The following is a 123,953-nucleotide window of genomic DNA, read 5'->3' as shown; positions in this document are numbered from 1 at the left end:
CAGTTTAAATGTTAATCTCGTCCTAAAACACCCTCACAGAAACACCCAGAATAATCTTGGATCAAATAGCTGGGCACCTGGTGACCCAGTAAGTTAATATATAAAAATAACCATCACAGCTACTATCAACGATCCCTGTGGGCCAAAACATTCCAATTACCATTTTGTCCCTGCTTTGCATTATGTTAAATGCATCCACCTTATCTCTAGTGACTAAACACTGCCACTTGGTCTCTGCTCTAGGATTCCATCAACCTCACTAGAATCAATGAATTTATCTAAGTGGCAGCATCTTCAACCATCATACCTGCCTACAGAGATTTTCAAGGATATTGGTGATCTCCTCATTAATGTGTTGCTCAATACCTCAGTGAAGGAGTGTCCTCTGGGGCCTCTTGAACCAATAGTAGGGGGGGTAGTGGGTGAGGGCAGTTTGAAAGTCACACATAAGGTTACCCCAACATTTCTATCTCCCTAAGTCTTTGAGATCCCTTCTCTACATTACGCTGGGGGAGTTCTGGGATCTCAAAATCATTATATGTAGGTCACTGTTGCATCCAAGTAAGTAAATTCTTAATGCAAGTTCACATTAAATCCAGAATCCCTGGTAAGTACAGCCATATCAGTAACCTTGACCTGTCATACTCTGTTTTCTTCAATCTAACACTCATAAAATCCCATTCCCACACATACTCACCAAGTTTCCACCTGTATACTCAATACATTAGAAAAACCCTGCAGTTTTTTGGATTATGAAATCTTTCCTTCAGGATCAGACTTCGTACTTGTTCCCTTGGAATATGCTGAATCATCTGACCCTAGTTGTGGGTCTAGTGGCAACAAGAAGTAGTTGGGGTAGGTCTTGGAAAGTACAGGCATCCCTTTGAAAGGCACCCGCCTCAGATGAGGTTATTACAGGGACCTCAAGCAAAGGAAGCCTCATCTCAGACATGGAAGGTGAAGGCCAGGAAGGCTCAGAGTAACTTAGGGGCTAAGATTTTCAGCTTCATCAGAATCCATGCAGATGTCTTCATTCCAAGTCTCAGAGACTCTTTCCCAACCCTTATACTAACTTTCACTGAAAGCTATAGGCTGCGAATTCAATTTACATTTAATTCCGCAACCTTCACAATAAAATATTATGTCTGAATTTGCAGCTACAAGACATTTGAGACACTTTTAGGAATGCCACAGAATCTCTCTAGTTCTCTGAGTGGAACTTGAGTGGAGATTTTGAAGAACTGAGTGTGTCCTTTTCATTTTGTGTGCACTCCGGGGCCCTCATAAGAAGGCACCCACCCCCCAGCTCAACACTGCATTCAAGTCTAAAGACAAACCCAAACACCTAAGAAAATCCCATCTTTAAGGGTCTGTTTCCTGGGGCTCCTGGTATAAATGTCTGTAGTAGTCAAGGTTCAGTCGGGAGACAAACTCCTCCAGTTACTTTTGCAGAGAGAATTTAATATAAAGAATTGTTAACCGGGTATTGGAGAACTGAGAAGGCAAAAGGAATACTGTAGTAAATGCAGAAAGTGGTTACCATTCCTAGGGGAGGGAGAACAAGGGGAAAGAGCTTGGGGTTCATAAAATGTAGAAGCTTAGATGAAGGGTCTGATGGAGCTGAGACAGAGGCATCTACCTGCTGATACTGGTATGTCGGGTATGTCTAAAGCAGCATATGAGGGTGGTTCTGAGACTGTGGGAAAAAAATGTGAACTTGAACCAGCTGCTCCTACAGGAAATAACTCTGTCACTGCCAGGGTAAGGAACTATTACTTGGGTAACACTGACAGTAATAGGAAGCAAAACAGAAAGGAGCAGAGCAGTTCCTTGCCTCTTCTAGACTTCCAGTCTCTTTCTAGCGCCGCCTATTGGCAGACTAACAGAAGGGCAGTTGGCCAAGGAGAAGTGATTTGCGAAGTCCCAGCCCTGGCATCACAGAGCCAAGTTTAAAGCTAAGAGACTACAGTTTAATAACCAAGGTGTGTGTGTGTGTGTGTGTGTGTGTGTGTGTGTGTGTGTGTGTGTGTGTGCTGAGCCATTTTCTTTATTTTTTATTGTATGATCCCATTTATTTTTTAAATAATTTTTTATTTTTCAATTATAGTTGATATACAATATTATATTAGTTTCAGGTGTACAACATAGTGCTTAGACATTCTATGACTTATGAAGTTATAAATAAATCTAGTACCCATCTGACACCCTACGTAGCTATTATAATATTGACAATATTCCCTATGCTGTACTTTACATCCCCATGACTATTTTGCAGCTACCAACTTGTATTTTTCTTTTTTTTTTTTTTTTTTTTTTTTTTTATTAAATTTATTGAGGTGACAGTTGTTAGTAAAATTACATAGATTTCAGGTGTACAATTCTGTATTACATCATCTATAAATCCCGTTGTGTGTTCATCACCCAGAGTCAGTTCTCCTTCCATCACCATATATTCGATCCCCCTTACCCACATCTCCCACCCCCCACCCCCCACCCCCCACCCCCCTTACCCTCTGGCAACCACCAAACCATTGTCTGTGTCTATGAGTTTCTGTTTCTCATTTGTTTGTCTTGTTCTTTTGTTGTTTTGGTTTATATACCACATATCAGTGAAATCACATGGTTCTCTGCTTTTTCTGTCTGACTTATTTCGCTCAGCATTACACTCTCAAGATCCATCCATGTTGTCACAAATGTTCCTATATCATCTTTTCTTACTGCCGAATAGTATTCCATTGTGTATATATACCACAACTTCTTCATCCATTCATCTATCGAAGGACATTTTGGTTGTTTCCATGTCTTGGCCACTGTAAACAAAGCTGCAATGAACATTGGAGCACACGTGTCTTTATCTCTAAATGTTTTCAGATTTTTTGGGTAGAACAACTTGTATTTTTCAATCCCCCTTTTCCACACATCCCCCAACCTCCCTCCTATTTGGCAGCCTTCAAAATGTTCTATGTATCTATGGTTTTGTTTCTGTTTTGTTTGTTTATTTTGTTTTTATATTCCATATATAAGTTAAATCATATGGTATTTGTCTTTCTCTGTCTGACTTGCTTCACTTCGCATAACACCCTCTAGGTCCATCCATGCTGTTGCACATGGCAAGATTTCATTCTTTTTTATGGCTGAGTAATATTCCATTGTATATATGTACCACTTCTACTTTATCCATTCATCTTTTGATGGACACTTAGGTTGCTTCCATATCCTGGCTATTATAAATAATATTGCAGTGAACATATGGATGCACACGTGTTTTTGAAATAGTATTTTGATTTCCTTCAGATAAATACCCAAAAGTAGAATTACTGGACCCTTTTTTGTCTCTTGTTATAGCCTTCGTTTTAAAAACTATTTTGTCTGGTATAAGTATTACTACCCCAGCTTTTTTTTTTTTTTTTTTTTTTTTTTCTCATTTCCGTATTCATGAGATATCTTTTTCCATCCCTTTACTTTCAGCCTGTGTGCGTCTTTTGATCTGAGGTGAATCTCTTATAGGCAGCATATGTAAGGGTTTTGTTTTCTTACCCATTCAGCCACCCTATGTCTTTTGATTGGAGCTTTTAATCCATTTACATTTAAAGTAATTTTTGATAGATATGTAGTTATTGCCATTTTATTATTAAATATTTTTTTTAATCTTTCTTCTTTTTCTGCTTCTTAAACAATTCCCTTTAACATTTCTTGTAATACTGGTTTGGTAGTGATGAACTCCTTTAGCTTTTCTTTTGTCTGGGACTGAGCCATTTTAAAGTGAGTTTCCAACATTATGTCTCTTCGCCCCTCCAGACTTCAGCATGTATCTTCTAAGAATAAGGACATCATCCTATATAACCACAAAAGCATTATTCACCCTGGAAAACTAACAGTAATTGTTTAAGATTGTCTAATACTCAGACAATATTCAAAATTCCTCCAACTGCCCCCAAAATATATTTTATTACTATTTTTTTGAACCACCTTTTAATTTTTGTAGGGCAATAACATTTTGAAAAAATGTCTCACTCTGAATTGTTTTCTCCTATATCGTTTAACTAGTTCCTATCTTCTGTACGTTTTCTTCTAATCAGAGGTTAAATCGGAAGGCTTGATTATATTCAGGTTAAAACCCTTAATGCATCATATAATGTCAGGTTGTTATACCCTTGGTAATGCTAAATTTCCTTATTTGGTTAATAGACTGGCCACCAAATCTCTCCATTGTAAAGGTATGTTTCCCCTTTGAGCTTTTTTAAGAGTATGTTTTATTTTTAACATGTAATATAGGCATATGGTAAATCAACACAGTACCGTGGCGGCTGCATCCCCCCCCCCCCTTATCTCTTAGCTCCACAGTTCTCCCCAGAGGCAGCCACTGTTACCAGGTTATGTATTTTTAAAGAGATTGTTGCACATAAACATTCATGTATTTTGTGTAACTTTTTTTTCATAAGTGGTAGCACATTAGACACACTCTAGTTTGCTTTAAGATTTTTAATTTTTTTATTGTATATATTTTAAATCAAGTGGATGAGATATGTAGAACTAAGTGTCATCTGGGTGTTATTTAAAAGAAATCTGTAGAAGTCTTTTGAAATACAAGATTTAGAGAAATAAGTTTCCTTCCACCTCGCAACAGCCACCAGAGAAAACATTTCTTTCCAGCCACTAGCTGAATTTCATGTATGCAGTTTAATCACACCTCATTTCCTTAATCTGGGATCTCTGCTTTTCTTCCCATCCAAAAGGCAGGGATAGACCCTTTATTTCTTATATGTTCTCCCAAAATGATGCTGGCTAAATGTGGCAAAGCCCTGCTATTCTCATTCATGGACTGCTCTCCCCAAGCTTTATTCTATAAAGCAGAAACCTCTACATCTTCTTTTTGGGCATTTCCCTCCCATCAAACGTCTGTTCATTTCTGATCCCCACAAAGAGTTGAGAAACCTCCAGAGCTTATTGCATCAGATTCTCCAATGTAGTCTTTCTAACTGAGGCCCTTCAAGTTACATCTGGAAACTGGCTGGATCTTTTCTGGGTCATTTCCCGTTGAACATAAGTGGTGTCTATTTTAATCTGACTTCATCTGTGCTGGGGCTTGAGCTGGCTCAGGCAGGGCTTTAACTCTCCTGAAACCTGAGGCCAGAAGAACCTCTCAGAACTCTTTTCCTTCCCATGAAAACCACTCTGCTTGTTAAAGCCTCTGCCCAGCTAAATATGGTCTCGTGGAAGGGGCGTATGACGGGGCGAGATCTGAGGTCCCATGCCAACTCTGCCCTTACTCCCTGTGTAACCTCAGGAAGATGGCCTGCTTCTGGGCCTCAGTTCCTACGGCTGTATAATGGGGAAATACTTGTCCCAAACTTGGAGGAGTGGAACAGACTGCTGTTTGTAATGTTATTGTTTTTAAAAAGTATATAATTGTCAGGAGTTTACTATTATTAATTCTCTAAACTCTCTGCCCCTTCCCAGATCTAGCTCATCCATAAGAGCAAAGGAAGAATTTCCAAGAACTGCAACATAGCATATACTTAAGAATATATATATATATATATATTGGGGGATGGGTGTTAATAAGTAATAGATTCCCACAGTTTTAAAAATCAAATTGTTCCAAAAGACATACAGTGAAAAATAAGTCTCCCTCTTACCACTGTTTTCCAGTTCCCCTCTGCAGAAACGTCTTGTGTTATAATTTTTTGTATATCTTTCTAAAGATATATTATGCTCATATATCCATGCGTTTGTGTGTTTTCCTCACCTCTTCTTTTTTTAACTCGAGTGGTAGAAAACTATATACACTGTTCTGCTCCTATTTTTCTCACTAAACAATGTGTCTTGGGGAGATAATTCCATAATATACAGCACATGGAGTTCTGCCTCTCTGTATGTATAATAACTAATTAGTCCCCTATTGCTAGACATTTAGATTGTTTCCCGTCTTTTATTAGTTCAAACAAGGTTGCAGTGAATATCCTTATACTCACTTCCAGGATATTACAGGAAATAGAACAGCTATGTCAAAAAATAAATTGTGTATTTTTCATTTTTATAAATCTGCAAGCTTTCCTTGCAGTTCAGCTGCCATCTTGTTTCATTCTCAGTGACATAATCCACAGATCGGCCAACATTCTCTCTGATATCACCATCTTTCTGTGGAATGGCAGCAAGTCCTCTCTGTCCACAGCTGTTCCCCCGGTGCTGCCACGGTCATGAGACCCCATCTGGAATGACGTAATGCTGGAGAACATCTCAGCCCCAAAGCCCCTGGTGGAAAGTAAACATCGACATCTTGGGTCTTGGCCATTAGCTGTTTGGGATGATTCAACAGTTGTTTTTAAACCCTCTTTTGTAACAAAATTGGAGAAGGAAAAAAAAGGTTGAAAAAAGGCAAACAGGAAGGCCTCCATTTTGATAACAGATGTAAGACCAAAGGTATTGGACTTTATTTGTCTACCCAGTCACTGAAGGACACTGGACCTCTTTGTCCTCGTGTGAAATGACGATGATGGACCAAATTATTTCTTAGGACCCTTCCTCCTTTGAAATGCTGAAGATTCAGATGCAGTGTGGGTCAGGGCACTTTTCCTCCCAACTTCACCATATTCAAGAACCTGGGGAGGTCACCCATCAGCACATTACTAATATCCACATGGGTGCTACAACTGAAAGGGGGTTAGACAGTGATGTCCTGGTAAACAGGCTCGGGGCTGGTTTGGGGGAAAGACAGCCTGGATTTCCAGCATATACTGATGTCCATACTCTAATTATTCCCACTATGATGATTTCAAACTGCTAATGTGACATCAGTAAACTCAGAGTTAGGAAGAGAGTCACAGAATTGGCTGCTGGCTCCAGGACACCACCAGTTGGGAATTCAAAGACAGCATTTTCTTTATACTGTTCTGTGTTGAGAGGACTTCGCGGAAGAGGAACGATTTGAACCAGGCATTGAAGGACACTGCGTTGGGATAATATCTTTCCATGGTAACTGAGAGAAATAACTCAAACCAGCTTACAGAAAGAGACGGAATATGAGAATGTGAATGTTTTAGCCCAAGTATCTGAACAAAGGACCCTGATAATGTAGTCATAGCACTTGCTCTGCACCTTTCAGTTTTCCTGAATCTGCCTCTATTTGGTGTTATTATGTCCTGCCATAAGCAGCCTTTCTCCAAGTGGCAGGAAATAGGCTAGTGGCAAGCCAGGGCCATTTCCTTACCGTTAACAATTCAGAAGAAAAGCAGTGCCCTCCCATTGAGATCACATGGACAGATTCTGATTGGCTTTGCTTGGGTCTCATGCCCAGTTTGCACTCTTCACTGGGCATAAAAGGAAAAGGTATCTGGTCCACATGCCCCTGCCCCTGCAGCCAGAGGGCAGGCAGAGCGCTGGGATGGACCACTCTTTCCCTACCACCCAGTACACCTGAGAATCACCCATACAGACTTTCCCAATGGACAGAGGGGTACTGGGCAGATAAAAGCCATGCATTTCTAGTAGACATATGGGTAAGGCTTTGTGGAGAGGTACAAGAGTGGGCACTGGTTAGAGAGAACTGCATCAGTGGAGGTGTAGAAACATAAAAGTTGAAAGTTTACTTAGGATCCAGCAAGGAGGATACCCTGACCAAAGCAAGGCTACCCATAGGGCAGGGGTTCTTAATCAAGGGTGATTTGGCCCCTCTTAGGACATTTGGCAATGTCTAGACATATTTCTGGTTGTCACACGGGTGGGGTGTGGATAGGGGTTGTCTATTCTCATCTAGAGAGTAGAGGCCAGACATTCTGTTCGACACCCTACGATGCACAGGACAGTCCCCACAACGAAGATTTATCCAGCCCCAAACTATAGAGCTGGGGCTGAGAAACCCTGACATACAGGAAAACTCAGAGAAGAGGCTGGAAAGATGTCAAATCACAGAGATCCCTCGTCTACCCTGGGAAAGGTGCTTTCATGAGACCTTTAGATTCTAAAGTGCCTCCAGGCATTCTAAGCCAGGTTTCCTCACTTTTTCAACTCTTGACACATCTGGGAACAGACCAACTTACCCAGAGCGGGTGGTGGAAAGAGGCCCCCTTTCCAGCCACCTATGAATCAACACACTACACTCTACTTCACCTCATCCTTCATTTGTGTCTAGAGCTCGCACCTCCCCTACACCCAGACCAGTCTCAGTCCCCCCCAGGGCTCGACTGAACCTCACTTCCCCAGGCCTTCCCCTGACCACCCAGTTCTATACTCAAAGTTTTTTTTCTCTTCTGTAACACTCATGTCACGTGAAACCACTTGCACCGTCCTCACTAGACTCTTAAGTTCCATGAGAGCAGACACCAAAGCCTATTCAGTTTCCCGCTATATCCCCAGCACCTACCTTGGGGGCTGACACATAATAGATGCTCATTAAATGTTTGCTGAATGAATGTTCGTTGAGCCCAACTAATTTTTATCCTCAAATACTTTTTATGTAATATAAGTCTCTACATGGTTCAATGGCTTACCAAACACCTTTATGAGTGAGAATCCCAACTTTGGGGGTAAAGATAGTGCAGTCATATTATTATTCTCCCAACTTTTCAAAAAATGAAGCACCATCTATGGGGTAACTGACTTGTCTAAGGTGGTGGAACTGGCATTAGAGTTCAAATACGTACCTGCATTAAAATTCTGACTGAATCCTGGATCCTATACCATCCTTTAACCAGATGCTCTGGCAGCTGAGTGAAGTACTGGTACCTAGTGGAAGACAGCAGTGGAACAAAGAGGGAGAAGCAAAAGCCAGGCCTCTGATGACCTTTCTTTCCCCTAGCGTGTGCTTGCTACCTCAACAGGATGCTCTGCCTGCTCTGGGATCTGGGAACTCCAGCAGGGCTGGGCCAGAGAGTGAGGCTAGCGAAGCCTCAACTCCCGGGAGGAGGAAGGTGAAGGCTGCGACACAGGGCACCTATCCACACTGTTACACGTGTGCACACTCACAGCTGGACAAAATCCACAGCGAGACATGCATACATATAAGCATCCCCAGAATGAGCCCCTGTACAAGCAGGTGTCACGCAGACATCATGCAGGCACCCTCAAATCCACAGCGGATGAACGCTCACATGCATGCACCCCAGGTGGCTCTTCAGACACAAGCAGACGTGCCCACACCTTTGCAAACTCCTGGATAACAATCACTCTCATGCGTGTAAACCTCCAAACACACTGACAGGTTCTACCCCCAGAGAGATGCATCCGGACACCCAAGTTGTAACCTGCGCTGGAAGTTTTTCCAAACCGACTCCGAAGGGAGAGTGCCGCTCTGCAGGCCTGCCCACGTGACCGGGAGGAAGGCGCTCCGGCTAGTGACGGGATGGAAAAAGTATGCCTGGGGCAGGCGCCGAGCGGGTTGCTGTCGCCGCGGGAGGCGGAGACGCGGAGCACAGCCGACCACTTGCTTAGTCGCCCCGGACGCTCCTGGACGTGGCCCGCGGCAGCCAGGGTGAGTGTCCGCCCGCTGCCGGCGGAAAGTGCGGGCGGGGCGGGGAGGGGAGGGGAGGGCAGGATACGCGGTGCTGTAGGAGGAGGTGGGAGGGGGACGCCTGCGAGCGCTCTCTCTTTGCAGGCCAGGTAGCCGGGGGATTCCTAGCTCTCGACCTCCGCCTTCTGAATTATAACATGAATTAACATTTATTGAGCACTCGCCAGGCTCTGTGCTCAGTGGTTTACCTGTTGATCGTAACAGCGCTGCCATTTATTGAGCGCCTATTTTGTGCCGGGCCCTGCCAGCCCTCTGCGTGTGCTGTTTCATTTCCATGACAACAGGTTACCCCCGTCTGCAGACGAGGAACCAGGCTCAGAGTTGTTAATGAGCTGCTCAGGGTTGCACAGCTAGTAACCGGTGGTAAAGGGGCTTGAATCCTGGTAAGTCTGAGTCCAATACCTGAGCTAACAATCACAGTTAACATTTATCCAGTGCATTATCTCATTTACTCTTCACAGTATTTGTTTAATTAAATACATTATACAGATGAGCAAACTGAGCTCCAAAGGTACTGAACAGCAAACTGAGATTTGCACCCGGTCCTTCATAACGCTCTTCACTCTCCCTCCTCCTCCAAACTGCTTGTCTGCAAGCTTTGTCTTCTTTTTTTCCTTTGCTCATACTTCTCCATCCCCACCGCCACCGCCTATTCTCTGCGATCTTCCTCTGTTCTTTTACCACGAAATTCTCTTGCCGAAAACCCTTCAAGAGTCACCCCCTTAGACTGGCCGTCTCCCAGAGACCCTGCGTCCCGGCCATGTGAACCAGCAGCTGTGCAACCGCAATGTCTGAAGACCGATGCGCAGGTAGCATTGTTTGAAGGCTGTCCCCTCCCATCTCCATTTCTGCCCTCCTGTCTGCACAGTTCTCCTCCGACTTATCCTCTTGTCTGGTCATCATATCCATTATGCCCACTTTCCACCGCCAGCTTGTCAGACCCTCCACCTTGGCAGAGAATCACTACTGCCCTCCCTTCTAACACACCAAGTGCACCACAGAGCCGGTTTCTTCCCAAATGTCTGACTTCTCCCATCCCTTCGCAGGGACACCAACCTTGCCTGTCTTCTAATCCTTAAACATTAGTGTTACCTTTTGTTATAAATGACCTAAAACTAAGAATACTCATGGCAAGACAGTTCAGAAAGGTAGAAAGTGAAAAGTAAACGCCCACACACCCCTCCCTAATTCTGAAAGGTAACCTCTTCGACAAGATGCTGTGTCCTTTCAGAAATTTCATCTATATTTGTGTGCATCTAATCTTTTTTTAACTCAAGGAGAATCATACTTTACATTCCATGCTGCAACTTGCTTTTTTCACGTTGTGTATCTTGGCCATCTTTCCATATCGGCATATATAGACCTGCTTTGCTCTTACAATGGTGTCGTAGTGTGTCCTTGTACCGGTGATTCGAGATTTCTTTCACAAATCTGGGGTCATCATTGAAGCTACTCTGCCTCCATCAAATATTCAGCAAAGTCCCCAAGAAGTTACTTCCTTTTCTGTCAATGCCTCCATTCTGCCCTACCATGCTGTCCCTTCTCTCATCGTCGTCCGCTGAGTGGACATAGACAACTGAACCCTCTTTCCCAAAGCCCCTGCTCTGCTGCCTCCTACTCCCAAATGTCTTCATCAGGTAAGAGTCCCTGCAGACACCCACAGTTTCGCACACTCCTTCCTGCAGGGCCAAGGCCTCCAGCCTGGCTTTGCCTCCAGAAGATGCACTCCTGCACAAACAGGACTCCTGCTCGTCAAGTTCTAGTCCAGGTTTACTTCTGAAAGGAGTTTGATGCCGAATCTTTTTTCAAGGAAATAATCCTTCCTGGGATTTGTGCATTTCTGTAAATGGCTTATTTCTACCACACACACACGCATAGCTGCCATGTTAAGGCTTTGTGGACATGAGCCCCGGGCCCTGAGTTAATAGGCCTGGGTTCCATCCCAGCTTTGACCTGGGAAAAATGACTTCACTTTTCTGAACTGTTTTCTCTCCTGCCACATGGGGATGATAATATCTTTTAACTTCTCCCGTCATATCTCTCCTTGTTTTCACGTATTATTGTTATATCAGGAGAACATTACTGTTACTGAGTGCTTCCTGTGGGCTGGTTACTGCATTATCTCATTTAATACTCATAGTTACTTTAAAAGGGAGGTACAGGCAACCAAATTTCTCAGGGTGACATTCCTAAAGACCTCAAATCATTCAAGCTGGTATCATTCAAAAATCACCTGCCGAAGGATGGCAGTATTTCTGTTCACCTGTTAGAATAGAGCTGTCTCGTGTGGCTATAGCATAAATACAGTTTACAATTTATAATTCATACTGCCTTGCAAGGTCCTTGACAAATTTTCACACATAAAGTGAAACCATAAATATTTTTGTATCATGCGACTTCAAATTCAAATGATTCAAATATGACCATACAGTATTGTTTTTTTCTCATTTTACAGACAAGGAAACTGAGGCTTAGAGAGGTTCAATAATTTGACAAAGGTCAAACAGCTAGAAAATGATTCTTAACCATTTCTTAACCACCAGACCATCTCTCTGCTTCTTAAAGGCCTATCTTGTGTCAGACCTTTAGAGTTACCTCAAATGTCCGTCAGGGTCTGACCAGAAGTGACTCCATGAAGACCAGCAAGCCCAGGGAAGTCAAGGAAAAGCTAGCCTTTTCTCTCCTGCCCGACAGAGTTCAGACTTTGTTCCTCTCCCTCAGTTCCTGGATCCCTTCTATATCATTCCAAGGGGTCATCTAACCCCCAAATTTCCTTTCCCTGCCTTCAGCGTGGTCCTGGCTGCCCTCTGAGAGACAGCCTGTTACAAAGAGAAAGGAGGAGCGAGGTGTGCTTTCTCTCCCAGTCACACAGGTGTGCCAGGCGGGACCCTCCGTATAACCAGATGCTGTGCCCTAGAAGAGTGGCACCCACACATTTTCATTTCAGATCCCAGTGTCTGGCCTCAAAGGTAACATGAATAAGCAACCCCATTTATTGGGCATCCTTGTGAAGCCATGGTGCCAAGCACCGGCACACACGATGTCCCATTTGGCCTCCTGTCACTTGCCAAGCACTGTCCTATCGGACTCACGTGTCTTTGTATTATGGAGCATGAACACGCCAGGTGGCTCACGGGTGTGGGGCCTCAGTAAGACTCCCTTTTGGTAGCAACTGACAGAGACACAACTCAAACTAGCTTATGTGAAAATGGAGAATTGATTAGAAGACTACAGAGGCCTTTACCTGAAACGCCACGGGACACACGGAGGGAGCTCAGAACTGTTTTTCATGAGCTCAACTGCAGTTGGTGACAATTACAATTTTAAACAGGGTCTAAACTTTTGCATCATGTTTTACTTCTAACATCCATTATCTTGCTTGATTCTAAGGATAAGAAAATAATGAAATAATGCATAATAATAAGTAATGCTTTTTATACCTCTTACCGTGTGCCAAACCTTCTTCCAGGAACATTATGTATTGTTGTAACCACCTTCTCAGATGGATACTGTTACTGTCGTCCCCATTTTGGAGAGGAGAAGGCTGAGGGAGAGAGAGTAAGTAATTTGTAAAAGGCCCCACAGATAGTTGGTGGAATTTCAAGTCAAGCAGCTATGCTTAGAGCTCGTCCAATAGCTGCCATGTGAAATGAGCCCTTGAAATGTGGCCGGCCTGAAGTAACATGTGCTTCCAGTGGTAAATACACACCAGGCTTCGAAGACTTAGTACTAAGTAAAGAATGTAAAGTGTCTCTCATTAATCATTTTTACATTGATTACATGTTGTGATGATGTTATTTGAGACCTAGTAGACTAAACAACATACCTTAGTAAAATTCGTTTCACCTGCTTTTCTTTCTAACCTTTTGCACATGGCAATAAGGCCATTTAAAATGACGTATGTGGCCTCACATCATATGCCGGTTGGACAGTGCTATTCAAACGTGCTCCCCAGCCCTCTGATCTGCCACTTGGAGGCTGACTGTCAGGAGAAGCTAGATACCTGGCTCTGAATACCTTCGGGCCTCGTCCCTCCCCCAACACCCGCTAGATCCTTCTTTCTCGCTGCAGTGCTGGGCACGTCCGAAGCTTGATGGCTTTGGCCTCAACCACCCCAAAGCCTGACTGTGGCCCTTGCAGCTGAGGTCCAATGAGAAGCAGCCCAGGGCCCAGATGATACGTTTGCTGGCTTCTAAGGATCTGGGATGTTAATACCGTGACCACCAGGCTGACTTCTGGGTGCTTTCAGCAGCGCCGCTGAGACAAACCCCACAAGGTCCTGGCACCTGAGGCCTCATTAGGTCATGGTTTGGCCTTGGATCTCTTTTTCTAGAATGAGCCAGAAATAGAGGGTGGAAGAAAGAAAACAGTAGACCAGATATTTCCTGGAGCCTGTTGGCAGATGGGTCCAATGATTTCTAATGCTCTGTTTTTAGACTCTGGATGCTGGAGTGTTTCCAAATGGGCATCAATTTGGAGTTCCCAGGAAAGGGGACCGTTGGGCGAGCCCCGAGTGAGTCACTGCAGCCAGCCCCTCTCTCCTGCAATTGGTTTCTCTCGGCTCTTCAGAGAAGCCAGAGAGGGCTGTTCCCAATTTTCTTCCTGGAATTCAAGGAGGGTGTGGAGTGTTTTTCATTATAGAATTTGCACTCCCATCAAAGTCAGTTTTTAGCGAAGTTCATCTACGAGCAAGCCCTGCCCCATTCCTTCCCTTTTAACTCCAAACACCCAGAGAATTGCCCAGTTGGGTCAGACTTTTGTGTCCTCCCCTACCCAGAACGAGGCCTCTGGTGAAACGTTCCAGGGGCACCTAGTATGAGGTCAGGGTTGTGTGCTGTGAGTAGTTCCGCTGCAGTTGGCGGCAATTACAATTGTAAACAAGGCTCTAGCTTGTGTATCACGCTTTGCTTTCAACATCCATTATCTTGTTTGATTCTCAGAACAACTCTGTGAGGCAGGGAGGGTGAGTGTTACCTCCATTTTAAAGGGAGGAGTGAGGAAACCGACACCCACATAAGAAGAAATGACTTTTCTACAGTCACATGACCAGTAAGTTACAAAAATAGGACAGGGACCCACATCTTCTGAATCCAAGTCCAGTCACCTCACTAGGTTTCCCTCAGTAGCCACGTGTGGCTTTGTCATCCACGCACTTGCTGAAATCCTTTTGATCCCGTTGCTCTTTTGTTATGAGTAGCCATTTCATTTAAGGCTGGAACAACCACCAGTGTGAGCTGAGCACGTACTGCATGCAGGGCAGGCGCTGTGCTAGGCTCTGGTGACATACCAGGGAGCCAGACCGGTAGGGCATCTGCTTTCCTGGACCTTCCACTTCAGGGCAAGGACACGGTTCACGACTCAAGAAACAAATAAATATATAACCACAACTTGGGCCAAGTGCTTTGAAAGGAAGACCAGGGTGGTCTGAGCCTTTAAACAGGGGTGGGTGGGTTATTTGATATCCTGTCCTGGGCCAGGCCTCTCTGAGGGGAGGATATTAGACCTGAGACTAGAAGGATGAGGAGGGAGCCAATTAGCATTCGGGGGCGTTTTAGGCAGAGTTCTGTCCCATTGCTGAGCATCTACTGTGTCACACACTGGGCTTTGAATACATTATCTCATTATTCCTACACAAACTCCGCGAAGTAGGTATACTATTTCCATTGTATAGCTGAGGAAAGTAAGTGGCTGGGTTTCTCATGTTTCTTCATCACTGAGTTAAACAACAGGCCCTACCTATCAGTGTATCACAGCCAGATAACCAACTGGTCAAATTGATTTGAGCATAATTCACATCTTCTAATCTCCAAGGAGAGATTGTTCAGAACTCAGTGTCAGCAGCCTTGCTCAAGGTGCAGACAAGCGTCTCCAGAGTTTCTACTGACAGACCATGTTCAGGTAGAGTCAGCGAGAGACCGATGTCCCACTTCAGGCCCCTCTCACATCACAGTCTGGGTGGAAAGCCTTTGGGAAGGAACCCGGGGGCCATGTCCTGAGAGCCAGCGGCAGAGGGAGGAGGAAGACGGAGGCTCCTTCCTCGACAGTGGACTTCAGGCTGGGCCCTTTAGCTCCCACCGTTTTCCTGGAACACGTGTATTTTTGAATCCTTAGCTGCTTAACTGAGGGATGAGGCCCAGGGGTTGGGCAAATTAAAACCAGACTACAGAACTGCATCCAAGTTTGGCACCTCATGATTCCATTTTGGGGGTTTAACCAACTAACATTTTTTTTTCCCCTTCCGCTTCCCATTTCAACTCACATCAGAAAGGACAATTTAGGAACTCAGTTTTTTTTAAAAGGTGAGGAAGGACTAGTACTTTTTTTGTCTGATCAGTTAGACAGATATTTATGGAGCACCTGCTATATGTAAAATCCTCTGCAAACCCCCTCCCAACCCCCGCCGAGTAGGGGTGGGGACCCTGTGCTCTCGGAGGTCAAAAGCAGGGAGGGGTTAGATCTGGTTTGGGTTAGGAAAAAAAAAAAAAAAACTGGAAGGGAGAAAACTTATTTAAATCCAAGAGGATCAGGGCCTTTTTGGATTTAGGCCACTGCACTGTCTTCCCTTTGCTGTGGATTTTCTTGAGGACAGACGCTGGGTCTCAAACACTCACTAATGAAGCAAGTGTTTCTTGAACACCCACTGTGTGAAGGAAGTTGGATGCCCGGGGGACAGAGCAGGGCAGTTGTGGTCCCTGCTCCCATGGGGCTTCCATTTTCGTGGGACACAACTGGAAGAGGCAACAGGCCCAAGTAAGCAGGTGAGCAGGCAAATATGGTGAATACAGGTGAGCTTGCAAGGGCTGGAAAGACAGAAACAAGATGCTGGGGTCCAAAGGGAGAGCTGTCTGAGAGGGTACATCAGGGAAGTCCTTGGAAGAAGTGACATTTAAGCTGAAACACAAGAACAAAGAGCCAGCACGCCAAGAGGGTGGGGCCCCTGGGTTTCAGGCAGAGGGGCAGAAAGGAACTTAGCCTGAAGGAGAAGGGAGCGCTGGGCAGGAGGGGCTGGGGTTAGGGTGGTGCCAGGGGGGCAGGTCGTTTTGTGCCTTGTGGACCATGTCAGAGGCTCTGAAATTTGCTATTTGCAGCCAGCAGCCACCGGAGTGAGATCCTCCAGGAAGTGACGTGGCTGAGTTATGTTTTTAAAGGAGCCCTCTGGCTTCAACGTGGAGAGCGCATGTTGGGCACGGAGGGCGGGGGAGCAAGAGATCAGGGAGGAGGCTCTTGCAGGATCCCAGCAAGGAATGAGCTGATGGGCTAGGGGTATGCTCTGTGCACCCCGGTATTTTCGTATTTTGGTTGAGCCCCTGGGAACACACTGTTAACACTCCAAAGGCGCCTGCAGAGGAGAGTCAGGGCCCAGGAGGCTACCCCTCAGGGCCCCCCATCATCTTGGCTAAGCAAAGTACAGGCCTCTCAAAGAACAGGAGGTTTTCTTCAAGCATCGGTTTACTCAAGTATCCTGAGGGGGAGAAAAAGCATCATTTTTACATTTTAAAAGTTGTGTGTGTGTAATGACAACACAGAATATCAAAGAAATCTCTCATGCTCTGTGCAGCTTTGCCACGTACTTCCAGGCCTCTTATGTAATTCGGGATATTTAGGAGGAAAAATCAAAGAAACGCTGACATAATGGAAAGCGTTTGGGCACTAGGGTCAGCCAAACCCAAGTTCAAATATAACTTCTGCCGCGAACTAGTTGTGTAAACATGAGCGAAGTAGCCTCTCTTCAGTTTCCTCTTCTACGAAAGAGGAAAAAATAGCAGGGGATGGGAGTAAGGTGCAGTGGGTTACGTGTGGTCTGCAGAGCCCCTTAGACACGGGTTCGAATGCGATCCCCACTGCTTTAATATGTGCCTTTTCGGTAAATCATTTGATTTCTTAGAGCTTCTGTATCTTCCCCTGAAAAATGGAACAATTAAGTTGACTCCCTTCCCAGGGTTTATTGTAAACTTCAAACAAAAGAATTCAGGGAAAGAGCAGCACACAGTGCCTGGGATGGTGTAGGGGTTCAGTGCATCGGTTTGCCTCTGCCTCAGAGCCCCTGTCTATAACTGAAGGGGTTGGATTAGACCATTCCTTGCGGCCCTCCCTAGTTTGTGATTCTGAATTTATTTAAAAGACCCTGGAGGCGTTAACCTATCTGGATTCCTTGGTGCCTTGGCACCCCACCCCCAGGTTTTCTCACCACCTTGGTGTGGAGAGTAGGCTGGGGGACCAAACCCAGGAGGGGTGGGGGCACAGGTTGGGAGCTGGGCTATTTGGAGCCTTGTTTTCCTTGGAGGTGCCTTGGGGGCAAGGACTCTCCTCTCCCTCCCTCTATTTGGAACCAAAATCCATGCTCCCTGCCTTTATTTCCAAAACAGTTCCTGGCTCGGGCTGCGGGAACTTCTCCGCTCCAGCTCTGAGAAATCCCTTGCTCCCTGCGTGTTCCAGAACCCTGCTCCTCCACCCTTCCACTGGGGCCTACCCTGGGCCAGCTGTCACTGAGCGCGACCCCTATGGTCCAAAGGGGCTGGTGCGAGGCAGACTTGGACTGAGAGCAGAGCCTCCTCCCTCTTACCAGGCCTGTGTGGCTGACAGTGGAGGCCAGGGGAGGGCGTGGTAAATGGAAAGGGATGATCCCCTCTCTCCTTTCATCACGCTGTCGCTCTTTCCTGCCTGTCTTCATCTAGCCGTTCACAGGACTTTCACCTGCCTTGGACACTCGCTCCTGCTCCCTTCTTCCCTCTCCACATCGTCCAAAATGTTTGCAGATTGCACCTTTCCAATTGCAAACCTGCTTTAAGAATTCAGTTTCTTTTCTAGGGCTCCAGAAGTGTCGCAGCTCACAAGTCACACCAACCAGTTTTCCAAGACTCTCATCAGGTAGGCAAGGGAGGAGATCTCCATTCCCGGGGCCTGGGCTGTGTCTAGGGCACCATGTTCCAAAAGTACATCATGTGTATAACACTTCCATGGTGAGCATATGTGACACCAGGGGCGGCAGCTTTAGTTTTGCCTCCCTCTGCCGCTTTATAATTTAGCCACTGGTAACCCACTCCCAGGTAATCCGTCTTCCTTGATCTTCATTTAAAGGTGAGAGTTACTTCTGTCCCCCAGTGAAGGTGCAGGTGCAAAGCTGGCAGCGCCATCTGCTTCCTTTCTCAACTCACCTCTTTCCAGGTGGAAGGAAGGAGAGAAAGGACAGGTAAGGGGACAGACAGCAGGAGGGTTCTTCCATGTTTCAAGACTGGGACAGAGACTAACCTGCCCTGCCTCTCTGTGCCTGGCTAATAATGAAGCTGCCTCTTTCGTGGGGGCCTTTTGCTGGCTCCTTGGGAGTTCCCATATTGGCCCTATGACTGAATGGCCCTGGGGCCAGCCATGCACATTTTTTATCGCTGCCATGTCCAAGCCTCGTCCTCAGTTTCTGGTTTTCAGGTGTCAACCCCTCATGGTTATCATTGCTCACTCTCTGTCAGGATGCCTCTGTCCCAGGCCAGCTCCACTGTGGAATGTCTGGCGCCCCCCATCTACCAAGCAGGGCCAGAAGGCTCACAGCCCCCTTCCCAGGCAGCAGCAGTGAGCTCTCTTTCCCCGTCCACCCAGGCAGACAGCCAGTCTCTTGCCTTCTCTCTTCCTCACACAGGCCTCAGGTGCATGTTCACTCTTCCTTCCCTTCCCCGCGACAGGGGTTACATTTTTTTAAATCTTTGATCTGACAAGAGTGCCAGGAGTGACACAAGGAGCTCCTAAACGGTTCCTTTGTCAATCCTTCACTTTGGCCTGATTTTGGTTCTCAATTTGGTATGTAGCATCTCGTGTCCTGGTGCCCAGGCAGAAACTTTGATTTTAAGCCCGTCAAACACTCACCCACTGTCTTTCATTGCACCATCTCCCAAGGACCTGATCCCCGGAACTGTGCCTCCGTGCAAGTCTCTTTCCTCACATAGTTCCACAGGCCTTCCTTACGTCTCCGCAGAGGCTCTGCCTCAGGGCCTTGCCGCCATGTTCCTGTCTGGGGGTTTCCAAGGTCTGCGTGCATGTGTGTGGGGGCTTGACCGAGGTTCCTTTAGAATGGATGTGCAGTGACAGAGAGTGGTCCTCGTTAAAAAGGGAGGCTAGAGATGGGTGTGGAGACATTAAAGATACGCTGTGCCCAGACTGGAACTGTTTGTTCTGGACTTAATCAGGATTGAAGAAACTAGAAAGAAAATAACTTAGTTACTATATGATGTGATAATATATTGAGCAATAACTGGTACTGAATCATCTCTGTCTGTGCAGGGGCACCCCTAGGACACTTACCTACAGAAACCCTCTGAGTTTCAGAGAAGGAGAGTGACTTGTCCAAAGTCACGCTGTTGGTGAGCATCGGGGCTGAAAGTGGAACAGACCCCACGTCTCAGGTCACTGCAGTGCTGTGACCCCCACCTCCCTGGCGGAGAAACCTAGTTTTTCCTCCTCTTCATTGGTTCCCAGTGTTAACAATTCTGAAGAGGCCAGGAGGAGAGGTGCGGTCATTCCCAGAGGTGGCCCACAGGTCTGGACAGGCTCCTAGGCCCAGGACAAAGCAGAGTGTGATGGGAAGGGAGGCTGAGGACCCAGGAGGGAAATGTGAGCTGGCAGGGCCACCGCTGGAGCAGAGTTTCTGCCCTGCCCCCAGCATCGTAGATGGGGGGAGGGGCCCCGGTAGCTTAAGGCTGTGTGGGAAGAGTGACACCAGCAAAGCTTCATATCTGGAAAGAGGAAAGACTGGAGAGTGAAAGGCTCAGCATCAGAGGGGAGGGCGCCTTGGCGACCATCTAGTCTAGTAGTTGTCAAAGGGGGTCCTGGACCACCCCCAGCAGCATCACTCGGACACTTAATAATAATGCAAATCCAAATCCATCGTCTTCTTGGGGGGCGGGGATGGGACCCAGCACTCTGGGTCTGAACAAGCCCTCCAGGACAGTCTGATGCACGCACAAGTGTGGGAACCAACCCCTTACTGTGCAGGTAGGGAGCCTGCTGCCCAGAGAGGGGGAAAGGGCTTGCCTAAAGTCACACAGCAGTGACCACTGAGGAGCTCATCCCCGCGGCAGGAAGCCGTACCTGAACCGTCCGCTTTCTGGCTTCATTCTCAGGGGAGAGGCTGTTGATTGCAAAGTGACTGAGCCAGTGTATTCAGAGATTTTTGGACAGGCCACTTGTTCCTGGCTTCTGCGTCTGCACAGCGAGGGCCAGGGACTGGAGCCCTCCGGGCATGGAACACTAGTGTTGCTGCGAGCATGCTGTTGCTGCCACCAGCCTTAGGGACACAATGTCCAATTAAGACATACGGAGACTTGCAAAGTCTCCAAACTATTACTTCCCTACCTCCTTCCTAGGAAGCTATTGCAGGATATATGTCACCAAAAGGAGGGAGTAAAAAATAATAATAAATTTTTTTTTAAGAAAAGAGAAAGACATGGGATTCATAAAACAGATATAACAGAGGAGAGAGGCAAAGAGAATCACCACAATGATTATAAAGGTGGATCCTGGGGGGACAAGTGTCTGGCATGTTTAAGGATTGGAGGAGGAGAATGGAGGTTTCCAGACTTATGCCTTCAGGAAAATAAATGGAACTGATAGATTATCTGATATATTTGATACTATAGTTAATCATGACATTTAACACTAAGCAAATGAAAGAATAAAAGTTATTAATACCTCCAGTAAGAAAAGTGTGTACAAAAAGAAAGTGTATCTATAGGACAGTGCTTAGCTTAACAGTAAACAATACTCTTATAATAGTTCAAAGAGTGAATTTTGATTAAGTCAAAAACTATATTGGAACTCCATGAAGGAGATGAAATAGGGGCCGAGTGAGTGGTGGAAGAGACCTGAATCCTCATCTTTCATAGTAAGATTCAAAATGTAATATCTAAAATCAATAAATCAAAAGAATCAGTAGAAGCATATCGTCTTTTAATGGAAGTAAATACCCAGAAAAATAGCCCAAAGAGTTTGGGGCAGGGGGTTGAGGTTAAGGATGGGTAGGAGATCACAGTTTTTCATTGTAAGCCTTATAGTATCATTTGACTTTGTAAACAATGTGAGTGTATTATTTCAATTAATACTTTTCACTTAAAAAAATAATAAAGGGGGGAGGCGTTGCTCAGGTTTGGGGCCCCATCACTCAGAACGGAAGCTTCACTTCTCCTCACCTGCTGCTGTGCTACCCCAAGTCACCTGGGAGAAGCAGCCTAGTTGCCAGTCACCACCTACAGTTTGAAGTATTTCTGCCCTCGTAGCTTTCCATTGGCGCCACATATTTGAGGAAAACCATGGATGGTTTCTCTGTGTCCACAGCGCCCCCACCAGTCAGCTGTCACTGGGCTGTAAGTCCTGCCACTGCAGAGGATGGCAGTGTAAGGATGGCTGCCTCACCCCAAGGTCCCTCCAAAGTATACTCTGAGCCCACAACTCAGCTCATCCAAATATGTACCCAAGACACGATGGCACTGCCCACCTACTTGTACGTGATGTAGGAGAAAGCAGGAGCCACAGCTAAAACTGAGTCTGTCTCAGCTGCCACCTCCTCCCCTGGCGCCTTTCTGACTGACCACAGTCCGCTCAGCGATGGGACTCACTGCTCACAGCTCTCTTGCCTCCCACAGGTGAACGCCATGATCCCCTGGGTGCTCTTGGCCTGTGCGCTCCCTTGTGCGGCGGACCCTCTGCTTGGTGCCTTCGCCCGCAGAGAAGGGCTCCCGAAGGGCTCCCCTCAGCTTGTCTGCAGCCTGCCTGGCCCCCAGGGCCCGCCCGGCCCCCCGGGAGTCCCAGGGCCCTCAGGAATGGTGGGAAGAATGGGCTTTCCCGGCAAAGATGGCCAGGATGGCCAGGACGGAGACCGGGGAGACATCGGAGAGGAAGGTAAGAGGCCCAGTGCCTGCCCCTCCTGTTTCTACCTGGGGTGGCAGCATCTGGCCCAGAGGGGGCTTGTGAAGTTGTGAAAACTTGTATTAATCCTATCTGATGATGAACCAAATTAACATGTTCTCCTGAAAGGAACGGTGGGTGGTAAAGCTTGTGTTCCTGCCCCAGCTGCAACGTTGATTTGCTGAGTAACGAACGTTGGGGCAAGTTTCCTGAAATATTCTTCAGAGCTCTGTTGGTTGCAAGTGACAGAAACCCAATTTATAGCCCCAAATGGAATTTATTGGCTTGAGCTTTAGGAGTGTCTGTGTCCAGGAGCTCAAATATTGTTGTCAAGGCCCTGCTTCTCTCTGTGTGTTGGTTTTGTTCTCACAACTTTCTCGCTGGAAATTCTGAAATAGCTACTGGTGGGCTCAAGCCTTCCTCCTCAGGACATAATCCATAGAGCAAAGCTCAGGATAACTTATCCTCCTTGATCAAATGTGCATCCTGGACCAGTCCCTTTGACCATGGAGGTGAGGTACCACCATTTGCCAGGACTGGATCATGTGCCCACCCCTGGGTGTGTGTGTGTGGGTGGGTGATGAGGACAGTTGGTCACTGATTGACAGCCTCACTGGGACCCCATGAAACAGTGAAGTGCTGCTCCCGGAGGAAGGGATACCAGGCAGCCAGCAGATACGGGAGATTGCATACTCTCGGCAGGCTCTCTCAGCCTTGACTCTCCTTATGTCTCTGAATTCTCACCCCAGTTAACCAGATCCTTTCCAGTGTCAGCAATATCCCAAAGTGTACACTTTAAGCAGTAGGGAAATCATCGTAACTTTTATTTGTGTGGCATTTTAACACTGACAAAGCATGATGCCATTTCCTGACCACAGTGGTAAACTCAGGTCTGGACATTTGCTCCACTTGGGACCAGCCAGAGCTTTCCCTGACATTCACCTTAGGGGTCTCGGGGCGGGAGGGCAGGGAGGGAGGGTATCTCTGCTATGGACTTTTACCCCTTGATCAAGAGTTATGAGGATGTAGACTTAGGGCTGCTTTGGGCCACCTCTCGTGCCACGTATTGCGTCTCTGCTGAGCATTCAGCCAATGTAGCAAGGAAGGCAGAGTTGAGAGATAGACAGTCCTAACATGTGTAACCCAGACAAAGCCTTGTCACCTTGAGCCCAGTCATAGTACAGGACAACATCCAAACACCCACCCACCCCTGACAGACACATACAAATCCGTCTCCAGGAAGGTCTTGAAAAGTAAAGTCAGCTTTGCCTGAAGTTTCTCAGAAAAGTAATCAAGAAGGAAACACATCACATAACACATGGTAGAACCTTCCCAATAAGCTTCCTTGTTTGTCTTCCTCAAAAACTTAAATCCAAAACGTCTGTGTCTTTACTCCTCCACATCTCTCAACCCCTTCTCCCACCTTTTGTTTATTTTCATTTTTCCAAGGAACAGCTTTGTGACCTTTTTCCCCCATTCCTTGTATTTATTTTTCATTTTATGAGTAACACACAAATACGTTTTCACTGTAATATACTCAAACAACACAAATAAAGCAACAGTCCTCCTTAATTCCTACCCCTTCTTGTCCTCCCCTCATCCTCCAGAGGTAACCACTGATAACTAGTTAACCGTGTATTCTTCCTGGCCTTTTTCTATGTGTTTACATATGGGTATAATAATACCAGGCATTGCCGGGCACTTAGTGTAAGCACTCTGCCCCTGAAAATTAGATGTTCAGTGAGAAAATACTATTTGGGAATCTATTCCCCAATTACTTAAAATAGGAAAAATTTAAATGCATTACATGTTAACCCAAAACTCTAAAACACAGTAAAACGCCTACATGTATACATGTAAGAGCAAAGTACCTTGTTAGGATGTCAAATGCTTACATGACTTTCTGATTACCCCATTCACATGGTGGCTACCAAAGAGTTGCCCTGTGTACAATGATGCTAAAATGTTCTTTAGCACCAGCAACCTTCAGAAGCAGGCTCCTTGATTGACATTCAGCACGCTTTTCAAAACATCTACAGCCAATTTTGCCAGCCTATCAATTGTCCCAATTTTACAGTTGTGTTTGGATGTCACTCAGATCTTCACCTGTACTATGTTTTGTTTAAAATGTTGTACTGAGTTTAGGGGACATGAACGTAAATCTTTCCTATATAATCATTGGCCAAAAATGTTGTATTGAGAGAAATGCTCATTTTATGAAATATGGGTATTAAAAACCAAGAGGCATTGTTGGATGGGAAGTGTTCTGCAGGATATGCCGAGAGTATTTAGCCACTATTGACTATGGGCCAGGCATTCTTCTATGCACTTAAATGGGGATAGAAATAGGTAGCATTTCCTTTGAACAAAAATAGGTTCTGTCACCTGGTTGTTCCTCTTAACAGTGTATTTTAGAGAAGTTTTCCTACAGTGCCCATAAATCTGCCTCAGTTTTAAAAACTCTTGCATAGAATTGCACATCATGGATGGACGATAATTTTTTTCATCATTTCCCCTGGGATGGGCATTTAGTTCTGAGTGTTTGCTATTGCGAGCACTGCTGCACTAAATACCCTTCACATGTGGGCAGGAATTTGGGGCACTAGGCAGGGGTTTCACTAAGATCAATGTTTTGAGATCAAGACGCTTCTTCCAATGCTGTTCCCAACCCAATACCCCTTGAAAGATTGGTCTGGTAAACAAACTAGACTCTTTCTTAGAAGGCAGGAAAAGGGGAGGGTGTGCATTGGTACAGGTTGTTTTTGCCCTGCTTCACAATGATTCTGGAAGGTAAGTATCACCATTCCCATTTTCTCGGTAAGACTGGGAGAAGTATCCCAGGTTATCCCATGAGAACTTGTACTCATTTTTGTGTGACTCCAAAGCCTCTGCTCTTCCCATTACCCGAAGGCTTGTGCTCCAAGAATGAAGAGCCAAGGCCCACTGCCTCTGCCTGGTTTTCTGAGGGCCCCTCCGTAACAACAGCTGCTCTGTCTTCCAGGTCCACCTGGCCGGACAGGTAACCGGGGAAAGCCAGGACCAAAGGGCAAAGCCGGGGCCATTGGGCGGGCTGGCCCTCGAGGCCCCAAGGGGGTGAGTGGTGCCCCGGGGAAGCACGGCACACCAGGCAAGAAGGGGCCCAAGGGCAAGAAGGGGGAGCCGGGCCTCCCAGGCCCTTGCAGCTGCAGCAGTAGCCACGCCAGGTCGGCCTTCTCGGTGGCAGTGACCAAGAGCTACCCACGGGAGCGGCTGCCCATCAAGTTTGACAAGATCCTGATGAACGAGGGCGGCCACTACAATGCATCCAGCGGCAAGTTCGTCTGCAGCGTGCCCGGGATCTACTACTTCACGTACGACATCACGCTGGCCAACAAGCACCTGGCCATCGGCCTGGTGCACAACGGCCAGTACCGCATCCGGACCTTCGACGCCAACACAGGCAACCACGATGTGGCCTCGGGCTCCACAATCCTGGCTCTCAAGCAGGATGACGAGGTCTGGCTGCAGATCTTCTACTCAGAGCAGAACGGGCTCTTCTATGACCCTTACTGGACCGACAGCCTCTTCACAGGCTTTCTCATCTACGCCGACCAGGACGACCCCAACGAGGTGTAGCCAGGCCAGCACTGGGTCTCCATGGAGGGAACAAGCTCCCGCACTTGGGCTTACAGACCAAGACCCCCGAACTGTCTGCTGGGGGCTGGCTGTTGGGAGCTTCCACACTCAGGCCTACCTCCTCTGCCCCTGGTTCCCCATCATTAAATCCAAGCTTTTTTTATTCATCCTGCCTTCTATCCATGCACTGATTTTCTTTTTTAGTATTTACTGTGTGACAGGCACTATGCTACACTCTGGAAGCTGCCACAGTGAACAAGACAGACAGAGGCTCTGTCCTCGTGGAGCTGACATTCTAATGAGAGATACACTTTACAAGTAAACAAACAAATAATGTAATTATTGTGCCAGGATGGAAATGCACATGCCATGGTCAAGAGTCATCAGAATAACAGGAGGCAGGGAAGAGGTGGAATTTTTTTTTTTTAGATTCCATCTTTTTAGGTTTACTTACATACGGTGAAGTCTATGAATCTTAAATGGGCAGCTCATTGAATTTTTACATATGTGCACACCTTGTAACCTCCATGTAGATCAAGAACAGAATATTTTCAGCCCCACCAACTCCCCAAAGCTCTCTTAAGTCCCCTCCAAGTCAGTATGAGGAAGAGGTTAAATTTTAAGCTAAGCACTGAAGCAGGAGAGAGATCGATGCAGAGGTCTGGGGGGAAGAGGTGTCCTGGCAGAAGGGGCTGCCAGTGTAAAGGCCTTGACTTTGGAAAGAGCTTGGCACATCTGAGAACCTGATCTGAAGGCCAGAGAGATGCAGTGAAGTGACGAAGGAGACAGGAGGCATAAGGCACGAGGCTGGAAGATTATACAGAACCTCACAGAGTTCATTCAGCTCAAGAAAGCTTATCAGAATGCAAGAGCGAGCATGACACAAATATAGGGGTAAGCCTGAATATGCTCCGTGCATGAGTCAAGTCAGTCCTACACTTAAGCACTTTATTACTAGTATTTACAAATCACCTGCAGGCCCACTTCTCAATCAGTGAGCTACACCAGGATACCCACATGCCTGAGAACCACAGCTCTAAGACAGCAGAAATGGGTAGCATATAAATGAATCTGGCTGCCGCCCCAGGGGTTTCCAATGTGCAGGGATCTGAGGGACATAAGAAACCACAGTACAAATGGCTGGTGTAGAGGGCCCCACAGGTCCATTGCTGGAGAGAACTTTCTGATGGAGCCACAGTGCCCTGGTAGATTGCTCTCACTGAACTCTAGCTGGAAAGGAGAGGCCAGTGGGTCCCTCAGGAACAGGGAACACTGCCTGGAGTGGTCCTGGAAGGGGTGGCACCCTTCATCAATAAGATGGGGTTTATTTAAAATAGCTACATTCTCATTGGGCCACAGAAGTATGGGGTTGGGATGGGTCTGAGAAACCGAGGAAGGGGTTTGCGACCCAAACAGATTAATGTGTGGGTCGGGATCCTGCCTGGCACCCCTGTGGGAAGGGGTTAGCTTTGCAGCTTGAGTGGCACCTTCGTGAATAGTTTTATTTATTTATTTATTTATTTACTTTTTTTAGGGTCACCTTTAATCACTTCCTTTTTCTTCCCACTGGGACGGAGGCATTTGAAGGCAGTGGACTTAACTCTTTGTAGCCTGGATAATAAATCCAGCCTGAGCAAGATGGGCAGGACCCTGAAGCTCTGTGGTCGCCACTTCTGGGCCTGACCTAAACCCATGTCCCCTTGGCACCCTACCAGGGAATCCCCAGAGAGGGATAGGGCTGTTGGGAGGGGGTACTCAGGACTCATTATGGGGTGTGGGGGGGGGGGCAGATGGAGGCAGAGACTCTCCAGGACCTAGGGCTGGGGTCTTATCTTCTTTGGATGTGGTCCTGGGCTGCTGGAGGTGGTGAGATGGGAGGGCTGGGTTAGTGGTCGGTGGGCAGAAGCAGGTGACACCGTTCAGGGGGTCTCTGGTCACCAGCTGATGGCACGGATGAAGGCTGGATTATCCCTGAACACTACCGAGGGTGGCTGCTTCCTTGGTGAACCGCCGGAGTTTTCAGGCAGATGATGCAGGATGAAGGCCCACAAGAGGAAGCTGATCCAAGCCCGTGGCCTTCCCAGGTACACCAGGCACCAGCCGCTTGCTATGGCCTCAGCAAACAGGACCCGTCTTTAGGCCTTCACATTTGTAGGCATTGATGAAAACCCAGAACCCAGTGCATCTTTGTGCAGTAAAATTGCCCTTGACCCCGGGGTCTTTTCTCATAAGTGATACACTTTGAAAGGCAGTGTTATCAAAGATCAACAAAGCTAGACACTAGTTAAAGTGGTAGGGTCAGATTTTAATCAGTAATGGACGATTGCAATAGTACATTGGGAATATATAACATATAAATATGTATAAATTGCAATAATATATAAGGAAAAGAGTCCAACGTGAACTGAGCTCACCTCGTACAGAGGTGACTGAGTGTTTTAAAGGGAGCATGAGGGACTAAGGAGAGGAGGAGAGTGGGGGTTCTGGAAAGTTAGGGAAGTGAAAAAATTACGAAAAAACAAGAAGGGGGATTGGTTCATGTGAAACCCAAGTGTGTTTGCTAAACGACACTTATCAACATTAGGCTTGTCCCCTCCCACAGAGACTGGGCCGCTGGCACTATCTTCAGACATTTGCTGGAACAGACAGTACATTCTTCTGATTGGCTTGAGTTTTTTCAGGCAGCCCCTTTAAGGGGAGCTGAGGTCATCCTCAGGATGTTGCCTTGAGCTATTAGAAACTATGTTAGTGTTTGTTCAAGTCTTTATAAGCCAAGGTGGATGGGCCTAGCCAAGAAGACGGCTCAGAGGAGCCTGGCTAGAGTTTGAGCAAGGAGAGTCTTTGTCACCACCCGTTTCTGGAGAAAGCCTGGAGAATCTGCAGCTCTGATTATTATGGTGCACAGAGCACCCAGCCCTCTGTCCTAACACACCCGCCTGACCCTTGCTGGGCCTCTTGGCTCATGACAAATGAGTGGCAGGAGGTTGGGGGAGTGGGGGGTTGCAAGCCATATATTTGAGGTGGGGGAAGTCTTCCAGTGCTGACTTCTGGATTAGAACTATGACCAGGGGGAGGAAAATGAGTCACTCACCTCAGGCACAAAATTTAGAGGGTACCCAAAACCTCAGTAATCAACATAAATAATATTTTAATGTATTATTTTAATAAATCAAAACTAACGCAAGAAAACACTGTGATTAACAAAAGATCAAAATTTTAAATAAAGATGAGATCGGACAGTGCTGGGATTAGGGTGAGATGAGGGAGGCCTAATCCACAGCATTGGACCCCAGGGCGGCCAGGCCATGGAGATGGCAAGTCTCTTTTCTTCACTTCCTGCCTGTCATCTTCACTCATTCCACCAGAGGGAGCATGTCTACTACACAAATCTCTGGTCCTGAGGCCTAGAGGCTGGAAGATCTGCCCTGGTCTGCTCTTCAGGCTGTTTTACAGATTCAGAGCTAAAGATACAAAAAGAGAGAGAGGGAGGGAGGGAGGGAGGGAGAGAGAGAGACTGGTCCATCGTTTTATGTGACCATGACTTTCCACTGGGGAAAAGAAAAAATAAAAACACAAGGGCAGCACATCTTCCTAGCATTTTCAGTTAAAGGGATTTCGTGTGCATTCTAAATTGCAGCGACAGCTGATAATAGTGCAGAAATATAGCAGTTGTCTGGGAAACAGGAAATCTGGGTTCCAGTCCTAGCTCTGTCTTCAGATTCCTTGGATGGCTTTGGCCAAGTCATTTCATGTCTGGTGGCCTCAGTTTCCCCACCTATAAAATGAAGCGTTGGATCAGATGATCTCAGAATCCACTCTGGCACTCAACATTTATGTTTCTGTCTCTAAAGCAGAGCCAAGAAAAGAGCCTGAAATTCCTGGAACATAAATAAAACAGCTGGATGAATCAGGCCAGCATGTTCTGAAGCGTTGAACTTTGACATTTGGCCCTTTGCTTCCACTGAAGACAAATTGCTCTTATTAGGTTCCCTGAGCTGGAATAGAAATCATGACTCACTTCTACGGAGCATTAACCATATGCTGGGTTTTACAGGTATTGTCTCTTTTCAGCTTCTCAGCACCCCTGTGAGCAGCTACTATGATCATCACTCCCCACTCCCTGCTTTAGAGGCAGAAACCTAAAAAGAAATTCTCAGAAAGGGCCCGGAGATGGCTACGGGCAAACGGCTTTGCTTTTTAAAAGACATTTTTCATCTACTTTATAATTTTGCTTCAAGTTGGCCCTGATTTCACACAAGAAGGAAGAGTTCAGTTTATTTTCACTGATGCCCTTGTAAGCTTGCAATAGCCATGCATCCCCCACCCTCCAGTGGTTTTCAAGCTGAGGCCAATCATTATCCAAAATGGCCTCCTAGTATGAAAAGTCCATATTCCACTTGGGACTCCCTTATCCCTTAAAACTCATTAATGTATGAGCTTAATTACATGGAGATCAAGGGCCTCGGAGGTGAAAGGCTAACCAGGGCATTAAATCCTGAACCTCTTCTCCGCTGCCCCTTACTTAGCAGAGCTGTATGCGCAAATCGCTCTTGAAAAGCTCCCCAGCCCCTAGTTTTCAGTCCCATTCCAGGCAGCGTACAACCAGAACCTGTTTGGAGGAGGGTGGAGAGGATGTGATGGGCCACCTTCTATAGGTAATGAAGAGGAGGGGAAAGTGGGAGTCCTGAGGTACCTGCCCACCCCTGCAGGATGGTCCTGGGGTGGAGGACGCCAGGGGCTTTGGGATGCTCTAGAGGGCAGAACTTGAATGATTGGTTGACTTTATCAAGAGGCCAATTTAGGCCAGTTTATTTGTTCAATAAATATTTATTAAACCTCAACTACGTGCCACGCACTGAGTTAGGCATTGGGGAAACTGGAATGAGCAAAACCTACATATGGTCTCTGTCCTCCTGGAGCTTAGAGTGGAGCACAGGTGACAGACATTGGACAAATAACCACACAAATAGATGTAAAATGTCAGCTGTGACGTGGTGCCATGGCAAGTTGAGGATTTGTCCTGGAAAGAATGCACTAGTGGTAGAGTGGTAACAAAAGTGAGTACTGCAGGGTGCGTGAGCCCAGGAAGCAGGGTGGGGAAGCTGTTCCGGGGCAAGGCCCAATGGTGGGACAAAATATGGCAGGTGGGGGGTTCGAAGAAGCCCCCTCTCCCACATCATGGGGGAAAAGGGTGCAAGATGAGAAGATGAGGGGGCACAGCCCAGACCTTGAAGGTTGATAGGTCAAACTAAAGACACTTTCTTGACCCTGAGAATCATGGCAAACCAGAGTGATTTTAAGTGGGCTGGTGACATAAGAAGATGGGTGCTGCGAAAAATCACTCTTACAGGGATAAGAACATTTCAACTCAACCTGAAGAAGTGCTTCCTGATACAATGCTTGCCCTTGAGAAAGTAATAACAGTAAACACTTATTGGCCTCTTACTAGGCATAAACCACTGTGCCATGCGCTTTTCATAGATTATTACATTTAGGCCTGAGAACAACATATCAGGTAGGTGTATTTGCAATGCTGCACTTTTTCCAGGTGAGGGAACAGAGGCTCAGAAAGGGTCAGAAAGCTGAGTGAGGTCACTGAGTTGGTGAAGTTGCAGAGAAGGAGCTCAAACCCTGGTCTCTCTGGCCCTGAAGGTCCCACGCAGAATGACTGCACCACCAGAAGCTGCAAAGGACCACAGCCCTGGTCCTCGGCCTTCGCTGCACATTGGAATCACCTGGCTGGGGTACTAAAATTTGAATTCTGCCCTCAATGAGATTCTGATGCAATGAGCCTAGAGTGCAGCCTGGGTCTTGGGAATTTTTGGAAACTCCCCATGTGAGTCTGTTGTGTAGCCAGGCTGAGACCCACTGGCCTGCAGCCTAGAAAACCACTAGGGAGGGCTGTTGTAGCAGAGAGGCATCTTTCTGGCTGGACTCAGTGACCTCGAGTTCCCTTCCTGCTTGGATAGTCAGTGATTTTTATGATTCACCAGTTCTGCTGCCAGAAGCCTTTCCCCCAAGGTCACTGGGTTTCTGGAACTGACAGATGGAGGCTGAGGGACCTGGGTAACAACACATTGGCTCTAATGGCTGGGCCAGGAGAGCCAAGTCCTCAAGGCTGCATCTCCAGGCCCTGCCAGCCTCCTTCCCACTGGCTCAGCCCCAGTCTGCAGTCGGACTGAGAAGAGGAAGAGCAACGGTCGGCCAATCCCAGGTGGGCACTGCCAGAGCTGAGTGCTGCTGGCTGTTGGCACTGTTACCAGGGAGTGACCACTCCTAGGAGAGCATCTGGAGCCTTGGAAGGTGGGGGGATGCCTCTCAGCGTCAAGTCCCCCCAAAAATCAGAGATGAGCATGCCTGAGGGCTGGGCAGTGAAAAGAACCTGGGAATATCCCTTGCCTGCCTTCTTGGGGCTCCTTGGCTTCTTGGGGGTTCTGCTGCCTGGGGCAGGTTATGGATGTTTGACCTTTGCTCCTTCCTCTCTCCAGCCAGGCTGGTCTGCTGCCATTTGAACCTGCCAAATTCATCCTCTGCCTGCCCACCCCTTCCCTTGCACTTGTTGGTCCCTGGCTTGTAATGTCCTCCCCCAGCCATTCCCTTGGCTGCCTCTTTCTCCTCCTGCAGGTGTCAGCTGAAAGGCCACTTCCTCAAGTGACCTTCTCTCACCACACAAAAACACCCACTACCTCCCTTCGCCTGCCTTCACATTTGACCATATAATTTGTTTTATTACCTTCATAGCACCTCGTATATCTCAGTATGTGTTTTCGTTAATGTGTGTCTCTTATCTCCTCCTGCTAGAATTTACAAAGGCCCTGAAAGCAGGGCCTTTGTTACCACAGAGTCCAGAAGGAAGCCTGGCAGACACTTCTGCCAAGTGTTTGTTGACTGGCTTGCTGACCCCCTGAGTAGCTTGGGTGCCAGGTGGACAGTAGAACTCGTGGTTATGAAAGAACTGGATCTCTGGAGTCGGGCAGGCTGGGTTTGAATCTACGCTTCACCACACATCAATTGTGTGAGCTTAGGCAAGTGGCCCAATCTCTCAATTGTATAGTTTTCCATTCTGTAAAATGGAACTAAAATAATATTCATCAGTTGAGGTTGCCGTAAGAGTTCAATGAGATACTATATGCCAGGTATATAGCACATCACAAGGGATCAGTAGAGTTTATTACCAGCATGAGGAGTGTGTTGCTTTGGAAGCCGATAAATACAAGACCCCTGGCTCTGCTAGTACTAATCACAGTGGCTCAAATTAATAGGCACTAAATTTGTGTCAGGGTTTGGCCTTCACGTGAGCCTCACACACAATCCTTATGAAGGGGTGTTTCCATTCCCATTTCTTAAGGGAGGAAACTGATGCTGAGGAAGATGAAACAGGCTGCTGGTGGGCACAAAGCTGGCCCAAGGGCGACTTGGGCCTGAGCCCAGGCCTGGCCACTTGGCTGGCAGAGCCCAAACAGAGCTCTGAGAAGACTCTTGAGTTGAGGGGCCCAGAGCCAGTCTGTGCCCAAGCCCCCTGCTCCTCCCAGATGCCTTATCCATGGTGTCTAGGGTGAGGCTTCATCTGCCCTGAGGGAGACCAACCCCACCTGAACCACCGTCATGACTACAGTCCAAAGGCTCAAGTCACAAATGCTGACCTGACCCTCTCTGAGTCCAGTGGCTGCACAACCACGGGAAGTTGGAAAGAGTGCAGCAGAAAGTGAAGGACAATGTACCTCATGTCTGTGGGCTACTTTCTGCCTCTTCCAGACCCTTCTGGAGCTATTATCTCATTTGTAGACTCAGAATCTGAGAGCCTTATTGTGACCTCATGTGCTCTCCTCAGAGTATAAATAAGAATCTTGAGAGGGTCAGAGATTTTATGGCTGCTCCAAAGTCACACAGCTTGTGAGCGACAAAGCCTAGACTATGACTCTGGCTGATTTCCATGCACCTTTTCTCTCAGGATAACTCTGCAGGACTGGCAGAGCAGTACCATCAGCCCATTTTACAGATGAGGAAACAGAGGTGCAGACATGAATCCATCTGCCCAACATCACACGGGAGCTCACTGACAAACAGAAACCAGCAGTCTGACCATTGGCCCTTCCCACCATTACACCATAGAACCTCACTTCTGAGAGGAGTAGAAAGAAGGCAGATGGGGTGGAAATAATGCCAGTTGACGTGAGTTCTGAGGTGGAAATTTGCTTTTAGGACTGTGAGTTTGAGAATTCGAGTTTGCCACACAAGCTCAATCCCAGCCCGACTTTTTTCCTTGACCATTATGAGACTCAGTTTCCTCATTTATTAAACGAGGATAGTCCTCACTTACATTCTAATAGCGAGCCAGGCAATGACCCCGGAAAGGAGGTAAAACAGTGTGTTTGGATGGCCCTAACTACTATGGAGAGAAAACGAAGTAGGAGAGAGGTTAGAGGACTGGTGAGGGACGGGTTACAACTTTAGTGAGGTGTTACTACAAAGGTGACATTTAAGTAAAGACCTTTTAGAAGGTGAGATAAGACTATCTGAGGGTGTTTTGGGGGAGGGGGAGCATTTCAAGCAGAGGGAACAGCAAATGCAAAGGCCTGAGACAGCAGCTTGCATGGTTGCAGAGCCAGGAGGCCACCGTGGCTGGAGTTAGAAATAATGGTGGGCATTATGGGCTGTGTACGGCACTACGGACTATTGACTGATATTAGCTCTTACCTGGCGATGGAGAGCCCCTGGAGCATTTTGAACTAAGGTTTTACATAAATAACCTACCCATAAACAAGAAATAAATAAAGGCTCCAGGCCCCCCTGCAGAGGTGCTGATTGGGTGGGCCAAACCTGACAGTGTCCTGAATAGGTTTCAGAGTGATTAACAAAATAAAGGGAGTGGGGCAGGAAACAGCTCCAGAAAAATGCATGTCCTTAAACCAAATGACAACAAAGTATAGATAAGAAATAACCTCGCAGAGCAGGGTAGGGATGTTTCTCTCTTTTTTTTTTCCTGCCATGCTCTGCCAGGCTATAGCTCTGACAGGTGACGTGGAAATTAGCTGCAGCTGCCCCTCTCCCTGCCACCTCAGCCCCAGGTCCAGACATTCTCCTAAAGGCTTTACACACAACATCTCATTTCCACTCATCTAATCCCACAACCGTGGGATTGGGCCGCTGGGTCTTATCTGCTTCATTACATTTTCAATCAACATGGAGAAAAAGAAATCCCTCCCATTTTATACTTTTTCCATTTAAAGACGAGCACTGTCTCTTCAAATGGGTTAATTTTAAGACACAGTCTCAATACCCGGAACGTTAAAAAGGGAATGATAGAATTGAGAAAGTTCGGACTTATCGCATCCATTTTATAGATAATGAAACTGAGGCTCTTGCAGTCAGAAATATAAAATTAGAGACTTGAACCCACAATCATTCCAGCTCCCACATTTTAGTAACTGGCAACCCAATCCAATTAGGTGCTCGGCTCAAAAATGTCAGGATCTTTCCCTCTACCAGTGTTGACACAGAGGGTTTGTCATAATCCAAAATTAGCGGGACCTTGGCAGACAGAGCTTCCCACTACCACTCCCATCTGCTGATTTTTTGCTCCATGGCCCAGCTCCTGAATTTTGCTGATATGTTTTCATCTTTAAAATATGTATGACTTTGACATTCTACTCATTAACATCTCTATTTGTAGGAACATAGAAATAAGATGTTTTTCAGAGCCAAGTCTTTGAATAATTTTGAAGCCCAAAGGAAAATGGGCCATGGCCTTGGGTACCCAGAACACATTGATAAAGTTGATCCATTTGGGTGCATGTTTCCAATTAGTCAACCACAGTTTGCCACTTGGCAGATATGGGTAACAGATGAAAAGGCACTTTTCATGTCAGCATTAATGTATCACTGAAAGCAAGCCAGTGACAATTTGTAAGATGAGGCATACATCTAAGAGAAAAACCACTGTATCATTAGGCGGAAATATTTGGAGACACGAATATTTTTGTATTTAAATCAAAGGATGTGTTTGGATGTGTGTGTTTTTTTATATGCTGCTCATTATAATTCTTAAAGCTCAAAAGCAGTTATGACTTTCCACTCTAGTGGTGGTGAACTCAAAAACATACTTTTTATTTATACCTAAAATTCATATGTATTTGTTAAGTATTATCTTGTCTTGTATTTTATTTCTCCTTCTGCAAAGCCATCTCTTATTTCAGTCGCAAGTGCTGGGGTGGAGTGTGGTACCACAGTTAATTTTACCAGGCCTTTTTTTTAGGTTTAAGTGCACACAGGATGAATGTTTGTGGTAATACCGTGTTTCCCCCCAAATAAGACCGGGTCTTATATTAATTTTTGCTCCAAAAGACTCACGAGGGCGTATTTTCAGGGGATGTCTTATTTTTTCATGCACAACAATCTATGTTTATTCAAATACAGTCATGTTTTCTTCTCCTGGAACATCATCGTAATGTACTAAATGCGTCCGTCTGGCTGACGATCTTAACTGGGGCTTCTTTTCAGGGAAAGACGGTAATAGCTCTTGCTTATTGAGCCTTTACAGTGTGCCAGGCCCTGTAGTACTTTCATATAATACATTTTACAAGTACTTTATATAATACATTACCTAACTTTACATAATACCTGACCTAACTGAACTCCTCCTTAATCAGCTCAGATTTCGTGGTCCAACTTTGCGATCACTCCCTTGTAAAAATGGGCTTACTGCCCTCACTGCTCTCTTCCCATCATTCTTCCCCAGCAAAACCTTCATCTGGCCAAAACCCAACCCTCTTCTTTCTCCATTCACTCATTCCCAACTGAATGGTAAAGCGAACACACAACTGTGTCGATTGGTCTCACTTTAAATGCATGTCTACAAATCTCAAAGGGCCCGAAACTCAGCCTGGTAATCCTACCAGCTCCCTCCCAAACTCCCAGCATTCTCAATGAAAAGTTCCTGAGGTGAGAACCAACATTGGTTCAAGGAGCTGAGTGACAGAGCGGGAGAGTAGCAGGAGATGACGTCAGAGAGCTTAGCTTGTAAGTGCCCAGAGCATGTAGACCTTTGTAGGACATTGTAAGGACTTAGCTTTTATGTTGAGCGAGACAGAGGACCATTGGGGGATTTTGAGCAGAGGAGCGACACAGTCTGACTTAGGTTTTAACAGCATCACTCCAGCTATTATTTTAAGAATCAACAGTAAGATGCAAGGAGAAAATCAGGGAGGTAGGAGATGACTGCAATAATCCAAGCAAGAGATGCTGGTGGCTGGGACCATGGGGGTTGCAGGGAAGGAGGTTAGAAGGGACCCAATCTTTGAAGGTAGAGCCAATAGGGTTTGCTGATGGTTTGGATGTGGAGTGTGAGAGAAAGTGAAGGGTCAATGAGGACACCAAGATTTTGGCCTCAGCCACTTGTAAGGTTGGAATTACCCTTTCCTGAGATGGGAAAGACTGTGGGACGAGCATGTTTGGTGGGTGGAAGTGGGAGGTGAGTAAATGACGTTTGTTTTGGGACACGGTGAGTTGGAGATGTCTGTTAGACATCTGTATTAGTTGCCTAGGGATACTGTAACGAATTATCACAAACTTGGTGGCTTAAAACAATAGAAATGGATTCTCTCACAGTTCTGGAGACCAGAAGTCTGACCTCTTAGTATCCGCAGGGCCTAGACTGTGGAGTTGGGTGATCTTGGTTCAAATCTCCACTCTGTGACTTTAGGCAAGTTACTAAATCTTTCTGTGTCTCCATTTCTCCATCTGTAAAAATGGGGATAAGAATAGTACCCACCTCCAAGGGATTCTGTGACTATTAAGTGACTTAATTTATGGAGGGTGCTATGGTAAATGCCTGGCATATAGTAGGCCTTATTTGTGTTTTCCAGTCTCCGTAAAACATATCCCAAATCTTCTACTTCTTTCTGTCCCAGACACTAGTCCAACCCACCATCATCACCCACCATCAGTGCTGGGTGTTTTGTTTCCATCCCCCCTCTAACCCACTCTCACACTACAGCCACGGTGATTATTTTGAAACTGCACATCAATCCATGTTACTCCTTTGCTTAAAATCTCCCTACGAGCTCTCATGCACGGCATTTAAAACAAAGTCCCAAATCATTATTCCTGGATTACAACATCCTTCACCATCTGGCCTTCCTCTCCATCTAATTTCCTCACCCACTCAATTCCTGGTTCACTCACCTTTCTCTTTTTTAACGCGCCAAGCACACTTCTGCTTTGGGCATTTGCACCAGCTATTCCCCTGTCCCAGATTGGTCTTTCCCCTGGTCCATGCATGGCTAGATTCCTCTTGTCCCTCTGCTGACAGGAACGTATTTTGGTAGCACCTCAGCTGAAGCCTTCCTTGATCCCCACGTCCTGTAGCCTCTGCTCACTCACGTTGCTCATGCCTATTTTAATTCCCCCCATGGCACTCACTACCCTTTTGTATTTTCTTGATTTCATTTGTTTATGTCTGTTTTACTTTGGGTTTCCCTGAAAAGAGAGGCTGAGACAAGGATTTGGGTGCAGATGGTTTATTTAGAAGATGTTGCCAGAAGGCAGGATAAGAATACAGGGAGGGCGAGACAGGGAAGGTGAAAAGTCAACGTAAGGGTGTTACCGACCTCACGACTGCAGGAAAGAGGCTTTATCCCACCAGGACCTCTGGGAGGCACACAGAATACCTCCCAGAGTTGTCCTGCAGAGAGGTGGGAGGCCAAAGCTTTTATCTCCTGGCTCTCCCATCCCCCATTGGTGGAGGGCTGCCTCTGGGGAATTCATCCCCCCGATTTCCAGGTGGTGCTTGTCTGAGGGACACACTAGTTCCAGCTGTGAGGCTGCAATGGCGGAGGCTCTAGCAGCCAGAGGCCAGTCAGCACTTTCCAACACGGCCATGGCTAAACTCAGAGGTGGGCTGTACCGCAACTAGTGATGTCTGCTACTTGACCCATTTCTCCCATTAGAGTATAAGCTCTTCCTGAGTGGAGACTGTTGTTTCTGTTCATTGTGTGTCCCAAGAGCCCAGCACAGAGCATGATAGATCATAGTATCAGCAAATATTAATAGAAGAAACTTAATCCTTTTATCAGTCCAGGGTAGGTACGCATGCTTATTTTTTAGATAAGGAAGTTAAGACTCAGTCTTGTTTACTGGGGTCACCCAACTCACTGGTGATACAGCTAGAATATCAACGCAGGCAATCTGACTCTAGACCCAAGCTTTGCACTACGAGGACTTACTTCACCAGTAGCTATAGCTACTGAGGAATATTATTAGGCTTGATCGTCAAATTTAGTGTTGGCAGTAAAATGTTTTTCGGTACTTTTTAGAGATTGGCTGACTTATATGGCATAATGGCTTTCATGTTGCATTAGAGTGTCATTTAGAGGATTAATAAGAACGAAAAATGCCAATGGCTCAAAGGCCTTGGAAGGTAAGATAAATACTTGCGGCTGGCCAGCTTTGATCTAAGGGCTGGGGAGTTTCCTGGAGGAAATTGGAGAGCACACACTCCATTTAAAAGGTGCCTCGATGGTGGCCCACAGTTGGTGCCTGTGGGTCAGCAAAGCTTTTCTGTAAAGGGCCCAACAGTAAATAGTCTTTGTGAGCCATATAATCTCTGTGGCAGCTACTCACCTCTGCCATTGTAGCATGAAAGCAGCCACTGAGAATATGTAAACGAGACTGGCTGGATTCCAATAACACTTAATGTACGAAAACAGGTGACAGGCCAGACTTGGTCCATGGGCTGTAGTTTGTTGACCCCTGCCTTATAGGAAGGCAGTAGTGCAGATCTTCTGATTTTTCAAGAGAAGATGGAAATCAAGATTGTAAGTGAAATTTCCTAATTCTGAAAATATTGTATAGGCTGCCAGTTTGCTCTCACTAATTTAGTGGCTTGCCATATTGCCTCAGAGGTTTGTATACCTCTGTTCAGGAAATAAGACATAAATGTAAAAAACTATAATACATGTGGCATGTGGGAAATACTGTAGTTCAAAAGAGAGAACATTTCCTCTGAACTGGGAAATAGTTTCTAAAAGCTTTACGGAGGAGGTGGTGCTTAGCTGGTGTTTAAAACATAAGTAAGGGGTGGCCGGTTAGCTCCGTTGGTTAAAGCGTGGTGCTAGTAACACCAAGGTTGCCAGTTTGATCACCGCATGGCCCACTCTGAGCTGAGCCCTCCTTAAAAAAAAAAAAAAATTATAGTGTGGAAGCATTCCCAGGACAGGCAATGGTATGAGCAAAAATATTTGGGGAACCTCAAATGCTCATTTTGATAGACAGCAGCAGGCGATAGGCTAGAAAGTAGGGAAGGAGGTCAAGGCCTGCTGAGGGGGCGGGGTCCAGGGTACAGACCTTGAACAGTGCTCACAACTGCCCCTTAGGAAGGCTGATGCTAGCAATGCCCACTAAAGACTGGAGCCTGTAGCAATAAAAAATGGGAGACCCGTTAAGACATAGCAATAGACTGAATGTTTGTCCCCCCAACCACATTGTATGTGTTGAAGTCCTAATCCCCAGTGTGATGGTATGTAGAGGTGGGGCCTTTGGGAGGTGAGTGGGTTTGAATGTGGTCATAGGGTGGAGCCGCCATGATGGGACTGGTGCCCTTAAAAGGGGATGAAGGGACCAGGGCTTTCTCTCTGCCATGTGAGGATATAACAAGAAGGCTGCTGTGTGAAAACCAGGAAGAGGACCCTCTCCAAGAACCCAGCCATGCTGGCATCCTGATCTCAGATTTCCAGCCACCAGAACTGTGAGAAATAAAGGTTGACTGTCTAAATCACCCAGTCAATGGTAATCTGTTACAGTGGCCCAAGCTGAGACACAGACTGTTGTAGTGGGCAGTAGTAGTTTCTTGCAATGATCTCTGAGCTCAGAGCCAAATTTCTAACACTCAAACTAGACCCTCAGAAAGCCGGAGCTGGGAGGAAGCTCAGAGCTGGAAGAGATCCGCCCCCCCCCGCCCCCCCCCCCGCCCCCCATGGACCAATGGGGAAGTTGTGATCCGAGGAGACTTCACCGGCCTACAAGTGCACGTCAAGCTAGGGCAGGTAGGCCCGCAACCTGGTTCCCAGATGCCTTTGTGCATCACACAAAGCGCTTTGGAAGCACTGTCGCTTACGCTCAGGAAGGGAAAAGAGGTGTAACTACGTGGGTCTAGTAGGTCCGAAAAAACCAACATAAAGTTTAAAGACAGAAAAAACATTTGCAACAAATTCAACAGACCAAATCTTGTTAGTTTTAATATAGAACTAGCTCTAATACACCAACAAAAAGATGAGTAAAGGACAATTAGAAGAAATACAGATAATTCCATTTTTCAAACCCCAGTTTTAGAGCAAAGAAATGTGAAAATGATGTATCCAATATCAGAATCATTTTGGGGGAAATTTAGTGTATATATATATAATATATATATAGTGTATTATATATTATATGAGTATATATAATATATAATGTATATTTAGTGATGAGTTAATTTTGGTGAGGGTCCAGAGAAGCAGACTCTTTTTAACATTCCACAGGAATGTATTTTGGTAGAACCTTCCTGGAGGCCAATTTATACTCTGTTTTGGAAGCCTTAAAACCGTTTATACCCTTTATCACAGCAATTTTACTTCCAGGAGAGGATCCTTAGGATATAATGGAGAAGTATAAAAAAAGTATGTTGTTAAGATTTTCATCTCAGTATTGTTTATGATGCACAGAGAAAAACCAGAAACAATGTGAGAGTTACCAACAGTTCTTGGTCATAGTGTATTTTAAAATATCCAACAATAAAAGACTGGTTAAATACATGATGATTTATTTATACGATAGATTATTAGGCAGCCATTACAAATATTTTTGAGTGATATTTTTAAGGTATCTCTTGAAAAATGCTCACAAGATAAATTTTGGACTTAGAAGCAGCAGGATCTAAAACTATGTATACACACAATTACAGCTTGATGATATAGTACTTTTCGCTCACCCCTATTCGGTACCTTGTATGCACTAGACATTATGTCATTTGATCTTCATATAACTCTATAAAAAAAGAGTACTGGTAATACCCCTACCTTTACAAATGAAGAACCTGGGTTAAGTAACTTGCTAAGATCATTAACTAGGAAGGAACAAAGCCAAGACTGAAGTCTGAGCAGTATCCCTGAGAGCCCTGCTTTGACCACTGGGCTGGTGGGAAGTGGAGAGGCCAGGGTGGGGGAAGAGCAATACATCAGAAATGTTCTGGGTGATGGGATTAAGGTCCCTATCTCAGTACAGTCATCCACCACCTACGACATTTAGGTCACCCATGAACCGTATATATGACAGGTGGTCCCATAAGATGTTAAGGGAGCTGAAAAATGCCTACTGCCTCGTGACATTGTAGCTGTCATGACATCGTGTGCAATGCATTACTCACATGTTTGTGGTGATGCTGGTGTAAACAGACCTACTGCCCTGCCAGTCATATAAAAAGTACAGCATGGGGACGGCCGGTTAGCTCAGCTGGTTAGAGCGCGGGGCTCTTAACAATAAGGTTGCAGGTTCCATCCCTACATGGGCCACTGTGAGCTGCGCCCTCCACAACTAGATTGAGACAACTGCTTGACTTGGAGCTGATGAGTCCTGGAAAAACACAAATAAATAATAGTTAAAATACATAGCACGTACAATTATGTATAGTACATAATAGTTGATAATGGTAATAAATGACTGTTACTGATTTATGTATTTCTTCACTATACTTTTTATCATTATTTTGGACTGTACTCTTCCTAAATATTTTTTTTTAAAGTTTGCTATAAAACAGTATGCCATATAACACAGGCAGCAGCCTCACACATCTTGTGTTTATACATATATCATCTCTTCATTGCATCATTTCCTCTTGTGCTTGATTTAATCTCATGTTCTTTCAGACAGTAAGATGTGCAGATTTGTAGCCCAGGAGCAATAGGCTATACCATCTAGCCTAGGTGTATAGTAGGTTTGTGTAAGTGCACTCTGATGTTTGCACGACAATGAAACTGCCTAATAATGCATTTCTCAGAATGTATCCCTACCATTAAGAGATTTATGACTGTAAGTGAGAACTTCAGTCTTCAGGTGCTCAGAACTAAAACCTCTGTGGTCTTCCAAATCTCCCTCTTCCACACCCCACATCTGGTCCATCAGCAGAGCCTACCAGCTCTAACTGCAAAATATGCTTAGAATCTGGCCCCTTCTCACCTCCACCACTTCCACCTGGAGCTTCTAGCTGGTCTCCCTTGCCACCCACTGTCTGTGCCCAGCCAAGGATACCATCACATTGATATCACGTGGTTGCCTGGTAGTGACAGGAGGGTGGGGTTGTTCAGAATCTTAGTATTTTAATCGTGCTTTAATAGTGTTACAAGGGGAGTGATACTTGGGTAATGAAAACATTTTTAAATAGATGATTGCCCCGCACTCTCCCCCACAGCCCAGCCTCAGTCGCCCAGGTTAACAGCTGCTGCTTTAATCCTCAGCTCTTCAACCGTGGGTCCCTACACACGTGGAAGCTTTGGAAGCCTTTCACAGAAGGTGAACTCAAGGCATCCCATGGCCCAAGGAAAGCAGTGTCCTGTTGCTAAGTCAGGACCTCTTCATCTGGAGGGTAAAGTCCCATCTGCAGTTCCTGGCAGGATTGTCTGGTTGCTTTTTACTGTCCAGTCTCAGTTTCCTTCCTGTTCATTGTTTGTCAGCGGAGGGGAGCAGGCTCAGGGGCTTTGAAGTTAATGGCTGCTTTTATTTCCTCCTCCCAGAGTCTGGGAAGCTCTTAGGGTCTCGCTCCATTGTTCCTCACAGAATCCTAGTTGGACTGGAAGGCTGCTTATCGCACACCTATTCCAGAGTTCATAAACTAGGGCTGGTGCTGGGCCTGGCCACATGGCGTTAAAATAAAAGGCAATGCAGTATTTCAAAAATCAGGAGATGTCTCAATTTCTTTGGAAACTCCAGCAGTCTGGCAATAATGGGCCCACATTCTGGAGCCAGCACAATCAGATAGGTGCAGAAGGGGCTCCTCGCTTTGGATGCTTCATGAGCCCTCTGGCTGACTGCAGTCCTTACCACTCCCTGCTGCCCATGGCACCTCGGCTGGGGTGGGCACTGACCATCAAACTGGTGCTCACATGTGCATACGTATTTAGTTCACATAGTAACCGTGCAAATGGTGCATAAAACTTACGTTACACCTGGAACAACCCTATTTCCAAATAAGGTCACATTCTGACATACTGGGTATTAGGATTTCAATATAGCTTGTTGGAGGGACACAATTCAACACATAACAGAAGGCAATAGCATTGTAAGAAACATTTACTGTGAAGCATTAAACCAAGCATAGGCCCGACCACGTATATCATATACAACGAACTGGCTCCCGGTAAAGGGAGACTTATTATTTATTTATTTATTTGTTTGTTTATTTATTTATTTATTTTTAATTAAAGTTTATTGGGGTGACAATTGTTAGTAAAGTTACATAGGTTTCAGGTGTACAATTCTGTATTACATCATCTATAAATCACGTTTTGTGTTCACCACCCAGAGTCAGTTCTCCTTCCATCACCATATATTTGATCCCCTTTACCCTCATCTACCACCCCCCTCCCCCTTTACCCTCTGGGAGATTTATTTTTTTACTTATTCTTTTTGTATCTTTCTGATCTTATACCTTTCTTTTTTAATTACATGTCCTAAGTTTTGAGTTCTGTTTGTAAAATGCTGCATTTTTTATTCTTCCTGCCTGGTCCTCAGGCCTAATCTGTGGAGTTGTATCTCAAGGATTTCTGGTGAGAGTCATAAAGGACTGGGCCAGTGTTCACCTTAACGGGGTTGGCTTGGTTTTTGGTTAAAGAGCAGAGTGGTAAACAAGGCTCATGTCTCCATGTTTACGGCCCAGATGTCTTCCTTCTGTCCCTGTAAACAGAGGCAGCCTTCATGCTTTTGGTCCTAAATGGGGCAATGCAAACCATTAAGACCCTAAGGAAACACTACTCAAAGCATATGCCTCAACTTCCCCTGAGAAACCGAGTGCTCAAAGAATCTGAATCACTGACTTTCCCTGCCAGCCAGAATATTCACTGCGGTGTGGTTATGGCAGCAAAAAGCCTGGAAACAACCTAAATGTCCAGGAAAACAATACTGGCTACCCATATCATGACGGATCCGTACTTGGGTCTACGGGATAACTGTGCAGCTCTGCGGGCACTGCCATGAAACAACCATTCACGTAAAAGGGGGGAAAGCCATGAATGTCTGTGTTGGTAAATGCAGAGGTCACTTCTGCAAGGAAATACAAGTGCTGGTTATCCCTGGGTAGGAGAGCAAGGCCTGGGACCAAGGGTGAGAACGTGTACATTTCACAGTATATATTTGTCATGTGAGAGCTTGTATCATATGAAAAAAAGAGAGAAAAGAGAGTTAAAGTGAGCAATTGAAAATATTACATTGTTTTGTCCTCTGAGGAAGATTAGAAAGGTCAGAAAAAAATTTTTCTCTCATTTTATACTTGAAAATATTGTACTTAGGTAGGATGGTCTTGCTTTAAATTTTTGGTTTCCATCCTGTGAGTTTCAGACATTGAGGGTGGAAGAGTGGTAATTGACCCATAGCAAGCACTTGATAAAGGTTTAGTTTTTGACTGAATGAATGAACAAATGAATGAATGAATAATTCCTGGTTTGGTTGGGGATGGAGTGGGAGAATTAACTCCAGTCGCATCGTTCCCCTGTTGTCCGCCAGACGAAACCTGCCCTGCTAAGGACACCATTTCTACCTGTGGACAGAGACTCACCACCAAAAACATCAGCACAATGTATTTTTATTCTTCAGAGATACTGGGAAAAAGACAGACTCCTGAGACTGACACACAAAGGACAGCAGATTACAAATGAGGTTTAGAATCCTTTGAAAATAGCCCCTGGTAAAAAGCCCCAAGTTTCTCCCTCCCTTTCTCACCTATCAGAACTCCTGATAACTGAGAACTGAAGGTTAGGAAAAGGGGACTCCAAATCAATGAATAAGAAAGGCCTTTCTTCTTTTAGTGTACCCTGTGTAGAAAAATTATTGAGAAAAAAAAATAATATAGCAATGGAAAAAAAACCAAAACAATACTGCGAGTTGTGTGATTCAAAGGAATCTAGTAAGTATATCGTGTGATTATTTTAAAGTAACATTCACTGTTTTTTTCTGATTATGAAAGTAATACATGTTTCTTGCAGAAAAATTAGAAAGTACGGATATACTAGAATATAAAGTAAAATAACACTTTCTTCAATCCTACCACTCTGATTACACAGTTAATAGTTTTATGGATATTCTTCAGTTTCGTGTGTGTGTGTGTGTGTGTGCATGTAGTATAATTGGAATCATACTCTAATCTCCTTTTTCACTTAATATATTGTGAACATTTTTCCAAGTCATTATTCATTCTCTCAAAAAATGTTTTTTAAGAGCCAAATCATTATTTAACCAGTTCCTGTTCTAATAGTTCACTATAATAAAAAAGCAGTATGATGAAACCTCCTGTAAATAAAACTTTGTACTCATCTGCTCAATTTTTTAGAATAAATTTTCAGAAATGGAATAGTTGGAGCAAATGATACATTTGTCAATTTTCTGCATATCGCTTTTCAGAAAGATGCTATTTATATTCCCAGCAACACTGTATATTTGTCAGCACTGCATATGATGTTTATAGAAATCCTTAACAATATGTACCCCACTCTTTCTAAAAAAAAAATTAATGTCTTTGCTAGTGAATATGAGCATTTTAAAAATATTTATCCATTTGAATTTCTTCTTTCATGGTGTGCCTGTTCATCCATTTCTGCATTTTGGATGTTAGTGTTTTATGTATTGATTTATAAGAGGTCTACATAGTAAGACCAATCTTTGTCACATTTGTTAAAAACATGTTCTTCAATTTGTCATTTGCCTTTTTGCTGATATTTGATATGTCTAAGTCTTGCATATTTATTCAAATATATATATTCATCTTTGCCTTTTGTTTCTTCGTATGTCTTAATAACTGGTCCTCTCCTTTGAAATAATTCACCTATATTTTCTTTTTTTTTTAATTAAAATTTTTTTTTAATTGGAGAACAGTGTGTTTTTCCAGGACCCATCAGCTCCAGGTCAAGTCATTGTTTTCAATCTAGTTGTGGAGGGCACAGCTCGCTGGCCCATGTGGGAATCAAACTGGTGACCTTGGTGTTATGAGCACTGCACTCCAACCACTGAGCCAACCTGCTGTCCCTCACCTGTATTTTCTTTTAACTGTCTTTTAATTTTTTTGTTTGTTTAGTTCTTTGAGTTTGATAAAGTTAATTCATATACAGTAGTCCCCCTTATCCACCGAGGATGCGTTCTAAGACTCCCAGTGGATGCCTGACACCACAAATAGTACCAAACCCTATATATACTATGTTTTGTCCTATACATACATACCTGTGATAAAGTTTAACTTATAAATTAGGCACAGTGAGAGATTAACAACGATAGCTAACAATAAAACAGAATAATTATAACATACTGTAATAAATTACGTGAATGTGATCTCTCTCAAAATAGCTTATTATACTGTACATACAAGATGGCTACACTGGACAAAGGGATGATTCCCATCCCGGGGGGGATGGAGCAGGATGGTGTGAGACAGCGTAAGATTTCATCATATTACTCAGACCAGTGTACAATTAAAACTTATGAATTATTTCTGGAATTTTTCATTTAATAGTTTCAGATTGCAGGTTACTGAAACTGTGAAAAGTGAAACCGCGGATAAAGGGGAACTACTGTACTGGGATCCACAAAATGGAGGCAGCTCCAGGGGCCCCACCCCAGTCACAAATCTAAACTTACCGTGCTTCCCCGAAAATAAGACCTAACCAGAAAATAAGCCCTAACGTGATTTTTCAGGATGACATCCCCTGAACATAAGCCCTAATGCGTCTTTTGGAGCAAACATTAATATAAGACCCGGTCTTATTTTCGGGAAAACACAGTAAGTCAGCCTGCACTTACGGAAAACACCTGTCATGGAAACCTAACGTACACCAATCACAGTCCTCCACTTCAGCTTTAGCTATAGCTTTCTTTACCCTAGAAAATAGGACCTGCTAGCCTTATAAGGAAATCCCAATCTCGTAGGCAATCATGCCGTTTCTGTGTTGCCTCTTAACATTCCATAAAACTTGCTCTTACCCAAAATCCCTCAGCGAGAGTGCTCCACTGCTTGTAAGGCACTGTACTCCCCCAATACATGGGCTGTCTTCCCTTGAATAAAGGACAGTAACGTCATTACTAAATTGTTTGAGTTTTGACATTTGACTTGTTATATTTATTTTAGTGATGGTTTAAATAGATTGTTTTTATGTTTTCCCCCCAAATTAATTTCCCCAGCCTTATTGAAGAATTTACCCTTTTCCTCACAAAAGTGAAATGCCACATTTATCATATGGTTAATTTTTAAGTATGTTGTATGTGTTTCTAAGTTTTCAACTATTCCACTGATGCACAGTCGTCTATTCTTGCATCAACACCATTGTTTTAATGATAGCTTTGCAATATGGTTTAAGATTTGGTAATATAGGTCTACCCGTCCATTAAAAAAAAAAAATCTTAGCTTTTCTTAGATACTCTTCCATTTGAGTGTTAGAAAAAGTTGTCATTCCTCCCTCACTCCCACCTACCTACAGCCTTTAGATTTTTATTAAAAGAGTTAATTTGGGTGAAGTTGGTATTTTTCACCTTCTATTTCTTCAAGCTTTTCTTGTTTTAACCTTTATAATTTCTTAAGAGCACTTTTTAGTAAGTTTATTCCTAGGTACACTTTTACAAGTGTTCATAATTTTTTTTTTTATTATTAAAACTGCTCTTTAAGCTCCAATTGAAGTTTATCAAAGCTGACTTTAAAATTTTTTCCAGGTGGGTGTTAGCTTGCAGGAAACCAGTCAGAAACTAAAGGCTCTTTAGTAGCAGCTATTTATTGAGTGTAGTTGGCATGGCGATTATCCCTTTACACGAATTATCTTGTTTAGTGATAGATATCTCCAACAGGTTGGTGCAATTTTTATTCCCATTTTACACACGAGGGTTCCCAGGCTTGGGAGAGTCTGAGGAACTTGGCAAATACCACCCAGTTGGTAGGTGGATTTGAAACAGGTCTGTGAATCTCCAAAAGTATCACAAAAAACAATCAGCCGACGCTGTGCCATCAGATGAGCTGATTCAAGGGAGAACCTTTCCGAAAACAATCAACTGAACTAAACAGACAATGCTTTCCACGCGAAGGTCCCTCCCAAAAGACTAGTTTTCCTCCAATGCACGGCATAGATCTGTACTTTGCAGTAGCACAATAAATACCAGTTGATTTACTGAGCGTCCTTGAGAATTAGGGATTCGTGGACAATCAAGAGTGGCTTTTCTGGAGCTTTCGTGGGAATTGTCCGTATCTGCCTCCCCATCGCAGAACAGGTTAAAAAAAAAAAAAAAACCAAACAAAAACAAAACAGGTGGAACCTACTACGTAACGTTGACAAGAGCAGCGCACGCAGGAGACAGAACTTTCTGGCGCATCCCGCCCGCGCGTTTCACGCGTGGTGCGCGCAGGTGGCGCCGCGGTCCCTGCGCTCCCAGCGTAAGCCCGTGGGGTGCCCAGGAGGCCACCCCGAGTCTCTGCCAAGGTGAGGGGAAGCTTTCCACCAAGGCGGGGGAGGAGGGCGGGCAGGAAACAGAGCCAGCGCAGGCGAAAGAAAGACTCCAATTCCCAGCCCCCCGCCCCGCGGGGTACGGGGGCTGGCAGCGCATGCGCGAGGCCCGGCCCCCAATTCCCTTAGCGAGGGAGGGAGGCCCCCGGCGGCCCAGAGACTGCGAGCCGCTGCGGGACCCGAGCGCACGCAGGGGCGCGGCGGCGCCGGGGTGAGCGGGGCTGCGGAGGCGGCCGTCGAGAGCGTGGAGCGCCGGGCGCGAGGGCCCGCCGGCTGAGCTCTGGGAGGGACTTGGCGCCCGCAGCCCCCCACGCCGGAGAGGGATGCGTGAGTTTCGCCCCGGCCCGAGGGCAGGATGTGGGAGCAGGACAAAGGCTGGGCGGCGGGGGAGGAGTTGGGGACGGCGAGCCGGTGGCCGCTGCTGGAGTCCCAGCCTCGGGCGGGCTAGCGGAGTCGGCAACTTTCTCTGCAACTTTTGCAAAAGGGAAGACAATTCTGCAAGTGATTGCACAGCTCCAGGTCGCCCTAGGTCCCACGAACAGAGGGGAGGGGACACCGCAGCCATCCCGGGATGGGCGGCGACCCCCAGCTCTGCTGAGGTGGGCAGGAGGGGGGCTCCCGGCCGGGGGCGAATAGGAATGCCGAAGGTTAGAGCCCGAGTGCGCTGCGTCCGCTGAGGTAGCTCGTGTCCACGCAGGGTGCGCCCTGAGAGCCCGGTAGCCTCGGATCGTGGCGCTGCATACGCGACGATGGATGAGCGGTGGTGGGAAGGGCGCGTCGCTTCGGACGTCCACTGCACCCTGCGCGAGAAGGTCAGTCCCTCCCCGCCCGTGTCGCTCGCAGGACTGGGTATTTAAAGTCCCTTTTGCTCTCGAGTCGGTTTGCTCAGGTCACCCCGCGGGCGAACTAGGAACTCCCGGTGCCTTTCTTTCCTCCTGCCCTTAGCCCCTTCCCGGAGAGTCCGGGTGAGAAACGGGACTGTAGAGCTTAAGTTGGTTTTTCTGATTTAGGGACCCAGAGCTTCCGACCAGCTAAACCGAGAGAGCTACTGTACTCTCGAAGGCGGTATTCCCCACAGTATTTTCACCCAAGATCATTTTAAATGGTACATGAATAGACTTAAAAAATATCTTAATGTGCAATTTAAAAACTTATGTAGCAAGTTCCCCATAGGGTAAATGATGCTGATTTTCCGTTTATTGTAACGATGTAGTAGTTCCTTTTAAAATAAAGTAAAAGTAGTGACTCAATATTAGGAAATATTAAGTAAATGACAGTATAAGGTATAATACATAGTTATGCTCTCCCAATATCTCTCGGATGGGACTGAATAAAATGTAAGAAACACTAATCTAATGAGAGGCTATAAATCTAGGAGGATGTGAAGAGAAAACAAACACTCCCTGCCAGTTTGCCTCCGGTGGCAGAAGGTGGGGGCAGCTGAAATGTGATCCCTGCACTCCCCTTGCCTCAAAGAGAGAAGTGCTGATGGGCACTGAGAAGGTGGAAAAGGCCAGGTGGGCTGGAGGCATGGTCCCTGTGTCTTGCCTCCTACTCCTGGGATGAGACTGGGAGGGGTGGTTTGGGGAACAGGTGTGAAATAGAGTGTATTAGATCCCTAGGGCTGCCATGAGAAAGTACCACAAATGGGGGCACTTAAAACAATAGAAATGTGTCCTCTCCCAGTTCTGGAGGCCAGAAATCTGAAAACAAGGTTTCAGCCAGTCCATTCTAATCCTCAGCGTTCCTTGGCTTGTAGACCTCACTGAAATGTCTGACTGTTGTCACATGGCATTCTAGCTGTATGTGTGTGTCTGTTTTCTCTCCTTATAAGGACACCAGTCATTGGAATAGGGTCTACTTTAATCTCATATGACCTTATCTTAATTTAACTAATTACTGTACATCTGAAAAGACCCGATTTCCAGATATGTCCATTCGACACAATCTAGGTTCCAGGTAGACATGAATTTGGGAAGACACTATTCAACCCAGTACAGGGAGAGTGAGGTTTTTTTTAGTGGGGTACCTGGGTCTCTACACAGACAGGTCCCACAGCCAGTGCATTTGTACCCAATATCTATGGAATTCTGTTTAAAAAGTCAGTAGCTATACAAAGTTTTTTCCTCATTTGGAAGTAGCTGTCTTCCAGTCACAATTAAGTTGTTTTTTTTTTCTTTTTTCCTGTACCTACTAGTCCATCTCTGTCACGTGTTGCTTGTCCAGGCTGTGACTTTCCTTTGCTTCCCTGGGTCTTCTCCCTGAAGCAGAATGGCCAAGGTACAGGCACATTCTGGACCTCTGGAGAAGAAATCCAGGTCTTAGTGTTTGATTAAAGTGGGATGGTAGACCAGGCAGTTCGGTCTTGGTCCTTTTCTGGGGGTGGGGGCTAAATGAATTAGTGAGGGCTGCCATGAAAATTGGGCTTCCTTGCTTATCATGGGCTCCAGTGGTTGTCAGTTCTGCTCATAGCTTGGGAGGAACGACTTTGACCTTATTGGCCCCTTTCTAGCAGGAAGGATTTCTGAGAACTGTGTAAATTCAACCAGCTCAGTTCCCTGAGAATCCCCAATCTTTTATAAATAAGTGAGCGTGTTCTAATCTCTCCTCTAGCCACTCAAAGGAACAGGGCAGGCAGGTCCCCATTCATTGTCTTCGCCCATGTCATAGAGCCAGATTAGTTCACTACTAGGCTGCCTACCTTGAGGGAGAATGGGTTTATCCAGGTTTTACAGGTTAGAAGTAGAAAACTCACTCGGGTGAATGCTCCGGCTTACCTGTGACTTCAAGCTGAACTTATAGGGTAAATCCTGGGTTAGTTTGGTTATAATGTCTTACCTCCCCAGTATATTAACTATTTTTCTTCTTTGTTTCTTCTCTCTGTTCAAAGAAGATGCTTCTCAAGAAAATTTGACTTAATGGAGAGTTTGCAGAGAAAAGTGAAGATTAGCGAGAACCCAGTATCCACACTGTTCTCATCTTTCTTAAGGAATGAGGGCTGGCCCTTTATTTTTCCCAGACAAGTAATGTTTTTTTTTTATTAAACATCTCTAATAATATATTCCTAACACTGTAGAACACTTTACAAGTGTCTGGCACACAGTAGATACTATGTGTTGAACGTTGCCAGATGAATACAAAGCAAGTTGCTATATATATGCTGTTGAATTGTCACATAACCATGGGCAGCTATCCTTACTTGACTGATAATGCAAGAAGCCGGGCTGGGGTCATGGAGATAGTGGGAACCCCACTTTGTCAGATGTGACGTTCCAGTATAACATTATACTATAGTATGTAAAATGGGACACCACGGAAATGAACGTTGGTATTGAATGCAAACTAGTAATGGCCGTAAAACCCTGAGCTGCTTATTTAACCTCTTTAAACCTGGCCTCCATCATCCGTGCTTCCACAATAGTCAGAACGTAGCATGTGTCACTTCCCTGCTTAAAGACCTTCAGTGTCATCCCCTTGCACTTAGAATAAAATTCCCAGTCCTTACCACCACTTGTAATACCTGACACAGTCGAGCCCTGGCCTGTTCTCCTGCCTCGTCTCTTACCCTCTCCCAGACGGCCCCCCCTTTTTCTTCCTTGAGTAAGTCAAGCTCATTTGTGTCTCTGGGTCTTTGCACTGCTGTATTTGTTGTCTGCTTTTCTCTGTTGCTGTTCCTCTGTGTCAGTCTATCAAATCCTCCTGTCTTGTGTTTCTCTATAGCACTTACTAGCATTGGGAAGTATTTCCTTTGATTATCTTTTCCTCCATACCAGAATATATACGCCCCAAGAATAGGCCTGCGCGTGTGTTGTTCAGTGCCGAGCCTCAGTGCCTAGACAGATACTCCCCAATCTGCGTGGAATGATGAGAAGGATGCATCCCCCAAAGTGTAAAATTAATAGGATCTTGAATCCAACAACAGGTTGAGGGCCACCTTCTTTGTCCTTAAAGCCTCTCCCCTCCACCACATGCCCCGGCCCTAACTTCATGCTTATTTCTGTCACGGTCCCTGTCCCTATGTAGTAACTTTTCCTACTCACTTGCCTGGGCTGCATGCAGGCATGAGGTGCATCCGGTATCTCAGCATTCCCGGACCAGTGTCTGGTGTGGAAAGGGGCTGAGCCGTGTCCACAGCCTCACCTGCTGTAGGCACAGCCGTTGGGAGAGCACAGAAGGGGAGGACCAGGCTCAGAGGGACTCTACTGGGGCATGTCGAATGGACGTGCTAGAACGTTTCCCGGAGATCTTAGTCGGGTCTTTGGCGAATGCCAGAAGATGCCCCCTGGCCTGGGCAGTCTGTGAACAGCCACAGTGTTGGCTGTGGTGCCAGGTGCAGGACCAGGTGGAGGCTGCCTCCCAGCTTCCTACAGACTCGCACCTTCTCTCAGATAATGTGTGTGGGGGGTGGGGGAGAAGAGGGATAAGGGGAGGGTTTAGAAGTAGAATTTCGCTCAAGAGCAGATTTACTGGTGTGGACCAAAGTCCAGCGTAAGGATCTTAGGGAAAGAACTATAGGTTGAGCCTAGGTAATAGAAATCCAGATTATCCCTCCCAGACTTTTGCCAGGAGTTTCCATTTTTCTCCCCAAATTTTATCTCCTAAGGAGCAGAAAATAGATAGAACTTGGTCTGGTCTCCTTTCAATTTATGTCCATTTGACACATAATTTTCACTCCTATTAAATAGAAATGGTTATGTTAGTAAACAAAGGTTTAAGGACATTCACTCTGTGATTTAAGGCTTCTTGGGTGTGTGGAAGACTTTCTGAATATGGGGTTTGGGGATACTTGCAGGGGGAAAAATTCCCACCTTCCCAAAGCCATGTGACAAGCCCTACTTGATATGACCTGGTTGCTTTGTCTTCTGGTGCTTGGAGGAGCCTGCACGCCACAGGCTCCCTCCTTCCCCATTGGGTGCTCGCCTTCCAGGACTGGAGTCATGGAAGACCTAGCGGTCGTCTCATCCTGTCCCAGATTTAAGATCTGCAGAACAACCAGCCACCCAGTGCATTTTTCCTACTTCCTGAAGCTTACTTCCTCGCACACCTAGGGAACTTGAGCTGTGTGAGACCACGTTTCTTGAACCAGTGGACGGATAAAGCACATTTTTACCGATTTGTAACTAGATATATACAAAGATCTTCCAAAACACCAACAAAAATGATGTTTAGTGGCCACTGTTTATTGAGCGCTTTGTTTCAGGCAGTGTGCCAAGCACACCCTGTGTGTTAGCTCATTGATTCCTCATGTCTGCCCCATTGCTGGGATTGATGCCGTTTTATAGGTGGGAAATTGCAAGACTCAGAGGGTGTGAGTAACTGACTTAAAATCAAATAGGTGATTGTGTCAGAGCTCGAGTGTAAATTTATTTGAAAAAACATCCATTTTAGCCAAGAAAAGGAGCACAGGGCAGGGAAGAATCGAGGCTCTGCCATCCATGACACTAGGCTCTGTATTTTAGTGTGTGTTACGATGGTTCTAGAAGATCTGGGTTCTCCCTAACCTACCTCCTGACAGGGCTATCTTATGCTTGTGGTTCTCGGGATCCCTTCTGGAGGTAAGGATGAGGCTCTTAGTAGAAGGAGGTGTTTCTTGCAGTCCAGCCTACAGAGTTGGATGATCTGGGCTGCCCCTGGAGGTGAGTACAAAGAGGGGATGGAAGATGGGGGACTGGAAGAAAAATGGAGTGGAGGGGTTGGATGAGATACCATTCAAGGTGGCGCCCAGCTAGAGACTCCCCTACTCCAGCGGCTCACCTATATTCTGTAGGAAGCTGGGGGGAAACTGAATCAGAACTTGGCGTCCTCTCTTGCGTCCTTTATGTCTTAGAGTACGGAAGCGCTCAGTGTGCCCACACCACTCAGCCAAGATATGTATCTTATCTGTGGAAGAAGTGTATATTCTTGTAGCTTTCGTTTCATCTATAAACCGGGACAGTGATGTGATCCCTGCCCCACCTGCTTCCCAGGTGTCCTGCGAGAAAGTGGGTGTGGGCACACTCTGTCATCAACCTCTGGGGCCTCTAGAGCCTTTGGATTGTGGGGTGGGGAAGGGGCTTGGCGAGCACTCTGGTTGGCCGGGAAGCCTGTGCTCTCTACGTGAAGGGAGGGCATTAAAGGCTTTGAGCTGGCCCTGTGCCCCTGCCTTTGACTTGTTCTTTGTCTTCCTAAACCACACAGCCCCTTGGGTAAAGGAAGTGTAGCCAACATTCTGTAGTGTGTCTGAGCACCTGGCAGAAGGAGGTGACACCGGGTCAGCTCTTTTTTCATTTTTTTAAAAGTTACACACACACACACACACACACACACACAGGCTGAGTTTGAATTGTCCTAAGGCACTGGGTTCCTTGCAGGTCACTGGAGCAGATGGTGCCGGAGCCTGGGCCTTTTTTGTGATAGAGACCTCCGCGCTGGTACCAGCAGCTACTTGGTCCAGAAATGGTCATCCCCTGAGTCTAGTGGGTGGGTGGGGGGACAGAGGGAAAGGGAGAATCATCAGGAATTGGGGAGAGTCAATTATTGGAAGGAATAGTTGACAAAGAACCTAAATGTCATCAGAAGGAAATTGGTTTCACTGTGGTTCATCCATACACTAAAAATGTGGCATAGTTATTAGATGTGATGTGTTAGACAACTTTGTACTTATTGACAGTTGATTTTTCTGATCATTGTAAAAATCCAAACAACTCAGAGCACGGCTGACTCTTTGGAGTGTACCACTGTTTTTCCCTTAACTTTTTATTATAGAAATTTTAAAAGATATGCAAAAATAGAATAGTAGAATGAATCCCCATGTACTCTCCACCCAGCTTCAGTACTTGTTTCATCTGTCCCCAGACAGCGTGTCATTTCACCTATAAATACCCACTAACAGATAAAGGATTTTAGAAAATGTAACAACTATGCCATTATTACACCTAACAAAATGAACAGTTCATTAATGTGTTCTATTGCCCTATCCATACTCAGTTTTCCCCAGTGGTCTCAAAAATGGCTTTCCTAGGTGGTTTGTTAAATCATGACCCAGATAAGGTCCAGGTATTACATTTCTTAAAAAATTACTCTAAGTCTTTTATTTTCTAAAGGTCTCCCAACCTCCCATCCCCTTAAAAAAAATATTTTTCATGCCATTGATTTTTGGAGAAACCAGATCATTTATCCTGATGAATACCCTTGATTTGTCCTATTTCTTCATGGTATTGTTCAACTTGAGTTCTCTATTAACATTTGGTTTATATACTTCCCTTCACTTGTGGGATTCTAACCTACTTGTTTTCTAGCTGTCAGCTCAAACATCACTTCCTCAGAGGTGTCTTTCCTGAGTCCCAGACAAGGTCGGGCTGGGCCCCTTGTTGTGTGTTCTCAGATCATCCTGGATTATTCCTTTAGTACTCAGCACAGTTTATAATTGTATAGCTATTAATGCAATTGTTTGATTCTGACCCACCTCACTCCCTAGACAGCAGGCCCGTGAGGGAAGGCAGGGGCTGTGTCTCTCCAGTTCTGAGCAGCTACTGCAGATGAGGCCCCCCCATTGGTATGTGCACACCCCAGACACCTTATCTGGGGTCAGTACCTTACAGCCCACATGTTGTCTTCCTGGACCTCACTGTTGAAATAGTGTCAAGGGGCGGGGGGGACAGGGAGGGTGTAGGTTGCACGGCTGCCAGTAACTCCATCTTTCAGGTAGAGAAACAGTCTCCAAGGGCTCGAGGACTTAGCCAAGCCCCCCCTATTAAGTGGGAGAGCTGGGGCCTTAAAACTTTGCAATCTGCTGTCCAGAACCTGACTTTCGACAAGCAGAGGAATTGCAACCAGTCTTGACATCAGTGATGGTGTAACATGAACTTCCCCTTCAGGGGGCTGACACTGAGCAGCTACTGAAGAGGTGAGAAGGCGCATGGAGGGCGGTGGGGGGTGTTAAGCTGTTGGCTCCGGAGTTGAAATCTCTTATTGGTCTCTCTCCTTTTGTGTTCACTTTCTGTTTTGAAATAATTTCAAACGTACAGAAGAGTTGCTGGCATAGTACACAATTGTGAACTTTTTTTTTTTTTTTTAAAGATTTTATTGGGGAAGGGGAACAGGACTTTATGGGGGAACAGTGTGTACTTCCAGGCCTTTTTTTTCCCCCAAGTCAAGTTGTTGTGCTTTCAATCTTAGTTGTGGAGGGTGCAACTCAGCTCCAGGTCCAGTTGCTGTTGCTAGTTGCAGGGGGCACAGCCCACCATCCCTTGCGGGAGTCGAACCGGCAACCTTGTGGTTGAGAGGACAGGCTCCAACCAACAGCTATCCAGGAGCTCAGCGGCAGCTCAGCTCAAGGTTCCGTGTTCAATCTTAGTTGCAGGGGGCGGAGCCCACCACAAGGAATCGAACTTGCAGCCTTGTGGTTGAGAGCCCACTGGCCCATGTGGGAATCGAACCGGCAGCCTCTGGAGTTAGGAGCATGGAGTTCCAACCGCCTGAGCCACCGGACCGGCCCCCACAATTGTGAACATTTTAACACACTTGCCTTACCATTCTCTTTTCCTGTCTTTATACATTTTTTTTTTTGTACTAAGTTGCAAGCACAGTACCCCATTATTCCTTAATACTTCGGGGTGTATTTTGCATGGTTACTTTTAAGATGGGCCGTGAAGTGGTTTCTGACAGAGTTTTTGTCAAACTACTGGAGACATCTTCCCAGGTGTCAGGGGGCCTTTTTGGGAAGACGGGAGTCAGCACTTTGGTTGGGAAGGAGGAAGCCCAGCTGGCACGACTAGCCTTTGCTGGCTGTGAGTCTGGGGAAAGCAGAGTTCTGGCTTGCTTCCTTGGACCGTCTCTGTGGCTTGGTTGGCAGGCAGCCTCTTTATTCAGCATTTACTGAGCCCCACATATAACCTGCAGACCCATGGGAGGCTCTACAGAAGCGGCCATGGACACCCCCCCCCCCCCCGAAGGCCCTCAGTGTCAGTAACGATTGTGCACATTAATGGTGCTTGCTCTTCCCTTTCATTATCGTAAGTCCTCAGACAATCCCCTCTAGTAAGTACTGTAATTATCCCCATTTTACAGATGGGACCTGCTAAAATTTAGAGAATTAAATAACTTACTAACCTCACAGGGTGGTCTGATCATAAATTCCTAACTGGGCAGGTCATAATGGGTAGTCATGCTCCAGACATATGGCTCTTTAGTAAAAGGTTTATCTTTGCCTGAAGCCAGCCCTGTCCATGGTTTCTGTGCATCTAGCTGAACACACCTCAAGAGAGCACATGATCTTAAACTGTCCTGTAACCCAGTCCCTGCTTTGTTTTCTCCCACCTCCATGTAATCTTAATTTCAAATGCATAAAAGAAGCTGCAACGTGTTATTCTCGGGAGCGTTGGAGATCTTGCTCCCCAGCATATGTCATCCGTTTGGCTCAAATAAACTCTTATAAAAATTCTAAATAAATAAACAAGCAAATACATATATACATACATGACTTACACAAGGCCATACAGCTAGTAGATGGCAGAGCCAAGATCTGAACCCAGTCTCTTAACCACTGTACCAACAGTGACGTCCAGTTGCCTAGGCAACTATGAAAAGCTTCAAAGAGGTGCTGTGTGAGCTGGGTTCAAAGAATAAACAGAAGCTTTCTAGGCAAAGAGAGGGGTGGAGGAGGTTCACCCACCAGGGCCCAGGGCAGCACCTGGTGGCCCTGCATCAGTGACGTTTGAGGAGCAGTCTGGTGAGTGGTGAGGAGAGGGAGATGGATCAGGAGCATTGGCTCTGGGGCTGCTGGTCTCTCTAGGTGTCTGCACTCATCCTGAGGGCACATGGAGGGCTGTCAGGAGGATGTGAGGAGAGTGTGCCGGATCCCTGGAAATAGCCTTGGAGACTGGGTGTTGACAATGATCCAAAGAGATGGCATCTGAACCAGGGCAGGAAGTGGGGAGACTTGAGAGTTTTAGGAAATAGTGTCAAATGGAATGAAAGATTTCAGGTTTCATAGTAGTTGGAACAAAGTAATTTTCCATTGCTGAGCATGATTGGCCTTTTTCACAGGGAGCATTGGTCTTAGAAAGCTCCTTATACTGTGTTTCCCCGAAAATAAGACCTAGCTGGACAATCAGGTTTAATGCGTCTTTTGGAGCAAAAATTAATATAAAATTTTACTTGTTTTATAGTAAAATAAGACTGGGTCTATAATATAATAGTCTGGCTAGGTCTTATTTTTGGGGAAACATGGTAGTAATTGTTAGTTTCTATGTAATCTTTGAAGACTCCCACTGCCCACCAAATTAAGGGAGTTGAGTTTATTGGGCACCTACAATATGCCAGGCACTGTTAAATGCTTGATGCACATTATTTCATGTGATTATTAGAGTTGTTTTTAAAAAAGAAAAGGAAAAGTTAAGTGTCCAAAGCACCAGTAGTTCTTGAACATCAATGTCCATTCATTCTTACCTTCAATGCATCATTTTTAGCTGCCAGCCACATGCCAAGCACTGCTAGCCAAAGGGGATTTAGTGTATTGGGTCACATAATGACGTTTCGGTCAACAGCAGACTGCATGTACAACAGCGGTCCCATAAAATTAAAATGGACCCGAATTTCCTGTAAGAAATGGAAGGCTATATTGTCTAGGAGGATTTTGTTCTTTCTCTGACAGGAGCAATATTTGTGGGGCTTGGCAGTGGAGTCCCCCTCACTCACAGCGCCTTAATTTTGAGTGTAGAGATTACATCCCCATCGGTCAGCCTCTGAAGTGTCTCAGCACAGAGGAGCTTCACCCCCTCGCCCCCCAGCACTACATGTTCCGAGGGTGCTACAGCCCTTCCAGATCTATCTCTGTGGTCTTCAGAGGACATTGCTGTAAGTTCTTTGTTGAGGACCTGAGGTCCTTTATAAGGACCCAGATCCACAGGAGCGACCTTCACAAGAATTAAGGACCACTGCCATTTTAATAAAGTGGTGGTGTGGAGCCAGCCTGTCCCTGCACTTTGGAGATATTTTCAGGTTGTAATGACGTAAAGCATGGATTTTATTTCTCTCATCAATTTGGTGCCAAAGAGAGCCCTTCGTGCCAGACTGGGTCCATGGACCCAAAACCAAATTTGCAAAGTCAAAATATTGAGTCCACAATTCTATACCCTCTCCGTGGTAAACACCTCTTTTTTATGAATTTGCATAACAAAGTTCCTTAATCTGACCACTGCTCCAACATGCGATAGCTGGAATCACATTGCCGTGACAATCCCTTATGTTTCTTTACCTTCCTCTCTTGATTTCTCATTCCTACTGATCCTCAGGCCTTTCACTCGCTCCTGACCATCATTATTACGGTGATTTACGCCTTACCCAGTCAGTTTCTTCTCAATATTTTCAATGTAAGGGCTTGTGGGACCGTGTTTCTGAAGTCTACCGTCGTGTACAGTCGTGCCCTAGGCTTCATATTCACTCACCAGTCACTCCCTGACTCACCCAGAACAACCTCCAGTCCTGCACGCTCCATTCATGGTAAGCGCCCTGTACAGATGTACCATTTATCTATTATACCCTATTTTTACTGCGCCTTTTCCATGTTTAACTATGTTTAGGTTCACACTTAACATTGTGTTACAGCTGTCTACAGTATTCCGTACAGTGACATGCTGTACAGGCTTGTAGCCTGGGAGCAGTAGGCTCTACCTGTAGCCGAGGTGTGTAGTCAGCTGTGCCATCTAGGTGTGTATAAGTGCACGCTAGGATGTCCGCACGACAGAATTGCCTAACGACGCGTTTCTCAGAAGGAATCCTCGTCATGAAGTGACGCGTGACTGTAAGTGGTGAACGAAACGAAATTCTCTACGTTCACGGAGCTTATAGTTAAGCGTCAGGCTCAAAGGAAGGGCTTATAAAATGCAGATAGGGGCCTAGCTCCGTGCCCAAGAACTCTGCTTCATGCAGTAAGTCAGGAAACGGGGATTGTACTAGATTTCTCAGGCCGCCTCAAACTGGGTGGCTTAAAACAACCGAAGTTTATTCTCTCCCAGTTCTGGAGGCTAGAAGTTCAAAATCAGGGCCATGGGGAGGGGAGCTCTTCAGCGGCTGTGGGGAGGATCCTTTCTTGCCTCTTCTAGCATCTGTTGGGTCCTAGCGATCCTTGGCGTTCCTTGGCTTGTAGCTGCAACACTCCGTTCTCTGCCTCCATCTTCACATGGCCTTCTCCCTGTCTCCAGCCTCGCCTCGTCTTTCCTCTGTCTGTGTGTCTCTGTTTTCTCTTTTAATAAGGACATCAGCCGTTGGATTAGGGCCAGTGGTAATCCAATAGGCCCTCGTTTTAATTTGATTGTATCTGTAAAGACCCTATTTCCAAATGAGGTGACATTCTTAGGTTCTGGGGAGACATGAGTTTTAGAGGGGGTCACTATCCAATTCAGTACAGGGAGGAAGCCTCCATTTTCAATAAATTCCCAGGAGATCCCAATGCCTGTGGTCAACTGACCCCAGTTGCAGAAACCCCACTGTGGATCAGCAGGGGTGACTAGGGTGGTTGATGGTGGTAGTGGTTACTTTACTGACCGGTTTCGAGCTGCATGTTAGGGTCAAGGGGCCTGGGAGAATCCATCAGAAGGAAACTGGACGTGTGGAACAAAGAGCTTTTGAGGCCACAGTTTAGGGATGGTAACCTACAAGGAAAGACAGAGAGATCCAAGGGTGGGACCTGTTACAGACACCCAGGGGATGTATGGAAGGTGACACCTGCCCCTAGATCATGGAGGACATAGGAGAATGAGGGGCACCCACAGCCAGAAGGTGTGAGGTGTGTGGTCATGTTAGCAAGTTGCCAAAGTGAAGAACTTGGGGGCGGGGGTTATAAAAACGCCATGAGTGTCGTCGGTGGGGGCTTTGGGAGGGTTCAGTGGCAGGGGTAGGAAGCGCCCACCGAGGGGTGGGCAGACATGTCTTTGGCTGCAGTTGGATGCCCAGCAGCTATAGCCAGGCCTAATGCTGGGTATGCTTGGAAGGGCAGTGGCCTTGGCTCCTGGGAATGAGGGGTTGTGTCCAGAGCTGGTCCCTCTGCCATTTGCTGAGTTCAGGGGGCCAGTGAGAGGAGTGGTGGCTGACGGTGACCTTCCTCACTGCTGGAAGGAAGCTAGAGGCCAGAAGTCAGCAAGGGGGGGATGTCACTGGCCACCCTCTCAACAATGTTGAAATAGTGTTCCTGCAGAGATGTTGATTCTTTACCGAAAATGCCTCCTTGGGTGTATGAAGCAACGGGATGGTGAGGGGAAGGAAGATGATTTTCTGGCCTCGCAGGGCCTCCCGGGTCGGTGGTGGTGTGTACTCTCGGTGGTGGTGGTGGTGGTGGTGGTGTGTATTCTCTTACTCTCAGAGGCAGGCCTCTGAAGAACCTACTCGCCCCCTCCCCTTTCTTTTTCCCTTTCAATTTGCAAGTCTCCACTTCCTGTTGGTCCCCTCGGTTACCCATGGTGTTACTTCACTGCTTGCTACTCTTTGTTCTCAGGCAGACTCAGACTCAACCCCTGGAGCTGTTTCCCAAGCAGCTGGCCCAGTGCATGGAGGCCCAGCTTCCCTTAGGAAGCAAGCAGAGGGCCCCAGTAAGGATGAGCATGGTGGGACACGCAGAGGAGAACACAGTGGTTTTCTTTCGGTGGCTAGTGTGGGAGAACAGCTCAACCCTGCTCTGTACCTTGCACTATTTATGAAGTACATGTCACACTCAAAGCTGTGTCCCACCCCTGAGGGACTGGCCAGACCCTCCCATGTCCGAGTCCATGATTTGCCACCAACCTGTAATGTGACCTTGGCCTTTGGACTTCTGTGCCTCGGTTTCCTAGGTACTAATGCTAGTGGTCGTCTCTCTGCCTGGGCCCACCTCAGGGTGGGGGGTGCTGGGGTGGAGAACCTAAATTGAGTTACAGTCACAGCGGTCAGGGAGGTGATAGTCCTTTGAGAGAGAAAAGTGGGGGTCAGGATATACAGAGAAGACAGGAAGGGCACATACTGTACTCAAAATGATCTCCTCCTGGTTGGATTGCTGGTGATTTTAATGTTCTTTGTACTCATCTGTATTTTCTAAAATTTCTATTGTGATTAGGTATTTTATAATTGGTTAAATATAACATCATTTTGGAAGGAAAACACAAACCTAAACTATCCTGTGGTGGCCCCAAAACATAGCATTAAGAGCATGGTGTCAGAAAACCCAGATTCAGATCCGTCATTTATTAATCGGGTGACCTGAAGCAGGTTGCTCAGCCTCTCTGAGCTGTCCTTGTCTGGGACACTGGGATGCTGGTGGGCCTGTTGGAGGATGAGAGGACAAAATGCATGGAAGACAGTGGCTGGCGAGTTCAGGAAAACATGCGTGCTCGTGTGTGTGTGCTTTCAAATTATAGATATCTATATATATATCTATATAGATATATATAGAGATATAGATATAGATATAAAACAGAAGGGTGTATAAAACTTTTCACCATAATGAGCAATTCCAAATACTCATGAAGACCAGAGGGGAGGTACAGGAAACTCAGGGAGCTGAATTCCAGGGGGAAAGACAAGCCTGTCGTTGCCTTGGGGTGTTATGTGCCTCATTCTACCCAGTAGCAACATGGGGTTCCCAAGAAGGAAGGAGGTCAGTGTTTACAGAGAATTGAGAGCTTCCAAAATTATTTTTATATAATATATATAATATATAAATGAGTAAATGGGATGGGGCAGGGTGAAGGGATTTAATCTTGCATTCAGTCCCTGGACCCCCTCAAGGCAGGGCACCCAGCACTTGACTGCCTGGGGCTTCTGTGAGCTGCCGTCTGCAGCCTCTCGTGCCTGTCCTAGGCTCCTAATACCATGGCTGTGTGGAGGTTCTTACCAGGGCAGTTCTGCAGGTGGAAGCTATGGCTTTTAATCTCAGTGAGCTTTTCAGTAAACCTCTTGGTTTAGAATCACTCAAGTATTAGGCATTGTGCCAGGGATTTTTGCCAGAGGATGCACTGGGGTTCAGTTTTCCCCAGTGCACCAGTGCCGAGCTGCCAGCACCGTAAAGCACCATTTCCCAGAACAAGCTCTCTGGGGTATTGTTACTCTGACTCCCCAGAAGTGTGTGTGTGGGGGGGTGATTGTCTGTGGATAAATAAATTTAACCTAGAGTTTCCCAAAACTATATAAGTTTTTTCCTGAACAAGTAATTCAGGGCCTCTAATGGGCTAATATATGATTCGTTTTAGGAAGAAGCAATGTAGTATCAGTGTTTCCCAAACTAATGGCCCACAGAACCCTTTCCTTCAGGGAGTATATCTTGGGACTGGGGTGTCATAGAACACACATTGGGGAACATTGCCTTTGAAATGACTGAGTATAGAGTGCATAATTCATAATTCTTGAAGCTTCTAGCCCTCTGGTAATACTGACCTGATTCCTCCTTAGTAATCCTCTATTGCTATTAGGTAGACTAAGGCACATGCCACCCCAAAGCAAGGAAGTGCTTTCCCTTTCCAATGGAATTCAGCACCCCAAGCTTCCTGTGCCTCCTCCCTGGTCTTCATGAGTATTTAGAATTGCTCATTATGATGAGTAGTTATATTCAACGTAAGGTCAGGAGCAAATCATTTTTTCTTACTTTTTCAAGTATTTGCCATTGCCCAAATTTGGGGAGTTGGGTATTTATTGAGCACCTCTTTTGTGTCAGGTATTGGGGTCACAGAGCTGCTGAACACGATGAACCAGTCCCTGCCCCCATGATGTTTACAGTCAAGGGGTGAAGAACAGTAAAAGCGGATGGTTGGACAGATGGATGGATGGATGGATGGATGGATGGATGGATGGATGGATGGATGGATGATGGATGGATGGATAGATGGATGGATGATGGAAAGTCCTTGATGCTTGGGAAGTACCAGAGGACACTCTTTGCAGAAGTGACTTTTAAGCTGACATCCGAAGGATGAGTAGGTTAATCGTAAAGCAATTAGAAAATTACACGGTGCAGGGCACCAAGAGTTAAAATGAAGACTTCCCAAAGTGAAGATTTGTACACCATTGATGGGAAAGTAAACTGGTATCACCACTATGAAAAACAGTATGAAATTTCCTTAGGATTTTAAAAGTAGAGCAATATATTCGATGGTATTGTATTGTAACAGCTTTATATGATGTCAAAGGGATAATAGATTAGGGGAGTTATACTTTGTGAGGGGTATATATGTCTAATCATTGTGTTGTTTTGTGAACCTGAAACTAATATAATAATAAAATAAAAGTTAAAAAATAAAAAAATAAAAAAAAAAAAAAAAAAATGAAGACTTCCCTTCCCTACCTCCCCTAATATGAAAAGCCAGGGGTGACTGGCTGAACTTTTACAATACACGTGACCTTCAGACACCTCTGAGGTTAGCCTCAAAGAGCCGGCAGAGCCTGTGTGTGAAAAGCACACACTGAGTTTTTTTTGCAACAGTGACAGCCCAGGGTCCCTGCCCAGCAGTCCTGGCTGTGGGCTCGGAGGTCTTTCTAACTGCACTTGGGCTGGCCTGGCTCGTGTTCCCAGGCACTTCTGAGTCCAGCACAGGTGTGGAGTGGTTGCCACCTCTGCCAAAGTCAGCATGGCAAGAGTCATAAGGTGCAGCAGAGACAGGATATTCACCTGGACTCTTCAGGAGCCTGTCCAAGCAGCCCCGCCACCTCTGTATGTAGCTCAGTTTGGGGTTTCATGTGGGTCATATCTTTGATTGTCTTATCTTTGGCCTTTCTCAGAGTTCAGTCCCTCTCAGATAATCCTCTTTTCTGCTCTGGAAACCCCAGGCGAGATCTTGGGCAGCAAGAAGAGTGGTTTCTAAAGCACTCAAGCCTGTCTTGACATTCACCACGTTCCTTTCCCTTTGAATGGCTCCTCTGGTCTTAGAAATGCTAGGGTTTCCTTCTCAGGGGGGCAGGTCCCCACATCCTGTTGGTTACCCTAGAGAAGGATGCAGGGTGAGGTAAGGGAGACCTAGGGGAAGGGGGGCATAGCAGGCCACAGGCAGAGAGAGGGTCCTCCCGTTGGTGTTTGCTCAGGTCGCACCTGTGTTCATCAAACAATACACTCCATCACATACTCAGTAGCCCGAACTATGTGCCGGATACCAGAGGTACAGCCAGAACCAGAAGAGAGAAGGGGTTCCCCCTCCCGACAGATATCACATTCTAGAGGAGCAAGAAGGACCATTAATAAACAAGCACTTCAGTCAACAGTAACTGCTGACTGTGGGACTGCACGTGGGTGCTGATGGATGTCCAGACGAAAGAGAAATGGCCCAGATGTCCAAAACGGGGGTCTGGTAAAGTCACGGCACAGCCTTACAGTGCAACAGTAGGCAGCCATTGCAAACCTCATTTCCATTGCTGTCTAAAGGGGACGTGGGATGTAGTCGTGCTTCTCTCTATCGTGCATGAGGCATTGTACGTGATATTTGTTGTTCTTTTGAAAATTTGCCAGAGAACACATTTATAATTAGTAAAAAGAAAAATACCATTTTGTGCTAGGACCTTGGTGGGTCTTTTGTGTCTTGTGAGGATGAAGTGGGCTGCCATGGATGTGATTATCAAAGGGTTTATTTTTTCAAAGCGATGATGTGTGGTAGCCAGGGAATTCTCAAGGATGTATTTTGAGTCGGGCCTTAATATAGTAAGTATCTAGTCCCTCCATGTTTTTTCCTTTCAAACGGGAAACACCATAATAGAAATAACAAACTGGTTAACTATTGCGTGTTTTTCAAAAATCCAGACAGTATTGAAAAGCATGAGAGTAAAAATCACCAGAAATCCCAGCCCTCTGAGATAACCACTGTTAACATTTGGTGTGTTATCTAAGAGTCTTTTTTCTAGCCTGTTGTGATTTTTAAAAATAAAATAAACTACTGGGATAACAAAAGCAGGTTTTTGTAAGATGGATTCCCCCCCCGTCCCCCGCCCCCGGAACTCCATATTGACCATCTGTCCCTGTTCCCTGCCTGGTCATCTGCTCCTCTCTAGACACAAGGTGCATGTGCTCTCCTGTCCCCCTCAGGTGATAAAGAGCCAGCATCCGGGGAGGGAGGTTCAGGAAGCCTCTGCCTGCCCCTCCGCCCCTCTTCATCTGTGCCCTCCCCACGGCCTTTCTGCTGGTCATACTGATGCTGCCCCTGGCCCTGCGAGAGGAAGGCCACCCTGCCTGGCTGGGTTCCTGCCCCCTTTCCGCCCACTGGCTGCTGCCAGCGTGCCTGCCAAGTGCCTGTCTAATCTGGGAGAGCTTTACAGGCTGTGCCCCTCGCAGGCTGCTCTGTTGTTTCTGGAATCCAGGCAGCTCAGCAGACCAGGGCTGCTTCATGCCCCTGGTTGCTGTGGCCTTCACGCTGACCCAGGTCAAGAGTGCGTGGGGGGAATGCGGCTCCTTCGAGCCCTTGTAATGAATGCCTTTCCCCCTAATTGGGTTAGGGAAGTAATCAGCTGAACTCTCAAACCAAACAGGGCAGGCTTGCTGGCGTCCCACATTGTTGTTCATTTGCTGAAGGATTGCGCTTGTCCCAGGGCCGAGAAGAAGCTGAGACTCAGCTCCTTATTCTGTGTGGCTTGGGAGCTCTGCAGAGAAGAACTCGGTATAACCAGGGTGCCTTTCCCGCACAGGCTCCCAGCCCAGCTATAAAAACATCAGGTAGAAAGCTGAATTCCCCCGTACAAAGCAGGTTCCTCAGAGCCAGACAGAGGCAAAAAAGCTCAACTTGTCTGAAGTCTGATTGGCCAGTTTGAGAAAAAGGCCACTAACGCTTGCTGAGTACTGTAAGTGTCTAAAATAATTTACATGTATGGTGGTGTGACCCCCATTTTCCAGATGAGGACACTGGGGTTCAGAATTCACATGCCCAAGGTTAGGAAACAGTGGGGTTGATCTTCTACCCCAGAACTGCCTGACTTCACAGTCTCTGCGGAGCTGCTCCTCCATATGTCAGGGGAGGCGTGTATTTGGTACAGAGAGGGACATCCTTGTAGTCATTCTTTTTTTTTCCTTTTGGTAGACTTAGTTTTTTAAGCAGTTTTAGGTTCACAGCAGTATTGAGCAGAAGGGACAGAGGTTTCCCATATATATACGCCCTCCCCCCCACACCTGCCAGCCTCACCCGTTATCAGCATCCTCACACGAGGGGTACCTTTTTTACAACTGATGAAGCTACATGGACACATCATTGTCACCCAAAGTCCATAGTTTACATTAGGGTTCACTTTCGGTGCTCACATTCCGTGGGTTTGGACAAATGTGTAAGGACAAGTGTGCCCCATTATAGTATCATTCAGAGAAGTTTCACTCCCTGAAAATCTTCTGTGCTCTGTCTATTCATCCTGCCCCCCAACCCCCAGCAACCACTGACCTTTTTACTGTCTCCGTTGTTTTGCCTTTTCCAGAATGTCCTATGGTTGGAATCATACAGTTTGTAGCCTTTTCAGATTGGCTTCTTTCACTGAGTAATACGCATTTCAGTTTCCTCCATGCCTTTTCATGGCTAGTCATTCTTTTTTACTCTTGCAAATATTTTCTGAGCACCTGCCTCTGTGCCAGGAACATCCTGGGCCCTGGGCAAAGGGTATAGACAAAATGGGCATGGCCCCTGCTCCACGGAGCTAGAGTTTAGCAGGGAGAGACACATAAAGAAGTAAATATTTGCTCATGAAGAACAGCGTGGTAAGAGAGAAAACAAGGGGCACCTGATTTGGAATGAGGAGGGCTTGAGAAAACCTCTCTTAGGAAGGACATTTAAGCCAATATCTGAGGGACAGCAGAAACGGGGATGAAGAGCATTGCGAGCGGCCGTTCTAGCTTTCAGAATCCTCCCACCTTTGAGACTAGCCTTTTCCTGGAAGCCCGGTTAGCTAACTCATATTTGACATGCATTGTTGTTACCTGTTCCAAAGTCTACAACTTTTTCTTTTATGCCCCGATGGCTTCCTGTGAGAATCTGCGCAAGCCCGCAGACCTACAGAGGGAAGTGTACGGAGGAAAGACCTACTGTGTTTCCCCGAAAATAAGACCTAGCCAGACAATCAGCTCTAGTGCGTCTTTTGGAGCAAAAATTAATATAAGACCCGGTCTATAGTAAAATAAAATCTGGTATTATATTATATTACATTACATTACATTATATTATGTTATATTTATTATATTTATATTATATTAAAGACCTGGTCTTATACTATAGTAAAATAATACCAGGTCTTATATTAATTTTTGCTCCAAAAGACGCATTAGAGCTGATTGTCCGGCTAGGTCTTATTTTCAGGAAAACAGTATAGTGTGTTGCTTTGAACTGTCTTCTCCCCGTTGGCACAAAGGGAAATCTAGGAGGAGTTAAGCTTCGCTGCACTGAGCAGGGAGGAAAGTCAGGAGGTTACATATCTGACTTGCGTTTTGGGGCTTTGAACTGCCTTGATGAGAGCAGTGCAGCCCCGGCCAAAGTTCTCTTGGCTAATTTCCGGTAGCTGCTGCTTACCGAACACCAAGGATCTGTGATTGTGTTTTTTTCTTGTCAAGAGCCCTAGAGCCCTGGAGCCTGAGGGCTTAGAGGAAATACACAAGTAGCCTGAAAGCTGGCGGGGCCTCCTGGAGGATGGCGAGGGGAGCCGCTGTCACAGGGAGCTGCAGCTCCACATACGGCCAGCTGTCTGGCCATAGCCTGGGAGCAGGCTGGCCAAGAGATCTTCATGCATGGCCACTGTGCCCACATCGACGCCCTCCTGTAAACCCTTCAGTGGCTCCCCATTGCCCCCAGCGCAGGCCAGATATCTTAGCAGGGCATAAAAGCTGGGACCCTGCCCACCCTCCCAGCCTGCTTTGTCCAGACATACCCCACTTGTCTGGCTGTTCCGAGCACTCTAGATTCCCCGGATGGGGCACCGACACCTGTGTGGCTTTGCAGGTGCTGTTTTTCCTGCTGAGCATTCTTCCTTCATCTTCAGCAGGTCAGTTCCTAGACGTCCTTCCAAAACTTGTCTAGACAGCTCTCTTCTCTTTGAAGTCCTCACTGACCTGCTACCCTCTACGGATGGTCACACCTTCCTCTGTGGGCCCAGGGCGCTCTGTATCACCACTTCATGTCAGGCCTTCTCTCCTCCCTCTCCCTCTTCCTCCCTTCATGTCTTCACCGATTAGTTATTGGGCACCAGACCAGGTTCTAGTCACACCAGGGTGGTGAGAAAACAAGGATGAGACCCCGCCCTCAAGAAGTTTAAAGTCCCATGGTGGCCGCATACATCCATCAAATAATGATGATGAAGAATACACCAAGCAGACAGGTCTTTTCCTTCAAGAAGTTAAACTGGGGGTAAAAGCTCTTCTCCATGATTTAAAAAAAAAAAAAAAAGTTGAAAAAAAGGCTGCATTAAAAGTCTTTTAGTCTCAAAAAAAAGTCTTTTAGTCTCAGCTCTGTTGCTTGTTAAGTAAAGCCCTGGGGTTACAGGACTTTTTCAAATTCATTTTCTTCATATGTAAACATAAGGGAGAGGAACTAATTTATTCAGGCTTTGAGCACCTTCCAGGAGCAAAGCTCTGGGGCTCCCACAGGAGCTGGGTCCTGGCCTCAGGCTCTGTGGGGGCACAAGCCAGAAGAAAAGGGATCCCGGCATGAAATCTCAGCTCCACTTTCACAAGACAGACAGCCCTGCCTTGAGAGAAGCTGGGGCTCTCACCGCCCGCAGCTTTCCTTCCTGGTGTTGATCAGTGTGGAATTCTATATTTGTCTTATTTGTATTTGATCGCCTTCTCTCTCTTTCCTACTGGCCATAAACTCCATGAGCGTGGGTGATGTGTCCATCGTATATTTTAATAACAGCTTTATTGAGATATAATTCACATACCATAAAATTCATCCTTTTGAAGTATACAGTTCAGTGGCTTTTAGTGTATTCACAGAGTAGTGCAACATCAACGCTATCTAATTTCAGAATATTTTCATGATCCCGAAAGGAGATCCCGCATCCGTTAGCAGTCACCCCCCCACCCCCCACCCCGTTAACCTCTACCTCTAGTCCCCAGCAACCACTAACCTACTTTCTGTTTGTATGGAATTGCCTATACTGGACATTGCACATAAATGGAATCATACAATAGGAGGCCTTTTATGACTGGCTTTTTTTTCACTAAGCATCATCACTAAGCATCACTTTTTTTCACTAAGGTTCATCCACGTTGTAACATGTATCGGTACTTCATGCCTTTTCATGGCCTAATATTCTATTGTGTGGATATACGAGTATGTACTACGTTTTGTTTATCCATTCATCGTTTGATGGGCATTTGGGTTGTTTCCCTTTTGATATTATTATGAAAATGTTGCTATGAACATTCGTATCCACGTTTTTGTGTGGGCATATACCCATTTCTCTTGGGTCTATACCAAGGATTGGAATTGCTGGGTCATATGATAACTCTACATTTCTCGTTTTGAGGAACTGTTTTCCACAGTGGTTGCACCATTTTATTTTCCCACCAGCAGTGTATGCAGTTTCTAATTTGTCCTGACCCTCACCAACACTTGTTTATTTTCTGGTTTTGTTTCTATAATAGCCATCCTAGTGAGTGTGAAGTGATGTCTCATTGTGGTTTTGACTTGCATTTCCCTAATGATTAGTAACATCGAACATCGTTTCATGTGCTTATTGGCTATTTCTGTATCTTCTTTGGAAAAATATCTATTCAGTCCTTTGCCCGTTTTTTAAATTAGATTGTTTACTTTTTTATTGTTGAATTGTAAGAGTTTTTTATATATTCAGAATACAATCTCATGGATACATGCTTTCCAAACATTTTCTCCCATTCTGTGGGTTGTCTTTTCACTTTCTCGATGCTGTCTTTTTGAAGCATGGAAGAGTTTAATTTTGAAGTCCAGCTTAGCTACTTTTCCTTTCGTTGCTTTTGCTTTTGGTATTATAGAGAATAAACTATTGCCTAATCTAAAGTCATAAAGATTTGCTGTTTCCTTCCAAGAGTTTTGTCGTTTTAATCTTACATTTAGGTCTGTGTCTATCTTATACCAGTTGTATCCCTAGTGCTTAGAATAATGCCTGATGGGTAGAAGGTACTTGATACCTACTGAACGATATGAATGAATTAGTATCTGTTGAATGAATGGCTGAATGAATGAACGAACAGCTATCTCCTAGTCCCAGAGCTCTTGCTACCTAAGTAAAGTCCCATTATACAGAGAAAGGGCACCAATTTATTTTAATCTCATCTCCCAATGAACCTGCTATCAGTGAGCTCTCACAATTGCTTTTCTGCTAGCTTCTCCTTTGCTCTTTTTCCTCAATTTTTTTCTCTTTAGTTTCTTCATTTGACAGAACATTACTAAGACAATTCCTAAATAAATAGTTTCTGGTCTGCTTTGGTTAAGTTGTAAATATGGTAGATATGTAAGAAAAGTTTTCCTGTTATAATCTTAGTTGGTTTGCTATTTCTCTTAGTCTTTCTTGTGTTAGATAAATAAATTCAGATAATATGGCAGTATATAAATTGCAAGGTAAAAGTCGCCTCCTGGGGGAATGTATGATGTCGACCTTTTAGAAAAAAGTATATGTGCAGGCAGAGAGACAAAAGAAAGTGTAAACAACTAATGGATCTGGGTGAAGGTATTTGGGAGTTCTTTGTACTATGATTTTAACAACTTTTTGACAATGAATTTGTTTTGGCTCTCCCAACCCATCTGCAGGGGAATTAAACTGTGGACCCTGAGAAGTTACCATGTGCTAGGTGCTTTCCATTCGTTTTTCATTTAATCCTCATCTGCTGAGAAGGAAACAAAGGTGAAGGCAGGTGACAACGGTAGCACATCTTGGTTGGGTAATAGAACCAGAATTTGGATGTGGGTCTCCTACATTCTGTAATCTCCAGTAGTCAGCCTTTTCCCGGGAATGGAGCCGATGGTCTCCTTCACCTGCCTCTGTCATCATTTAGGTGACACTTTACAAGCTGGTGCTGAGCGAGGGTAGATGGGAGACGGCCCAGGAGAATCTGGAATAGACGGGCTGCCATCCTGGGACTTGAAGGAGCGTGAACAGGATATGGAGGGTATCGGTACCCCCTAACCAGCCATCAGGCAACCTCCCACCTCTCGTTTTTCTAGCCATTGGAGGCTCTGAGGAGGCCGCCCTGACCCCCCGCCCCTGTGCCCTTCCTGTTCCAGGAACTGAAGCTGCCTGCCTTCCGAGCCCACTCCCCACTCCTGAAGAGCCGCCGGTTCTTCGTTGACGTCTTGACCCTGCTGAGCAGCCACTGCCAGCTCTGCCCCACAGCCCGGCACCTGGCCGTCTACCTGCTGGACCACTTCTTGGATCGCTATAACATCACCACTTCCAAGCAACTGTACGCCATGGCGGTCTCCTGCCTCCTACTCGCAAGTACGTAGAAATCGTGTCCTCTCTTCCCTAGGCTGCCTCCTCCTCCTCAGTGAGCCCAGGTGCTCCCAAATCATGGTACATCTCTGCAGTCGTCCGTGTTCATCCTTAGCGGGGTCCAAACTCATGTTATTAATAATAATCAACATTAGCATCTCTAATATACCTGGCAATGGGAGTACTAAAAGCATTTGTCTTATAGTAAAATAAGACCGGGTCTTATATAAGACCCGCTCTTATATTAATTTTTGCTCCAAAAGACGCATTAGAGCTGATGGTCTGGCTAGGTCTTATTTTCGGGGAAACACAGTACTTGGAGAAGTGTGGGAGCCCAGCTCTAAAAGATTGATCGTCATGAAGCCACTCAGTGACCCTAGGAGACCGATGCTTTTAGTACTCCCATTTTACTGAGGCACAGACAGGTTAAGAAACTTGCCGTGGGTCACCCAGCTAGGATATAGCAGGCAAGATTTGAGCCCAGAACTGCATGGTGTCAGAACCTGTGCACTTAACCCTGTGTCCCCTGCTTCCTGGTGTGGGACCTCTGAATGTGCTGGAAGAGGGGGGAACCCTAGCAACCACTGTTCTTAAAGGTGTTTAGAAATGTGACTGCTTGATTGGGGCCTAAGCAGGACCTATTATGTAGTCAGCAGTCCTGGGTACAGCCCTCTCGGGGCTTGCATCTTCCAAAGACGCCTCACTGAAAACACAGCATAGCTTTGACCATCTGTCTGCATTGGGAGGGTTTACTACATGAATGTGCTGCTGCTCGGGTATTCTGCTTAAAACACAATTCTGCCGTGCCACTGTGCCATTTAAAATCACCCTCTGGTTTACCAGCATTCTTAAGATAAAGGCCAGCAGTCAAGGTCCTGCCTCTCTCACCTCTGGCCTTTCCCCTCTTCATTCCCTGAATTCCAGCCAAGCTTCCTCTGGTCACAGAACTTTGCACATACTGTTCACTCTGCCTAGGGATTTCCGTTTCCTCTGCCTGCTTGTCTGGTCCTGTGTAAGTGTCACTCAGGCTGGCACCCCCAAGAAAGCCTTCCCCCGCTGTGCTCTGCAGGTAAGCTCTCCCTGATATACAGTCCCATGGTGTTGTGTGCTTTTAATTAACACACATCCCCCACTAAACAGCGAGTTTCAGGGAGGGAAGGGAGCCCAGCACATAGTAAGACCTCAAAAAAATATTTATGTGCTAAAGGAATGGAGCAGGGGATTCCTTTAGAGCTGGGCTCCCACGCTTCTCCAAGTACCGTGTTTCCCTGAAAATAAAACCTAGCCAGACCACCAGCTCTAATGCATCTTTTGGAGCAAAAATTAATATAAGAGCGGGTCTTATCTTATATAAGATCTGGTCTTTTAGTAAAATAAGACCGGGTCTTATATTAATTTTTGCTCCAAAAGACGCTTTAGAGCTGATGGTCCGGCTAGGTCTTATTTTCGGGGGAAACACGGTAGCCCTTAATGCAGAAGAGTGGAATACCCCAGAGTGGCCAGCAGCCATCGTGACATTTCCTTGACATCTAGTATTTTCTCCTTAAAATTCAATCAGATTTTACTGTCTCCTCCACAATATGTTATGGTTCTATTTTATTATACGTTCACCCCGCCTCCCCATCCTTGAGTCCCACTGATGCTGCAAGAAGACGGGCCCATTTTCTCCCGTGGCTTTGTCTGCTCCTGGCACACTGCCATGACCCTTCCCCCCACAGGCATGATCACCTAGTTCCAGAAGCTTTAGACTTGTCCAAATTCTGTCTTGTTTGCCACCCTGGCACCTCCACCTGCTGTTATTTACAAGCCCTTTGGCTGCTTTGGGTTTGTTGCCTCCCAATTTGTGATTTTCTCTACCTTGGACCAGCTGGATTTCCCATGTGACACAGACAAACCAGTCTTGCTGAGAGTCCAGCCTGCTTGCTACTTCAAAGTCCCAAATCAACATGCAGCTCTCTTTGGTCTTGGGAAGAGATGTAGGGCTTGCAAGACATCCCGTCAGCGGAAGGCAGAACGGGCATCGCGTTTCAGGAGAAGCCTGCCCCGTGGCCTTTGCCCTGCTGCTGTCTGTGATCTGTGGGCTGCATCGAGGCCACTGGGGGCAGGGGACTTAGATTTCCATGGGGCCACGGAGGCTCTCCCCCAGCGTCTGTCTGGGGCGCTGGGACGTGAGGCACACACTGGAGAGTCCTTTGTGCTTCTGCTGGGGAGGGAGGGGGTCTTGCAGATAGAGACGCAGATTCCCCCTCCCACATGTCTGAGGTCCAGCAGCCAGCCTCGGGGCAGGACTGGAGGTTTCAGGACACCTGCCATATGCTCAGGGACCCAAGGAAAGAAAAGTTTCCATGACAGCCTGAAATCCTATTCATTCCTCCCTCCCCTCTCCCCATGCCGACTGTCAGCCACAAGGAAGTCTGAAGTTCTGCTAATTCCATACCCAATAATTCCCAGATAGATAAGAGCGAGTTCCTCTTGCCCCCACCTGTCAGTTCTTAGGTTTTGAGAGCTGCTTCCAGATAAGAGCCTTTTGCACAGATGGAACCTTTTCGCCTACGTACAGCCCCATTTTCCCCATAAAACGGGTCCAGCCAGGACCCATGTCTGCAGGCCCTTGGAAGGAGGTGGGAAAAGCAAGAGCTTGTAGGTTGTTCTATGGTGAACCAGTGACAAAGCCGCCCCATTGTCTCTCTATGACCGAGGTAATTGTTTGCATTTCCTACTTAACACAGGACAGAGTCTACATATAGTCTAGCTGTAAATATACTATAAATAAGCAGAGTCACCCTCCTTTAATCTTTCATCTTATACAGCAGCACCCCACCCTCAACTGCCTTTTTGTTGGTGATACTTAATTTAAAAGGACTGTTTGAAAACATGGAAACCCCACGACTTCCAGGTGAATCGGCTTGGACAGAGTGACATCATCATCATCCTGGTGACAGACAGTAGCTTCGTTCCTTACTGCTAACAGAAATGTGTATAACCCCAGAAGGAACCCTCCTACTCATTAAGCAGGCATTTCCCCTTCCTTCCCACCCCAACTTCCTGCAACCACTAATATGTTTTCTGCCCCTATGGATTTGCCTCTTCTGGATATTTCATATCAAAAGAATCATATAATGTGTGGCCTTTTGTGTCTGCCTTCTTTCACTTAATGTTCTCTAGGTCCATTCACGTTGTAGCACGATCAGTACTTCAGTTCTCATCACGGCTGAGTATTCCATTGTATGGCTGCACCACATTTATTTCCATTTCATCTGTTGATGGACATTTGGGTTGTTTTTACCTTTTGACTATTACGATTAGTGCTGCTGTGAACGTTTGGGTACCTGTTGTATTTGAACACCATTTTTTCACTTCCTTTGGGTATAAACCTAATTGGGATTGCTGGTCATATGATGATTCTATGATGAACTTTTTGAGGAAACTTGGAGTTTTGCTTTTGCCTGGTTGTTGGCTGTTCAGAGATGATTGTGCATTGAGTCCTTAGCCCCAGAGCATGAAAGAGCAAGAGGAAGGAGGGAGGGTGGGAGAAAAAGCCTGAAAGGCCACCGCAGTGACCTTTTCAATAGGGTAGCATGTCCTTACATGTAAGACCTTATTATTAGGATGCAAGAAGTATGAGATACATTTTGATTGTAAAAAATCCAAAAGGTACCGAAGTACCTAGTGTAAGAATTAGCTTCTCCCCAAACCCATAGTCCGGTTCCCACAGTCTGGTGTGTACCCTTCCGGACCTAGACGTACTTATGTGTTTTCATAATTGGGAAAATAAACTCGTTTTCATTTACAAGGTGGCAAAAAGGAATCAGATTACACTCAAAGAAGCTGCCCAGTAAACAACATTGCCAGAGTCTCTCCCTGCCTCCCTTTTCTGTTCTTTTTCTCTCCATCTCATGTCTGTCCATCCCCCTCTCTAGAGGTAACTTGTGGGAACAGGTGTCTTCTTCCAAAATTGATCTGGTATATTTTCTAGCAATGCTCTGAGCTTATGCCAACATACCGTCAATCCTCATGATTCAAACATTCCGTACTTCCGAATTCACTTACTCAACTGAAATTTATTTGTAGCCCCAACTCAGGGCTCACAGAACTTTTGCAGTCGTTCACAGACGTATGCCGAGCAGCCGTGTGAGCTGCCCTGCATGCATGTCTCCAGCGAAGATGGAACAAGGCAATTCTCGGCCTTCTTATTTCAGCTCTCGTACGTAAATCCAGTGTCCTTTTCCATGTTTTCCCACTTGTTGGCTTGTTGGGGATTTTGCTGTTTAAAATGGCCCCCAACCATAGTGCGGAGATGCTATCTAGTGCTATCCCCAGTGCGAGAAGGCTGTGTGTGCCTTTTGGAGAAAATATTTCTGTCAGATAAGCTTTGTTCAGGCATGAGTTACTAATATAATGCTGTTGGCTATGAATTTCAGATAATGAATCAACAAAATATTACACAGATGTACACAAAACAAGGTTATGTAGTGATTGATTGTGATCAGAAGCTCACGGGACCCTAACCTTATACTTTCCCCTAGGAGTGTGGTTCAGTATTCACTAATTCAATGTCTGCAGTGACTTTAACTTAATAATTGTGAATAATTAGAATCGACTACATATTTACACAAGTGGATTAATGCCAAAGATGCTTTCTTCGGTGTATGTTCGGGAATATCTTTCCCATCAGTCCATGTGGATTTACCTTACTCTTTTTACTGACTGCAGAGTCTCCCGTATTATAAACCTTGCCATCTGTTTAAATGAGTCCTTTGACAATGGACAGTTAGATTGACATCTGTTTTTTTCACTGCTATACATGATATGACAACTGTCCTTTTCCCTGTGTCTTTGTACATGTACAGGAGTGAATATGTCTGTGAGATAAATTCCCAGAGGTGGGATTGTTTTGGTCAAATGACGTGTGCATTTAAGATTTTGATAAATAGTGCAAAATTGCCTTGCAGAGGTTTTAACAAAACCTAACTGCAAACAAGATCCCTTTTTCATTAAATTGAATTTCATTTGCGTGAGCCTTTGGAACCAGCCTTCCACCTAAACAACAAACTATCAGTAGAGAGGCAATGTCCGTCCTTCATCCTGGGCCCTCACCAGAGTCCACTTGTGGCTTTTCTTCTATGCCCCTCAATGGGGTGCACATTTGCATTCCACCTTTCTGCCTTGTCCTTTCAGGATGTCCAGATGAGGAATGAGTTCCCAGACCAATTGCTTTGAATGCTCCTTTAGCCGGAAATCATTAGGCACATCTTTTAGGGCAGGTACCAGTAAAAGCCATTGCTTGCTGGACACTTGTGCGCTGGTCATCTAAGATTCTAAGAGAGGCCTCTCTTTCTCCCAGTAAATCGCCTTCATTCCCCCTCAGTCACCCCTGCCTCCCTCCTTTTACCCTCCCTCTGCTTTGATTGTTTGGCAACTGTTGCTTCTGGGAAGCAGCTTCTTTGACAGCAGGGCAGTGGAGTAGGATGGGGTCGCCCAGTTGGAGATTTTGGAAACTTGAAAGCAGTCTTAATCCCTCCTGGCAAAAAGGATGAAGGAGGCACCAGCTTCCTGCCTGCGGAGGTTAAGCCCACCAGCTCACCACCTCCAAGCACTAATTGTAAGCAGTGCCTACAAAGGGGTCGGTTTTCCAGGTGGCCTTTCTCAGGGGTGTATTTTGGACAAAGCATGGGATGTACTCACAGGATGAAACCTAAATCTGTAAGGAAATATGGCTGCCCCCGTGCAGGAGATAATTTAACAGCTCCTTGCGTCTCATGCAAGAGTGCCCCGGAGGAATATGACATTTCCTCTCAGCCATGGTTTCACATTTCAGAAATCAGACTAGGTCTTACATTGCACATGTGCACTTAAATGTGACAGTTGTTGATCGTTTCCTCTGAAAAGCTGCTGCAGTGTGCATGGTGCACCTTCTGCTCGGTGGCTACACAGCCCAGGGCAGACTGAGAAAGGTGGTCTGTCACGTGAGGGCCACGTTGTGCAAATCTGGGCTCGGGGCTTCAGTGTTCCAGCACAGTGAGGGAGGACCGGGTGATTTTCCATTTCCTGTTCCCATCTCTGCAGACTGGCAGGCTTAGGGCTATTTCAAAGAGAAGATTTTGTGTGAAGTACCTGTCAGACAGCTGGCTGGGCTGGAAACTCAGAAATTGTACAGTTGGCCTTAGCAAGTCTAGTGCCCAGACCTGTTTGTCCAGAGCCTGGGGTTCTGGGCTCTGAGGGTTCTGGAGGGCGGGTTGGGGGCAGGGGGGAGATCTTAAACTGCATGAGTTAATTGAACGTGGACTATTCAGGAGCCTTTGACCCCACACAGTAAATCATTCCAAAAAACAATTTATTCTGCCTCTGCTCTGTGCCAGACGCTGTGTTCAGCCCTGGGGAGAGAGTGGGGAATGGCAGGAACATGTGCCGTCCTTGTGACGGAAGATGATTCTTTTCATACACATGTGCCTACTATGCGCTGAGCCTGGGAGACAGGGGAGCACAAAGCAGATCACGTCCCTGTCTTAAGCAGCCTTCAGCCAGGCATTACCAGCAGGTCTCTGGGCACATGCCAGGAACAAGCCAGGTGCCCTTCTAAGAAAAACCCAGCAGTCCTTCCTGTTAGGAGAACAGCCTGACTCACACAGTTCCCTGGCTCACACAGTTAGGGGGAAGATGGCCGGGACATTGCCCTCAGGCACCCTGTCTGCTCTTCACACTACCTGCAGTGTGGCTGCCGGGAGCCAGGCGGTCGGTTTTTATTTCTTTTTTACTCTCTGTAATGAATACTTGTGTCTTGTAGTACTTTCTCCCCCGTTAATGGCCGGGATTGCATTATACCTGCTCTCCTGCTATTGCCAAAGTGGAAGAAAACACTAGAGTCCTTATTCATCAGGTCCCTTGTTCCCTGGGAGAACCACCCAGAGGGTTTTCCAGATTACCGCCCTCCCTCGCCTCACCAAGGAGACTCTGCGTGGTGGAGAGTTCACTCCCCAGCTCACAGCTGCCTACCCTTCGCTGGGCACCCACCACCTCATCAGCATTGCTTGTGATAATACCAGAAAGGCCATTGCAGTTGGTTTTAAAACTACTGTCAGACCCTAAGGAAATATGCCAGCCTGTTACATCCCTGGGTGGTGAGGTGAGAGATTGTTTTCGTGTGAGCTGTGTTTCAAGCCGCTTGCTTTGCCTCTCCCTCTCCCAGCCTCCTAAGTCTTCATTTTAATTATAAGCATTTCAGTGTCTAGACAGGAAGTCTTTTCTTTGTCACTGACATGTTGGGATTTATGGGGCTCTTCTAGGAAAGTATGACACCTCCTGACCTATGGGCACTTGTAAAGCAGATTCATGCTGTGATAGTCTTGGATAAGGGCAGACCCACCTTCTAGAACCTTCTTTGGCAGTTACTCTGCCGGTTCTGGCTTTTAGGGTCCCATCAGTGGTGTCTTGTCTTCTGAGAAGTTTAAATGGCTTTTCTTCAGCGGGAAAGAGATTTATTCCTTGTGGAAAAAATACGTAAAGAATAAAATGAAAATTAGTTGTAAACTCAGTACATTTTTTTCTATAATCAAAATTTGGGGACGGGAGGCAGATCCTGGTCTCAGTGATCGTCGAATGGCTGACATTTATTGAGTGTTTTTATATCAGGCAGTGTTCTGAGTTCTTTGCATGGAGATACTCATTTAATCTTCAAAACCATCCCGTGAAGTAGGCAGTATCGTTTCCCCTAGTTGACAGAGGAGGAAACTGAGGCCTAATAAGTTAGGTAACTTGCCCAAGGGGACAGGACCGGTCGTCATCCCCGAGTTGCTATTCTCAGCCCCTACACAGTAGCAGAGCACTTCCTTGGCTGCGCCAGGAAGACTCGGGCCAGCCAATGGAGAGGTTGCTAGGAGACCCCCCGGCTCTGAGCTGCAAGTTAACCTGGATGAAAACTTCAGCCCCCAGGACCGGGTCTCATGTCTGGAACTGGCTTCCCTTCCAACCTTGAGAGAAGTGGTGTCTCTCGTCCTCCTTCTCTCTACTCCCAGCACAGGTTGGAACAAAGAAGGACCCGGGGCCCACGCCTGATGCCCACGCCTTTGTCACTGCTGCCCAGGAAGACTCGTATGCTCGTACTGCAGCCGCAACCCCATCAGGCCTGGTGCAGAGCAGCCCCTGGTGAGCTTGGCGTGGGCGTTCTGCACAGCAGTGACCTTCGTTACACAAGACAGCTCGGTTCCTCTCACAAAGCCCTTGCTTGAGCCTGGCTCCAGATGACAGCTTTGTACATGACAAGGGGCCCCCGCCCCACAGCCGCTGCTTTTAAACAGTGAGATTATTTGGGTCCCTTGTAAATCAGAGCACCGGGAGCCAGAGATTGGCCAGAGACGCTGTGTGAAGTCATTGTACCCGTTGCTCCATCCTGAGACAGGGAAGTCCTTGCAGCCAGAAGGGAAGCCGGTATGTGTGACCCAGCTGGCTGAATGCCACCTCTGACCTGGGAGGCATTTTTAGAATTTCCTCCTGAAGAAAACAAGGGCCCAAAACTGCATCTCTAGTCACTGTTTCCAAAGATGGAGTCGGGTATTGATTCAGCCTGTCAGAAATGTACATTCATTCATTAACTCATTCAGTCTTTCTGGAGGCCTGCTCTGTCTCAGACACCAGCGATGCAGCCACAAACAGAACAGCCTTGCTTTTAAGAGGAAGGAGCAAGGCACAGTAAAGGAGCTTTGTCTTTGTTTCCTGAGGAGGGAAGTTTCCGGGTCTACCCAGACGGCCCCTGAAGCCCAGGTATGGCTGGGATTGGAGGCTTGTTTCTCCGGGACATTTCCTAACCTCTGGATCCCTGGAGGGGCCGGAGATCTTGGACATGGCTGCAGCAAGTCTTTAAGGGCAGAGTGGCGGGGGACACTCCCTGCTCCCCACTCCCTGTGGTCTTCACAGCTTCTTCTCTGTCTTATAGCTGGAGGGTTTTCTTGCTCTGTCCCTGGCTTTCTCTCTCCTCCACATCAAATCCTACCCAGAACCTGAACTGTCATTGTACCTGTGACCATGATTGCTCTCTTGGTCCTGAATAGAGCAGAGGTTTATACAGAAGAATGATTTCTAATGTTTGTTAAGCCCTGGGCACCATTCTCAGCAGCTAAGCCCTCATGTCATCCTTACCACAATTATTCCCATTGCACAGGCCCAGGAGGTTGAGGCTTACCCAGACCACACCCACCAGTGCGTGACCGAGCCTCCTAGAACCCAGCATGGTCATCACGAGAGTGCTGTCTGCCCCTCCGTGCTGTATCATGAAGTAAAACAGCCTTTCAGAGGGTGCTGGCCTCAGAGTCGTTTCCTGGCTTCTCCGTCAAATTGCTCGAAATCTGTCTCGCCTGGTTCCTCAGACACTTGTCTGCTGGATATAGGAGGTACCCTTCTGGCCTCTAATAACTACAGAAAGCCCAAGAGTTTTTTACTGAAAAAGCTGGTTTGGCCAGAGTTGGGGTTGTCCTTTAGTACAGAAAGTGTCCCTTTAGAGACGCCCTCTTCAACTTCAGTTCTTTCATTGGAAGAAAAAACGAAGTCCTGTTGATGGTACAGCTCCTTAGTGCACAGGCTCTGGAATGAAGTTACTAAATAACACGAGCAGAGGGGAGGGTGAAGAAAAGCGTATTTGTAAAGAACAGGGCGGTGAGATGGGGAGGGGCCGCAACTGGCCTGACTCCCTCATCCATGGGAATTCCTGCCCCCAGATAGATACCCTCATTATGGAGACGGGATTGTAGGGATCCTTGTGACAATATCTGACATTTCCTGCTTATGGTTTAGAAAGCTGTGGACTTTGGAGCCATTGATTCATTCATTAAAAAAAAACCAAACTCTTTATTAAGTGTTACCTCTATGCCAGATGTTGTGCTAGGTGAAGGGGATCTGTGACGTTCTGTAAGACAGGTGTGGTCCCACCCTCATGGAGCAGACAGCCAGACTTTTCATTTTGCTTTGTCCCTTACCGGCTAGCTGGGTGATCTGGGCAACTCACTTAACATTTCTGAGCTTCTGATTCCATGTAGAAAACTTCCAGCCTCCCAGGGTTGTTACCAGAATGAACAGTGCGTGCTGATGGAAGGCATAGCAAGCGCAGTCCCGCAGAGGCGTCCCCTCTCTGATGCCGGCCAGGCTGTGGTGGAGCCTGGCCTGCAGCTGCCCTGACCTCTGGACCTCACATCCTGGGGTGGAATCGGTGCCTCTTGCCAGCTGCTGTGTGACCTGGGGAAGTCCCACGCCAGTGGGGAGGACCCATCTGAGAAAGGCCTTGGATGGATTCCACGTTCCCCTTTACCTCCTTTTCTGGGCGCCAAGGTCACAGTCCAGGGGAAGGAGGCTGGAGCCACTGTAGTGTCCACTCTGGCATCCAGCACAGCCAGGCCAGTAGCTTTGCCTGTTTTCAAAGGAAAGAAGAGTCGCCAGCTGTTGCTTTAAAACCTGGTTCACGTTGGCCTCACCTCTGAGCCTAGGTTTAGCTCCTGAATGAGTGTGTCAGTGGGCACCTTGCCAGACGTGAAGGGCTGTTGGGGGACTAACCAGGAGCACTGTCTAGGAGAGTGGGCAGCACGGGGCCTGGACCTCAGAAACGGGGCTACACTGACCTTTTACAGAATCCTGTGTTGTGCCCCTGACCTTGTTGTTAGAGAATTTTTCTAAAGGCAGTGTTTAAGTGTTGATGATTGTTAGAGCTGGGTGATGCATTCATGGGAGTTCATTATAACATTTTCTCTACTTTTTGTATACGTAAAATTTTCCAAAATAAAGTGTGTTTTTGTTTGCCTTTTTTAAGCAATTAAAAGTATGGCTTCTCTTGGCCCTACTTCAGAAAAGTCAGGAATCCTGTTTGGTCTGCTTAAGGTTTGATCGCTAGGACAGTAGGTAGAAGAAGAAAAGCCAGTCTTTTACGGTTAGTCAGTTCATAGAGACAGAAAATAGAATAGGGGTTACCAGGAGGAGCTGTGGGGAGCGGGGAGAAGGGGAGTGATTGTTTCATGGGTATACAGTTTCAGTTTCTCACGATGAAAAGAGTTCTAGAGGTTAGTTGCACAACAATGTGAATGTACTTAATGCCACTGAACTGTACAGTTAAAAATGGTTAAAAGTAGTAAATTGTATGTTGTATGCATTTTACCACAATAAAAAAAAAAGCCATTTAAAAAGAAAAAGAAAAGAAAGAAAAGCCAGTGTGTGTGTGCCCCTCCTAGGCCTGCTGTGTGAAGAGTGGCCTGGCGTGTGGTGAAGGGTTCAGGTCACTGGACCCAAAAATACCCAAAGGTTATAAAAGACATTGTAGGGACCCTTGCAGAATGTCAGATACGGGTTAGATATTAGAACATGTTATTGCATTAATGCTGATATTCTTAGGATTGCTAAAAGCATTATGATTATGCAGGAAAATGACCTCGGGGATGGATGATGAAGTGTCTAGGAGGGCATGTCACATCTACAACCTAACCAGAAATGGTCCAGCAAAACCAATATGTTTATACACAGGCGCGTATACACACACACACACAGCAAATGTGGCTCAGTGTCAGCCATTGGTGAATCTTGGTGGAGAGGCATCGGGGTTCATCTGTTCTTTCATCTTTTCTGTGGATTTATTTGGAAAATTTTCCAAATTAAAAAGTACCTCAACCATGTTAAAGAGAGTCTGTGGCTCTTTTCTGACTTGGAAAGACTTGGACCACTGTCCCCCGCCCCTCCCAGGGGACCTGCCTGAAGACTTGCAGGCATCTGTTGTCTGTGCCGTTTGTCTGGTTGATAAGGAGCAGGCAGCTGAGTGCCGGTGCTTGGTGGTGCTGTGCTGAGGACAAAGAGCTGGCCCCACTCACCATCGTGGGAGGAGGGGAGGAAGTAAGTGTCTGCCAGGCACGTGCAACACCAGGAAACTCATAAAATCTTTTCTGGCTGTGAAATGTTTTGTGCTGGGGAAGAGTCGCTGAGCTGGGGTGGGCAGGCCGGCCGCTAAGAGCAGAGGCTTTGTAGTTGCTCTTCGGTTCTCTGAGCTTTTTCTGAGTCTCTGGGGATCCAAACAGAACCGGCAGGATCCAGCACGTGTGCAGCGCAAAGCACAGTGCTCGGCCCAGCGGAGGACTCTCGGCATCGATGTGTGCTGGGCACTGAAGCATGTTCCCTTGGCACAGCCATTTCATAGCCACGTGGGGCATGTTCCTAGGTGGGAAGCGAGAAGCCTGCAGAGTTTAGTGCAGTTACATTCAGAGCCAACACGTTGAGGATTCAGACCCCCCTCTGCCTGGCTCTGGCCTCCTGCACGGGGGGGTCCCCAAGAAACAGCAGGTGAATTCAGACTCCTCAGTAACCATGGCCCATTCCATTTCAGGGTAATCCTCCTGGCCTTGGTGGCCGGCGGAAAAGCAGAGCTCTGAAAGGTTTGAAAAGCACTGAGGGCAGGGAGGAAACTAAGCTGACTGAGCACATCTGCCCGTGGAAATAGATTGCTGGCTGCCAGCAATGCCATGGGAGGGTCTCAGTGCCACCCCCAGCACAATGCGTGTTTCTACCGGGACTGTGACCGTGCCACCTTCTGCTCCGGCAAAGAAAAGAGAGCTTATATGTGTTGAGTGCCTGCAAACAGTGTTGGCCCAGTTCAGCATAAGGGTCAGGGAAAGCGTGACCGTTTTGCAAAAGCAGATGTATATATATATATGTTGTTTCTTTCTTTTTAAATTGCACAAAGAATACATAATCACTGGAGAAAACAATTAGGAAATACAGATAATCAGAGAGCATTAGAGGAGAATTCAAATGGCATAAAATTTCACTATCTCGAGAGAACCAGTCCTTCAAAACAGATATTCACTGGGCACCTCCTGTGTGCCAGGGGCGGTGCCAGGACCTGGTGGCATGGTTCCTGTCCTCATGGGGCTTACGCCTGTTAAGTGCCTATTAAGGATCAGGTGCCAGCCAGGAAAATTAATACTCGGTATTAAACAAGCAGTCTGAGTGTGAGCAGGGCCTAGAGGCCATCCAGTGGCCTCTGAACTGAGCTCTGGGGGACACATGGTAAGGTGGGGGAGGGTCTGAGTTCTACTCGGCTGGGTCCTGTGCTTGTGGAGGGAGGGTGTTGGGCCATGAAGCAAGGCCTTGTCATCTAAGGAGCGCCCCTCGATTTCCAGCAGCACAAGAGGCTCTCCCTCCTTGGCAGCACTGACCTTGCCTTTACCTGCCTGAGTTGCCCCTGCGTGTGTGACAAGGGAAGGTGTGTGCTTTGGAGGTGGCGCCGTGCCAGGCTGAGCTCCTGAAGGATAGGGTTCCGGAAGATGTGCCTGGGGTGCTGTAAGCTGCTTAGGAGCCGATTCGCAGTCGTCTCCGCTCCTCACTGTCCTGTACATTGCTACATATTTGTACATTTCCACTCTCTCAGCTCCTCCCCATCAAAGACCAGAGGTTCATGTCACGCCATCTCCTTCCACTTGGTGGGTGTTAGGCTCGCCGAGAAGGTGGCGATGCGGGGCTTCCCAGAGTCGGCGTTTCCTTTCTCAGTGACATGTTTTGAGCCTGCCTGAGGAGTGTGTTATATCTGCTGCAAGGCAGCCTGTAGTGGTTACCTCTTTATCTCTCCTCAAAAGCATGAAAGTCTGATGAGAACTGGGTCAGAAGTGCTGGCAGTTATGCACAGGTGTGTGGACACTTAGTTGGCTGTTCCCTTCATTGGCACAGACGTGTGCTTTGGGCTCAGCTGCCTCCTCTGACACATGCTCAGCAGCTGCTCTGCAGCCTGTGAGGTTGGGCTTGGCAGCCCCAGGTGAGCAGAGTGAGGCCAGGACTCAGGGCTCACCATCTGAGGTGGGGGTGAGGCAGTAGGTGGGGACAGTGGCCAGGGAAGCCTCCAAGGGGCAATGACTTTGAAGGTGGAGGGCAAGGCGAGGGTGGCAGAATGCAGAGAGGAAGCTGAGCTCAAAGCACACGTCTGTGACAGAATGAGGATTGGGACAGGTGCTCCGGGCAGAGGGGCTGTGTACATGAGGCTTGTAGGCAAGGAGACCTCAGTGCCTTCAGAGCACTGCAGTAATGGAGAGCATAGCCAGGTGTGTGTGGTTTCCCCAGAGCGGGGACGCGTGTTAAGGCTGGGAGGTTCGCTAGCAGCCTCACCTGCAGAGCCTCCCTCCCACAGTGGTGGCTGCCACTTCCCAGCCACAGCCCTGTACTTGACCCTCAGTGAGTCGGACCCCCACTGCCACGGGCTGTATGTCTGTCCTGAGGACGACTGCCATGGGTTGGTATGTCAGGGCTTCGGTTCCCTCGACCAAGGCCCGTATTCTACATTGTTTCTCAGCATTCCTCATAGACGTAAGCTGCAGCTGTCCACCGTGGTGGCTCACTTGATTATGTGCCCGTTTGGGCTTGCTTCCCTTTCCTGTCTTCTCCCACCTACCCATCTTTCCTAGGCTCACTTCCCAAGCAAGCTGTTTCTGAGAGAACCCTAACTAAAAAGCCATCGGTGGAGTTTGAACTCAATACTGAGGACCGCGGGGACCCATTGAAGGGCTTGTCCACATCTGGAGGGACCGGGTCAGATTTGTAAGGTCACTCTGACTGTGGCCAGACCCTCTGACCAGTCCTGAGATTGAATTAGTGAGGACCAGACAGGAGGGCTCACCTTATTCCCCAGGCCCTCGCTCTTGTTGCTACCTGCCATTGAGCAGCTTCTGTGTTGCTCGTGCTGGTCTGAACATTTGGTGTGCATTCTCTCATTGCAGCTGACAAAAGCCTTATGAGCTATAGGTCCCATTTTATAGATGAGAGAACTGAGGCACAGAGAGGGTGAGGCACCTGTGCATGATCACACAGCTAGAAGTGATGTCTTGGGGATTCGAGCCCACGTTTGACCGATCCGGAGTGTGTGCTCTTACACCTTCAGCAGTGGGGCCTTTTGGCTTTCTGTTCTCCCTGCCAGCACCTTCCAGGCACTTTAAGGTGGGCCTTTACTTCCTAGGTGCAGGCGAGTGCTGTCTTCCAGTAACCTCTGCTTCTCTCACAGGTAAGTTCGAGGACAGGGAAGACCGTGTACCCAAGCTGGAGCAAATAAACAGTACGAGGATCCTGAGCAGCCAGAACTTCACCCTCACCAAGAAGGAGCTGCTGAGCACGGAGCTGCTGCTCCTGGAGGCCTTCAGCTGGAATCTCTGCCTGCCCACGCCTGCCCACTTCCTGGACTACTACCTCTTGGCCTCTGTCAGCCAGAAGGACCACCACTGCCACAGCTGGCCCACCACCTGCCCCCGCAAGACCAAAGAGTGCCTCAAGGAGTATGCCCAGTACTTCCTAGAGGTCACCCTGCAAGGTGGGGCCCGATGTCAGGACCTGTCACCGCTTTCCTGTCCAAGGGGCATGTCCATCCAGGGAGTCCTTCCTGACTAGGGCCCATCCCCCAAAATAACTCCCACTTTGCAGGGAATCACTCCCACTTTGCAGGGAATACGCAAAGAAGCAGTGAGGATTTCCCCAGTGTGTTACCCGTCATGTGTAAAAGAGAAACAGCAGCTTATGTACAGGCAGCTGCTATCCTACAAAACTTACTGGTCCCCTGGTAATTTCGCTTATGGTAACCTGTAACATTGCAGATGGTCTAAATAGGACAGATTTGCAGGCAAGTCAGTCTGGAAGAGCTATCATCATAGCTAGCTAAGTATCGTAAATAGATAAAATACTGGGTCAGAAATACAATTGATACCGCCCCCCAATAACGCACCACAATCCAAAACAGTCATGAATAACAATATCAGTCCTGATAGCAAGCATGACTTGATCACTTACTATGTACCAGGCTCCTTACTTTAGGGCTTTGCTTGCATTATTTCGTTCGAACCTCCCAATGACTCCACATGAAAATAATTTCTGCTGTTCTCATTTTACAAATGAGTTTCCTCAATTGATGCTCAAGAGGTCAGGTAACTTACCCAGGGTCATTGCTAAGATTTGAACCTGGGGGTCTGACTCTGTGACTACCACCCTGAATGGTTTCATACTTTTAACAGGCAAATGTTGAAATCGTCGAAAATCGTAAGTAATTTAAGGCAACATGATAACTAATGCACGGATAACCAAGTGTCATTCATGAAAACTGGAAATGTCAATAGTTTTCCATGCTGCCAGATATCTTAGTAGGACATTAAGATTTCTTAGATCATTTCACAATGTATATACATGTACCAAAACATCACGTTGTACACCTTACGTATGTATAATTTTTGTTGGTTGATCATACTTCAGTAAAGTGGGGACGGGGGTGGGGGGCGGGGGGAAGTTCCTTAGTAAACGTACATCAAGTACCAATTTTAGTTCTGATTATCAAACTCCTGTAGCCATTCATTCAACCGAGGTTTATTGAGTGCCTACTGTGGTCCAGGCTTTCTTACTATTCCTAAGTAGCCTTTAGTCATACCCCATAACAGAAGCCTTTGAAATGGTGTTTCACTCACCCCTAACAACCAAAGAAAGGACAAATGTTTTGTGGTTCTGTTTGTAGTGCATCAGCAAACCTCTTGCAGCCCCCAGAAGCCATGGATGACATTTTGACACTCCCTGCTCTAGGCTGACATCCCAGACTGAGAGCGAAGGTCCTTACAGTTCCAAAATGGAACATGGAGTGGCTACTTTTTCACTGTGTGTGTGTGTGTGAGTGTGTGTGTGTGTCTGTGTCTGTGTCTGTGTTTGTCGCTTGTCCACGCATGCCCTCAGTGAATGGACTTGAACTTAATCATTTGTCTGATGATTCCCGGAGGACACAGGCAGGTGGGGCACCACGCCCCCAGGTGAGGCTTTATGATGCTGACTCCCCCTTTGATTCTCTTTCAGATCATATTTTCTACAAATTCCAGCCTTCTGTGGTCGCTGCAGCCTGTGTTGGGGCCTCAAGGATTTGCCTTCAGCTTTCTCCCTACTGGACCAGAGACCTGGAGAGGATCTCAAACTACTCCCTGGAACATCTCAGCACATGCATCGAAATCCTGCTGGTGTAAGTGCCTCTCTGGATCCTTCCGTGTTTCTGAAATATCAAGGTTCCCGTTGAGGCCCAATTCAGGCGATTTCCCAAAGTCTGAGGCTTATGGTGGGGACCCCAGCTAGTGTTTCACGTAACGTAGGCCATGATGACCCCTGATAGAATTGGGGTTTGGAGAGTTGGTCCTTCTGATTTGGGTGGCTTTGCGTTTGCAATTTTAAGGTCAAGAAGTGAGGGGCTTTGTGCACATCCTTCTGAGTATCTGGCCCTTTGATCTGAGTCCCCGGTTATTAACCAGCCGTATGGATGATCACATATAGGGGCTCTCCTGCTAAGCTGCTGTTTTTACACATGGCCACAGAGCTGCCTTTTCACCAGCTAAGCCAAGAGGGGCTTAACATAGCAGGCTACTGCCTCCTTGCAGGATCCCTGGGAATCTTGGGCAGGAAACGTTCAGTGTGTCAGAGAAGATGCTTACAGGCATTGTAAACCCATCACCATGAAACTGATATCGGGGGCCAAAGAGCTGAGTGGTGACCTCAGGGCGGAGGACAGAGGACCCAGTCGCTCTTCCACCTGACAGCATCCAGCATCTCCTCATAGATTTGTTTTCCCAAAAAGCTTATGGGAAGCTTTTTTTTTTTTTTTGAGATGATAAGAAACAGGTTCCATCCTACTTTACAGATGGAGAAACTTAAGCCCTGGGGTCAACTTGCTTGGGATCTGCTAGCTCAGGAGTGACCCAAATGGGGATAGAGCCACCAAAAGTGCCTTGAAGGCACAGGTGGTGCTCATCTAAACACCAGCTCTGCCCTCCTGGGGGATGCAGCCGTGAGCAAGAGCAGACAGGGTCTTCCCTCTCGGAGCTCGCACTCAGCACAGGAGGCCAGGTAGTAACCTGGATGTTAACACCTGGGGTATTGTCTGCAAGATGGGTCTGCACAGGGGCTGTGGGGACAGCTAGGCTGGTCTTGAGAGGTCAGAAGAGGGTTTCATAGGACGCAGATCCAAGCTGAGAGCTGAGGCCTGAGGTTGGTCGGAGAACAGCTGAGACCAGGCTGGGGGCAGTGAGCACAGACTGGGCAAGGCCCGGCGGTAACAGCTCACAGACTACAGATCCCACTTAGCAAGGCAGGTAGAAGTGCTCTCAGGTGTCTTGTGCTGTGGCCTTTGAGCTCTAAGTCTCACCCACATGCTTTCCTTTCAGAGCTTATGACAATGTCCTCAAGGACGCCGTCGCAGTCAAGAGCCAGGCCTTGGCGATGGTGCCTGGCACACCCCCCACCTCCACCCAAATGCTGTTCCAGCCACCTGCCTACCCCACCCTCAGCCAGCCGACACCCGTGGCCCTGGCGCAGTTCCAGACCCCCGTGCAAGACCTGTGTTTGGCCTATCGGGACTCACTACAGGCCCACCGTTCAGGGAGCCTGCTCTCGGGAGGCACTGGCTCATCCCTCCACGTCCCCTACTCTACCCTCCAGTCCCTGGACGTGTGTCCCCTGCCGCTCCCCGCGTCCCTCAGCATGCAGATGGCCATCACAGCTGAGCCCAGGCACTGCCTCACCACCACCTACAGAAGCAGCTACTTCAGCGGGAGCCACGCGTTCCCCACGGGTTGTTTCGACAGATAGGGCCCCCTTGGGCCACAGAGGGAGGCCTTGGAGACTCAGCAGGACACTGACGAGGGGGACTCAGCCGGGCGAGGCAACTGGGAAGCTGTCCCCACAGAGCCTCATCGCCCTTGAATGGAAAGGGTCTGTGCTCTTTTTAAATAAAACTGACCCAGAGCAAAACTGTCAATGAGATACCTCACCCAAGAGCATTCCTCTGGAAAACGTCTTCCACGTGTGCCTGGGGTGCAGGGAGAATGGCTCAGTGGCTGTCCCCTGAAGCAGGGGCCCAGCGAATCGAGAAAGACCTGGGAAGAGGCCAGGAGACCGGGAACCAGATGCGGACACCAGTCCACGAGCGTGTCCGGTGTTCAGCGTCAAAGACTCCTTTATTCTTTGCCGAAGGCAGCTACACCACTGCAAAAGAAGGGGCAGCCTGACATGTGCTCAGGACCCCGATACATGCCCGATCGGTGCTTTTCTTCCCTGGCTCCATGCAGAGGGGCCTGTGCGTGTGATGCCTGAGCACGGTGGGCAGCTCGCTTGCCTTTGTTGTCGAACCGAAAATCTTTTTCACCCTCTTAGACATTTCACATGCTGCTGCTTCCCGAAGTGACCTAGCTTTCTGTTCAGTAAGAAGTCTTGTTTACATACTGTATCAGGGATTTTGTGATACTTGAAAATTCCTTAGGAGAAAAACAAGATTGATTGCCACACTGCCTGTCCCACACACGGGCTGTAGGTTTCACCCCTGCTTGTGCCTGACCCGTGGGTCATAACAGAACTTCCTTTTGAAAAGCATATGGTTGGGGAGAACCACTTTCCAGGCTCTCGGTTCCAGAAGATTCCATGTCTTGGATGCTGTGTTCACCTGTAGAACTTCAGTAACCACCCAGATGTAAAAGGTTGTTGAAAGGTTAGACTAAGGTTTAAAACCAACATCCCCACCTCCTTCTACCACCTGCTTGTAGTGAGTGAGGTTAAATCCAGTCTCGGCTTTGAGTTTAGCTAATAGCAAAGGATAACAACATGGAGTGTGTGCTTCGTGCCAGCTGGATTTGGGGCGTGGGGGGTGTATATGACACCACCCCTGACCGGCAAGCGATCGGTTGGATCGGAAGCCAGTTTTGGGGTATCTGCAGTGAGGGGGCTCTCAGGAAGACTGGTGACCATGTGCAATATGTTTTTATTCTGACTTGCGGCTTGCGCTCAGCATGTTTTTTTTGTTTGTTTTTTTTTGGTTGGTTCGGGGTCAGGGGACACGTCCACCCAACTGAACTGGGAGGTGCAAAGAACCACGGAAGCATTTTTTGTTGTTGTTGTTTTAAGGAGAACCCATGTTGGTTTTCTTGACTCACTTGTCTGCCTGGGAAACTGGCAGGGAGGCTGCCAGGAGGAGGCAGCGTGCTGCTGAGAGGGATCCGAGGTGGTTTTCTGAGCAGAAGAAAGCCTCAGCATGGAAGCGCAGTAAGCGGGTCGACGTGGATATGGCGGGGCCACTTTGTCACACTCGCGTAGGAAACTGCACATTTGTTTGTTTTCCTCTTTTTTTCCTTTGCCCACCTCCTATTTATGTGCGACTGGTTTGGATTCCAAGTTATTGTATCTGTTTCTTCTGTGGCTGGGGGCTTGCGAGGGGCCCCCAAGAAAAAGGCGTCCAGCAATAAACACGTCAGTCGTCACCTGTCAGTCGTCACCTGTTCTCGGTCTCTTCCTAGTCTTCTCCTCTGGGGCCAGCCGCCCTCCCCACCCACCACTTCACGCCCTGTGGGGGTCTCCGCTTGTGCTGAGAGGTGGTCGGGGGATGGGCAACAACAAAACTGGCTCCTGTGGAGCTGGGTCTGGCCCTCTGTGTCGGAGCTAGGCCTCCCTGCTCTACCACTGAATCAGTCAACATTCTCCAGAAACAGAATCCATGTTATAGATAGCAAGAGAAATGTATTGTAAGGAAGTGGCTCCACATTGCAAATGCCTGGGTTAGGGTCAGGGTCAAGGTTGTACTTTTTCATGTCCTCCCTGTTCAAAGTCCATCTCTCCAAAGCCATCTGTTCTCACATCTAAATTCTCTTCTCCCTTAATCCTTTGTTTCAGTGATTCTCAGCAGGGCTCACTTATGCTCCCCAGGGGACATGTGGCAATGTCTGGAGATATTTTGGGTTGTCACAATTGGGGGAAGGGTTGTGGCTGGCATCTAGCAAGTACAGGCCAAGCGTGCTGCTCACCCTCCTACAATGCACAGGACAGCCCCCACAGCAAAGAATGGTCTGGCCCAAAATGACAATCGTGCCACGGTTGAGAAACCTCAACTCAGCATGTCACCTCCCAAAGAGGTCTCTGTAATACGCCTTCTCTCTGATTACCCATTTTATTTTCTTTATAGCTGTTGAAAGCTTGTGAAATGTTCTTGTTAATTTGTTTACTTGGTTTGATGGTTGTGCCCTAAGCTACCTACCCCCAACAGAATATATAAAATATCATCTGGTGATGGTGACACTAATCATAGCAGGTGGCATTTATTGAGCATTTACTATGTATAAATCACCGTGCTAAAGACTTTGCTGACATTTTCTGTAATCATCTTAATAACCCTACAAGGTAGGCACTATGATTAGCTGTATTTTTACAGATCAGAAAATGGGCACAGACAAGTGATTTGCCGAAGGAGAGCAGTGGTGAAAGAAGGAGCCACCACGCAAACCCAGGCAGTCTGGAGCTGCCCCACCACCCGGCGGTGCCTCAATCAAGGGTTTTAAATTGGTGAAAGAGTTTGTAGCTGTCCTGCTCCTCTGGTGGGAAGACATGACAGAATAACGGATACGGGTTCATAAGAGAAAAGAGTTGCCTGGTGTTCATGCTCCTGATTTACAGAGAGGCAGGCATTCTCCCAGAGCATGCCCACCAGCAGACAGAAATACAGAAGCAGAGCTTGTTATACATCTGCCACGGGCTAACGTAATTTACGGCGCCATCTGTCTGCCCCCCGTAGGCTCTGATCTGGGAGGGGTTCCCCGAGCCCCATCTGTGAAGGTAGAGATCTGGGGCTGGCTCTGGGCATCCCCTGAGAGGGACCCCACCTTGGGGCCGGCTCGGGCAATCCCAAGTACCAAGAGCCTGGAAAGGAATCTTACCAGCCCTCATTACCCCATTCTCTGTTCTGCAGGGAAGAACTGGGTGACTTGAATTTCAGCAGAAAGGCCATAGCATTTGACAGGCGTCAGAAGTCCAAATGCCCTCCAGGACCAGGCAGGTAACAGTGAATCCAGCTGGGTGATGGAGACAGCGTGAGGTAGTGGGGACTGTTGAAGCCAGTGGCCTACTAGAGTGTATGGCTTCTACTCAGCTCTGGCCAGTGACACCTTTCAGGGATGTAAGCTCCATGTTGCTGAACTTTCAGATTTCCAGAAAAGTTAGAAATGTATACTTTCTAGGAAATTACTAATTTTTCATTTAATTTAAAAATTTTTAAAGGGTTTTCACACAATAGAAGCCCAACAAAACACATTGTAGGTTAGAATAATTCTTGGGATGGAAGCTTGCTGCTATTGTATATAGGCAAGAACACTGGGCCTGAGAAGTGGAAGGTCTGAGTTTATCTGTTCTTAGCTAGATGTCCTTGAGAAAAGCTACCTCTCTACTCTGAACCTCTGTCTCATTTGTAAGTCAGGAAGGCTATCAGCCTTCACTTCCGGTTATGGTAAGAAAGCATGGAATATACGGTATCATTCAGCAGTGAGTTCTATGAGGAATATTGTAAATAAATGGGCTCCTCCATTCTTTCGGGGCTCAGGTGAGCCTCTGAGTTTCACTTCCCTCCAACCCAGCTCTACCTTTAACGGAAGGGCTCAAGTGGTCAGGCTTCTGCTGAGCCAGCTCTAACTAGTGCTTAAGACCCCTGCCCTTGCCAGAGACACAACAGGCAGGATATATAGGAAGTCAGGCCTTCTACTCCCTAGCTGTATGGACCTAGGCAGGTCAGTTCCCTTTTTGAGGTCTCAGTTTTTTCATCTGCAAAATGGGAGGGTTGGGACTGGAATAGTGCCCAAGGTCGTGCCTGGCGGGGGAGCACTTCACAGTGACAGGTCGCTGGTCTTTGTACCTAAAGAGCTCCGTTCAGCAGGCCTGTGGTGGGACCTGGGCTGTCCTTTTAACAGGACCCCCAGGAAAAGCATATGCATAGCCAGGGTTGGACAGTTCTCGCTGCTCTAAAAGCTCTGACTCTGTATGTGCCTACTCTTAGCAGTGGAACCAGCCATGAAGGGCCTTTAATAGCTGTTTAGTGAGCACTTACTATGTTCCAAGCCCTGTATTTGACACTTCTCTTATTCCCCCTACTCTTATTTTGCCCTCACAACACCACCATGAGCTAGAATTATTATCACCATTTTCCAGATGAGGATACTGAGGGCCAGGGGGGCTCAAGGTCTTACCATGGGCAAGTGGTGGGAGTGGGTTTTGCACTTAGAGATGCCTGACTGAGGAGCCATGTGCCTTCCAATTCCTTGTCACCCCTAGATGACAGACACACCTGCACCAAGGCCCAATCACTTAGGATTCCACTGCCTCCTCCCATTTCACTCCCCCTCTCCAACATACATTCACATGTTGGTGTCCATGGGGCTACAGGCGGGTGGTGTAGTGCCACCTAGCGGTGGTTCTTGAAAGATGCTTTGGGAAGATTCCATGTCACTAGATGAGCTTGGCAGGAGGGAAGCGATTGCCCTGGCAGAGTGAAAGAGATGTCTCCCAAGGGCCAGGGTGAAGGTCATGAAGAGCCTGGTAAAGGGCACGTGGACTGAACTGGGGAGTCACTACAACATCTTGAACAGCACGGCAAAACGATGAAGCTCCTCTAACTTTCTAGAAGCCACTAGCATGGATTTTTACCCTATCTCTCTGTGACCCAAGGGTAGGTCTTATTAGCCCATTGTACACATGGACAAGTTAAGACTGAGCAATCCAGGGGCTTACCCACACGCCTCACAAGTTAGTGGAAGAGGCACTCCTAACTCTTTCATCACACTGGCCTGAGAATGGTGGTGGTGATAATGGAGGTGATGGTGGTTGTGGTGGCAGTGGCTACAATTTAGTGAGTTTGACGCATAACAACTCCATTCGGTAAGTACAGTTATTATCCCATCTTACAGGTGAGGAAACTGAGGCTCAAAGAAATGAATGAACTTACCCCACAGTAACACTGCTTCTGGGTGGTTGAAGAGGGATTCTGACCCTAGCAATGTGACTCCAGAGTTGAACTTCTTAACCACTGTCCCTTCTGACTGAGGAAGCCTCTTTGCCAAGAGGTCCGCAAAATGGACCCTTGACTCCAGCTCACCTTACTCCATTTACCTTCATAAGCTGGACTGAGAAACTACAGCCTCCATCAGCCAGAGACGCCCAGCTGCACGTTACTCAGAGATGTACTCTCTGTTGTGTAACTTCAGATGAATTTCTTTCCCTCTCTGAGCCTCGGTTGCTATATCTGTGAAATACAGAGTTTAAACTAGGTGAGCTCTGAGATTCTACTATTCCATGAGTCTGTGAATCTATAACAACACTGGCTTAAGAATTTCTTCCCTGCCAATAATTTGAATTTGTTCTTGAATCAGTTTCCAAAGTAAAAACAATCCCCCCCCAACCTCAATTTTCAGCCTAATTATGGTTGACTCTGTTATTTAGAGACTTATTATCCGAGCTCATTTTGAGTAATCATTCAGTCTGGAGGGGAAATAGCCAACACTGCTAGTTTAATTTAATGCTTACCTAGTTCGCTTAATTAGCAATAAGTCTTGGCGAAATGATGGAATTCATGAGGTCCTGGCTTGGTGGGTGGGGCGGGAGGAGGGGAGGCTGAGTGCTGTTCTTGGAAAGATAAACAAGTTTCAGAGCAAAATGTAGGAGGAGGCAAGGGGTGAACTGCCAGGGGGCTGGGCTGTGCCCCCTCTCCAGGCCAAGGCTGGTCCCAGAGAGTAAAAGGCTATAGATTACACCGGCTGCAAGGACCTAAATCAGGTAGCACTTAGTAAACCCCTGCTGTGGGCCAGACCCTGGGCACAGCATTGGGTAAACCTTATGCCCCCTGTGTGGGACTCGAAAATTCAAGATAATTTAGATAATTCAACTCTTATAGTTAGTACAGTAGTTCCTTATTCGCAGTTGCACTTTTCCCAGGTTTGGGTACCTGCGGTCAACTGTGGTTGGAAAATAGTAAATGAAAAACTCCAGAAATAAACAATTCATAAGTTTCAAATTGTGGGTCATTCTGAGTAGGGTGATGAAATCTCGCGAGTCCCACTGGTTCTCACCCTGGACGTGAATCATCCCTTTGTCGAGCGTCATCACGCTGTATACGCTCCCTGCCATTATTGAAGCTGTTAGTAGCCATCCCGGGCATCAGATTGTCTGTCACAGTATCAGTGCTTGTGTGCCAGTCACCTTTGTTTTACTTGATACTGGCTGCAAAGCTCCAGAGTAGTGATGCTGGCAGTTCGGATGTGCCACAGAGACACCGTGAAGTGCTTGTTACATTATTGTCAGAAGGTCGGGCGTAGCCTAACGCTACATCCCAACCTGTGTCATTCACCTCAGTTCATCTCATCACGTCAGCATCTCACATCATCACAAGAGGGGTGAGTACAATCCACAATGAGATTCTTTGAGAGAGGGATGACATTCACAGAACAGTGTATCTTATTACAGGATACTGTTATAATTGTTCTATTTTATTGTTTATCTCTTATTGTGCCTAAATTAAACTTTATCCTCGGTATGTATGTACAGGGGAAAACAGTATGTATAAGGTGCGGTACTATCCGTGGTTTCAGGCATCCACTGGTGGTCTGGGAACGTGTTTCCCGCGAATAAGGGAGAACAGCTGTGTGTTCTCTTTGGAGTATTGCAGTATTTTTCATTAGTCAAGAAGAAAGCTTCCCATCTGATGCTGCTTGTGTCTACATCTCTCTCACCTTTTCACAAAGGAGATCTCAGGCCCAGGGCTATGGACAGGCAACAGAATCTAGCTTAACGTCACCATCATTCAGTGTCATCTTTTTAATAATTTTACTGATGGCAAATGATGTTGGCTTTCCATGTTTAGTTAGTTTCCATGTTTAGTAAAGTTTTCACTGTAGTAAAAATAAGTGAATTGTCATACAGAAAAATATGGGGTAAACGAAGTCAAGGTGACACCCAGTGGTGGCAACACTCCCAGGAGAGGAGAATTTAAAAAGTCCCCTTCGGGCCAGCCTGGTGGCTCAGGCGGTTAGAGCTCCGTGCTCCTAACTCCAAAGTCTGCCGGTCCATTCCCACATGGGCCAGTGGGCTCTCAACCACAAGGTTGCCCGTTCAACTCCTCGAGTCCCGCAAGGGATGGTGGGCAGCACCCCCTGCAGCTAAAATTGAACACGGCACCTTGAGCTGAGCTGCCTCCCAGATGGCTCAGTTGGTTGGAGCGCGTCCTCTCAACCACAAGGTTGCCAGTTCAACTCCCGCAAGGGATGGTGGGCTGCACCCCCTGCAACTAGAAACGGCAACTGGACCTGGAGCTGAGTTGCGCCCTCCACAACTAAGATTGAAAGGACAACAACTTGACTTGGAATAAAGTCCTGGAAGTACACACTGTTCCCCAATAAAGTCCTGTTCCCCTTCCCCAATAAAATCTTTAAAAAAAAAAAAAAAAAAGTCCCCTTCAGTGCTCTGGGTTAGGGATTACCTTGCAGGAGGAATAGGAAGGGACAGGAGCCCTCCCTTTCCCACTCCGAAACCCTGGGCACGTGCAGTAATCTGCTAAATCCAAAAGCTGCCTCAGAATCCTTCCTGATTGGGGGCCCCAGGCGCCTACCAGGGGATCAGAGTGACCCTGTGACCACCTTGCCCAGCCCACCGCGGCCTCTCAGTTTCTCCTGCCCAAGCTACTAGTCCAAACCACGACACCCCAGCCCCTTCCTGTGGCTCCCATTGCCCCTCTGCCATCTCATAGACATCATTTCTCTTCAGTCCCTCATTGGTCCTCCTGACCCCCTTTTATACCAATAGGTAAACTGAGACCCAAAGGGAGACTCCACAGCAAATGAACAGCAGAGCCGGGACCACACCTCCTGGGCTCAGCCCCAAGTGTCCCTCCAGGGTCTGCACAGCCTTGGAGCCCAGCGGCCCGGGCCTTTCCTGGAAGTGCCATTCCTACCCCCCACACACACACCAGTTCTGATTCACTTGTCCTGTGGCCCATCTCAGAGTCAATGTGTCACGCCTCCCAGGTGACATTTGCCTCTTCAAAGGATCGTCTCCACCCACAGACTAGTGGGTGGCCAGGTAGGGTGAAGGGTCCACAGAAGCATGCCCACCGTGCTTCTTGAGCACCGCCTTTGGCTTTTCCCAGTGGCACAGAAGTATTCAGTCCACACTCAATTCTCTCTCTGCCATGATGCAGATCCCACGGGGATCCCAGGGCCAAGGTTTGGCCTGTGCAGCCATCCTCAGGGATCTCCCACCCTCACCCAGCCAGAAACTACCCCACGACACCAGAAAACAAAGACAAAGAGGTTCTGGAGGGAGCAAAATGTCTGTTCATGTGCCAGTTTTATTGGTGGCTTGGTAGTCTCCTCAGAGCCCTGCCTGCTTGCTCAGGCCAGCCTCTTGCTCACGCGCTCATAGGTCACGCCTCCGATGGTGGAGATCTGAAGGAAGCGACCAGAAAAGAGGGAGTCAGTGCAGGGACCCCAAAGCAAAGACGACCAAGAGGCACAGCTGAAGGAAGGCCAGCCTCCACTTCTAGCCCTGAGTAGAAGTGAGTAGGTTGCACCACTTCTCTGGGCCTCAGTTTCCCAATTTGTTACATGAGTCACTGTGCTGACTCAAGGTGGTGAAAGTGCTAAGCAAATGACATGGGTGATGTAACTCTTCACATAACTTTCCACCTGTCCATTTCAGTTTCCCAGGCCAGACACTGCCCTTGCATTATCCCATTGAATCCTCCCAAAAACCCTATGAGGTGGTCTGCATTATACAGGTGAGAAAATGGAAGTTCAGAGAAGTCAAGGAACCCCTCTAAGGTCAAGAGGCCACACGCACCCTCTGCACCATTTAGCATTTATGGGGCACCTGTGCTTGGTGATGGGCAGATGTGGTCCCTGCCCTCGGAAAGCGTAAAGTTTTGTGGAAGAAGGAGGCAAGAAGATGCTGTTCAGTGAAGGTCCCCTGTGTGCAGTGCCCTAGGCTCAAGGCCATTGAGACATGCTGCCCTGTGTCGTCAGTTGGTCCTGATACCCTGCAGAGGAAAGCAGCAAGCTTTTTCTCTTTAACTTCATGTCCGTTTCTTTCACCTGGGGAAAATTCTGGAACCCCAGGGGGAAGAAACGGAGGTGAGAGGAAGGGGCTCGCATAGCAGCACCTCCGGCCTGTGCGCACAGAGCACACACAGTGTGGGAGGGACTGGTCCACAGATGTGTGCGTTGGCCCTTTTCATGCTGGCCCTGCCAGAGTTTTGAAAAATGTCCAATTAGTTGCCAACGTTTAATAGTATGGAGAGTTCACATGGCAGTGCGAATTTCCGGCTTCTCTTGAATGATCAGATCTAGGAGGAAGGGCCTGAAGTCCCTTGTGGAAGCGGAGCGGAGTGGTGGCTGCCCTTGCAGGGCCCACCTGGACTCCCCCTGCATTGGCACTCTGGGAAGGGTCCCATGGCTTCCAGAAGTGCTGAGTATGGACGTCAGAGTCAGACTGCCTAGCATCACATCCCAGCTCTGTCATAAAAGCTACTCATATATGCCCTCCACGCACCCCTTAGCCTCTCTGTGCCTCAGTCTCTTCACTTGTAAATCAGATGAGAATCCCTACTTAGCAGGGTTATTGTAAAGCTCCGATGAGATGATGTGCACGCAGCACTCAGCCCAGGGCCCAGCCCTAGGGAAGTGCTCATAAAGCCAGCTGCCCAGAGGCCTGCCTCTTGGGCCGTAGCCCGGGCCAGAAAAGCATGCCAGTCCTCCCGGGATGTGGAGGGCACTCACCTCCACCAGCTTGTCACCCACGATCTCTGAGGTCTGGTGATAGTTGGGGAAGTCCACCACGACCTTTCCACCTTCCATCTGCACAGTGGCCTGGAGGAGAAGCATGACACTGAGTCTGAGTCGGCAGAGGCCCCCAAACGCAGGCGAGCCCCTCAGGGACGAGGGGCCTCCCTGGAGCCCCGGCAATCCCCCTCTAGGAATTAATATGTATCATAGGTATATGATTACATACCATGTGTCCCCAAAAATAAGACCGGGTCTCATTAATTTTTGTTCCGAAAGACACATTAGGATGTATTTTCAGGGGATGTCTTATTTGTTCATGTACAACAATCTATATTTATTCAAATACAGTCATGTCATCTTCTTCTGGACACATCGTCATAACGTACTAAATGCGTCCATCTGGCTGACGAGCTTAACCAGGACTTATTTTCGGGGATTCAAAGCTATAGATTCCATGCACAACTCTCGCACCTTCCTGTGCCTGAGCTTTCTCATCACTAAAGTGGGGTAGTAACTGTACCTGCTTAATAGTTACTGGGAGGACTAAGGATTTAATATGACATATGAGTATGGAAAGTGCTTAGGCCACTGCCAGGCACGTGGTGAGCCCTGCTTGTTAACTGTGGGGTTAGTTACTGCGTCGTCATTAGGAGGAGGAGGATGTCCCAGGGTGTCGATTGTGGCATTGGTTGTCATTGTAAATAACCTAAATATCCAACCTAGGGTATAGGAGTCTGTGTAGCCATTGACAAGGATAAGAAAAGTTAACATGTGCTGACACAGAAAGACACTGTGAGAGACTGTTAAATTTTTAAAGTACCCAAGTGGGAGAATATGAACATTATGACTACGTATTCTCCACCTTGGCAGCCTGAGGAGCAAAGTTCTCATGGTCATGGTTGGGGGCTACAGAGGGGATCCACAATGGGTGGAAGACTGGAAGGGCACGTCTGGGTAGGATGGGGACAAACAGCCACCGTTCACTTCTTTGCTACCTAAGATTGCAGTTTCAATAACCTAGGGCCCGGGTTATTCATCTCTAGGCTACACTGGGAGGCGGCATAAAAAAGTGCTGGTGCTCTCTGGAGCCAGGCTTCCTGGGTGTGGGCCTGCCCCCCATGGCTCAGCCTACGTCCCCCATCTGTAGATCAGGGAAATAACTGTAGCGACTCCGTAGGATTAACTGTATGAACGTGTGAAGTATTCAGCAAGTGTCTGGCGTATGTTAAGTGCTCAGCGAATGTTAACAATTTTTCTTACCATTATAGTTGTATTATTGATGGTAGCGTTAAAACCCAGGGGTCGTTAAATTGCCAGGAAATTCAAGCTCTTAATGCTGGAGGTTAGACTAAAGAAAGACACCCCAGGTTGGGGAGAGGTTTGAGGACTTATTTGAGACCCAAAAGTTAGCCAGAGTCCTGGGGAAGGAGGGAGGGGTGGCCAGTGCCTCTCACCTTGAATTTCTTGCCTCCCATGGTTTCCATGTCGCATTCCTTGCCAATGGTGAACTTGTTGGTCATGGAGTGGCCCCCGGGGTAGTACTGGGACCAGGTGAAGTTCTGCCCATCCTGCTGCACCTCCGTGACAATCTTGAAGTTGCGACCCTTTTCAATGGCGTCACTGGGGAGCCCTGGGCCCAGGGACAAGCAGAGGAGCCATATAAGAGCTACTTACGGTCTGCGGCTTTGAGGACTAGTTCACCTCTGCTGAGGCAGGCTAGCCTGACAGTTAAAAGCACAAATCCCAGTTCTACCATGAGCCACGCAACTTGGCCAAGCACCTCTCCATGCCTCAGTGTTTTCATCCACAAAATGGGGATGATAAGGCCCATTTCACAGGGTTGTTGCAAGGATTAAAGTGTGTCTCGTAAAACTCCTGCCTAATAGTTGACATTCAATAAATAATGGCTCCTTTTCTGAGAATAATATCTATGAATAGAACAGAAACTTGCCAAGCTCACAAAATCCTAGAATGAGTGAGACCTTCAAGACTATCTTCTAAGGCTCTTACTTCACAGATTAGGAAATGAAGACCCGAGCAGGAAAGGGGCCGCCAGCAGCTCAGTGGAGGATACCAGCAGAAGCGGGTCTAAAGCTGAGACGGGCTCACTTCTAATTCCACACGAGACTGTTGCAGGTGAGGCCACGTCATTGTTCCTTCAGGGCCACTCCCAATAATTGGCTCAGAAGGGCTCTTGCCTCCCCAAGGCTCCAGGGCCCACTGGTACTGCTTGGGGCCTCGCTGCCACCAAAATGTGGGGTACAGGTCCCCTGGGGCTATCCGCTGACTCTTGAGAGTTGCACTGCCTCAGACTTAGATAGCGCACCGAGATGTCTGCAGGATTGTCGAGTCCACTGCCTCACTGGTTCCTCACAACCAGCGTTGCAAACTGAGCAAGTGGTGAGAGGAGTGAGGTCTTTAACCGCTGCCCAAAAAGCCTAACACAGTAAGAGGCGTTTGTTGAATGACTGAGTGAATAAGTGGCTTATCAAACCTAGTCTCTATGCTGACCCCTTGGTCTCCTCTTACAAGGCAGGATGTGATGACCCCACTCATCATTTCATCATAAGGTCCTGGGTTCTAAGGACCTCTGCCACTGATTTACATGTAGTGTGACCTTGGACAAGTCATGCCCAGGCACCCCATCAGTAGCATTGGGTTGGCCCTTGTATACAGCAGGTGTTTAGTAAATGTTTGAATGAGTAAATCAGTCAAGTCTCTACTTCACCAATTTCTAGCTGTGTGACCTTGGACTAGTAGCTCAACTTCTCTGGGCCTCAAGTTTTCTAGCAGTGAAGTGGAGATACTAATATTCTCTGAATGTTTTAAAGTCGAATATGGTCTTATAGATCTTGCTAGCCTGCGAGCCTGGGACAGAGCAGTTGCTCTGAGGGAGCAACAAATGAGGGAGTGAGTGGATGAGTAAATGAAGGCCTGTCCTGCTTTACCCCAGGAATTTGGGTTCCTGGCCCAGAGCTGCTGGTACAGACCAATCCAGGGCAGCATACTCAGGACCCTACTCACCAAGGCGCTTCATGAACTCGTCATAATTCTTCTCACTCTCAATCTCGTACTTGCCGTTGAAGGCCATGCCGCTGGGAGACCTGGAGGCTAGGACGCAGGGAGATGAGAAAGGTTCGTGGAGCTGCACGGCCTGGCTTCCCAGCTTATAAACCTTCCCAGATGATGAGGCTCAGCCCCTAAATCACCCCACTGCTCCCCTCCCGCCCCTAAAGAGGAAGTGCTTGCTGTTTTATGATGTGGGCAGGACTTGGAGGAGTAGAGCCCTGAGGTTATTCACCTGGGGAAATGCTGGCTGCAATCCCATTGCCATTCCCAGCAAGGCCCGGGCCAGCATGGTCACGGGGCGTGGGGTGTCATCCACTCTGCCCACCCCTGCCTCCACTCATCCATGCCCTGCCCTCCATCCATCCTCATCACCCCACATCTATCTACTCTTTCACCCCCCCATTCATTGACCAAAGTGCATCGAGCACCGCCTGCGCGTGGGGCCAGCACTGAGGAAGCACTGAATGAGACGCATGCCCTTCCCAAGAGAACTGCCAATCTAGTCCAGAGAAAAAACACACACCTGCAGAGAACTCTCATGCGAGCAGGATGGGATGTGTCCCGAAAGAAATGCAAGTGTGTGGCCTGGGATATGGGGAAAGAGCGATGGTGTCCAGCTGGCTGGTGCATTCTTGTGTAGGAGATGGCATCTGATACAGGATGGCATCTTGAAGGAACAATGGGATGTGGATGTCTAGAGACGCAGTAAGTTGGAGGAGGCTGAGAATGTAGAGGGATAAAGTACTAGCGTAAGGGAACTAGCGTAAGTGTGACGAAGGTGGGAAGGGCCGGGATGAAAGGAAACGATGAATTTGGTTGCAGCAAAGAGCACTTAAAGGAGCACAGATACAAGAAGGGTACAGATAATGCAAGCAGAGTAAAGCAGCAGCCCATGGACCCAGGCAGCCGACCTGGAGGAGGAGGTGCCAGGGTGGGAGACCCGCTATGTACCAGGCATGAGCTAGGAGCTTGATACATTTTACTTTGTTCGAGCTTCACGGCTGGGAGGGCTATGAGTTCAGACCCCTGACTTCCGCTTCCTGTTCAGTCTTCTGGCACCACTTGTCCTGTGGGGACTCGATGTCCTTGGTGATAATTCCTGCCCGCCTGTGTCACGGGACTGTTTTCTGGATCCAACAGATTGACAGTGCAAAATATGAAGCCCTCTACAAAGGCTCTCAGCCTCTTTATTATTAAAGAAAACTTTGCAGGTCTCGCTCCGTGACTTCCCATCATTTCTATTCAAAGCAGAATTCACCACAGTTACTAACCCCCAGACCTGGGACTCAGTGGTTTCTAAACTGATGAAATCAACTTTGCCACATTTTGCCAGTCTTCAATCTCCAATCTTGGAATTACTTACCCCAGCCAGGGGTCTTATTTTTAAAAAAAACATAAACACATACATTAAACCCCCCCAACACACACACACACACACACACACACACACACACACACACTCATCACCATCATGGATTTTCTGATGCTAAATTATATAAATATATAATATTGTAATTCAGAGCAACTGGCAGTCCTGGTAGAGAGGGTCCTTGATAACAGTTAAATATCTATCCTTCTAGACTTTAAAATGCATACATATACTTTCTTATATGATATTATATTGTTCTGTAACGTCTTTGTTATGTAATGATATAGGTACACGTCTATATCATCACTCAAAGGTGTATCACATACTTAATAGCCCCAGAGTATTCTATTCCATGTATGTGTCATAATTTCTGTAGCTATTGTTGGATCTTAAGCTTGTTTCCAATTTTATTCTATTACAGATAACTCTGAGATAAACATTCTTGTTCACACCTCTTGATATATATGTCAGATTATTTACTAAGATTATTTGCTAAGGATGAATTCCTGGACATGAGATTCCTGGAACAGGGTTTTTGCATCTAAATGTTTATATCTATTACTCTACTGCTTTTCTGAAAGGTTGTATCAGTCTATGCTCCCACCTAGAGAATATGAGAATTCCCCCTCATTGATAATAATGATGAAATAACAATGACAATAGTAGCTAACATTTATTGTGTTTATTATACATTGGGCACGATGCTGAGTGTTTTACATGGATAATCTCATTTAATCTTCAAAACAACTCTATGAAGTAGGTAGAATTATTGTCCCCATTTCACCAAGGAGGAAACCAAAGTTCAGAGAAGTTAAGTAACTTTGCCCAAAGTCACAGAGCCCCTGTGTATAGTTCATATTTACTACTGAAACACCTTTCAACATCATTTAAGGACATTTCCAAAAATCCTCCATGATCCCATTACTCTAACACTGTAATTGTTTTTATTTTTTCTATTCTCTTCCTCCCTCTTTCACTCTTCTCTCTGTCCTCTCTCTCATTCTTGCTTTCTCACTGACTCTAATTATAACAGATATATAATAGCCAGAATTATCATGTAAATGCAATGTTCTATTTTACTTTTCTTTGCTCAGCATTAGTTTGTAAACACAGTCCTATGTTTCTAAAAGCTGCCATGTTTATTGTTAGAAATGGCTGCATAATGTTTGCTGTTGGACTTTTAGGGGGATCCCAGCTTACCCCATTAAATGCTGGACCACAGTGAGCTACATTTCTCCAGACACAGAGTTTAAAATATCTTCAGTACTTTACCCGAACATTCTGCTCCTCAACAGCACAAATTGTGCCATCTTGAGAATCTTTTTCCTTTCTTTTTAACATCGTATATGGAGAAAAGGATTTTTAAGTTTGTTTTTTTTTTTAATTTTTATTGGGGAATATTGAGAAACAGTGTGTTTTTCCAGGACCCATCAGCTCCAAGTCAAGTTGTTGTTTTCAATCTAGTTGTGGAGGGCGCAGCTCACTGGCCCATGTGGGAATCGAACTGGCGACCTTGGTGTTATGAGCACTGCACTCCAACCAACTGAGCCACCTGGCCGCCCTTAATTTTCTGATTATAAAGTAATAAACATTTATAGTAGAAAATTTGGGAGGAACAAAACACAAACTAAAAGCTACCTTTAATCCCACCACAGGGTCTGTTTTTCAATTGTAAACTTAATACACACTCAATGTTTAAAAGGACAAAAGCTCAAAACCGGGTAAAAGTGAAAGATGCAGATTCCACTATATCTCATTTCCAGAGCCAGCTGCTGATCAATTCAGTACATGACGTTCTAAATGTTTCCCGTATGCACACAAACATGTCTGTGCTTATCATTTTTTATGTTCTTTTTAACAAAAATGAAATCCAAAGATACTGTTTTGTTTTGCTTCCCACCCACCCCAAATTAGCACTATATCATAGACATTAATGAATCTTATTTCTTCATGGAAACTAAAAACTATCCCATTCATTATTAAAAGGGACTTTCCAAATGGAGACATACACTAATAGAATTATGTCACCCTGGTCTAGGCATGGGAGAATAATAAGGCATTTGTCATTTTCCTGTAAACCTTGGAGGCAAATAATTTAACAGCAGCAATTAGAATATAAGTTAGATATAAGGTGACAATCGGTGGGTAAGCTAGTGGAGGCTTAGGGAGTAGGGTGCAGTCTCCTAAAATCCCCTGAGGTCTCTAGTCTTGGAAGAAGTGTGCATTTTGTTGAATCCCACCATCATGCCTTGGCCTGCCTGGAATGACTGTTCACCTTTCATCTCTCTTTCCAAATTATATTTCCAGCTCCATCTCCTCCAGGGAGCCTTCTCTGATTACTCCAACCTATCCCCTACTGTGTACCGTGTTTCCCCGTAAATAAGACCTAGACGGACAATCAGCTCTAATGCGTCTTTTGGAGCAAAAATTAATATAGGACCCAGTCTTATTTTACTATAATATAATTAATATAATATAATATAATATAATATAATATAATATAATATAATATAATATAATATAAAATAATACCAGATCTTTTATTAATTTTTGCTCTAAAAGACGCATTAGAGCTGATTGTCTGGCTACGTCTTATTTTTGGGGAAACACAGTACCATCTGCTTATAATGGCTCAAGGGAAACCAGGGCTCTAGAGTCACATGTATTAGTCTTCACCTATTAGCTCTGACACTTCACAGACATACAACCTACATTCAACAAACATTACCTGAGCACCTGCTGTGCACTAGACTCTGGAACTACCAAGTATCTCCTTAAATCTTGTGGGAGACCCAACCTAGTAAACAGGCGATGACAACATGGTGTGATAAATGAGGCCATTGAGATATTGTGGGACGAGACATCACACTGGCTACCTCCTAAGGATCAGGAAAGGATGATGTGAGAGGAATTGACAAGCCAAAGCATTAATTTAAGCATTATTACGTGAGGATAAAAATTCCAGAGCTTTAATGAGATTATATAAATAACCTCAGTAAATGAGAGTATATAAATAAGGTGTGTAGCACAGGATCTACTATTTCATAGGTGCTCAGTGAGTGATACTGTTATTCCCACTTATTGGCAATTTGTCCAGCCTATCTGCCTATTGTTTTGAATTACTACTTCTTGTAGCATTCATTTAACTCTTCACAAAGTGTGTCTTTTATCTCCCAATTGGATTCTAATCCCTTCAAGGAGAGAGGCTGCATTTCATACTTTCTTAAGGCTGTGTGTCCGGCAAGTACTGGGATACTGTCGACTTCTCTTTATTTGTTCAGATCAGTCTGCAATAGGCAGTGAGGCTGTGTTCTTCAGAATGTGGTCTTCATCATGCACTGCTGAGGGTGCAGGAGGGGAGGGCTTGTGAACGATGGAGATCCCTGGGCCCTGACCCCCAGAAGTACTGACTTGGTAGGTCTGGATGGGGCCCTGGGATCTGCATTTGACAAGTTCCCCAGTGGTTGTGATACACAGTTGCCCTGAGGAGCTCCACGCCAGGGGATGTGAGCAAGAGCTGGCCGGATGGAGCAGATGGCCTCTCCAGGCCCCCATTTAGCTCCCTTTACCACTGACTTTCTTTTGCATGACCAGACTATTTTCTCCTTAGTAGCTACTCATCCAAGGTCAGCGTCAATGGCAGATGGGAGTGGTGGGGGTGTGGAAAGGACACCAGAACACCTGAGTCAGCTGTGCTCCTCTCCCCTCCACTGGAGTCTATGCGTACATCTGACCACTCGCCCCTCTCCCACCTATGCCCTGCCTCTCTCCCCTTCAACTGGGGTTTTCCTATTTGTTCCAGCACTCATTGAGAGCCTTTCAAGATGAGTAAGTGAATTCAAACTGCCTGGTATCACAGTGAGGTTTTATAGTGCAATTGAACCAATAGAGCAACCATACCCCAATAGAGATAAAGGAGGCACCCAGAGCTAATCTCCTCTGGGCCACCCCAACTTCCTACCTGGACTCTGGCTCCTGCCTCAAATCAGTCGCCATCCTAAGAGTAACTAGTAAAGGAAGTAGGAAATGAAGGTACTTGAGGCCATGCTAGGAGGAGAAGCGCTGGGCCTCCACCTGACTTCCTGTCCTGGGCAGCTTCCAGGGCCTTGCATGAAATAAGTGATTGAGGAGCACTGTAGTTCCCTGCTCAAGGCCCCTTCTGCTTTCCTCAACCAAGAATCTGAAATGCTAATTGGGACTGATCCTAGAATGTCAGGGTTAAATGGGACCTCTGAGGGCAAGTTATAGAGTGATGATTCTCCTCGCTCTGTCAGAGGCTAAGACATTTAGCATGTTCTCGGAAAGTTCAGTGAGCACTTTGTTTATCCACGATTAGAAATTAGAATTAGAAATTAGAAGAGATAGGGACTCTGAGGCCAGGCCTCCTGGCTGTGAATCCCAGCTCTGACACTTGCTGGCTGAAAGACCTTAGGCAAGTTATTTATCTTCCTGTGTCTCTCAGCTTTCTCATTTGCAAAACAGGGATAATAGTTGGGCCTGACTTAAAGGGTTGTTATGAGTATTAAATGAGTTGATTTTTGTAAAGCGTTGTTTTCAGGGCCTGGCACAGAGTATATAAGAGTGTGCTAAGTAAATGTGACTGGGACAGAGTAACTGGGCACTCCATCTTTGCTGTATCTGGTCACCAGCTTTGCGGTGACAATTATCTCCATCATCGCTAAGTGTCAGAGGCCCCAGAGTTCAGCCTTCATTCTCATGTTTTCTCTGAGCACACACTCCCCTGGTGATCTCATCCAGTCTATGGCTTTAAATATCAGCTATATGCTGCTGACTCCCCAGTATTTTCCCCATCTCAGGCCTCCCCTCTGGATTTATATCCAGCTATCTACCTAAGAGCTCCACTTCAGGTCTTATGCCATCTCAAAATTAACATGTCCCAAACTCCTGTGCTTCCACCCTCCACAAAGCCTGTTCCTCCAAAGGATGGCTCCATCACAGCTGATAGGGAATACTGTTTATTCCCTCGATTGTGCGCTGTGCTAAATGCTTCGTGTGAGTTAACACCCAGTTCTCCCTACCAGTCCATTAGGCAGCCTGATGTTATCCCCACTGTGTAAATGAGGAAACAGGTTCAGAAACGTCACAGTTCGTTGGTAAGTGGAGGAGGCAGTCTAGCTTCAGATCCTGCACGCATGTCCTCTAACTAACTACAGCCATTTGATTTGGATGCAGCCGCAGAACCAACAGGCTCTTGGAGACCATTATTGCTCCTATGCTGCTTAGCACGCGATCCCAAAATGCAGGGCACTGTGCCAAGTGCTCAACATACAGTATCTAATTCAATCCATGCAACCGTTTCTGAGAGAGCTGTTATTAGCCCTAGTTACAAAAGAAGAAAGTCTAGGCTCAGAAGGGTTAGGTGACTTGTCCAAGATCACACAGCTTGTTGATGAAGATTTCAACTCAGTGCTCCCTGGCCTGGAGTGGTACTGGTCACCCCTGGGACTACTCCTGGCTCTCTGAGGAAAAACAGAATGCCAGTCTCTGGCTCTAATGCCAGCGTTATGCCCCATGCATTCATTCATTCATTCATTCATTCATTCACTCAGTGTGCATTTACTGAACCCCAGGCTGTGTGTTAGGGAATGGAGATACTCAGTAGAAGAGAAAACAGTCGCCATCCCACTGAATGCAACTCCTAGCCTCACAGGTCATCCCCTTCCCCCAGTTCATCTTAGTCTCACTTCCTTTCCTATCCGGCTCATGAATGCATCATTCCTCTGCCAGGACCTTCCATGTTCTTTGACACCTTGACTTCCCAGTTCCCGTGTTTGGGGGGGAAAAAAAAAAAATAAAAATTTTGGTCTTTCCACCTCCCATCACTAGGACCATGGACTACAACCAGAAGAAAAGGCACAATGGAGGGTGACACCCCTACAAATTAATGGTCCTTCCTCAGCCATGTGTTATACAGCCCTGTGGTCCTTCCCCTCATCACTGGGTGGTTCCCAGCCCCATTCCCCATAACAACTAGTTTTATCAAATCTCCTATATCACTCCCACCACCCGAATGTCCACCCGAGCCCCAGCCATCACTCTAATGGCCATATAGTAATTCATTGCATAGATACATCACAACTATTTAACCAGTTCTGTATTGTTGGATAGCTAGGTTAGGTAGGAAAAAGTGCACACATGAATAGGAAACACTACAGCGTGGAGAAAATAAAAACAAAAGCATTATTCAAGACTGTTTATTAACATGAATAGTATTATTTGAGATGAGTGGTATGGGGCTGAAGTTCCTCTGGGTGTTCCTGGGTCATAAACGGTGCAGATGGTGACCTCAGAGACGGTGCCCAGAGATGAGATGGCAAATCCTGTAGCCACTGCTCTGCAGGGCACATCATTGCCAACAGGGAAATACCCTTGTTTTCTGCTTCTGCTCTGTCTCTGCCTGTTCCACTCCCCACTTTTGAGCTGATGGAATGTCTGACCATTGTATACAAAGCCCTTTGGGTTGCAAGTAAGGAAAACCACTTGAGCTAGCTAAGGCCAAAAATAGGAACTCTAGGTTACACTGTTTGTAATTGCTATTTGACCTTTTTGATCTATAAAAATGATTTTATATGATTCAACCTAATATTTGTCAGACAGGCTCAAAAGGAGTCTGGAGGATTTAGCTAGAAATTAATGGTAAAGATTTATTCAAGGGTCTTAGAGTTTGCAAACTTGAAATGCAGTTAGGCAAAAACTCAGAAGTGTTCTGCAGAAGAAATGTTAAGAGTGCTTATAGTGAAAACTGCATTGTTGAGAATAATCAGTCCTGCATTCTTAGCCCTAGGATTGGTCCAGGACGGTTATCAGTCAGATGCCAGGAGGTCTGGTCATATCCGGTAGTCTGGATAATGGATGTCAAGTGGATGTCCGGTGGCCCAGATGTCAGGTGAGTCCTTCCGGGAATGACCAGAGGATTACCTGGAGGTCCCGATGTATAACCAGGCTTCACACACTGGAAAGTTCAAAAAGGTCAAGTTCCCAGGCTAGTTAGAATAAGAATAAAGTATTTCCTCATAATGGTAATAATTTTAGCAGCCTGGTTAAAGTGACTCCATTTCATATATTCCCTGTCTTCACTCTTTACTCATATTTTAAGGATGCAGGGGTAACTCAGGGAACCCAAGGGGGTAGAAACAGAGGGCTTCACAAGGAACCGGAGATCTCTCTCTCTCTCTCTCTCTCTCTCTCTCTCTCTCTCTCTCTCTCTCTCTTTCTCTCTCTCTCCATGCAGCTTCTCTTTGTCTACTTGATTCTCCAAAGACCTCCTTTCTCTGCTCTCCTTGTGCATGCAGACAACAGGACTTTCAGAAGCTAAGTCAGGAGAGAGATAATCTGATTAGTCTATCATGATTCAGGTGTCCACTTCTGGTCCAATCAGCTGTGGGCAGGGAGATGGAGCTCTTCATTGTAAGCGATGGAAATTGATTTGAGCCGAAAACGAATTTATTGTAAGGCTGTCAATTAGGTCACAGAATTTTCCGGCTTGGAAAATAAGCAGGGACGGGAGTGGACAAGCAGGCAGAACCACAGCCACAGACACATCACAGAAATGGTTTTGTGAGGAGTCCATTGCCAGTACCACCAAAAGCTGCACTGGGCAGTTTGCACCTCTTATCAACAGTGGCACTGCAGCCACCATTCCCTTGGTGGCTCCCACAACCACCAGAATTGAGTTCCTTGTCCCTGCAGCTTTGCCTCACAAGCTACAGCAGCAATATCCCAGTGGGAATGTGTGATTGGTTGAGCCCAAGTTATGGCAGGTACCTCACTGCCACAGGGTGATGGGAACATGATTATCTGGTCTTTTCAGCTTTGTATTGGGAGGTGGACCATGCAGGGGGGAGTTCACTAAACTAAGACGGTTGCAAACGCTCTGTCCTGCCAGTGGGGTCATGAGGTACCGTCTCGGCCATCAGGGCCGGCTGCTCTGGGTGGAGGGGGACAGTTTTTGAAAAGGGACCATGGGATGAGCAGATGCCCAAAAGGTGTCCACAACAGTGACTTCTCGCCCAAAATCATGTGCTATGCCCTCCATGAAGCCTTTTCTCCTCCTGATCTAGCCCACCCAGGTCTAACTCTTCCACTTAGAACTTACATAGGAGGGCACATGATTAAATTGTCACCATTGCTTTTCTCAGATGTAACTAGCTGGAAGGTAGGGAGTCTGCCTTATGCTTCTGTGTGACCTGTACAGCAACTGACCCAGGGCGGGCCTGTAGTACATACTTCACAAATACTGGTTGGTTGGCTCAGGAATTAGTCAAGGCTCTTCTAGATGTAACTAAGAGACACTGATTCTTGATAAGCAAAAAGAGAGAGAGAGAGAGAGAGAGAGAGAGAGAGAGAGAGAGAGAGAGAGAAAGAAATTTCTTGGGAGGGTAGGGGGTAACTCATAGAAGGGATAGAAAAGCTAAACCACCAGACCTCAAATAGCACGTAGCACTATTTGGAAGCAAAAGGATGTCTTACTTCTTCTCCTTAGGGCACTGCCATTCAATGAACCACCTTCAACCATCCTCCATCCTTATAGCACTCTACTCAAGACTCAAATTCCCAGCCAATGACTGGCTGTATCACTTGGACAGGTCACCACTTCTGTGCTTGGGATTCCTTGTTGGCAGAACAGGACTAACAATTAAACCTGCCATGTAGGGACATGGGAAGATTGGATAACTCAGTGCATGAAGGTGCTTAGAAAGGGGCCTGCTACCTAACACATACTTAATAAATATTCACTAATGCAAAAGTACCAGAAGAGAAAGTCCAATTGGCCTAGCTAGGGATGTGTATCCACTCCTGGGGGGGGAGAGGGGGCGGAGGGTCTTGATTGGCAGGCCCACAAAGATCCATGTGCAGTAGGGGAAGGAGTAGCTCTTCAAGGAAGTGCCCTCATAGAGGAAGGAGAAATGCATGCCAGGCAAGCAGGAACTATAAATCCTCTGTATGATTCCGTAGCTCCCCAGGGCTGGAAAAGAAGATGGCCCACCTCCATGTCTACCGGTCGAATCCTGGCTGGGGCTATGACAAGGACGGGAGGTTGCTCCCAACATCCAAGCAATCTCATCTCCAAACTTACAACCAAAGCAGCCCATGACCCTGGGAAATTATTGCTTCCAGCCAAAGTCAGATGCCAAAAGGTCTTCATCCAGTTCCCTGTGCAATTATTCATGCCCCCCTCTCCTTCTGCTGGCTGTAACCGGGATGAATTCCTGTGGCAGCCGCAGGAATCACTCCTAATGAATTTCTAATGAACTCATTTGGTGTTAATGTGGTGTGTAATTCCGCAGGACACTCATTATAATTCAGCCTTATTAAGTCTAGTTATTGGGAACTACTATTGCTCTAAGCTCATAAGCAGGAGCAAAGTAATTATCTAGAGCAGGCAGTTAAATTATGGAAAGGGTTGGACATTCGGAGAAGGCCAGGGGTGGCTGCTCCTATTTTTTTCTCCTTGGGGTGTGCAGAGGGGGACTGGCTGTGCAGGTCTTTGAGCTGAGGTATGATGGCCCCTGCCTTTATATTCTATAATGTGAGAGCTGTGCAGTCTGCAGCCCACAGGGTGGGATTTTAAAAGTCCCTCCAAAGGTGGCCCTGCCCCCAAATAGTCTGTTCCACTTGCCTACTGCTTGGTTCTGAATTTCTACCATAGGGAGGGATTCTTCTGCGTTGAAGGCACTGTTGCAGGTTGAAAGGTGACCTATACCACACCTCAGAGGTCACAAAGCAGTCACAGATAAGTTATCTCATCTGATTATCACAGCATTCCAATTGTTGTCATTATATCTCTTTGACAGATAAGGAGATTGAGGTTCACAGAGGTAAAGTGACTTGCCCAATGTCACTGGCTGCCAGAGCTGGTAACAGAACCCATATTTCCTGACCTCTAGGTGAGTTCTCGCCCCAGCTCAGCTCTCATTTATTGCCGGATGTGCTTTTTTCATGCATACGTGACCCATACTTCCACCCAGATCAGACCTTCCTTGAGATTGGAGCTGTTTCTATGAGCTCTTTATCTGTTGACTGGCCTTGGTTGAGAGGATGGGCCACAGAACTCCCGTGGTAAATGCAGATCAGGGTCCCAGAAGACACCTGGAAAAGTCTATTCTGTACAAGTTGATTTTATGTCTCCTTTTGAGACTTCTTCCTGAAAGTTTCTCCTTATTCCCACTGTCTCACAACCAACTTTATACTTTTGGTGAAAATGTAGATTAACCTTTTTTTTTTTTTAGTTTTTAATCACCTTCTCCTGGTGAGAAAAATAACCCATGCTTTTTTGCATAAAATTCAGAAAAGGGTAGAAAAGTCGAAAGGATATAAAGGTCATTTATAATCTTATCACTTGGATATAATTATTGCTTAACAGTTGGTGTAAGTATCCTTCCAGACCTTCTCATATGCACGTATAAACAAATACACATACATTTTATTTAAAATGGGATCGTACCCTATGTGCTATTTTGAAAATTGCTTTTTATTAAATTTAGAAACATGAAATTGCTGAAAGATGAATTTACATTGTCAAATAATAAATAAAGCTATATTAACAAGAATATCCTTGGTAACTCCTTTGGGTCATGGGAAGATACAAAGTGTCATTTAGCAAATAAAGTCCAAATAACCTCATGCACAAGCCAGGAAGGAAATTTGCTTATTGCTCGCTACTACATCTCCCAAAATGTCTTGTTTATCAATTTGATTTAGGAATTTGGCATGAGAAGACCAGTAGATGGAAGAGGAAGGCCTAAGTGCAAAGTCACATGGCAGCAAGGGTCAGGATGAGTGGACAGGGCCATGGAAGTTAAAGGTAAGCCCAGGGGCTTTTGCCAAACTCCTCAGCCTCATTTTCTATCTGGCCCTCACGCTGCTGCAAACTCATCATCAGTGGATCTCCCCACACTCACTATGCTGTTTTGTGCCTCCTTGCCTGTACACATGCGTTTCTCTCTACCTAGAATGCCCAGTGGCATAAATGGTGAATATTCACTTTCATGTGATGTCTAATCCACTTGTTTGTCTATACGGAAAACAAAAAACAGCTCCTTGGAGGGCAAGGTGGGTTTTGTGTCAGTATGGACTGGGGTGCTGGGTGTTGGGGGGGAGGATTTCTTCCCCGCTTTGAGGGTGAAAACAAGTTTATTGCAGCTTTTCTTGGTGCTGTGTTTAGTTCAGCCTCTGTGACAACGGCACTGCCATGCGCGTCCAAGACACCCTGGAATTGACCTCCTGCCTCCTGGGCCTTGGTCTGGTCTGCGAGTTCCTCTTTCCTAACTCTTTCCAGAACTTTCTGTCAGTCTCCGTGAGGGGCTGTTGGCCTCTGCCAGTGGCTTCTCGCCCTGCTTGCAGCCAAGCAGCCCCTCTGAGCTGTGGCTATGTGCGTGGTGGCTGTTCAGACATGGGCAGGAATGGGTGATTTCATTGTTGGCATTGATATGACCAGGATGTGTGTCTCTGTGCCTCTTGTACAAAAATACACATTGCCCAGGTGCATTGATATCTGTGGTACTGTCCATAGGAATTGCACGTGTGTGTTGGAAAGTATGTATATGTGTTCCTATACCTGTGTCTGTGGGAAGATGTAATGCTTTCTTTGCCTATAGGTGTGTTTCACTGTGTATACAGGTGAAGTATTATTGTGTACTTGTGTATACATGCAAAGCAGATTGCTCAGCTGTGACTTTTTGTGTGCAGCTCTGGATCTGTTCGTATACAGGTGTGTGGGAGTGTCTGTTTACTAAAGAGAAGGAGGTATTAGTTGGATGACTTAGACTGCAAAAAAACACACAAATAAACAAACCCTCAAACAACAAATAAAGTGATTATCTCACATAATTGGAATTCCAGAGGTGGGGAGGGAGGACTCTCAAGTTGACTGATTGCTTTGATCAATAACGTCCTTAAGAGCCTACCTTCTTTGCACCTCTCTCCTCTGCCTAATTCTGTATCCTCCTGGTCGCAAAATAGCTGCAGCTTTTCCATATCCCAGACTCAGACACTAGCAATCTAATGGCAGGTAAATGCATCTTCAATTCTGGGGTGATTTTCCTAAAAATGAAGAAGTTTTCCCGCAAGTCCCAAGCCTATTTCCCCCCTTGTCTAGGATGTGGTCACATGGCCAAAGCGAAAGCAGTCTTTTCAGGGGATCAAGATAACCAAGGTTAGTTCAGACTAATAGAAGCAGCCTCTTAAAGCACAGGGCTGCCTGGAGGAATGGCAGTCATCTCAGAGTCCTATCGGGAAGGAACGCAAGTGGGAATGGGTGTTGGGTCGAGAGTATCTACTACAAAGGTATGTGTATATATGCGAGCATGTCTGTGAATAAGTGTACAGGAGTTTGTGTATACATGAGCATAAGTGAGTATATAGTATGTATGGGTGCTTCATTTACCTATTGTTGCATAACAAACCATTCCAAAACAGTGGTGTAAAAACACAAAGCTCTATCATTTCCCGTAATTCTGTGGGTCAGAAATTTGGGCAAGGTGTGGCTGAGTGTTCGTCTGCTCCTCATGGCACCATCTGGGGTCTCACTAGACTACACTCCACTAGCAGCGAGGCTGAGCTGGAAGGTCCAAGAAGACTTCCCTCACGTGTCTGACCTGGTAGTGCACCTCTGCATGGCCCCTCTGCCCCTTACACGACTAGCTTGGGCTTTCTCACAGCATGGTGGTCTCTGGATCGTTGGACTTCTTACACGCCAGTTGACTTCCAACGAGGAGGAAACAAAAGCTGACAATCCTCTTACAGCCTGGATTCAGAAATATTAGAAATCTCAGAATGTTACTTCTACCACAAATACTCAAGAGGAGGGGCATAGAATTTCCCTTTTGACAGACGGAGCACATGCAGAGAAGAAAGTAATCTATGGCGGCCATCTGTAGAAATGACCGACCACAGTAGGAGCGGGTAGTGAACATGAGGGTAGGTGTGTCTGAGCATGTGTACTGTTGTTTGTATGTGTGTATTAAGGAGTGTGGGTATGTGTGTGTGGCGGTATGTAAGTCTGTTTATACACGTTATACAAGCATATGCATGCCTGTGTGCATATATCCACATGCGGTGGGTGAGTCTGTGTGGAGGGACGTACATATACACACAAGGAGATGTGTACATGTGTACAGGTGTGAGTGTCCCTCTGAACTGGAGGCTTGTGTACGTGTGCATGCATAATAGGGAAACATGAGGGACTTGACCTGCCCTTTCTGTGGCCTTCCTGGGTAGATACACTGAGACGGAAAACCCCAGCCAAGGTAACAATCCAATCATTACTGGGACCTTGTCCTTGACTGGGAAGCCTTGGGTCCCAAGCCAGGAAGACTCAGCCCTTATCATAACCCCACTAAAACCTTACTGCTATCAGTGGAGGAGGAGACCCTCCCCATGTTTTGTGGGGTTTTTGTCCTTGTTTTTTTAATTCCCTGAGAGCCTGGAGCCCCAACAGCCAATGGCAAAGCTTAGCTATTTCATCCCCTCCCTCCACCATCCCCACCCTCGCCCCACCCAAGGGGCAGTAAACCTCAGGACAGAATTTCAGAGACAGCAGGAATCTCAAGGGTGCTAGCAGGGTGAGGCCTCCCACCTCAAGAGGCCCTGAACCCTTGACTTCTGCTTTACTATGCACAGTTTCCCAGACCAGAAAACAGGAAGCGGCAAGAAAAGACATGGATGTGCTGTCACTGCATCCTCTGCAGAATTTCACTGTGAGCTCCACAGTGAGCCCTACAGCAAGGACCCTGAGGCTCTTTCTATAGATGAGGGAAAGGATTCTCAGAGAGGGAGACACACTTCTCCACAGTAACACCCTTTGTAAAAAGCAGAGGTGGGATTTACACTCCAGTCTGCCTGATTCCAGAGCCCACGTTCTGTCTCTGTCACCAAACAGGAACACGGGTGTTGAAACACTGGACGGCGATAAATAACTGCTCGACCTACAATACATGACTCTGTCAAAGGAAGGCACAGCTCAGGGTCAGTGGGAGGCCCAGGTATGATATTCTGCTGGAATGACTTTTTTCACTGCCCGTCGGATACTCTCTACGTTGATTAAAGCCATTCAGGGCTACTCATCACTCTGAGAATCGAGTTCAAGGCCAGGCTCCTTACTTCGGCTCGTTAAGTTCCAAATGGTGTGGTTGCTGCTCAGCACCCTGGTCTTTGCTTCAGCCACGTGGGCCTTCTCTTTACCCATCAGCACACTTATGTATGTGCTCTCTCTACCTCGGGCCTTTCACCTGCTCTGCCCTCTATGCGGCCTGCTCTCAGCGGCTACGTCACTTCCTCTCTTAAGGAAAGGTTAATTTTGTGTAGGCATGATAATGATGTTGGGACTATATTTTTCTTTTTAAAGAGTCCTTATCTTTTAGATACACAGTGTTTACAAATGAAATAATAAGATGCCTGGGATTTGTTTCAAAATAACTGGGTGGGGATGAAGTAGGGAGTGGAGAGGGCAGACGTGTCGACCATTGCGGGAGCTGGTGATGAGCGCATGGGGGGCTCATGCTAATATTCTGTCTCCTTTTGTATGTGTTTGAATTCTTGCGTAAGAAATTTTAAGAGGTTGTTCAAGAATTGAATGGAGGGAACACAATTTTGGTTGCTGCCTAAATCTGTGTCTACGGGGCTGCAGCTCCTTTTCACTCAAATAAATGCTTTTTATTCTTAAAATACAAAGAAGAATTAAATGGAAGACATAGTCGCTTCCTCAGAAAAGCCTTTCCCATCCTGGAGGTTAGGTCAGGTTCCCTTTTCTATGCTGCCATGTCACTTCTCCTTAAAGGCACTTATACAAATTACAATGACATTGTTGGGTGGTGGAGTGTCTGCAGTATCTGTCCCCCACTCTATAGGCAGCAGACAGTAGAGTCTCTGTCTGCCTGTCCCTGCTTCTGTCCCAGAGCACATTTGATGAGGGAATAGATGAAAACTGAATCAATGCGTGAGTGAATGAATGAGTTCAGAAAAAGCTCACTGAGGGCTGGTACAGGACAGGCAGCTCCTAGAAGGCAGGGAGGAGGGGGAGGAGAAAGATGGAAACAAGAGGGGGATGGAGAGGGGAGTAGGAATGCCAGCTGGTTCTCTCCAACTCAAATATATTGCATTATATTATATTATATTATATTATATTATATTATATTATATTATATTATAATTTTTCTTTGGCCACCATTTTCTTTTCATTAAAGAAAATTATAAAATCAATGTGTAAAGTTGGTAGTATAGTCACGTTTCAGTATACAAGAGTAATAAAAGAGGCTACAAAGAAAATCTCCCCTCACACCCCAGGCCCCCTGCCACTCTGATCCCCAACCCCAGAGAGCAAAATGATCAGTTTCTTCCATATCCTTCAGAGTTATATGATGCATATGTGCACAAATATGTATACATTTATATGTGCACATTTACATTCTGGGCCCAGGTTTGCCACCTCAGCTTGACAAGTGGCCCTGGGCAGGCCACTTTCATAATGGTGAGTGGCCAACTCCAGGCACAGTGCTAAGAAGCACGTGGCATGCGTCATCTTCCATAACGTTAAGAGGCTGGTACTTCTGTAGCCGGAGCTCACAGCGTGTAGGAAGTCTTCCCAAAGTCATCCAGCTCTTAAATGAGTCAGGATTTGAACCCAGACTTAGTGTTTCACTGCCTTGGCTTACCCCTCTGTGAGGGGTAAGTGAGACTGCTTAAATGTTTTCCATTACAGAAAGTCATGTGGCATGTGAATTGCAATGAGGGACTCGGTCACCGCGTGAGGGGGAACAGAGAGAGGGATGGCGGCCGGGAGGGCGGGTGGGGAGGTACAGCCCCTCCACGGAGAAGACCATGTCAGGCTCCACCTCTTGCAGGATGTCCCGAATCCTCAGCCGTCCTTCTTCCAGGCTGTTTTGGGGTTTCGGGCTAGGCTGTGCGCTCCTTAGTGAGCAGAGAACCCGTCCTGGGGACATATCTTTGTCCCTGCCTGGGTCTGACATTGGGGCTTATTTACCACACGATGGGGCCAAAAGAGAGTTTGCTGATGGAGATGAGAGAGGACCTTAGATGAAGGGACCTTAGAGAAGGCTGGTAGGAGACAGGGACACAGAGAGACAGAAACATACCTCTGCAGGGAGGACAGACAGCCACGCCCAGCCCTGCCCACCTCTGGCTGCTACAGAGCTGGGATGTGTGGCCTGAAGCGCCCTCTGGTGGCCCACTCTGCAGCCTGGCCTGGGAAGGCAAGGGAGGCACTGGGCCCAGAGGATGAGGGGCTGCCCCATTTCCTCCACTATCATCTCCGGGGGTAGGCGGGCCTGCCACTACTCCTAGGAGTATCCTTCCTCCGAGGGAAGCCAGCTTAATAATAGTAACAATGGAGGCACTCACTGAGAAACTGTTGGAAGGAAGAAAAGACCTCTTGAAGCCATGATGTGTTTATTATTAGAGTTATAGGAAAGGTTTAACAAATCTAAAAAGTGTCCTCCCCACGAGGACCTGAGACATCCTTGCATTTGCCCCAGGTGACCTCTTTGCACCTTCACAGGGCTGCCCAGCTCAGCCCCGGCCTCCCCACCACCATGGGATGGGTGAGCCTCTGCCTACAAGCCTAGCCCAGACAGAGGCAACAAAACAGGCAATGAGACACAGAGCACAGTGAGGAAAAGGGCTCTGGAGACCATCTAACCATTCCCTCATTTGTCTATTCAATAAATATCGGGCCCCTACTATGTGCCAGACACATGGGCCCTTGGGATGCAGAAATTAACAGTAGGCAAAGTCCCTAAGTTTTAGGAATTGAGATTCCAGGCAAAGAGAGGCCAACAACAAATAGACAAGGTGATCCGTATGGTCAGGTGCTG

General features: G+C 46.7%; 3 protein-coding genes across 8 annotated transcripts; 2 read left to right on the top strand and 1 right to left on the bottom strand.

Annotated features, from left to right (window-relative positions):
- Positions 1–9,193: 9,193 nt before the first annotated feature.
- On the top strand, positions 9,194–26,178 carry C1QTNF2 (C1q and TNF related 2). 4 transcript variants are annotated; one of them, XM_074313864.2, is made up of 4 exons: positions 9,194–9,469; positions 18,317–18,376; positions 22,135–22,390; positions 25,398–26,178. In XM_074313864.2, exons 1-4 carry the CDS (start codon positions 9,341–9,343, stop codon positions 26,009–26,011), a joined length of 1,059 nt encoding a protein of 352 aa, XP_074169965.2. In that variant the 5' UTR covers positions 9,194–9,340; the 3' UTR covers positions 26,012–26,178. The 4 variants fall into 4 exon arrangements, with proteins under 4 accessions (XP_074169965.2, XP_019595632.3, XP_074169966.1 ...); XM_074313865.2 differs by lacking the exon at positions 9,194–9,469 and adding an exon at positions 15,754–15,807; XM_088798763.1 differs by lacking the exon at positions 9,194–9,469 and adding an exon at positions 18,587–18,698 and having other exon boundaries at positions 18,323–18,376.
- Positions 26,179–49,523: 23,345 nt separating this feature from the next.
- Positions 49,524–94,347, top strand: CCNJL (cyclin J like). 3 transcript variants are annotated; one of them, XM_019740662.3, is made up of 6 exons: positions 49,524–49,701; positions 50,423–50,537; positions 73,875–74,088; positions 89,087–89,389; positions 90,904–91,063; positions 92,256–94,347. In XM_019740662.3, exons 2-6 carry the CDS (start codon positions 50,475–50,477, stop codon positions 92,677–92,679), a joined length of 1,164 nt encoding a protein of 387 aa, XP_019596221.1. In that variant the 5' UTR covers positions 49,524–49,701; positions 50,423–50,474; the 3' UTR covers positions 92,680–94,347. The 3 variants fall into 3 exon arrangements, with proteins under 3 accessions (XP_019596221.1, XP_074169964.1, XP_019596212.1); XM_074313863.2 differs by lacking the exon at positions 49,524–49,701 and adding an exon at positions 49,766–49,936; XM_019740653.3 differs by lacking the exon at positions 49,524–49,701 and adding an exon at positions 49,822–50,052.
- Positions 94,348–101,215: 6,868 nt separating this feature from the next.
- FABP6 (fatty acid binding protein 6) lies at positions 101,216–105,808 on the bottom strand. The gene is made up of 4 exons (XM_019740061.3): positions 105,690–105,808; positions 104,120–104,295; positions 102,660–102,749; positions 101,216–101,330 (listed from the first exon to the last, which is right to left on the bottom strand). The coding sequence occupies exons 1-4, from the start codon at positions 105,754–105,756 to the stop codon at positions 101,277–101,279; spliced, it is 387 nt and encodes a 128-aa protein (XP_019595620.1). The 5' UTR covers positions 105,757–105,808; the 3' UTR covers positions 101,216–101,276.
- Positions 105,809–123,953: the final 18,145 nt, after the last annotated feature.

Source organism: Rhinolophus sinicus, chromosome 5 (assembly GCF_057876585.1).
Source record: "Rhinolophus sinicus isolate RSI-liver-muscle chromosome 5, RSI-T2T, whole genome shotgun sequence".
Lineage (NCBI taxonomy): Eukaryota > Metazoa > Chordata > Mammalia > Chiroptera > Rhinolophidae > Rhinolophus > Rhinolophus sinicus.
Note: the sequence above shows the minus strand (reverse complement) of the source record. Positions and strands in the feature narration are given on the sequence as shown.

Coding starts and splice junctions, on each gene's coding strand:
- C1QTNF2 (XM_074313864.2), top strand. CDS start 9,341: ATGGAAAAAGTATGCCTGGGGCAGGCGCCGAGCGGGTTGCTGTCGCCG. Junction 18,377..22,134: donor TTTTCCAAGACTCTCATCAG/GTAGGCAAGGGA, acceptor TGCCTCCCACAG/GTGAACGCCATGATCCCCTG. Junction 22,391..25,397: donor GGGAGACATCGGAGAGGAAG/GTAAGAGGCCCA, acceptor TCTGTCTTCCAG/GTCCACCTGGCCGGACAGGT.
- CCNJL (XM_074313863.2), top strand. CDS start 49,824: ATGCGCGAGGCCCGGCCCCCAATTCCCTTAGCGAGGGAGGGAGGCCCC. Junction 49,937..50,422: donor AGGGGCGCGGCGGCGCCGGG/GTGAGCGGGGCT, acceptor GTGTCCACGCAG/GGTGCGCCCTGAGAGCCCGG. Junction 89,390..90,903: donor CCTAGAGGTCACCCTGCAAG/GTGGGGCCCGAT, acceptor ATTCTCTTTCAG/ATCATATTTTCTACAAATTC.
- FABP6 (XM_019740061.3), bottom strand. CDS start 105,756: ATGGCCTTCAACGGCAAGTACGAGATTGAGAGTGAGAAGAATTATGAC. Junction 104,296..105,689: donor CGAGTTCATGAAGCGCCTTG/GTGAGTAGGGTC, acceptor CCCTGGGCCCAG/GGCTCCCCAGTGACGCCATT. Junction 102,750..104,119: donor TGGGAGGCAAGAAATTCAAG/GTGAGAGGCACT, acceptor CTTCTCCTCCAG/GCCACTGTGCAGATGGAAGG.